A 144179-nucleotide genomic window follows, 5' to 3' on the forward strand; every position below is an offset into this window, starting at 1 on the left:
AGCAATGTTATTCCCTTCTAGTGCTGGACACATAGCAATGTTATTCCCTTCTAGTGCTGGACACATAGCAATGTAATTCCCGTTTAATGCTGGACACAGAACAATGTTATTGCGTTCTAGTGCTGGACACAGAGCAATGTTATTCCCTTCTAGTGCTGGACACAGAGCAATGTTATTCCCTTCTAGTGCTGGACACATAGCAATGTTATTCTCTTCTAGTGCTGGACACATAGCAATGTTATTCCCTTCTAGTGCTGGACACATAGCAATGTTATTCCCTTCTAGTGCTGGACACAGAGCAATGTTATTCCCTTCTAGTGCTGGACACAGAGCAATGTTATTCCCTTCTAGTGCTGGACACAGAGCAATGTTATTCCCTTCTAGTGCTGGACACATAGCAATGTTATTCCCTTCTAGTGCTGGACACAGAGCAATGTTATTCCCTTCTAGTGCTGGACACAGAGCAATGTTATTCCCTTCTAGTGCTGGACACAGAGCAATGTTATTCCCTTCTAGTGCTGGACACAGAGCAATGTTATTCCCTTCTAGTGCTGGACACAGAGCAATGTTATTCCCTTCTATTGCTGGACACATAGCAATGTTATTCTCTTCTAGTGCTGGACACAGAGCAATGTTATTCCCTTCTAGTGCTGGACACAGAGCAATGTTATTCCCTTCTAGAGCTGGACACAGAGCAATGTTATTCCCTTCTAGTGCTGGACACCGAGCAATGTTATTCCCTTCTAGTGCTGGACACATAGCAATGTATTCCCTTCATAAATGGACTAAGAGAATTATGAATCCAGAATGTAATTTGTAGAACACTGTTGCCTAGAGACCAATTAAAATTTTTTTTTAGTAAAAAAACCACAACCAATAGAACATTAGCATAACTTTATTTCAGTTTTTCACTTTAGAAAATCTCAGAACACATGTAAAAACCATTCTTGGCAATAATCAGAACATTGGAGATTGCATACAAAGGAGTGTTACCGGAACCCTGTGGAGAGGTTTTGTATGTAGAGGAAAGTGTTCCCATAAATAGCTATTGATGAGGCTGTGTGTCATGGTATTACAGGCACTGGTAACAAGGCAATGTTCAGCGTAGAAAAAGAAAAACCATGACAGGTACTTTGGTTCAAATGGTTTTGTGCAATTTTTGTAACTGTATTTGGATACGACACGGTCACCTGGAGTGATCTACGCTTTTGTGCGACACATCTGCGGTCTGCATCCTGCGCATATTCCGGACTCCCCGCCAACGCGGAAACCTAGGCGCAGGCTGCTTTAATGAGGCTTTTTCCAAAGGCCCCCCAAAAATGCGTTTGAGGTTATGTGACCACATAAACATTGCATACAAACAGTTCAGCCCCTAAAGATGTCCAGATCAAACTGAATTTGATACCAGTTGTTAAACTTCCTCGCAGAGTGTTTCGCTGGCTGTATTGGCACACATCCCTTTATATATCTTATACTGTGCCAACAAATTTTTTTTTTTGGCAACGGTGAATACTTTGGCCACAAAAACAAACCAAGCCTGTTTTTTTTTTTTCCTATTCATTCTGAAACAGGATTAATGCTATAAGACTTCCTAATCTACGTAAAGGCACACAGGTTAGGAAGGGCGATCATTAAAGGATTACAAATGTGTTATAAAATGTAGGGTTTACCAAAATCCCCTTTATTCTCCGATTGAGTTAAAAAGTTGCATTTTAATATGTAACCTATAGTTTGCATAATTACCTATACTGAGAACTCCGATAATGATACGTACAACAGCAGTCTGACCAAACAGTTCAGACCTATCGGTTTGCTGGCCCTACCGGACCGCGGATCAAGGAAAAAAGGCAATGTTTTTGTAAAATCCCACTTGATATGAGAACTGCGTGCGTGTGTGTGTGTGTGTGTGTGTGTGTGTGTGTGTATATATATATATATGTCACTCCAGTTATGGCGGTACACACACAACCCCCTAACTAGACCTTTTAAGTCCATTTTGAGCAAAATAGATTCATTCTAAGTTAAAATGAGGCTAATAAGGCACTAACACTAAACAAGAATACACAAAGCTTCCCTCCCCATACGACAGTACAAGACAGACATATAATCTGCAGCAAACATCCTATTGATTAACAGATATATTACCCACTCAAGCCGATAAGTATTAATAAATAAGAATAAAATGTTTTATCTTACAGAAGGCAGAAGACATGCGGAATCCCTAGCTCGATATGAACTGACCAATCACGTTGCTTGCTTGGCGCGCACACAGTAATTAAGACACGATATTATCTTAGTAATATATGACAACACTGGACTAACCACGGCCAAGACACACGTACTATACACGGTCAGACATGGGGTTATTAGCACAAAATCGCTGTATGATTCAATGACTCCACCTCTGGCAGCAGAGTCGTGATACTTGGACCTAGAAAGGGGGCGTGTATTATGGAGTTTTGTAGAATGTGGGCGTGGCTTAAAACGTGCACAACGGTCATCCGCATGGGACAGTGTGTGTCCACCATATAAAGACGGGTCTATGGAACCGAGTAACGTGATTGGGCAACTAGAGTTTTAGCTATGCACAAAAAAAGGTCAAGCCTTTATTTTCCCTTAAATTCCGAAATATTTCGCGTTTCTTGTATAACAATTAAACAAATAATTGATTACCAAGATGTATCTGTTTACCGCATAGGAAAAGCTAGCGGACTTGGACCTGCCATGATAAATAAGTGGAGTGTTGTAGCTTACAGGGTATAGGAGGGGCTATTTGAAGCGTATAATTAGAGACGATCTGCTTATCTTCAAGTAAATGGCACTGCGGTAAGATACAGTTGTGTCCAATAGAAAAGCCCGATTCTAGCTTAAGAACATTTCAGCGCACCCCCTTAATGCTCTCATAGCCCTTTGCCCGTCACTCCCTTCTACTGATAGAGGGGCTACGACTCACAGCTTTTTTATTAAGCAACCAAATAAAAACCAAACACCACACAGTGGTGACAGGAGATACGCTGTTCCCAGCGACACAACAAAAGTTAAAAACAAAAATCCTACCAAATAATACAGATACAATAATAATAATAATAAAAAAAAAACATTACAAGTTGTTCCACAATATAACTTGTAAGGTAGGAGTCCCAAAAAGAAGCAGTTTATGATGGAATTAAAAATTCCTATGTCATTTATGTCGAACGAACACTGGAGTGCGGAGTTACTAGTAGCTGTTCTCGTGACCGGCCAAGATGTAGAGGTTGCTGTGAGCGGTTGGGTTTGACGTTGGCCTGCTCTCCAAGACAACCACCCTGTGAACAGACAAAGAGAGAATGCATGACGCGGTAACATATCTGGATATGCGATCAGTGTATAAAAGGATGCAGCCTATCAAATCACTAAGAACTAGTGACATCACGATTCATTTGAGTAGGAGGTCAATGATATCACTGTGTTAACACAAACGCACCGTCCTGTCTCTCTATAATTATGAATGAATTGCAAGAGGAGATCTCAGTGACTGGGATGTTGGGGTGCACTTGTCAGGGGCATCAGTAGGCAAGACGGCAGAAATTCACAACATCCAGCATGGAACTCCGAGAAGATATGGCCATCAACAAAAGGCAGCACATTGAGTACTGCAAGCTACACTACTGCAAATCTCAAGAGGATGGGGGGAAACTGAGCCTAGAGGCTCCAGGTGGCAGTACAATTACACACTGGTGCCTTTAAGGCCACAGTACTGTTACAAGACCTTGGCTAGTGCCTGCGCAAAGCCGTTTACATAAAGAGAAGGCGCTGGCTAATGATACAGCTGTGCACAATTGGTGCTTATGTTCCGGTAGGAATACGGCTTCTGAAGCCATAGGGTCTGCGATTATTTGTGTCTGTCTCCTGGTACTATGAATACAAACTGAAACTTTACTGTTATTTACTGGTAGTCTGGATCTGATCTTAACGTGTTCCTTGCGCGTGTTTGTTACTCATGTTTACTGACCTGTAGACTGCACCGTATTTGCAGGTTCCCTGATCCAAAATGCTCGGGACCAGAAGCATGTTGGATAATGGATTATTCCGGAATATTATTATTAAGAGGTATCTTGAGGACGGGACCAATGTGTGAGCACAAAATGCATTTAAGTTGTATAAACACATCAAACACAAATATATTTTATTTGTGCATGAAACAAAGTTTGTGTCCTATCTCAGGCACTGAATTTGGATGCCAAGCAATCATTTTCTTGCACATAATTAGTGCCAGTTACAGATCCCGTCCCCAGTAGTGCCAGTTCCATATCACATCCCCAGTAGTGCCCGTTCCATATCACATCCCCAGTAGTGCCAGTTCCATATCATTTCCCCAGTAGTGCCCGTTCCATATCACGTGCCCAGTAGTGCCAGTTACATATCATGTCCCCAGTAGTGCCAGTTACATAGCATGTCCCCAGTAGTGCCAGTTACAGATGTGAATTTTGAAAACTATGGTTTTCGGAATAATTTGGATAACTGATATCCTAATAAGGGATACTCAACCTGTGATGTATATCTTGTGTTGTTCCGCATGGTTTACCTGTTTGAGTATTTGTCTATTTCTGTGTGAAAACCAATACAAACTTACCAGTTTAACACACAAAAAAAAATGGATTTCAATTATTTTAGAAAAATATGTTCAAGGAGTGTTTAATAACTAGAAATGTAGTTCCTCTACCTTACACAAAAGTGGTGATTATTATTATTAGTATATATGATGGCTGAATCAGTGCTCTCTCTTATTTGCACAACATGACACTTCAGAGACCATGCTGCTATATCAATGTAATACAGGATTATTTGCAACATTGGTATTCTGTAACACTATTGCAAAGTGCAGCACCCCCTTGTGGTAAGGCTGCAATATTACATATATACTGTACCTGTCTGATCCTAACAAGCGGAAGACTCTGGATTCATCGGAAATCTCTTGTGTCACCTAAAACAAAGAAGATATTAACATGCAACAAAGCGCACTTGCTGCAATCTATTACTCCTTTCACACCAAAATCCTGAGCCAGACTTGGGATTTGGACATCATTCCATACCGGTTCAGACCCCATTTACGAAGTGCTTGGTGAGTGGCGGTAAGCCGCCTCTCACTAAGCTTTTAATGGAACTTGGGTTGGATAATTACACTGCCCTGTTACATGGGTCTGTCCCACATCCAACCAAGGTTGCTACTCGGGCTGGACTTCTGAGTCACTCCACCGGCTTTTTTTTTTTTAAAAGGGTTTCACAAGTGCGGAGATCTGGGTTAGCGTAACAATACACCGGGGTCATTAGCGTGAAAGGGGTGCAGATTTAACATGTGTACACAGCTTTAGCCTTTTATTATGTAGGATAAATAACACTGTCCAGACACTGACAAGATTGTGTATGAATTCTGTACTGCTATGGTTTGCATTTACTATTAATAATGTCGGTATTTTGTGTATTAGCCGGGCGCCCGGTACGTAGTTAGCGTAGCGGTGCTGTCAGAATCAGCGTAGTGTTCCCGCGGCCAGCGTAGTCAGTCAGAAGTAGCGTAGTGTTCCCGCGAGCGTCCCTGTCAGAATCAGCACGTGCGCCTTATGCATAGAGTCCTATGCACAATAAAGGAGGCATTTTCAAACACCTCAGTATCCACGCCAGCCCGAAGCGTGGCGAGCCCCACGAGATGATGCGTTACGTGTCCTGCCGACCTGTTCATACCCCCATTATCCACGTCAGCGTGGAGTTGATTTAAAAAAGTGTGGGAAGCGCAACGAGCCACTGAGCTCGAAGCGTGGCGAGCGCAGCGAGGGGACGCGTATTACACCACATGTGTTCCGCATCCCCTCGCCACGCTTTTTAATATCAACTCCACGCCGCCGTGGATAGTAGGGGTATGGACAGGTCGGGAGGATGCGTAACGCGTGCGCTCGCCACGCTTCGGGCTGGCGTGGATACTGGGGGTTTGAAAATGCCTCCTTTATTGTGCATAGGACGCACTTTATGCATGAGGCGCACATGATCATTATTACTGACGCACCTGAGTCTCAGACAGCTGGAGCGCCTCTCCGCCGGCGCCCGCATGATCGTCTCTCCGCCGGCATCCGCCAGTGCAGGGAATCTGTCAGCTACCACTGTGTAAGAGGCGCTCACTAGGCTTGGCACGGATGCCAGGGACAGAGCCAAGCTGCCGTGGAGTCACTACGCTAACTACGCTAGGCAGCCGTTGGACTACGCTGACAGCATAGCTTAGCCTGCGTACGTATGCTAATTGGGAGCCCAGCTAATACACAAGTACCATAATGTAATCTCTGACATCATATTCCGGTACCCCCACACAACCCCCAGTAGCATTCATATCTAATCCCATCAGGACTGTCTTGTAATCCATGCTATGGAATCCTATCCTTAAGTATCCCTCCTATTATCCCTATAGATTGTAAGCTTGCGAGCAGGGCCCTCCTACCTCTATGTCATTCTGTTATTTCCCAGTTTGTTTTTTCACTGTTGTTATTAATTGTAAAGCGCAACGGAATCTGCTGCGCTATATAAGAAACGCTAAATAGATGAATAAGATGTATGCTAGCCTTGCAGAGCTGGACAGCAATAGGCTAGTGTGAGAACGGACTCACCTCATTCGATTTAAAGTTTTTCCCCTGCATGCCGTGCTTCCAGAAGGCCAACACGCTGTCCTGCAGACACACTGGGGAAGACAAAATTCAAGAATCTCAACACAGGGCATTAGGATTCATCTGTGGCAGCGGGCTCACTAATGTACTGGCGCAGCCACAGGACAGACCTGGTGCTTTCTGTACTCACCTACAGACTCAATCTGAAACTTAAAGCTCAGTTCAGAGGCCAGCTTTCGACTGGATTTCAGCTTTCCCTGAAGATTCACTATTTTCACATAATCTGGGGGGGGTGGGGGCAAAATAATGAAATCAGCCAACCTACAGAAACCCAATCCTGATTCCAGGTGACCAAGAAAAGCCCTCCCACCCCCCAAAAGTCAATTCACCCTCACCCTCCCCCACACAAATACAAGCAGGTTGGATATAGTGAGATATCCCACTAGATGACGGTGGCATTGATAACAGTCACATCCAGTGGCGGCCTGCACCAAAGTCCAAAATTCAAATAGGGAAGCAGCACCAACTGCCAGTGAATCAGGTAGGAATGGCAGTTGCCTTCCTCTCCTATTTGAATATTGAACTGTGCTGCTACCCCCATCTGGAGCCTTCACTGGTCACATCTGCATTCTGATGCAATGTTAGACTTACGGTCCAGGCAGACCAGGACTGTGTCTCTCTCCAGCTGAGTTACATGTATGGCATCGATCTGGTGACCCTCTGTAGAGACAAATATAAAATGAGCTATATATTGTGACATATATGCAGGTTGTTGGTAGACAGGTAGAATACACAGGATGTGTGAATTCAGGTAAGTACAGGGTATAAAACGCAGACGCTACCAGTCACTAGGTAAGTGGTCTATAAATGATAGGTTACCTGTACCGATCTGTGTAAACCAGGAGGAGGCGGAGCTCAGGTTAATGGTTTCGAACTGTACAACTTGATTTGGGTCGACACCTTTGCTGACGGCCACACACACCATGGGGTACTCCTGCTCTGGGATCACCAGCATTTCAAACACTTTCAGTGGACTTGGAAGTGGGAAGTCAAAGTGCTGACAGACAAAAAAAAAATTCTAAAGAGACATCCCTTACGTACATGGGAAATGCAGAAACGTCACAAGCTTTTAGGTGATATATATTTATGTCACACGGGTGGGAAAGTGTCACAGTGGGACTTGTGGGGAGCTACTGTATCACCACTAATTAGGCCTTGGTGTATTCCGACTGGGGATCTATTTATACCACACTTGCCTACTTTTAAAATTGAATTCAGGGAGATTATAGTTGGTAATAGAATTTTGCGAAGTGCCCCCATGTGATGCTCCACCCAAAGGGAGTGTCTAGTTAAATATATTGAGAGATTGTCCAACAGGCATCTGAAATCGTGGGTGTGTACAAATGTATATGAGCCCCAAAGCAGTTACTAAGAGCTACATTACGTGCTAAAGTGCTGGTAAAAGTGTAATGTAGGCTAGGTGACATGAGGGAGATTGCTAGACTAATGAGGGAGAGAGGGAGATTGCTGCTATGTCAGGGAGTCTCCTGCAGAATGCAGGAGGGGAGGTAACTATGATGTAACAGTGTAATGTGGGCTAGGTGACATGAGGGAGATTGCTAGACTAATGAGGGAGAGAGGGAGATTGCTGCTATGTCAGGGAGTCTCATGCAGAATGCAGAAGGGGAGGTAACTATAATGTAACAGTGTAATGTGGGCTAGGTGACATGAGGGAGATTGCTAGACTAATGAGGGAGAGAGTGAGATTGCTACTATGTCAGGGAATCTCCTGCAGAATACAGGAGGGGAGGTAACTATGATGAAACAGTGTAATGTGGGCTAGGTGACATGAGGGAGATTGCTAGACTAATGAGGGAGAGAGGGAGATTGCTGCTATGTCAGGGAGTCTCCTGCAGAATGCAGGAGGGGAGGTAACTATGATGTAACAGTGTAATGTGGGCTAGGTGACATGAGGGAGATTGCTAGACTAATGAGGGAGAGAGTGAGATTGCTACTATGTCAGGGAGTCTCCTGCAGAATGCAGGAGGGGAGGTAACTATGATGTAACAGTGTAATGTGGGCTAGGTGACATGAGGGAGATTGCTAGACTAATCAGGGAGAGAGGGAGATAGCTGATATGTCAGGGAGTCTCCTGCAGAATGCAGGAGGGGAGGTAACTATGATGTAACAGTGTAATGTGGGCTAGGTGACATGAGGGAGATTGCTAGACTAATGAGGGAGAGAGGGAGGTTGCTGCTATTTCAGGGAGTCTCCTGCAGAATGCAGGAGGGGAGGTAACTATGATGTAACAGTGTAATGTGGGCTAGGGGACATGAGGGAGATTGCTAGACTAATGAGGGAGAGAGGGAGATTGCTGCTATTTGACTGAGTCTCCTGCAGAATGCAGGAGGGTAGACAACTATGATTTATACTAGGGGTGTGTGGTGTATTCCCACTGGGGATCTATTACCACAAGGGGGTGTGGTGTATTCCCACTGGGGATCTATTACCACTAGGGGGTGTGGTGTATTCCCACTGGGGATCTATTACCACTAGGGGGTGTGTGGTGTATTCCTACTGGGCATCTATTACCACTAGGGGGTGTGTGGTGTATTCCTACTGGGCATCTATTACCACTAGGGGGTGTGTGGTGTATTCCCACTGGGGATCTATTACCACTAGGGGGGGTGTGGTGTATTCCCACTTGGGATCTATTACCACTAGGGGGTGTGGTGTATTCCCACTGGGGATCTATTACCACTAGGGGTGTGGTGTACTCTTACTGGGGATCTATTACCACTAAGAGAGCACGGTGTATTCACACTGGGGATCTATTACCACTAGGGGGGGTGTGGTGTACTCTTACTGGGGATCTATTATGCCTAGAGGGGTGGGGTGTATTCCCACTGGGCATCTATTACCACTAGGGGTGTGGTGTATTCCTACTGAAGCCCTATGAACAGGGGATGGTGGGCGACAGACAAGCCCCAAGCAAACTTTGTTTTCCGATCAAATGTTTACATAAATATTTATATTCTAAAATGAAAAATTAAACTATAAACTACAAAAACATGGTTAAAATATTCATCTTGTGAATGAAATGACTTAAAAACAGTAATCTCAGAGTACTAAGCACTGCTAAGCCAAATAAATGTAATAAACTGAATAATATAACAGTATATAAGAATAAAATTGAGGTACTTAGCATAATTATAGCCAAAAATATGGACCCACCCACTGTGACTAGGTGACTTCATCTGAACACTCAGCACACAGCTACAGCCTTGGGGAGGTTGGCATATGCTAGGGGGGGGGGGGGGTACACGATCCTTACTGTTTAGGTGACCCACCAGTTCAGGTCACCTGGACCCGGAAGGTGGACCAATAATTATGCAAAGCGCCTCAATGTTACTCCATGTCATACAGCAGAGTGTATCATAATTATTCAGATTAGTACATAAGAGCATGTCCCTGCATTTCTTATTATGTTTAGAATTAGATTGTGTAGTCCGAGGGCAGTCTCTCCCCCCCCCCCCCCCCCCCGACAGAATCACAGGTACGTAAGAGAAGAACACAAACCCGTATTAACATGAACTTCTGCATGGGCTCATACCACTGCAACAGCACTATGCCCGACGGCAGCGCCCCACACAGATACTTGTGCCCCGTGTACGGGTTCCTTACTGTATTGGGAGAAATAAGAACATGCATTAGCAATCACCCGGCTCAGGTGACAATTACACACCGCGGTAAAGCTGGGTACACACTTGCAGATATATCTAGAGACGGATCGAGCAGCGGGTTCTCCATACACACTGCCCGATCTGTTGCATTTCCATGCGCCCGCCCACAAAGCTGTCAGTCCCCGGCGGCTTCCGGTGTGGCTGTACAGGTGGTTGCCAAATCGCCCGTACACACAGCACGATGCACCGATATATCTTTAGATATATGGGGCATTGGCTACGGCGCACAGCCGCCGCGATATATCTGTAAACGTCGCCATTCAGATACATCGCTTGTACACACTGGCTGACGGTACGCGAAACGCGCCAGCATTTGCAATATACTTGTTAGCGGTTTGCTGCCTTTTCACGTATATTCCAAGCTTGTACAATAGAAGCCTCGCGACAGGCCACGTCCATGTGTGCGATTTCCCAGTGTCAGCAGATGGTATACTCACCGATACAGCACTTGTGGCAGCCCTTCGTGTCTGGGATCTTTGTAGTGAGGGCAAACTTCCTGAAAGAAAGGACGGGACAATTAACATAACTTTCCATCCCAACAATCTCACTCCCGTCTCAGAAGAGGTTTAGAACATGGAGGGCACATAGGACTGTTTGCGTGGTAGAATGGTAATACGTAAATGTATGTTCTTAGCTCAAGTTTTTAGTGATCATATTAATAATTTTATTTATATAGCGCACTTTCTCCAATACGACTCAAGGCGCTTAACAGATAGACTGAATGTAACAAAGTACAGGAACAATGAAGTACAGCAAAGCTTAGCAGAAATTAAACTTAAAGGAATTACAGAAATGCTTGAGTAAACAGGAAAGTCTTGAGTATGTTTTTTAAAAAGGGAAGGGAGTTCCGTAGAGTCGGAGCCGCATACGTTTGTTTTCTTTTTACCATAGATTCGAAAAGGATCAGAATGCCGATGCAGGAAAAACGACAGACGCCATCCCGATAAGTAAGTATGTGGGGCAGCTAGCGTGCGGCCTGGAAATATGGGGTTAGGTTTAGGTACAAGTGGGGGAGTTTAGGCTGTTTTAACCTCTTCAGTGGTATGCCCGCAGCGGGCTGTCCTGGAAAATCTCCGGGCACACCACCAATATGAAGGTGTACACCAGTGGTGCCTCCCCCATCACCTCCGCTCTGGTGATTTTACGCCGGAGCTCCCCTGCTGCTGCCCCCGCCGCCATTAGTTGCAGTGAGCAGGCGGCAGGCCTGGCGATGTTGGCGTGGCTTTGGGGGACTCGTGAGTTTGGGCACCCGAGTCCTCTCGAACATCCCCGAGCCTGCCATCTGGTCACTGCCGGCTGCGAATGGCGGCTGGGACAGCGGCAGGGGAGCACCGGCGTACGATCACCAGAGCGGAGATGAGGGGCAGGACAAACCTACCAGGGCTACCAACTGCCCTGGTAGGTTTGTCCTGCCCCAGAAAAATCCACCACTCAAGGGATTAAGGGAGGTTGGGTAGGGGTAGAGGGTTAGGTAAATAATGGCGCCCCTGTCAGGATGCACCGTATCGGGTTGCCAGTGTCAATGCTTTGACCGACGGGATATTGCATATATCTCCAGAATACACGCGCTAAAACAGGTGTCAAAGTAATGAACCACAAGTTCTGTAAAGCGTCCCGTCCGCTTCCAAGCGTCCTGTCCGCTTACCTGGGCAATATCCTATCCGGGAAGCGATGAGTCTGGATATGGCCGGCTAAGCCGGGCTTCTTGGCTTGTTCGAACAGACCGATTAGATTGTGTGAGTACAGCTGAAGAGTTTTGCCTGTAAATTGAGAATAAAAACCCCAATGAGATAAGTTCCATTTGACAGAGACCCCTAAGTACAAAACGTAAGCCTTATATTTACCTTCTACAAATCGGGTCAGTGTGTGTTCCACCGTCATAAAAATCAGAAGGAGGAAGAAGCGTGGTCAGAAATATCCTCTTATAGGTGCATATAAAACACACAAAGTCTTTGCAATATATAATGAAACTAAGAGAACGTCTCTTGCCCCTGACATACGGGTGTTCTTGGCACATGCACAGTGGCAGCCATTGGCATACAAAGAAGTTCAGCCTGGCACACAAGAGGGTCACCCCCATGTTGCTAAGTACAGAGAAGCCGACCTTTACCAGTGCAGGAGAGGAGCCAGAGAAGACTGTTCTCAGGGCCTGTATTAGCTTCTGCCGTCTTCATTGTAGTGTGTAAATGTCACATCCTGCTGGATCTATGCCAGCTGCCCATGGCGGTAACAGTATAACCCCTACATTCCCGGTCTGGCTCCTACCTCGGGCAGCTCCGCAACTGACAGCGTAACCTCAAGCAGTATAACCACAGGGGTAGATATTACATTATAGACAAACTATACATTACAGTGACCAATGACAATAACTAACCGTTGCACACATTTATACAGATTTTAACAAATGGAAACAAAGTGGTCAGGACCAATCACGTGTCGGACAGGGATAATTCAAAACCATGGAAAATTACCCTAATATTTTATACCTATGCAGTGCCTGCAGATCCGGCCAATATCAGTAACCAACTTTACAGGCACCTGTGACCTACCGGGATCTGGATTAAAAATATCAGAGTTTAACAGACAAAAGGTTTTGATTATGTCGGATGCAGTGATGCCCACATGTGCACATTTTGCCTGTCGCATGTCTTATTGGTGAACAGCTGAGTGTGCAAGGACCGAGACACCCACTTTTAGTGTCGTGAAGACACTACAAGGATGCTTGGCGCGCCATGGAAACCGACAGAAGTCCGATAGTAGGTCCGGATTCTCTGTCTGAGTACAGCTTCCGATTCATACGCAACCAGTTCAGTGACACGCCCATAAGACGAGACATCTCTACACCCCGAAATAGCCACCCATTGTTCTCACCACCTTTCCAATTCATTTCTCAGAGCACACATGATTGGGTTACAAAAAATAGATTGTAAGAGGTTACATGGCAATATTAAATCAGAGAACTTACCGGACAAGGACATGAGGGTATTATTAATAATGTACAGCCACGTGCACTTCCGAGGAAACAGCTGCAAGACAAACGGGGGGGTTATGTCGTGATCACAAACCCAGCTACGGTCAGATGGCCGAATGCTTGTCTATACATTACTGCGCTACCTGTTCCATTGTAGTCTCATGGAGTTCATTCAGATTCAAGGTGTAAATTCCATCCTCGGTGCCAAAGATGATGTACTGGTCTGATAAGGAAAATCGCTTTGGTTATCGGACTGCAAACTCGTTCTGTGTCAGACATTACAGCTACAGGTGGTAACATCTAACTATTGTGCATGTAAAGTCCCTGCATACTTTAACATGATCATATTCATTGGTAAATCAGTGGAATAGACCTCCAAAATTTAAATAAGGCACAGAGGTTCTGACTGCTTTTCAGTGATGGGATTTAAGACATTTAAGCCCAGATTCTCTAAGCTTCAAAAGTGATAAAATGGAGAGTGATAAACGGCCAGCCAATCAGCTCGTACCTGCCATGTCACAGACTGTGTTTGAAAAATGTCAGACAGGAGCTGATTGGTAGGCTGTTTATCACTCTCCATTTTATCACTTTTGAAGCTTAGTGCATCTGGCCCTAATTCTGAAGGTAATCCAGGGGAAAACGGAACACTACCAATGACCTCTTATCACCAATTACTTAAACCGCTAACCGGTCCGCGGAAATATCGTCCATTTTCGTGCAGAATAGATGGAATTCACATTCCACCTGTTCATTCTTTTTTTTTTTCCAACTTTCAGAAACAATCCATAAGTCAAAAAAGACGCGGATCTGCAAATTCACATCTTTTTTCCGCGGAAACGGACTTTAATTCTTACATTTGCTGGCCATTTCCGCTAATGCAGAGTCGGGTTTTCATAGAGCTGTATCTGCAGCGGCGAGTCCTGGCTGAAAACACTCGCGGCGTGAAATTTCTGCACCGTGGAAATACCGGGGAACACTGAATACCCCCTAATGGTTAAATTAGTATGCGCACTCTCCCAACCCTAAATTCCTCAGCCCCAATGTACCGCGGAACGCCCCTTGATAATAGGGTTGGGCAATCTTCGATGGGAAATTGCATTGTAGAGAAGCATTCTACGGCGAGCACAGGTTGAGTATCCCATATCCGGATATCCTAAAACTAAATATTTGGAAAACTGTAGATTTTCAGAATATTAATTTCATTATTTTGTGCCCCCCCCCCAGCACCTTTTTTTCATACTTACCTCCTCCCCCGGTATCCATCGGATTAGTCTTCAGTGGCATCCCCAATACCAAGGATATCGTCACCGGCGCACCCGCGCAATGCATTCTTGGGACAGGGGATGCAGCTGAAGACTAATCCAATAGTCGCCACGGATGTCAAAGGACCGCCAGGGGACCAGGTGAGTATGTTGAAAAAAAATATTCCGAAATCCGGAGTAATCCCTTATCCAAAATGCTCTTGGTCCCGAGCATTTCGAAAAAAAAAAAAGTAATACTTAACCTATATTAAATACGATCTATATAGCATTGCCCCAGGCAAACCAACCCCTAACCACACCCCCACAATGTGACCCTATGCTCCCTCCCTTCACATGCCCATTGAGCGACCAGCTCCCGTTTCATCTGCCTATTAACCCCTATTAGCCAAACTACGTGATCCACAGCCCTAGGAATAGGAATTACTTTTAGTATGAATGCCCATCATTTTTGTTTATAACCAAGTTATACCATGTTCTCATTGCCGCCCCTGCAAAAACTCGGGTTTTTCTTGCCGGGTTTTTGGCGGGGCACAGAGCATCGCAACTTTTAGACCCCGTTCTCACTGCACCTTAGACCCGGGAAATTCCCGTGTCTGACCCGTTCACACTGCTTCCCCTGGTCTGCCCTGCCAACAAGTGTGGGAACATAATAGCAGCTTTGATTGGCTGTTGAAAAAGTAGCTGTGATTGGCTGTATTAGAAAGCAGCTTTTATTGGCTGGCTGAAGATGATGTCATTAAAAGAGGCCTTTTTTCCCAAGCACATTGCATTTTGATGATGCCACGGGCACACAGGATTTTGGCAATGTTGTAGTAAACTGTGGAGTCCTTCACTGTGCCGGTCACTTGCTTATTAATTTCCTCCTCTCCTCTCAAAGCAAGCAGCTCCAACACTTCCTCATCCCTCCAGTGCGCCATTTCTGCTCTCCTCGACGCAGCATTAAATGGACGTCACATGTCACCTGATTACATTCCCCAATCAGCTTGCTACTTCGCATCTTGTGTGAAAAACCCGTGTCTGTGCTGTTCAGACTGACGTACACCCGTGTATTACCCAGGAAAAACCCTGCAAAAAAACCCGTGTGTAATTCCCGGGGCATAACACCCCGAAATTTCACAAAGACGCGTTCACACTGAGACGCGACACGGGAAATTACTGCTCGCCCTGCCAAATACCCGGGTTTTTTAGGCAATGAGAACGGGGTATTACTAAATTAATTAAGGTACTTGTGTAATAGCACGGCGCCCGTTACCTAGTTAGCGTAGCGGCCCTGTCAGAATCAGCGTAGTGTTCGCACGCCTAGCGTAGTTAGCGTAGTTAGTCAGAAGTAGCGTAGTGTTTGCACGGCCAGCGTAGTCAGCGTCCCTGTTAGATATGTGTTCCTGAAACACTCCCACTATCCACGCCAGCCGGAAGCGTGGCGAGTACACGCGTTAAAGAGTCCCCTTGACCTGTTCATACCCCCACTATCCACATCGGCATAGAGTTGATTTTATAAAGTGTGGCGAGCGCAGTGAGGGGACACAGAATACATGTAAAGTGATCCGCATCCCGTCGCGGGCCACGCTGCTCTCACCTCGCTTCGGGCACGGTGGCTCGCTACGGTCGCCACACTTTATGAAATGTACTTCACGCCGACGTGGATAGTGGGGGTATGAACAGGTCGGGGGGACGCATAATGCGTGCGCTCGCCATGCTTCAGGCTGGCGTAGATAGTGGGGGTTTGAATAGGAGGCCCTCCCTAAAGCGCACACGGGCAGAGTTGCCGTACCCTGCTGCAATAATTACTGAGACGCAGGACCTGCGTCTCAGACAGCTGGAGCGCCTCTCCGCCGGCACCCGCATGCTCCCCTCTCCACCGGCGTCCGCCAGCGCATGGGATCTGGCAGTTACCGGCGCTGTGTGAGAGACGCTCACTAGGCTTGCCATGGATGCCGGGGACAGAGCCGGGCTGCCACGGAGTCACTATGCTAACTACGGTAGGCAGCCGTTGGGCTACGCTGACAGCGCAGCTTAGCCTATGCTGAAAACGTAGCCGTGCTATTACACAAGTACCTTAATTAATTTTAGATATACTATTTGTTCTCCTACTTATTAAAGGTTTGTTAAAAAAATATATACTTGTCTAAAAAGGAGGTGCATAACCGCAATGTAACCAATGTTCCGACAGCAGGTATACTGTGGGGAGAACAGAGCTGTTATTTTGTGTAGTTTTAGGGGGGGGGTATTCAATGTGGGGTCACAGCTGTCCCGACAGTCGTGACCCAGTCCTGTTCTTGGTCTGCTCGACCGAGAAATCGCAGGTGGGATTCAATGTCCACCTGCAGCGGGATGCGAAGGGGGCGTGGCTGCGGGCTGCGGCTGGGAATCGGTAAGCCTCAGCCAGGAGCGCATCAATTCTCGGCCGTTTTTGGCAGAACGAGCCCGACTGCTTGTGATGTCGGGCTCGTTCTGCCGAGATCCCCTGTTCAGTGCTGTCGGGGAAGACAGCATTGAATAGGGCCCCGCAGCCATCTCCCCCGTCGGGAGATGGCTGCGGGTGATTGAATGCCCCCCTTAATCTTTTATTTTATATATGTCTAGTGTCCGTGTGTAACCGAAACACTGCCATCTGCTGGCAGCAATTGAAACTACATTTCTTTCTTACACATACAAAAACACAGAGGCAATCACAAGGTAGGAGACTAGCTTTCGAAGCTTTTGCTTCGAGCGGGCTTAGCTAGTACAGAATATTATTGTATGGTGTACATATAGTCTAGCAACTATTACTGCTAGAACTGTCCTGTAAGTCTGCAAAGGGGTTTCTGTTGCATGTATGTATGTATGTATGTATGTATGTAGAATGTCACGTAGTCTGTGGTCTGGTGATACAGAACAGTATGGAACCACTGGCACATGTAATTCACATTTGCTGAATACCTTTGGTATCTGGATGAATCCAGGACGTGGCACAATTGATCTTCAAAGGACAACCATCAAACACTTTGGAAAAACAGGCTCCCATCTAAACAAGAGACAAAAAGGCATGAGGGTGTAACTAGGTGTAAGCCATATTCCCAACACAGGCTCTAAAGGGGGAGATTATATCAGGATGATTAGTAAATTTCCCCCAATGTGCCTATTCCCAATCTATCAGAGCGACCGGTCCTTCAAATCGTTCTGTGTGTATGAACGATATCGATGCTTGCACCCGCCGCTCGTTAAGAGAGGTCTATGATCTTTCACGCATGCAGAAAGATCATAGACCAATTTTTTGCAATGCGTTCAAATCGTTTCATGTGTATGGACGATGAACAATTTGTTCAAAGCTGATTGGCCGGCTGCCACTCCTCTCCCCCATTGTTAAAGATCAATCATTCATGTGAAATCGTTTGAGAACTAGATTTGCTGAATATTATCCGTCAGTCCCCCCAGTCCTCCGAACAGGTCACATTTCCCAGAAAACATGAACTGTTAGGGCTCATTGAGGACCAAGTTTAGGAACCACTGCTCAGGATACAGTTCCATTTAAACATTAGGATTGACACTTGGATCCAAAGTGACCAGTTATGAACCAAAAGACTACACGATTCCCTTTGTATCTTCCCTACTATACACAATGGCGGAAATTTACTAAGATGGGAATAAGACTTCACTTGTGATCTTGCTATGAGCAACCAATCAGAATCTACTACTTATTTACTTAGCACCCTCTAGAAGATAGTAGACAGGATCTGATTGGTTGCCCATAGCAACATCACATGTGAAGTCTTACGCCCATCTTAGTAAATTTCCCCCAATATGTTTTTTGTTTGTTTGTTTTTTAAATATGGTTTTATAAAATATTTGATATTCTCTATATTTATTAACAGTATCTTATATAGCGCACACATATTCCGCAGCGCTTTACAGAGAATATTTGACCATTCACATCAGTCCCTGCCCCAGTGGAGCTTACAATCTATATTCCCTACCACATGTACATGCACACACAGACATTCTAGGGTTAATTTTGTTGGAAGCCAATTTGACCTACCAGTATATTTTTGGATTGTGGGAGGAAACCGGAGTACCCGAAGTAAACCCACGCAAGCACGGGGAGAATATACAAACTCCGCACAGTTAGAGCCATGGTGGGGATAGAACCCATGACCTCAGCGCTGTGAGCCAGTAATGCTAACCATTACACCATCCGCACTGCCCATAATCATATAGATATTCTGCTCTGTTCAGGGTGATACGCAGAGCAAATCTGGAGGTTCCACAGGTCAAAGCTACTCACCAGGACTTTAGGTGTTGGAGGCAATCCATTGATTGTAGGTTTCTAGGGGAACAAAAGAAAAACCAGACTGTGAATCTCCCAATCACTGGCCTGACTGCAGAACGGCATACGTCCTATGCCACCGGCTGCTGCTTATGCGTTCCGCCACATTTAAAGGAACTTAATTCTCATTGCTATTCGGTCCATGAATTTAAAGTAGTAATTTCACTTCTATGCAGCAAAATCCATTTGTGGACCGTACTGAATCACTGATGTATAAGAAGCGGTACTGGTTTCCTAGCACGGCCACAATCTTGTCCATCGTGTACCTTAAAGTTAAGGTACACGATGGACACGATTTCCTTTGAAATCAGGTCCATTTTGCCGGCAAAGGCAAAATCGGGGGCATCGCGTCGGTCGCGTGCATTAACATGGCCCCCGACGTGATTTTGCCATAGGCTTCAATGTTAAAATATTTTTAACATTGAAATCGGGAGCATCACGTCAGTCTTGTGCCAATATAATGGCACAAGATGAGATGGACTTGATTAAGTCCATTTTACATAGGAAACAATGTGAAATGGGCCAATATGACCCATTTCACATTGTATATGGCCCCGTCATGGTTAAAAAGTTACGCAACCCCATTGTGAGCGTCACCCCACGATTGACGCCAACCCGAAGCGTGGCGAGCGCAGCGAGCCCGCGAGGGGCGGCGGTGCGCGTCCTCCGACCTTTTCATACCCCTACTATCCACGTCGGCGTGGAGTTGAGAATATAAAGTGTGGCGAGCGCAGCCAATCATAGGCATCACATTTAGGCGGCCGCTGGTTGGCTGAGAGAGCTTGGCTTTCTAATGCCACTACTCTGAAACAACCACTGGGTTGCTGGCGGAAAATAATCTTCCATCAGCCGCCAATCACAGAGGAACTTCCCGGCTCTTCTGCATCATTGTTCCATCCCCCAGTACATCCGTGGCGGCACCTGGAGGAAATGTAAGCGAAGCAGCCCTTAGCCTAACATTGTATCCCAGGTGACTGCAGAGCGGGTGTAGCTACGGGGGACATGCGAAGCCACAGCTGAGCGCTTGTCCAATATATTATTGGTCAATGTTTAGAAAATCAAATAGTTAAAAAAGGTATTTAAAAAAAAAAAAAGATCATTTTTTTATAATGACATTGTGCTAGACGTTTTAAATAGATGTTTTTTAGGTCCATACACACTGGGCAATTTCCCCCCCGGCCAGCAATTTTCACAGGGGGTGAATGGCTTTCCATAGCAGGCAAAACCAGCAGACGAGCGCCAGCGATGATGTGGGAGCGCCAATCAGCACTCACCGCCCCAGCCGTACACACTGGGCGGCTTTTGAGCTGAAAGCAGCTCAGATGGCAAAACTGAGCTCACAATTGCCCCGTGTGTATGGGCCTTTCACCTAATTCAATTAGAAAAAACTATTTCCAAGTCCTGTTTGGAAAAAATAATGGCCAGCTAATTTGGTTAATGCCAAAAATTATCTTTAACTTATGAAGACATGCAATGCGCCCCCCAAATTTTTAAATCAGCCTGTACAAACCAGGGGAAATGCTTTTGTCAGACGCACGATAGCCTGCGCTCCTCTGTAGAAGTGTTCCACCATCCAGACAGATGACTATCGCGCTGTGGAAGGAACATGAGAGGTGCCAAATAACTTACTGGAAAATCCTTCTTCTCTTTCTTCTGCGGCAGCTGCGGCTTCGAGCCTTCTCCAACTGGACTGTTCAGCCTCAGGGGACCTTCCCCGTTACCTGCTGGAGGAGACAGAGACATTCACATGCTGCCGAAATACCTCCCCGTGAAAGAAGATGAACGATTGTCAGCGATACGATAAGTAAAGCAGGTGCAAGCTACTGAGAGATGGAGGTGATGGTAGGCAAAGCAATGGAGCCTGATGGGTATATTGTTGCTAGGTCGACATTCTAGGTCGACAGTCAGTAGGTTAATCACTATTGGTTGTCAGGCAGTAGGTCGACATATATTTGTAACTTTTTTCCCCCAAAAAAGGACTTGGAGGAAAAAAATTGTCAACAGTTTCCAATGTTAACCTTTCTCATGTCGACAATTTGTGTGTGTCGACCAATAGTGCTTGACCCAACGATCCATACCCGCTTACTGGCCTTATGTTTTCAGAAGGAGAAAACGCAACGGGTGAGAAATGTATGGTAACCGTGACGATCACCATTGTGCACTTCCAGCGCATACACAGAGGATCATCCTGGGGGCGAGAAGCAGCGGACTACGCCTGTGCGGACAGACCCTGACACCTACACAAGAGACCGCCCCTGTGTCAGGGAGCTGAGTGAGGCTGGAAGCCGCCGTGATGCAGTAAAAGCCACAAAGCAGGAAGCAGGGAGATGTACGGCGGTTGTGAAGCCACAGAATACAATATTTTGAATACTTGTACGATTGACATCATGACCACCTTATGCAAGGAGTATTAGGCAGAGGGCAATAAGACTAAAGGAAGGTCAGCTCTGGAATGAACAGTGAGAGGTGCAGAGAGGGGGCTACAGGCAGAGACCAAGGGGAAGATTTACTAAGGCGCCTAAAAATTTAAAAAATCTGTGTTGCCCAGAGCAACCAAAAATCTAGTTAGCCTAGAAAATGATATGCAGAATCTCACTGGTTGCTATGGGAAACAACACTTTTCATTTGTAGAAGCTTTTTTTAAATCTACTACCCAAGTCCTAACTGCCGCCTCGGTTAACTTCCTCAACGTATGGAGCATTGGCCAACGGCTGGGTGTGAATGTAAATGTGACATGGCCTGGGGTGGAGAGTTTGTGGGCCAAAACCTGTCACAGCTCAAAGTGAAAGTAAAAACCGTCACAAGTGAAAGTACATTGCAGAAGCCGACTTTTTTGACTGGCTTTTAACTAGTTTATAGATAAATGGATACACTGGAGTATACCCTTCCACATCCAGTTACTTATGAAGGATCTCCACCCCTCCGCAGGGAGAAGGAACCTACTGTGAGGACGGTAATGTGGTCTTGGTGGCAGTCCCCCGAGTCTATGCCCACCCAATGGGTTTTGAAAACATGACAAGGTATTATGTCAACGTGACAGTAGTCACTGCCTATTACCCCCCCCCCCCCCACCATCTGACCGCTAGTGACCCGAAACCATATAAACAAAGCAATCTACATGCGGTTCTGTCACGGACAAGACGCTAGAGGTCCTCCACTGGATGCCACGGTCAGTCCCAGGTCTGCCACCACTTGGAACCTGAAGCTGGGAGAACTGCAGAAGTAGAGTGAGCTGGAGAGATGGAAGCATGAAGCCATACTCATGATGGATATATATAAGTACAGTATTATCAGGCAGCCGTGTAATGTAGAGTTAACCCCTTCCGTGCCAGCAGGGGGGGGGGGACGCAGCGGAGGCTCCGACCTCCCTGCCCTCTGCTTTGTGTTATTTACCCATCTCAAAGAATTTACTGCTGGACAATCCCGGGCTGCTGATGCTGCTAGTGAGGGCATTATTAGGGGGAGCTGTGTGGCGGCCACAACCTGGGGAGCTCTGCCTCCGGTGGACATGCGGAGCGCGGTTATCCGGCTGGTGCTTAATGGTGTTGGCTCGCTCGTCGTCGGCCAGGTTTTCCTCTGGGCAGCTGTTCATTCTCACCGGCTGGAAAAAAAGAAACAACATGAGATTTGTACCATGTCACTCAGGCTCGGGGGCGGAGTCTGAGCCAGAGAAGACGTGGCCAATGACAACCAATCAGATGCTCTATACGACTTTATATTATGCAAATTATAGAGGTTACTTCAGTGCTGATTGGTTGCCATGGGCCACTTCTCTCTTATCACTGCTTCATACATCTATACTCCTTAGGGCACACGTTGAGCGGCTTTAGAAGCTGGTGAGCCACGGAATCCTGCGTCCCGTCTTAATGCTAATGTGTGTTCATTCTAGAATGCTCTATCTTCCGAAACCCGTGCAATCCCTACTCCCTGCCCGTGGTGTCGCTCTCTGCTTGGTGCATCTAGCACATACCTGGTCTGCATATCAGTGCTGAAATACAGAACACACTGTGATAGAAGCACCACAGCAAAGAGAGAGACACCCCAGACAGGGAAGAGGAACTGCACAGGTTATGGAAGATGCAGGGTGCTGGAATGAACACCACTAACGCGGGTATCGGTGCTACTAGTGCGGGAGATAGGGAGAGTGTTGTGGGAACCGGTGCCACCCACTGATATACCCAACACCACGCCTCCCCTAAATGTCATCAGTAGTAACTGCATTGGACATACTAGATGCACGACAGTCATTGGATATAGCCTTCTCTAGATGAATAACACGGAGCCTTAGATATATACCCAGGACACTCACACAAGTCAGTGCCGTTTTGTGAGATAGAACTGCCAGCTCATGCCCTGAAACCGACAATCTGATAGGACAGAACACCTCTGTGATCTCACCTTGGGAGGTAGCGGAGGAGGAACAGCACGTTTCATTGTAGAACTACAATAGAACATAGAATAAGCATTAAACACACATTAAAATAATAATGAAAGTAGTAGTTTATTTGACGTTTAACCAGGGCTGCCTCAAAAAAATTAAATGCCCCGTATACCTAGTATGCCCCCTGTAGTGTCACTTATTCCTATAATGTCCCTGTAGTGCTAAACACACATAAATGCCTCTTTGGTGCTCACTGGCCGCCAGCCGAGCAGAGCCCCCCCCCCTGCTTCACTGCTCTCGCTGAAGCCCAATGCTCCTGGAATGCTTTTAGAGGAGCTTAAGCTTCTCCTACACCCCCGAACACTGGCAGCTGTTTAAAATATGGCACCGTCTGATAAGCCAATCGGAGCTCGCGGCTCAGCAGCCAATCGGAGCAGCTGCGGTGAATGAGTGGCCCAAGCCCTTTGCTCTGTGCCAGAGTGGCCAGGCCCAGGACAGCTGTGCCCATAGTACCCCCTTGATGGTGGCCCTGCCTGTAACTGTTCTTTCAGACACATTATATGCATATATATATATATACTTATATAAAGAAAATATACACATAATAGGGAGTTTTACACCCTACCCATACAGCAGCTGTAGCTATACCTGTGGTTATATATATATATATATATATATATATATATATATATATATATATATATATATATATATATATATATATATATATATATATATATATATATATATATATATATATATATATATATATACACACACACACACACACACAATACAAAATTCCCAAATGTGCGCTAGTATTAGAAATACAGGTAGGTCGCTTATAACACCACCACAATAGTGTTATCGATCGCCCTTATTTCTCTATTAGTCTTTCCTTACTTTCAAACATCCATAGACCAGTATTTTCAATTATAAAACATTTATTAAAAAAAAAATTTCACTTTATAAAAAAAAAATTTATATACTGTTGTTCCTTGTCACAGGATTTTCTTACAGAGTGGATGTGAATAAAATCCCGACGCGTTTCGTCTCACAATGAGACTTCATCAGGGGTGCTTTACAAAAAATCTACAAAAGTAGAACAAATTGGTAAACATTCCATATGATAATAGGAAAGACATAACAATATAGACAATTTTGATTTAACAGGTTATTCTTAAAGGACAGACAAAAGATTTTTTTGGAAGAATTCTTTTGGTAAGTGGAGGATTTAGTAGTTATTCATTTCACCACAAGATTGAAGGAACAGATTAGTCTTTATTACCAAATTAGGAGGAAACTGGGGGCGGGGGGGGGGGGGGGGGGAGAAGGAGGAGAGAAGAAACCCCCACCAAGAGAGAAAAATTTATTATATTTGTATGTTTGGTCAATATACCATACCTTCTTAAGTCTTTATAGGGTTTATACTATTTCCTGATTGGTTTAATTTCAATTTTTAATGTAGAGTATTTTCTTCACCAGGTGTACTTTCACTATTAATAAATGAACATGTATGAAACTCATGGTATTGCGGTCTTGTATGTTTATACACACATACACATATATAAGTAATTTCAATTCATATTACCTTTAAAAATATGGTGCTCTTATTAAGTGAATATGCCATATATCTGCTTCGACTTTCACTTTTACTTTTTATACAAGTAGTTCTGGATCCTCTTATAGATGGATACGTCTCCCCTCTTACAGGGTAGATATCTAATAACATAGTTTTTATAATTATTCATATATAAAGGTGAGTAACTTATCATTCAAGTGAAGATAAAGGAACCCCCTAAAAAACTAAGGCCTTTTATCACACAATACAGCCAAGAAAACAAGATGATTAAAAAATGCCTTGAGAAACATTGGTATCTGTTAAAGATGGACCCAATCTTAGGCCCTCACCTCCCCATTAGACCTGACATAGTCTTTAGGAAGGCAAAAAAATTAAAAAGCATTCTTGCCCCGAGTAGACTAAAACAGATTGAGAATAAAGATCCTGTACCTAAAATAAGTAATATTCTAGATAGGAAGGGACTTTACCCTTGCAACAAATGTATTTGTTGTAAGCATATAGAAAGGAAGGGCCCTAGCATACCCAAAAATTTGAAAAGAGAGTTTAAAATGAACAGTATTGTGACGTGTAATTCCACATACGTTGTATATATTGTTAAATGCGGCTGCAATATGAATTGAAATTACTTATATATGTGTATGTGTGTATAAACATACAAGACCGCAATACCATGAGTTTCATACATGTTCATTTATTAATAGTGAAAGTACACCTGGTGAAGAAAATACTCTACATTAAAAATTGAAATTAAACCAATCAGGAAATAGTATAAACCCTATAAAGACTTAAGAAGGTATGGTATATTGACCAAACATACAAATATAATAAATTTAGCTCTCTTGGTGGGGGTTTCTTCTCTCCTCCCCCCCCCCCCCCAGTTTCCTCCTAATTTGGTAATAAAGACTAATCTGTTCCTTCAATCTTGTGGTGAAATGAATAACTACTAAATCCTCCACTTACCAAAAGAATTCTTCCAAAAAAATCTTTTGTCTGTCCTTTAAGAATAACCTGTTAAATCAAAATTGTCTATATTGTTATGTCTTTCCTATTATCATATGGAATGTTTACCAATTTGTTCTACTTTTGTAGATTTTTTGTAAAGCACCCCTGATGAAGTCTCATTGTGAGACGAAACGCGTCGAGATTTTATTCACATCCACTCTGTAAGAAAATCCTGTGACAAGGAACAACAGTATAAATTTGTTTTTTATAAAGTGAAATTTTTTTTTAAATAAATGTTTTATAATTGAAAATACTGGTCTATGGATGTTTGAAAGTAAGGAAAGACTAATAGAGAAATAAGGGCGCTCGATAACACTATTGTGGTGATATATATATATATATATATATATATATATATATATAATGTCTGCAAGAACAGTTACAGGTGAAATATATGTAATATATGTTACATCATCATTTTAGTAACTTTCTTACTCATTGTTGGCTCCATTGGAGAACGGATTCCAGTTATGGGCAAATTCGCTGTCCCGGCTGCTGCCCTAAAAATATACAAAAAAAGTCACTTATTTATGAAGCTGTAAATGCAGGTCTGTATAATGGGAAAACCAGGAAAACCCCCACAACCCCTCCCCCGTGGGAATAGCGATTTTTTAGAAGATCTCTACGACATTTTATAAAACGAAATGGTTTAGGACGGCGTCATTACACGTACCCTACACCCAGGGGAGGTTCGCCAAGACACCATGCAAACATTACTAATTTACTACACCTGTAAATTAGTTCCACACACTGCCAGCAGGTGGCACCAAAGCATTACTAGACTAGGTGGCTCATTATTTAAATGTTTCGCTACATGGACAAAAGTATGTGGCCCATTCCATTAATAGGGAGTTGGTCCACCTTCAATATGTCACCAAGCTCAGCCCTTTTCGGCTGTAACCGCCTCCTCTCCCCTGGGAGGTACTTGGTGAACGGACCACATTGGCAGGGTGGCATCATATAACTGTGCCCGTCACTGATCTCCTCGGACTGACCTATTCTACTTTCACTGTGTGACTATGGAGAACCCAAGGTTGTAAGCTTGGTTGTGTGTGGCTGTACGCAGTGGGTACGACTGATTTGGCCACTAATTAGAAGGTGTCCACACACGTTTGGTCATGTAGTGTATATAGTGTGGAAATGTAGCCTCCTTATAGAACAAAACATAATGGGGAGTAAAATATGTGTTGCAAAGAAATTTGGAAATTCCCACAGTAAAAACGACAATCATTAAACGACAGAGTAACAAACAGTGGAAAATACTGTGAAGACGGCTGGTGTCATTCCATTACATCTGAAGTAATAAGGCTGATGGATAATAATAGTCACCATTTCATTGGCTTCGGTCTCCTTCCTGAGGGGAGGCTCAAACTGCAGCTTGTCAACTGTAAGAGAGAGACACGGGGCTCACGTGGTACATTATACACTACACAGGCAGATGCATTGTGCTCACGTGGTACATTATTCACTACACAGGCAGATGCATTGGGCTCACGTGGTACATTATACACTACACAGGCAGATGCATTGTGCTCACGTGGTACCTTATACACTACACAGGCAGGTGCATCGTCCTCACGTGGTACCTTATACACTACACAGGCAGATGCATCGTGCTCACGTGGCACCTTATACACTACACAGGCAGATGCATTGTGCTCACGTGGCACCATATACACTACACAGGCAGATGCATTGTGCTCACGTGGTACATTATACACTACACAGGCAGATGCATCGTGCTCACGTGGCACATTATATACTACACAGGCAGGTGCATTGTCCTCACGTGGTACCTTATACACTACACAGGCAGATGCATTGTGCTCATGTGGCACTGTATACACTACACAGGCAGATGCATTGTGCTCACGTGGCACCATATACACTACACAAGCAGATGCATTGTGCTCACGTAGTACCTTATTCACTACACAGGCAGATGCATTGTGCTCACGTGGTACATTATATACTACACAGGCAGATGCATTGTGCTCACGTGGCACCTTATACACTACACAGGCAGATGCATTGTGCTCACGTGGCACATTATATACTACACAGGCAGGTGCATTGTCCTCACGTGGTACCTTATACACTACACAGGCAGATGCATTGTGCTCACGTGGTACATTATATACTACACAGGCAGATGCATTGTGCTCACGTGGCACCATATACACTACACAAGCAGATGCATTGTGCTCACGTGGTACATTATACACTACACAGGCAGATGCATTGTGCTCACGTAGTACCTTATTCACTACACAGGCAGATGCATTGTGCTCACGTGGTACATTATATACTACACAGGCAGATGCATTGTGCTCACGTGGCACCTTATACACTACACAGGCAGATGCATTGTGCTCATGTGGCACCTTATACACTACACAGGCAGATGCATTGTGCTCACGTGGTACATTATACACTACACAGGCAGATGCATTGCACTCACGTGGTACATTACACTACACAGTCAGATGCATTGTGCTCACGTGGTACCTTACACACTACACAGGCAGATGCATTGTGCTCACGTGGCACCATATACACTACACAGGCAGATGCATTGTGCTCATGTAGTACCCCATATACACTACACAGGCAGATGCATTGTGCTCACGTGGTACCTTATACACTACACAGGCAGATGCATTATGCTCATGTGGTACCTTATACACTACACAGGCAGATGCATTGTGCTCACGTGGAACCATATACACTACACAGGCAGATGCATTGTGCTCACGTGGCACCATATACACTACACAGGCAGATGCATTGTGCTCATGTGGTATCTTATACACTACACAGGCAGATGCATTGTGCTCACGTGGTACCTTCTACACTACACAGGCAGATGCATTGTGCTCACGTGGTACATTATATACTACACAGGCAGATGCATTGTGCTCATGTGGCACCTTATACACTACACAGGCAGATGCATTGTGCTCACGTGGTACATTATACACTACACAGGCAGATGCATTGCACTCACGTGGTACATTATACACTACAGTCAGATGCATTGTGCTCACGTGGTACCTTACACACTACACAGGCAGATGCATTGTGCTCACGTGGCACCATATACACTACACAGGCAGATGCATTGTGCTCATGTAGTACCATATACACTACACAGGCATATGCATTGTGCTCACGTGGTACCTTATACACTACACAGGCAGATGCATTATGCTCATGTGGTACCTTATACACTACACAGGCAGATGCATTGTGCTCACGTGGCACCATATACACTACACAGGCAGATGCATTGTGCTCACGTGGTACCTTCTACACTACACAGGCAGATGCATTATGCTCACGTGGTACCTTATACTCTACACAGGCAGATGCATTGCACTCACGTGGCACCATATACACTACACAGGCAGATGCATTGTGCTCACGTAGTACCTTATACACTACACAGGCAGATGCATTGTGCTCACGTGGTACCTTATACACTTCACAGGCAGATGCATTGTGCTCACGTGGTACATTATATACTACACAGGCAGACACGTTGTGCTCACAGGGCTCATGTGGTACCTTATACACTACACAGGCAGATGCATTGTGCTCACGTGGCACCTTATACACTACACAGGCAGACGTATTGTGCTCACAGGGCTCATGTGGTACCTTATTCACTACACAGGCAGATGCATTGCGCTCACGTGGTACCTTATACACTACACAGGCAGATACATTGTGCTCACGTGGTACATTAGACACTACACAGGCAGACACGTTGTGCTCACAGGGCTCATGTGGTACCTTATACACTACACAGGCAGATGCACTGTGCTCATGTGGTACCTTATACACTACACACATTAGTGTGAGGATGTATTGCTCCCAAGGCCGGGAATCCCTCACCCCTGACTAGCAGAACCAATAGGGCTCTGGTGGTCCCCACGTACTGCCAGAAGACCTCTGTAAAATGTAAATATAAACCACACACAGTGAGGGTGATGCATACAACTAAAGTCACAACTGCTGTGAGGTAAAAGTGGTGTACATGGGGCCAATAGATCCAAGGTCTTCGGTACCGATATTAACCCAGACATAGCTACTAGCGCCACCTATTGGTAACAGTCATTCCAGCACCCACACTACAATAACGTGCCAAGCGAACAGATTACCCAATCAGGATGAAAGAGTCAGGAACCACTCACAGTTGAGCTCAGACGCGGTCCTCTCCGCCCGCACGCCTTTGTTCGTAGAGCGGATGGTATGTCGCACTACAGGGATGTGCTGCAAGACAATGACAGTGACATCTATGACTCATCACCTGAACCCACTCAACGCAAACCAATGGCATTATCGTTCCTATGAGTTCTGCAGTACAGAGAGAAGGAGATGTAGGACACGCGCTGATGGTGCAAACTCCTTGAATCTGCCAAAAAAGCCCCTGCCACTATGGTATGTAGGAGAGACGCGCACTTTATACAGTACTAGTTAGATGTCCATCAAAAATTACGGTTGGTCGACCCAATGACACATACCCATCTGCTCCTACCTCCATCCTCTGTCTACTCTTTACAGCTCCCTCTGTCAATATCCAGGAAGTTTGAAATAGAACATTTGGGTTTCATTTTGTGTTAAGGAGTAATTTGGTCTGTTAAGTGGCCTCTAGTGGTCCCTCGCGGTACTTCACCTCAAGAAAGGTGAGGACTTAGCCTTTTATATAATAGGATAAAACGGAATGCCTACCAATACTAAGCAACACACCAATCACTCCACCCCCCTCCTCCCAGGAGGCTGGATATGTAGTGTTCCCCAAAGAAAAGGTTACTCACCTCGAGGTCGTCATCGTCAGGCTCGATGTAATTGTGATGGTGGTCTGGATTGTTCACTTTATCCAGGAGCTCCAATGCCAGTAATCTGGAGAGACCACCTTGCGCCACAAACGTATGCTGAAATAGAGGACCGCCATGGTTCATAGAGGCAGCTGACAGGATACATTCATTGAAAAATTAAATCTCTACACCCTTTGGAATAACTGGCTGATATCTCAGGCTTTCTGCAGTAACGTGTGAAGCCAGACATTGTCAGCTAATGTAAAGGTGTGTGCATTACTTTGGTAATCGATTTTGACAATTTAAAAATAGATAGCTAGTTAGTTCCAATTGCACTGTGTTAAGCTGCATCGGATCCGGATGTGTGGTCTCTGCAGCGTTGGAATCGAAAGTACAAACACACTGTGCATGGCCCACACTCCGTGTCGTCCTTCCCTCACTGCCAGCCGATGATGCTGGCACTGTAAAAAGGTGGTTCCGGTGTTGATGGAACTAGCGTGTTAGATAGACAGTCAATAGGTCTACCCCAAAGGGTCAACATGCAATAGGTCGACGGGGTCAAAAAGGTTACAGTGTCAAAAGGTCGACTTAAAAAAAAGGTAGAAACATGACAAGGTCGATATGAGTTTCTCATGATCTTTATTTTTTAATCCGGCTAGTTTTTACTTCAACATCCATATCGGCATAAAGGTAGAACATAATGGTGTGCCGAACGTTGCGCGGGTACACGCCACACTAATCGGGGTCCATGTCGACACTGACACAAAAAAGGTGAAAAATGAATGTCGACATTTTTAGATTTGTAAAAAATAAAAGGGGGGGATACCCCGGTTGCGCCACACACAAAAAAGCAGTTTGAGGAGATGATCTGGTTAATCGGCTCTGGTACCAATTTTTTTAGGAATCTTTTCTCTATCAAATACTCCATTACGACACCCGTCAACATTGGACCGTATTGAATACATAGCGTATTTTAAGAACCTGTTCAAGGAATTTCATATCTTTGGATGAAGTCTTTCTAGGCGACAGGCGTAGGGTTAAAGTCTATTTTGCGCTGTTAACAACAGAGTGAACTGCAAACCAACGGATGTCAAATTTTATGTGTTTTTAATAAAAATAATCGTGTTACCAAATTCATAAGGGAAATTAGTTAGCACTCTCTTTTTCTTGCCATTCCTTTTTATATTTGTACCTTTTTTTATGTGGTCCCCATTGATCGCGTTGACCTTGCCCAAGTCAACGTGTTGACCCTTTTGGGGTAGACCTACTGCCTGTCTATATAGACCCTGTTTATCTAATAATCCACAGTAATAAAAGTCAGCCAGGACGGGTACTCACAGTCAGCAGCCGCTCCGCAGTTGGTCGTTTCTTTGGGTTTTTGGTGAGAGCAACTTTGATGAAGTTTTGAAACACCGGGGTCCTGTGATAAGACAATACATGGGTAACAAAGGGTGGTACACACATAGCGATCTGCTGAGCATTCGGAGCGATGCTAGATGGCACAGAAGGCTCAGCATGATCGCACAGAACACAGCAATGTGCCGAGTGATCTGGCAGGGCCATTGTTCTCCGGTGAGAACACTAGCCCTGACCGATTATTATCCAGCGCGCTGGTTATTAATTTCCAGGGGCGATATCAACATGCAGGGCCAAGCATCACTATGCCGCTACACACACACAGCGATGTAGGGGTATTTTCTGAGCGATGTAGTAAAATCGCTCAGAAAATGGCCTCACATCGATATCCGTAGGCCCCATTAGAGCAAAAACTGTGGAATCCGATGTTTTGCTTTTGTTCTGTCACCGTCTACTATAGACTTGATAAACCTATCAGATAACAATGAGTGCTACTTGTAACTAGGATGTCACCCAAGCGTTGCCATTATAGATTAGTTGTGTGTGTCCGATTGTCGCTTATACTAATGTAATACATGGATCTAATGAGTAAACCAGTTATCAATACCAGCGTACTACTGGGACGCCCTCAGAGGACAGATTAGACAGGAGGATACTGGAGACAGGGTACAGCAGGGCTTAAAGTGGTCATTGAGAGGTGGTGGAACTCATTTCCCCTGACACTGACCCCGCCCCCCACCCCATTAGGTGGAGCCTGGGTTTTTTACACACTCTGTAAACTATAAATGTTTGCCCCACCTCCCAGTGTACACGCCTTGCAAATGGTGGGCCGGCATACCACCATCTGAAAGATGGGATCTGGTTCACTGAACCAGAATAACCCCCAATGTCCATAGTAGTGCTGCTTATACACATCTGTGTTACTCTAGCAGCTTACTGTCCATGTCCCTCAGCAATCACATGCCCTGTGTCCCTCCAGCAGCTTCCCCACCTCTGAGTCCCCCCAGCCTCCTCTCACCCTGACTTCAGCACAGAGCCTGCTCCTCTTAGTGGCACTTCTTCACTTCAGTGGCGGTGATGGTATGACATCACATAAGCCGTGGGATCAAGCTTTTCTGATGGAATTACTGTTCAGGGCTTTGTTAGAGGTGGAACTCAGTCCCCCCCCCCCCTACCATTAGAGGTGGTGGAACTCCGTTCCACCCAGTTCCCCCTCACTTTAACCCCTGGGGTACAGTATACTATAGAAGCAAAAGCAGTGAGACCAAAGATCATCCACATTCAGGAAGAAATGCAGGAAAAAATTGAGCAGTCAGCCGCTACCAGGTCCCAGCCAATGAGAAATGAGTATAAAGAATGATTTAAATACATTATTCCAGTGATGCCAAAGTGACCAGTGTACCTGCCTACGTGTCGCCGCCTACTCAGTGGACAAATAGCCACGCCAATGAACATGCAGCCAATGGCACGGCTGGGAAACTGGATGCTGTGTAACCATTTGCACAGCAGAATCTCTCTGATGACAAATACTCTCAGCAGTAACAATTGATGACGGGAAGGTTGGGTGCATGGCTGAATGTAAAACACAAATCTAGGCGTAATAATCAGCGGCAGCAGAGCTTGTACACAGTCCGGCAGAGACGGCCATATGCATAAGGAAAAAATCTGTTTATGCCGCTGACAGAACTAAACTCTGCTTTTACAACTAGTGTTTAGTGACGAAGGTTGAAAATCACTGTGCTACAGTAACATTACACCTCTGTACTCACCATTTCAGCTTCTCCTTCAGCTTCGGGGGCTGGAAATTGCTCTTAGACATTAAGAACAACGCTCTAAAATGTGGAATAAAAAATAAATAATTCAAATACAATACATATGTACTGCAAAACACAAGAGTCTTCCATAGAACGCAAGCAAAACAAAAATACAAGAGAACAATATATGATAAAATGGGTTCTACAATAAAAAGAAATACAATTATAATCTTATAGATTAGTTCTAGAAGGTGATTTTTGGTGACTATCCCTTTTTCTCCCTTCGTACTTTACCAAAATCGATAAATGTGGTACCATTTTAAAGATTAAGTTCTCCGCTTCGGAAGAATTGTTCATTTAGAATTGCACGTTGTATTGTTTGTTTAACAATTGACTTTTGGACCATTCATATGCAAAAAAAACTTCTGCATGGGACACCTAGCAAATCTCATGTCAGGATAGACGGCCGTCAAATATCTAAAAGGTTCCCACATCCGATACCTGGGGCTTCATTCCTTATGTACGCTAAACAGTCTTTAGTAACACTCACTAATAAGTATATATATGGATTCCCCAGATCTGCATAGAATTTAAGACATTGGGGGGAATTTAATAAGATGGGAGTTCTGTTTCACAAGGGTTGTTGCTATTGGCAACCAGTCAGATACTATTATCTTCTACAACAGTGGTTCTCAACCTCAAGACTCCCACACAGTTCACGTTTTCCAGGTCACCAGGCAGGGGCACAGGTGCACTCATTACTCGCTGACACTTTGAAAAGATCACAGGTGAGCTAATTATTTCACTTGTGATTCTGTGAGGAGACCTGGAAGCACAGTTCAGAATTCAATGAGAGGAGGCACTGCTACTGCCAGTGGGTCAGTTTATAATGGCAGTTGGTTGTAGCGGATGTGGCTCCCTTATTTGAATTGTGCAGCAAAATAAAGTAACAGACTCCACAATTTGTACCTAACATAAAAGTGTAGATAAAAAGGTTCTTTAAGCTACTTAAATGGTTTAATAATGTCATTTACAGCTTAGCCCTGTACGGTGTCGCTATTTTAGGTAAGCCATTATATGAACAGTTCCATAAATGTAATAAACATTATTGGCTATCTACAAAATCAGCTAAACCTGTCAGTTCTAACCGCACTGAATGAAGCAATCTGACCTCATGGGGTGAAGGTCAAACAAGGGCGGCTGCAGCTCCCCCAATTCTATCGCAGTGATTCCGACCGCCCAGATGTCGCACAACTGGTTGTACCCTCCGTTCTTTTCCACCGCTGCAACTTCTGGGGCCATCCTAGGAGGCAAAGTACATGGTCGCATAAGTATGAGCGCGCACACACACACACACAAAATATACAACACACACATGCACTGAGGCATTACCAGTATGGTGTCCCGATAAAGGATTTCCTCTTGGCGATGGTTGCTGTTATTTTTGCTGCAACCCCAAAATCCGCTGTGCAAAAAAAAAAAGTACATAAAAGATGTATTGTGCACTGGATGCAGACACACAGGGGTACAAGGTAAGTCGTGGGCTGATCTAGTACTGAAGAATAAACGCCCCATAAATTCACAATGAATCCGTGATGTCACAGCTTTGTAGTGATCTAATAGGTCGCATTTGCAGTTATATTTAAAACTGCGCATGTTGCCATCGCTTTACGTTGCAGGGGGAGCAGTAACTGGTCAATAAGACCCCTCCTTTATACCCCTTTTACACCAAGAAATAACCCAGGTCGGACCCAGGTCAGCGTTGGTGTAAAAGGGGTTAACCCAGGTCCAGTAACACTGGTCTCCTACCCAGGTCCTGACCAGGGTTGAACACTGGTTGGACCTGGGTCGTGGGCGGTGTAAATGGTACCAACCCAGGTTGGGACATCTGGGTAGTGCTGAAAGGATACCAGAAGTGCTGGACGCCTTTCCACAGTGCGCTGCAGTGGCAAAAGACAGCAGCCAGGAAGGATACGGGCAGTGCACACAGAAATCATAATTGGATAATTGGATGCAGTATAATTTATATCATTATTATTATTATATTTTTTGGGGGGGGGGGGGGGGGCACATGGGAAATTCGGTCTGCTGCTGCAGTGGAAGGGGCTAGGGAGAGCACATGGGTGATGCTGCACTTTTATACCGCTATGTGTGCTTGAGCAGTGAATAAAACTTTTTGAAAAATATTTTACTAAATAAAAAAAACAAAATTTTTCAGAGCTAACTTGTCATGTCTTTTAATTTTTATTTTAAATCATTGAGGGAAAGTTGGATGGCAGTTTATCCTAAAATGGACATTTCTAATGTCATCCATAGGGAAAAGCAGTGCTGACCCAGGTTCAGTGTAAACGGTGCAGACCTGGGTCCGACCTTGGTCACAGTGCTGTGTAAATGGGGTATGAAGCTGGGTCCAACCCTGGAAACTCCCATGTTCAAAGACCAGGGTCCAACCAGGGATTTTGGTGTAAAAGGGGTATTAGTCTCCGACAGTATTGTTGCCGGCCATTTATCACACCCAGCTTCATATACGACAGAAACCAAGAGACACACAGGCGTTACCTAGTTTGATATCTCCATTGTCTGTGAGTAGTATGTTGGCACCCTGCAAGACACATAGAACACGTTATAATGGTGCAAGTTGTCTACACCCAGTGGTAAGAACAGCTCGGTGAGCAGTAACTAGGAACTGTAGGGCAGATGTATTAACCCTGGGGAAGTGATAAAGTGCTGATAAAGGGGAAGGTGATAATGCACCAGCCAATTAGCTTCTAACTTATTAGTAATTAGGTTAACAGGTCAACTCATGAAAAAAGGTTGACATGAATTACGGTGACATGGTCAAAAGGTTGATGAAAGCAATTGGTCGACGTGCTAAAGGGTTGACATGAGCTTTTGAAGTTTGTTTTTTGTAAAGGCGTTTTTTCATACTTTATCCACATGGACATACAGGAAGATCAGAATAGTGTATCAAGTGTAGAGAACAAGGGTACTCAGTACACTTATACTGTGTCCATGTCGACTTAAGTTGACCTAAAAAAATTATTAAATACTCATGCCGATTTTTTTTTTCATGTGTCAACAGTTCGACTGTCGACCAATAATGGCCAAACTGTACCTTGGCAATTAGGAGCGGCTTGGCTGCTGTGTTATCACTTATCACTTTATCAACACTTTGGGCCAGATGCACTGAGCATCAAAAGTGATAAAATGGAGAGTGCTAAACAACCAACCAATCAGCTCCTGCCTGACATTTTTCAAACACAGGCTGTGACATAGCAGGTAGGAGCTGATTGGCTGGCTGTTTATCACTCTCCATTTTTTCACTTTTCAAGCTTAGTACATCTGGCCCATAATCCCATCACCAGACTTAATACATCTGCCCCCAGATGCAGTAGTTATGTGTCTGGGACCAGAGCATGGGATTGGCTACTTTCTTTATTAATAGGAATTCCATGGAAATTAATTTACAAGGAAACAGGAAACATCACACATGGACAAAATAACGTGCAATACAAGGGACAGTCAGAAAATTGGTACCCAGCATTGGGTTGTTTGCGGCGGTGCAGAGGGTGAACGATATTGAGCGTACACACTGAACGATATCCCTCAGTGACATCACGAGGACCCTTTCTCTGCACATGCATCGTCGATGATAGCTAACACTGAGCTGCATGTACACTCGACGGGGGAGGTAGTTAACGATGTGCAGTGTTAACAATACAGAGCATGCACAATAAGACCAGGGATGGAGAACCTTCGGCCCTCCAGCTGTTCTTGAACTACACATCCCAGCATGCCCTGCTATAGTTTTGCTATTTGGCCAAGCTAAAACTGTTGCAGGGCATGCTGGGATGTGTATTTCAACAACAGCTGGAGGGCCGAAGGTTCCCCATCTGTGACGATATTTGAGATATATCTGTAACTATATTGGTATTGTGCATATCGTTAACGAACTATCGCTCAGTGTGTACCCAGTGTGACTAATCGGGTTTGTCCATCATGGTAAAATAAGATATCCTTGCACACCTCACTGTGTAATACCGACACATTGCCTTGCATGGCTGTGCCGTACTTACCTTAATGTCTCTGTGCATTTTCCCCTTGCTGTGCAAATATGCCAGACCCTGTATTAGAAGAAAAAGCAGAATGTGACAATCTGAAAAGAACAGCGACACCTACCTACAACCAGCAGTAGGACACGTACACACACAGGAACCAGCTAAGCAACCTAGCATATCTCAACAGACTTATGTAACACTGAAGTGAAAGCTGCTCGTAAATCAACTGAAGAGTATATACAGTACTTAGCTAAATATAGCCACTGTGGTGTACATCTGCCCATCTCACGCACAGTGGACTGCAATGTTATAAAGGAGGTGCCTCTCTACCTTACATCACTATTACCCCTTTCACACTGCACCGCCAACCTCTTGTCAGGAAGCTCCAATCAGCTGCTTTTGCAGAGTCCCAGGTAGGACTTGTCCACGCTGCAGTGTGACCCGGGTCGAACCTTTGTTTAATACTGCTCGCTACCTGGGTTGTAATGCGTGGTCACTTGAGCCAGGTTATTTTTTGTGACCCGTTCACACTGAGCCTAAATGGCCCTGATTATTTAGGCAGTCTAACAGGGGTATAAGAGGTATGGGATCCAGTCAACGGTTACAATGTCAACATTAAATTGTCGTTATGGATCAACATGTTAATAGGTAACTACCTCTGATGCTGCTTTGACCCTGTATTTGAAAACGTTTCCAAAAACGGGTCTGCCAGGTAAAACCCCTTTCACACCGCATCTCTTAAACGGTACATTACCGTTTAAATGCATTTTTTTTTTAACATTGGCAAACCCGTTTTTGGAACCCCCCCCCCCCCGTGCAGCCGGTACCTCCGTAATTGCGGATCCCGGCACTGCAGTATGGATGGGTGCACTCATGGAAAAAAAGTGTCTTTCAGAAAATGGCTGCCCCATAGGAAATCCTGTTTTAAAAAACTGTCTTTCGTATGGGGGCAGCCATTTTCCGAAAGTCACTTTTCTTATAAGAAGGTTTTTCTATGGGGCAGCCATTTTCTGAAAGACACTTTTTTTCATGAGTGCTTCCGACCATGCTGAACTGCCGGGATCCGCAATTACGGAGGTACCGGCTGCACAGGGGGGGAGGGTGGGGGGTGTGTTTCTTAACACTTTGCGGGGGGTGGGGTGAGTTGACCCACGCGGGGGGGGGGGGGGGCGGTTCCAGTGCTGTGAATATTTAAAGAGCGCTCATTAAAATATTCACTGCGCTGAATTTAGGACCCAGCTCATTGGCTGGGTCCTAAATACCGTTTCAGACCCGATTGTGATGCCAAAATACCGGGTCTGAAACGGGTAGGACCCTCCAATTTAACCGTTTTACAAAATCGGCTTTTGTAAAACGGTAAAGTGGTCCTGCACCTTTCAGACCCCACAGATTACCGTTTTAAAACGGTTAAAAATCGGCAAAATACCGGTTTTTAAGTGCGGTCTGAAAGGGGCATGAATGTCATAATGTTTACAATGTCAAGTGAAATGTCAAAACTCCCAGAATTAAACCGGACAGGGTTGGTTGATGCTGGGAGGGTGTAAATATCTGGGGAGGGTGGGGACGGTTGTTTGGACAGCACACGCAAAATAATGTCACCAAAGCTAAATGGCATGCATCCTGGTGCCCCTGTATAACACACAGACAGACCGCACCACCTGCACGTGTCCTGTATACTGCAGCCATCTGGTGGGAGCCTGACTGTAAGTCCCACGGTGCCCCTGTATAATGCATAGACCGCACCACCTGCACATGTGTCCTGTATACTGCAGCCATCTGCTGGGAGCCTGAGTGTAAGTCCCCGCTGCCCCTGTATAATGCACAGCCCGCACCACCTGTACATGTGTCCTGTATACTGCAGCCATCTGCTGAGAGCCTGAGTGTAAGTCCCCGGTGCCCCTGTATAATGCACAGGCAGCATCACCTGCACATGTGTCCTGTATACTGCAGCCATCTGCTGGGAGCCTGAGTGTAAGTCCCCGGTGCCCCTGTATAATGCACAGGCAGCATCACCTGCACATGTGTCCTGTATACTGCAGCCATCTGCTGGGAGCCTGAGTGTAAGTCCCCGCTGCCCCTGTATAATGCACAGCCCGCACCACCTGTACATGTGTCCTGTATACTGCAGCCATCTGCTGGGAGCCTGAGTGTAAGTCCCCTGTGCCCCTGTATAATGCACAGGCAGCATCACCTGCACATGTGTCCTGTATACTGCAGCCATCTGCTGGGAGCCTGAGTGTAAGTCCCCGCTGCCCCTGTATAATGCACAGCCCGCACCACCTGTACATGTGTCCTGTATACTGCAGCCATCTGCTGGGAGCCTGAGTGTAAGTCCCCGGTGCCCCTGTATAATGCACAGGCCGCACCACCTGCACATGTGTCCTGTATACTGCAGCCATCTGGTGGGAGCCTGAGTGTAAGTCCCCGGTGGCCTGTATAATACACAGACCGCACCACCTGCACATGTGTCCTGTATACTGCAGCCATCTGGTGGGAGCCTGAGTGTAAGTCCCCGGTGGCCTGTATAACACACAGACCGCACCACCTGCACATGTGTCCTGTATACTGCAGCCATCTGGTGGGAGCCTGAGTGTAAGTCCCCGGTGCCCCTGTATAATGCACAGGCCGCACCACCTGCACATGTGTCCTGTATACTGCAGCCATCTGCTGGGAGCCTGAGTAAGTCCCCAGTGCCCCTGTATAATGCACAGGCCGCACCACCTGCACATGTGTCCTGTATACTGCAGCCATCTGGTGGGAGCCTGAGTGTAAGTCCCCGGTGCCCCTGTATAATGCACAGGCCGCACCACCTGCACATGTGTCCTGTATACTGCAGCCATCCGCTGGGAGCCTGAGTGTAAATCCCGAGCCCCTGTATAATGCACAGACCGCATCACCTGTACATGTGTCCTGTATACTGCAGCCATCTGCTGGGAGCCTGAGTGTAACTCCCTGGTGCCCCTGTATAATGCACAGGCCGCACCACCTGCACATGTGTCCTGTATACTGCAGCCATCTGCTGGGAGCCTGAGTGTAAGTCCCCGGTGCCCCTGTATAATGCACAGGCCGCACCACCTGCACATGTGTCCTGTATACTGCAGCCATCCGCTGGGAGCCTGAGTGTAAATCCCGAGCCCCTGTATAATGCACAGACCGCATCACCTGTACATGTGTCCTGTATACTGCAGCCATCTGCTGGGAGCCTGAGTGTAACTCCCTGGTGCCCCTGTATAATGCACAGGCCGCACCACCTGCACATGTGTCCTGTATACTGCAGCCATCTGCTGGGAACCTGAGTGTAACTCCCCGGTGCCCCTGTATAATGCACAGACCGCATCACCTGTACATGTGTCCTGTATACTGAAGCCATCTGCTGGGAGTCTGAGTGTAAGTCCCCGGTGCCCCTGTATAATGCACAGCCCGCACCACCTGTACATGTGTCCTGTATACTGCAGCCATCTGCTGGGAGCCCGAGTGTAAGTCCCCGCTGCCCCTGTATAATGCACAGACCGCACCACCTGCACATGTGTCCTGTATACTGCAGCCATCTGCTGGGAGCCTGAGTGTAAGTCCCCAGTGCCCCTGTATAATGCACAGGCCGCACCACCTGCACATGTGTCCTGTATACTGCAGCCATCTGGTGGGAGCCTGTTGGTGCATTTAAATGAATACATTGGTGGCAGTGGGCATATAAAATATAAACATTGGTGGGCAGCTGTGTGCGTCGCTATCTGCTGGGGACGGCTATGGATAGTGTAGGGCACGGGGCGCCCCAGGCGGGGAGGGAGGGCGCTTTGGTGCTTACCCGCTTTGCTCCACAGGGGAACTATGCGGCCACATCTTACCGAGGGAGGGAAGGGGCTGGAGGGGGATGTGGTGACGGTCGCCGAGTCACTCCAGGGGCACATGGGGGGGGGGGGGTTTTGCATTTAAATAAATATACATTTGTGGCAGTGGGCATATAAATATATAAACATTGGTGGGCAGTGTTGGCAGTAACGTATACATTGCTGGTCTGTGCCAGCAATGCATAAATCATAAATTAGCATCAACACTGCCCACCAATGTTTATATATTTATATGCCCAATGCCACCAATGTACTGTGTATATATGGAACCCTTGGAATTCAAACCCAGCCCATTTATAATGAAAGATTTTCAGCAAAGTCTTTCGCCTCCTGAAAATCTCTTGCTCTTTGGGGAAAATAGCTCAGTGTGTACGCACTACTTTGGTGAAAGATATAGCTATCAAAGATTTTGGCAAAGTCTTTTGAAATGAAAATCTTCAAGTGTGTATGGGCCTTAAGTCCCCAGTGCCCCTGTATAATGCACAGGCCGCACCACCTGTACATGTGTCCAGTATACTGCAGCCATCTGCTGGGAGCCTGAGTGTAAGTCCCCAGTGCCCCTGTATAGTGCAGAGGCCGCACCACCTGCACACGTGTCCTGTATACTGCAGCCATCAGCTGTGAGCCTGAGTGTAAATCCCGGTGCCCCTGTATAATGCACAGGCCACACCACCTGCACATGTGCCCTGTATACTGCAGCCATCTGCTGGAAGCCTGAGTGTAAGTCCTCAGTGCCCCTATATGACGCACAGACCGCATCACCTGCACATGTGTCCTGTATACTGCAGCCATCAGCTGGAAGCCTGAGTGTAAGTCCCCAGTGCCCCTATATGACGCACAGACAGACCGCACCACCTGCTCATTACGTCTTCATGCATTGTATAAAATTTGCTATCCATTCCCTCCCCCCTTTTTTTTACATGTACCTTTTTAAAGTATACATGGTGTCATTTAATTTATTATGGGACGTATACTCCCTGGAGCATTTTGTATGTCCTAATACATTTTGTTCATTTATTTAACTTAAATTATTTATTTAAAATTAGCACATTTACCTATGTATCTGCTATATGAGTGGGACCTTTCTTAGGGCCCAGTGGCCCCAGCAGCAGATCTGAGCTGGTGTCATTAGCCCCCCCCTGTTCTTGGTCCCTCCCCCCCCACTGATTTCCCCCATGTGTCACTATGTAATATCACTGGGAAGAGGATACAGGGCAGAAACACACAGCTGCCCGCATGCCACATTTGAACACACAGAGCGATCTCATTGGCTGCCACAGTCAGGTGACCACAGGTATAGAACATCAACTGTCATTTCTGTTGCTGAGACCAGAGAGAGAGAGAGCTTCAGGAAGAGAGAGCTACTGTACTCTAGCCGTACTGGACCGCCGTACTCTAGCGCACACTTCCATACAGTGACCACTGACTGCAGCAGAGCCGCACCATCACATCTGTGCTAGTTTTTTATTTTTTCATCGACTGGGATAATTCCCTGTGGCCACAATGAGCCGCAGGGAACTATCCCAGCTGCTCCGAGACCGCGGTAAGTACAACGTTTGCTGTATATGACGTCCAAGTCCAGTTTGTCCTTCTCTAGCCGATGTATAATGCAGCTGGTGACAGCGTCCTGAGGTCAGAGATGGGGCGAGTGGGGTACAAGGAGCAAATGTTACTTACGTTACTTATAACATTTCAGACTTTTCCTTTTACAAATAGTTGTATATTTTTTCTTAAGGGCGAGTAGAACTTATATCAAACCAACCAAATAAAGTTTATTATTCAACAGTGAAACAATTTTCATACATTGGGACAGATGCATTGGAGAGAGAGATAAAGTACTAGCCAACCAGCCCCCAACTGCCATTTTCAATCACAGCCTGTAACATGGCAGCTAGGAGCTGATTGGCTGCTACCATATAACGTTAGGGGGGACAGCTCCCTTTTTGGGGGGCTGCCTCCTGTCCCATATTCCCATCTGCAGGCTGCAGTGTCCCACAGGGTCTAGGGGTGGTAGATGAAGGCCTACTGGGGGGTAAGGCCAGAGAGATCAGAAAGTGGGGAGGTAAATGTTATAGCCTGGTAGGCGGTCACTGTGCATTGCCTCTGACCCTATCTGTATATAGCACATTGGAAGGGACTCCAGTACCAATCCAACCAGCAGCCTTTTCTATAGATACCTATCACATTATTCCCAGTTGTGCTTGGCGGAGGAACATTCGGTGCCTCGTCTATGCACTTATGCAGTAATATGGGGTAGATGTAGGAATGGGGGAGAAGCTGTATAAGCACCGTTATGTGCTCTGGTACTGCTTCTCCCCCATTCATTAAGTAGGACAAGTGTGCACAGTGCTGGAGGTGCTGTGCAGCCCTGTCATTATCGGTGCTGCGGTCTACAAGATAGAATGCCAAATGCAGGGCGCAATGTATAAATGGTCAGTAGCGCAGATTATTCCGACACCTGCAGATAACAATATGGACAGCTGCAGGTAGCGTTACACATTCACCACAAGCTGGGACAGGGCCGGCACTGGCTGCGGCATCTGCTGACACTGGGCTGCTTGTAAGATCTCGCTCATACCCAGTGAGCCGGACGGGGCAGAGACACAGCGTATCGGCAGTAGGTGGGGAAGGGGGTGGCAGCGATCACCGGAGGGGGAAGTTTCCGCTCCCACACTTCGGCAACCGAGATATTAATACATTTCAGCGCTGCAGCTTCACCTCAGGAAAGAGAATAATATATTTATCCCTAAGTATCTTAGGATAACCTATAAACGATGCTGTTTCTGTCATTTACTGTACGCCAACAACATTGGACATGTACAGGTTTCCAAGGACTATAATATCTGTAATGTTTGAAATATCTTTTCAGATGGATCGAACAGGACTGCATGGTTGCGATCAGGACGCCAAAGGCCGTCAACAAGAGCAGCATCAGGAGCAACATTCTCCAGAAGGGCACCAACAGGACGACGACTTCCAGGAAGGGCACCATCATCCTCAGGAACCGCAGGACGTGGACCAGAAGCCGACGCACGAGAAGTACAGCGCGTTGCAGACGACACCTTCATCCGTTGGGGGCTGCCCACCTTCCGCACGCGCACTGTTCGGGAAGGAGAAGTTAGGGAGATCTGCACCATCTGTCAATCACAAATCGAGGCCGGAGAGGAAGTTGCAGAGACGACATCATGCCACCACATCTACCATGCACCATGTTTGGCTCAATGGCTTCAGGATAACAGCAGCTGCCCCCTGTGTCGTGAATGGTGCGTCGATCTCCGCATACTGTTCCCATGAGGCTTCTGAACAGGTATGTATCCAGTAGGGCCACACCATTGCGCAGTCACTACCATCTGACTCGGAAGTTAGATTTCAGTTGCGGCACACCCAAATCTCACGCTGTGTGCACGTTACATCTCCCACTTTGCAGTATGTCCTAACTTGAGGGCTAGCTACTCGCCACCTTTGGTGGGGGTCCTGAGGAATTAGCTTTTTTCCTGACTAGCAGGTTTTTTAAGTTTTGCCTCAGGTCAAGTTACGACACTCCCCCCCATCTAAAAATTGCGGTGATGGAGATGGGTCTGCACTTGCCCCCATAAAGGCATTCAGGTGATGGTCCTGCACTTGCCCCCATCAAGGCATTCAGGTGATGGTGATGAGCCTGCACTTGGCCCCCATCTCGGCATTGAGGTGATGGTGATGGGCCTGCACTTGGCCCCCATCTCGGCACTGAGGTGATGGTGATGGGCCTGCACTTGGCCCCCATCTCGGCACTGAGGAGATGGTGATGGGCCTGCACTTGGCCCCCATCTAGACATTGAGGAGATGGTGATGGGCCTAAACTTGGCCCCCATCTAGGCATTGAAGAGATGGTGATGGGCCTAAACTTGGCCCTCATCTAGGCATTGAAGAGATGGTGATGGGCCTGCACTTGGCCCCCATCTAGACATTGAGGAGATGGTGATGGGCCTACACTTGGCCCCCATCTAGGCATTGAAGAGACGGTGATGCGCCTGCACTTGCCCTTCATCTAGACACTGAGGAGATGGTGATGGGCCTGCACTTGGCCCCCATCTAGACACTGAGGAGATGGTGATGGGCCTGCACTTGGCCCCCATCTAGGCATTGAAAAGATGGTGATGGGCCTGCACTTGGCCCCCATCTAGGCATCGAAAAGATGGTGATGGGCCTGCACTTGGCCCCCATCTAGGCATCGAAAAGATGGTGATGGGCCTGCACTTGGTCCCCATCTAGGCATTGAGATGGTGATGGGCCTGCACTTGGCCCCCATCTAGGCACCGAGGAGATGGTGATGGGCCTGCACTTGGCCCCCCTCTCGGCATTGAAGAGATGGTGATGGGCCTGCACTTGGCCCCCATCTAGGCATTGGGTGATGGTGATGGGCCTGCACTTGGCCCCCATCTAGGCATCGAGGAGATGGTGATGGGCCTGCACTTGGCCCCCATCTAGGCATCGATGAGATGGTGATGGGGATGCACTTGGCCCCCCTCTCGGCATTGAAGAGATGGTGATGGGCCTGCACTTGGCCCCCATCTAGGCATTGGGTGATGGTGATGATGGGCCTGCACTTGGCCCCCTCTAGGCATTGAAGATATGGTGATGGGCCTGCACTTGGCCCCCCATCTAGGCATTGAAAAGATGGTGATAAGCCTGCACTTGGCCCCCATCTAGGCATCGAAAAGATGGTGATGGGCCTGCACTTGGCCCCCATCTAGGCATTGAGGAGATGGTGATGGGCCTACACTTGGCCCCCATCTAGGCATTTGGGTGATGGGCCTGCACTTGGCCCCCATCTAGGCAATCAGGTGATGGGCCTGCACTTTAGGACTGTTGTCAGAGGATGGCATTTGATCCGGCAGATAATTGTGTTGCATGATGAGCCATTCTGTCTTGTCAACAATACCTTTCCCCTTTTATAAATAATAAATTAACCTGACCCTTTTCCCCACCAATATGCCTCCGAGTCATTATTTTAGATCATTTTATATCGTTTTACTTGTGTATAATTGTGGGCATCAGCCAATAGAGAGTTTTCTATAACAATTGGGTCAATAGCCTCCATTGTTTATAGAGCTCCGACATAGTCATACTAACTAAACCAGAAATTGGTCATTCTGAGACTATAATTATAGTAATTCGGTGTTCACCACTGAGAGTTCCTAATCCTCTGCTACTCTGATACATGGTATAGATGCCACACATGGCCTTCACTTGTGGTCAATGGAAAGTGAATATCCCATCGCAAGAACAGCAAACGCTGTATGTCCATGGCCTGCGGATAAATGTAATATACCATATAAGATCAGGCCTGTGATAATGTACCCGTACTGTTGGGTTAAGGGTATTAGTTTGGTAACCTAGCAATAGATGTATAATTTGGTCTACACTAGGGGTGGGCAACAGGCAGCCCGTGTGCCACATGAAATCGGCGAACAGCTCCTGTCTGGACTGCCACTCGGTGCTGCTGTATGTTTGTCCGATGGCGGCTGTGTGTGTGTGTGTGTGTGTGTGTGTGTGTGTGTGTGTGTGAGCACCGTAGTCCTGTGTAGCCGACTCTCAGCCTGTACGTAGTAGGTGCCAGGTGCGGCCCGGTGCATGCGGGAAATGCTGCAGGACTACGCCGCACACACACAGCCTCCATCGGACACACACACAGCAGCGCCGAGCCGCCCGACCCCCGCATGTCACTACAGCCGCAGCGCCGCCGTGACTGCATGGGGCTGCCATTGGCGCCATATTTCTAGGCTGGCGCGCAGGTGTGTTTGGAATGTCTAAAGAGGAGCAGGTGTGTGGTATTACTAATGAGGGCAGGTGTATGGAATTAGTAAGGGGGAGCTGGTATGTGGCATTACTTATATAAAGGGCAAGTATAAGGGGCCTAACATTGTGTTACATTATGTGCAAAAGGGCTATGTGGTGTGCTACAATACATTCAGACACCCCACCTTTTGAGTGACCATACCCCCTATTTATGGCATGTGGCCCTCAAATATCTGCTGGAAGTATTAAGTGGCCCCCCAGCTGGACACTATACAGTGTGTGCCGTGTCCTAGATGACTGGTGGACACTATACAGTGTGTGACGTGTCCTAGATGACTGGTGGACACTATACAGTGTGTGCCGTGTCCTAGATGACTGGTGGACACTATACAGTGTGTGCCGTGTCCTAGATGACTGGTGGACACTATACAGTGTGTGACATGTCCTAGATGACTGGTGGACACTATACAGTGTGTGCCGTGTCCTAGATGACTGGTGGACACTATACAGTGTGTGCCGTGTCCTAGATGACTGGTGGACACTATACAGTGTGTGACGTGTCCTAGATGACTGGTGGACACTATACAGTGTGTGCCGTGTCCTAGATGACTGGTGGACACTATACAGTGTGTGACGTGTCCTAGATGACTGGTGGACACTATACAGTGTGTGCCGTGTCCTAGATGACTGGTGGACACTATACAGTGTGTGCCGTGTCCTAGATGACTGGTGGACACTATACAGTGTGTGACGTGTCCTAGATGACTGGTGGACACTATACAGTGTGTGACGTGTCCTAGATGACAGGTGGACACTATACAGTGTGTGACGTGTCCTAGATGACTGGTGGACACTATACAGTGTGTGCCGTGTCCTAGATGACTGGTGGACACTATACAGTGTGTGACGTGTCCTAGATGACTGGTGGACACTATACAGTGTGTGACATGTCCTAGATGACTGGTGGACACTATACAGTGTGTGACATGTCCTAGATGACTGGTGGACACTATACAGTGTGTGACGTGTCCTAGATGACTGGTGGACACTGTACAGTGTGTGACTTGTCCTAGATGACTAGTGGACACTATACAGTGTGTGACGTGTCCTAGATGACTGGGGGACAATATAGAGTGTGTGACGTGTCCCAGATGACTGGTGGACACTATACAGTGTGTGACGTGTCCTAGATGACTGGTGGACACTGTACAGTGTGTGACGTGTCCTAGATGACTGGTGGACACTATACAGTGTGTGACATGTCCTAGATGACTAGTGGACACTGTACAGTGTGTGACATGTCCTAGATGACTGGTGGACACTATACAGTGTGTGACATGTCCTAGATGACTGGTGGACACTATACAGTGTGTGACGTGTCCTAGATGACTAGTGGACACTGTACAGTGTGTGACATGTCCTAGATGACTGGTGGACACTATACAGTGTGTGACATGTCCTAGATGACTAGTAGACACTGTACAGTGTGTGACATGTCCTAGATGACTAGTGGACACTGTACAGTGTGTGACATGTCCTAGATGACTGGTGGACACTATACAGTGTGTGACGTGTCCTAGATGACTGGTGGACACTGTACAGTGTGTGACGTGTCCTAGATGACTGGTGGACACTATACAGTGTGTGACATGTCCTAGATGACTGGTGGACACTGTACAGTGTGTGACGTGTCCTAGATGACTGGTGGACACTATACAGTGTGTGACATGTCCTAGATGACTAGTGGACACTGTACAGTGTGTGACATGTCCTAGATGACTGGTGGACACTATACAGTGTGTGACATGTCCTAGATGACTGGTGGACACTATACAGTGTGTGACATGTCCTAGATGACTAGTGGACACTGTACAGTGTGTGACATGTCCTAGATGACTGGTGGACACTATACAGTGTGTGACATGTCCTAGATGACTAGTGGACACTGTACAGTGTGTGACATGTCCTAGATGACTGGTGGACACTATACAGTGTGTGACATGTCCTAGATGACTGGTGGACACTATACAGTGTGTGACATGTCCTAGATGACTAGTGGACACTGTACAGTGTGTGACGTGTCCTAGATGACTGGTGGACACTATACAGTGTGTGACATGTCCTAGATGACTAGTGGACACTGTACAGTGTGTGACATGTCCTAGATGACTGGTGGACACTATACAGTGTGTGACATGTCCTAGATGACTGGTGGACACTATACAGTGTGTGACATGTCCTAGATGACTAGTGGACACTGTACAGTGTGTGACATGTCCTAGATGACTGGTGGACACTATACAGTGTGTGACGTGTCCTAGATGACTGGTGGACACTGTACAGTGTGTGACGTGTCCTAGATGACTGGTGGACACTATACAGTGTGTGACATGTCCTAGATGACTGGTGGACACTATACAGTGTGTGACATGTCCTAGATGACTGGTGGACACTATACAGTGTGTGACGTGTCCTAGATGACTGGTGGACACTATACAGTGTGTGACATGTCCTAGATGACTGGTGGACACTATACAGTGTGTGACGTGTCCTAGATGACTGGTGGACACTATACAGTGTGTGACGTGTCCTAGATGACTGGTGGACACTATACAGTGTGTGACGTGTCCTAGATGACTGGTGGACACTATACAGTGTGAGACAAGTCCTAGATGGCTGGTGGACACTATACAGTGTGTGACATGTCCTAGATGACTGGTGGACACTATACAGTGTGTGACATGTCCTAGATGACTGGTGGACACTATACAGTGTGTGACGTGTCCTAGATGACTGGTGGACACTATACAGTGTGTGACGTGTCCTAGATGACTGGTGGACACTATACAGTGTGTGACGTGTCCTAGATGACTGGTGGACACTATACAGTGTGTGACGTGTCCTAGATGACTGGTGGACACTGTACAGTGTGTGACATGTCCTAGATGACTGGTGGACACTATACAGTGTGTGACGTGTCCTAGATGACTGGTGGACACTATACAGTGTGTGACGTGTCCTAGATGACTGGTGGACACTGTACTGTGTGTGACGTGTCCTAGATGACTGGTGGACACTGTACTGTGTGTGACGTGTCCTAGATGACTGGTGGACACTATACAGTGTGAGACAAGTGCTAGATGGCTGGTGGACACTATACAGTGTGTGACATGTCCTAGATGACTGGTGGACACTGTACTGTCTGTGACATGTCCTAGATGACTGGTGGACACTATACAGTGTGTGACGTGTCCTAGATGACTGGTGGACACTATACAGTGTGTGACGTGTCCTAGATGACTGGTGGACACTATACAGTGTGTGACATGTCCTAGATGACTGGTGGACACTATACAGTGTGTGACATGTCCTAGATGACTGGTGGACACTATACAGTGTGTGACATGTCCTAGATGACTGGTGGACACTATACAGTGTGTGACATGTCCTAGATGACTGGTGGACACTATACAGTGTGAGACAAGTCCTAGATGGCTGGTGGACACTATACAGTGTGTGACATGTCCTAGATGACTGGTGGACACTATACAGTGTGTGACATGTCCTAGATGACTGGTGGACACTATACAGTGTGAGACAAGTCCTAGATGGCTGGTGGACACTATACAGTGTGTGACGTGTCCTAGATGACTGGTCTGCAAATGACAGCAGCAAAGGGTATGTACTGCTATCACATGGTGTAATCTGACCACTCAGCACCAGAGTCTGTACCAGGGAGCAATACCGTAACACGTATGTAGACAGCTACACAAATCCAGTTGCATCATAACCATGATAAGTGTGTTTTATTGTTATTGGTTTCCCATAACACACATTGTTAGCACTTGGCCATACATGTTAGGTGAGCTTACTGGGGAAATAACATACCTGTAAGGTCTCCCGGCACATATAGGCAATTTGGTTTTCTGACAGTGGTCCAGTTACTGCAGAGAGAAGACACACAGAAGATGACTCCGTGTTATCGGTCATAGAATATCCACCATATATCCACCAATGTAAATAAAAACAATGATGTAAAGATCGGTGGCAAAGCCGTACAGCCCTCGGCACAGTGTCAGTTTGTATTAAGACATAATGCTTGTGCATCTCAATGTACAGCACTAAGTACAATGGCAGGTATTCAATGCCGGGGGCGAGCAGCGACAGCGAGTAGGGCTTCCTGCTCGCTGTCACCACTCACCCTGTCAGTATTCAACGCACCCCCCTCATACGCCAATTCCCCCTCGCTCCGTTTTTGGAGCGAGGGGGAATTGGCGTATGCGGCTCCAGAAGCAGCGAGACTCGCGGCTAAATACAGTGAGTTTTCTGCATTAGCGGCGGGTCTCGCTGTTTTGGGGAATTCTCGCCGTCCTGTGACGGTGAGGATTTCCCCAGAACGTTGAATAGAGCGAGTGGCCGGCGCGGGGGTTAAACAGCGAGGATCGCTGGTTTTCTGCAATCCTCGCTGTTTAACCCCCTCGCCGGCCACATTGAATACCTGCCAATGTTGGGACTCTTTCATTTGAGGCAGGGCGGAACAGTATTGCAGTTCCCGACAGTCGTGAGCCTGGCCTGTTTATTGGCCAATCGGTGAAAAGGGGGGGTGTCCGTGTAAGCGTCGGTGGATTGTTGAGATACGGCCATGATCTGGACAATCCACAAGTTCTCAGCAAAACTGACCCGACAGCTTTTAAAGTCAGGTCCGTTCTGATGAGATGTCTAAAGACAGCACTGAATAGGTTGCCCGACGCTATTTCCCCCGTGCTCATCACTAGCACCACCATGCATGTTAATAAAAAAGGAACCAGAATCTTCGGTCCGTCATTAAACCTTTGCGTGCCAACGTTGCTGTTAGCGATCCTCAAAATATCAGCTAAAAATGCCGGCGTCGCTCACAGAGACTGTCCTTCTAGTGCAAACAAATACAAAGTCAATCAATTGAAGTTTAGTTAAATATTGCACCAAATAACAGTCGCTGGCAGTTTTAAGACCTCTTACAGCAACGTTGGCACGCAAAGGGTTAAAATAAAATAAAAACCACTATACTCCACATAATTACGTACAGCCGTTCTATGGCCCCTTCTACGACCCCTCTAACTGCAGATGAAAGCTATTCAGTAAGCTGGAGTCATTAAAAATTAAACAGATCACGCCAAGCCCCTAAGTACAACAACCCCTGTGGGGAACCAGGGAAATGGGATACGGTTTCTCTGAGAAACTCTAAACAAGAGGGACAAAGTGAATCAATTATACATCAGAAAATATTGGTTCTATGTGTTAGCGAGCCGCTAGATTTTACTGTACAGCCATCTATGTCAGTCTTGTCGTGTTATAGGGCAGGGGCTTACCGTGATATATGTCCTGGAGAGACCCCCCACCGCAATACTCCATACAGATCCATAACTTCTCACGGCTGGCATGGAAAGACGACAGAACACAGATTACAATAAATAGACGGTCAGATAGGCATTGTCCAATGTATGATGGTGTATACAAGGCGCTATAGGGGAGGTTGTTTCCTGACCTATGGCGACCAATCACCTTCCATCCATTTAGTGGACAGTTCAAATCTGATTGGTTGATTCAAATTAGTGGACATGTTTAATGGTTGTTGTTAAATAAAACCCAAACAAAACAAAGGGACCCGTTTATCTCCATCTCAGCTATACCGTACCAGAGATAGCTGCCGAAATAAGCCACAATATTGGTGTGTTTGCACTCCTTCACCATGAAGATTTCTTGTTGTATAAGAGAAAAGTCATCACCTGCAAAGTGAAAGAGGGACAAGGTGAGAAGCCATAGAAGCTTTCTTATGGTGCTTTATGCAAAGGACTAAATGTGGGGTCACGACATTGAGGCACAGGTATAGGATTCACCGACGCTGGGTTGGGCCTCAGTGTAAAAGACCCCCCAAAAAATAACCTAGGTCCAACAACCCTGTGATCCAACCTGGGGAACGAGCAGGGTTTAACATGGGTAAGACCCATGTTCAGGGGAAGTGTAAACGTGTAACCCGGGTAATCTGACCCGTTTACAGCAATGGGAAAGCCAATACCGCTCAACTGCAGCGTTCTACGGTCAAACCGGAGGTTGGGGGATATTCACGCACATACCCACCCCTCCCCCACCCCTAAAGCGGACAGCAGCCTCTTTCCCCAGTCTAGTTCACGCTACTGTGGGCTGCAGTAGGTCTGATGCTGCTCCTCTTCCAAGCAGGGGGACAGGGGCCCAATCTCTCTGTCCGAGCCCCTCCCCAGGCAGGGGAACTTGGCATTTCTAAAGATATTTCAGTAGAAAGTTTCCCAGATCCACGGTAATGAACAGGGGAGTGGTCTAATCACATGGGCATGGCCACACTCCTTTCAGTACTGTGGTGGCCAAGGAAAGCCTTCTATGGCCCTGCCCCAGGGCCGGATTAAGCCTTTGGGGGGCCCGGGGTCACTTTATACAGGAGCGCCCCCTCCCACTTGTCATTACTGGCCGCAAACTGCACAGGAGAATATTACACTGTCAAAACACAGAGTAAAGGCAGTGTAAACTTGGTCAATGGGTAACTGCGGGGGGGAAGGGGGGGGGATAAATATATATTAAACACCACATGAAAAGTCTGTGTCTGTCCCTCTGTACCTTACACTGTAGGAGCCCTGACAGTTTCAGCACTGCCTCTAATTAAAAACCCTCCCATGACGAGGCCGCTGCTGTTGCTGCCCTCCATGGGCCGGAGAAGCATGTGATGAGCTCCACCAAGCAGAGCTCACCACAAGCCACTCAGCCTCTGACCTCTTGTGCAGTCTCATGGGATGCTCAGCACCATTAATCATTGTCACATTGGCAGATAGGCGAAGCGGCAGCACTACCCCACTCCCATGCACAAGACCTTTAGCTTAAAAAAAAGTAAAAAAAAAAAAAATGCCAACCACAGGGGGCCCCTAGATAGAGGGGGGTACTGACCCCCTTCCCTGCCCATAAGGTAAAGCACAAAGAAATATACAGTTAAACAGTTGAATGTTGAATTAATACTAAAATGAACCTTTAGTAATATACAATATTTATACAATAGGAATCACAGCAGTGCCAATAATGAGCTTTTCCTTTGTTGTCCTTTGCAATTACTCTGATAAGATCATCATTGGTTTATTGTTTGTACAGGTTTCTTTCAGAAGCTTTACAAACTACTGACATTTCCATTGTTCTGATCACACATTCCATGGTCATTTCACAGTCTTCTAAAAACACCAGACCTTCGCACCAAGCTTATGTAAATCCCCGCTTTCAGTTAAAGGGTTAATAAATAATACTTGCACAAAAACGTCTATGAAACAATGTGAAAAATCTCAAGTTGTGCCAAGATATGTGCAGCGCTTCCCATATGAATCCGAATGTTGCAACAGGTCTGCGTGCCCCAACTTGCAGTCTGGGTTAGAGAGCGAAGAAGCCAGTATGTGTGTTAATCAAAGGAATTACCATATGGGAATTATCATGTCGCTGTCTGTCTACACTTCGCTTATAACAGAAATATTAAACACTATAGCAAGTCCTTCATCAGTCTACAATGAACAGAAGAAACAAGGAGTAAGGATGGACTGCTATGTAAGCACAAGGATCTAATGTGCAATTGACATAGCAAGACCTAACTCAGAGGTGAGCGCTGCTGTATAGCGCCCACTGGTGCGATAATACGCAAATGCTAGTTTCAGCCCAGCCTTTGTTTACTATTGCGCACCTGGATGTCCGAGTCCCGAAATGCCCAAAGGACATATTTATAGATGTTATTTTTATGGTATTTATGTATTATTTGACATTAACTTTAAAAATACATACAGATGCGCCCATTTAGGCCTACTTTTGCCCTTCTAGCTGCATGTCTTTTTTTCATTAAAATGCAACTTATGCTGATTAAGCAGCATAAGCAGCTTCTGCTGATTAAAATTATATGCAGCATGCCTAAAGTGTGTGTGAACGCGGCTGTATCTGCATGCAAAATTGTATGGAATGCTAAGCCATGTAACGTTCCATTCCATATGCAGATAGATACACAGAGTCAGCGATTATCGGAAGACCCTGCTTGCGCTGTAACCTTACAGCGCACGCACCAACGTACGTTTCTCACCCTTCTTTCCTTTCTTTTTCCTTGTATTTAGGTTAACTTTGAAAATGTATTTAAAGTCTTCTGTGATCCTTACTCTCTTAAAAACATAAACATATAATTTAACACAATTAAGAACCATTTGGCCCAGTTTGTCTGCCCCTAACCATATGGTTACCCTTAAACTCTATTTGATCCTTATTTCTTTGTAAGGATATCCTTATGTTTATCCCATGCATGTTTAAATTGTTCTACGGTAAAGCCCCATACACAATACTCGACGTGGACATCAGCTGATATAGTTAATCATACCGGCCATGGCTGGGCGATACTGTCCGTACACACTTAAAGATATCGGCCGACATTACCCGGACCCGTTAAACATGCAGGCCGCTTGGCTATATTGCCAAATTGATGTCTTCCAAACATGCAGGTCAATCATAGTTAACAACACACAATATTGCCTAGTGTGTAAGGGGCTTTAGCCTCTCCCACCTCTGTTGGGAGGCTATTCCACTTGTCCACTACCCTTTGGATCATTTAGTTGCCCTTCTTTGTACAGTCTCTAGAATAATCATATCCTTTTGGAGATATGGCCAGAACTTGACACAGTATTCTAGATAATGCCGTACCAATGACCTATACAGACCTGGGCACAGTATTCTAGATGAGGCTGCGCCAATGACCTATACAGAACTGGACACAGTATCTAGAGGAGGCCGTACCAATGACCTATACAGAACTGGACACAGTATCTAGATGAGGCCGTACAAATGACCTATACAGAACTGGACACAGTATTTAGATGAGGCCGTACCAATGACCTATACAGAACTGGACACAGTATCTAGATGAGGCCGTACCAATGACCTATACATAACTGGACACAGTATCTAGATAAGCCTGTATCAATGACCTACACAGAACTGGGCACAGTATTCTAGATGAGGCCGCACCAGTGACCTATACAGAACTGGGCACAGTATCTAGATGAGGCTGTATCAATGACCTATACAGAACTGGGCACAGTATCTAGATGAGGCCGTAACAATGACCTACACAGAACTGGGCACAGTATCTAGATGAGGCTGTATCAATGACCTATACAGAACTGGGCACAGTATCTAGATGAGGCTGTATCAATGACCTACACACAGAACTGGGCACAGTATTCTAGATGAGGCCGCACCAGTGACCTATACAGAACTGGGCACAGTATCTAGATGAGGCCGCACCAGTGACCTATACAGAACTGGGCACAGTATCTAGATGAGGCCGTAACAATGACCTATACAGAACTAGGCATGGTATTTTAGATGAGGCTGAACAAATGATCTATACAGAACTGGACACAGTGGGGGAAATTTACTAAAGGAAATTTGTAAAAAAAAAAATAGGTGTATTTGTATCCAGAAATATTTTTGACATTTATGCTGGGTACACACCAGGACGACTAGGGCCCGATCCCCACAATCTAGATCCAATTCCGATCAATTGGATGTAGATTGTGTGCTGATTGGGCCCTTTTCTGACCTGGTGTGGACCGATACCGATCCGATGCGCGGTCCCGCGGGCCGGTCGGTCGTTATTGAGATCCTACCTGCTGCAGGTAGGATCTCAATGACGACCATACAGCCGGGTGCGGGTCGCCATCGGATCGGACCCGCTCACGGTGCACATCGTGAGCGGGTCGTGCCCCCCCGCGTCACCGTGAGCGGGTCGGACGAGACACTGACGACCTGCTCACGATGTGCATCGTGAGCGGGTCGTCCTGGTGTGTACCCTACATTACTATCCCGAAAATACAGCAATTCGTATTAATTGCACATCAATACGAATACGAATTGCTGTATTCTCGGGATAGTAAATGAAAAAAATATGTGTATTTCCGGATACAAATACACCTATTTTTTTACAAATTTCCTTTAGTAAATTTCCCCCAGTATCTAGATGAGGCCGCACCAATGACCTATACAGAACTGAACACAGTATCTAGATGAGGCCGTACCAATGACCTATACAGAACTGGGCACAGTATCTAGATGAGGCCGTACCAATGACCTATACAGAACTGGGCACAGTATCTAGATGAGGCCGTACCAGTGACCTATACAGTGGCATTATTACTTCCTTTTTGCTGCAGATTCCTCTCCCTGCGCAACCGAGCATCTGACTCGCCTTCCTCATTGCTTTCTCACCTGAAATAGTGACACCTAGATCCCTCTCCCCCTCAGTACTGTATATTTCTATAGGACTTGCTGTTTCTGTATTCTTGCATTCACAATTCAAACTTTTGAAAACATAAACTACATGAAATAGACAAGTGGTAAGAATTTGAAGGGAACACTTCACAGAATGTGGTCTGGTGAGAACTTCCCCAGCCCACACATACGCACAGCTTGTCATCAGTAGCCTTTGCAGTGCACAACACAATCTACAGTATGTCAGGACCGCAGACCCATTGCAATGCAGCTATATGCGGAAGGCAAGCCTGGGCCTGATAGGAGATGGTTTGTTTACATAAATTGTGTCAGCTGAGAGCCGGAGTCGTTCTCCCAACGCCCAGCGCTGTGCGACTGTCTGGGAGGAGACGCTCCACCTGCTATTCCAGGACACTGCCAGGGAGTGTCATCACACAAACGGAGGTGCGGGGGATTAACTCTGCAGCCAGGTAACACGCCAAATGACACGGTTATAGTCTTCTATTAATACCTGAACATTTATTGTGGAGGGATTACACTATCATTCCATAACCGGGCACAAATTATAAATATTATCTAGTGTTCATTCTAGCACCCGCTATATTTGAAAATCCATGCAGTTCCTCTTCCCTGCCTGGGGTGTCGCTGTCTGCTGTAGTGCTTCTAGCACAGTGTGGTTTGTATATCCTCACTGATATGCAAACCAGACCTTTGCTAGAAACACCACAGCAGACAGCGACACCCCAGGCAGGGAAAGGGAACTGCATGGGTTTTCAAAGATAGCGGGTGCTAGAATGAACGCTATTATCGTTTCACATGTTCAGGAATAAAATTATATATTGCATTTTTAAATAAATTAGAAAGAAACCCCATAGAGACTAACAGAGGAGAATATCCTACAGCTCTGGACGCTACCAGTTTGTACAATCACTGTACCAGGCAGCGACAGAGCAGGTTTCCACTGTACGAAGATATGCTAACACTGCAGGAAGAAACAGACGCCTCGTGCTGACTTCTCGGATCCACTGCTGCATCCAAAGACGCCACATCAGAACCGGTGTGTGCAGCACAGACATCTGGGTAACCTTCCGGTGCACAAGTATGTCCGATGTAATCACACAGCAGAGGCTAGGAAATCTGCTGCGGGACGGACCGTAGGTGGGCACACCTAAGAAACTGGATAGATACGCCCCCCTGTTGTGCATAAAGCAGACTGTTACCACCCTCGCCACAACCCCAGATGAGAGGGAGGAAGGAATAGTAGGCGGCAGGTGAGAAAGGGAGGAAGGAATAGTAGGCGGCAGGGGAGAGAGGGAGGAAGGAATAGTAGGCGGCAGGGGGGAGAGGGAGGAAGGAATAGTAGGCGGCAGGGGGGAGAGGGAGGAAGGAATAGTACACGGCAGGTGAGAGAGGGAGGAAGGAATAGTAGGCGGCAGCGGAGAGAGGGAGGAAGGAATAGTAGGCGGCAGCGGAGAGAGGGAGGAAGGAATAGTAGGCGGCAGGGGGGGAGGGAGGGAGAAAGGAATAGTAGGCAGCAGCGGAGAGAGGGAGGAAGGAATAGTAGGCGGCAGGGGGGAGAGGGAGGAAAGAATAGTAGGGGGCAGGGGAGAGAGGGAGGAAGGAATAGTAGGGGGCAGGGGAGAGAGGGAGGAAGGAATAGTAGGCGGCAGGGGGGAGAGGGAGGAAGGAATAGTAGGGGGCAGGGGAGAGAGGGAGGAAGGAATAGAAGCAGCAGGGGGAGAGGAAGGAAGGAATATTAGGGGGCAGGGGAGAGAGGGAGGAAGGAATAGTAGGCGGCAGGGGGGAGAGGGAGGAAGGAATAGTAGGCGGTAGGGGAGAGGGAGGGAGGAAGGAATAGTAGGCGGCAGGGGAGAGAGGGAGGAAGGAATAGTAGGCGGCAGGGGAGAGGGAGAAAGGAATAGTAGGCGGCAGGGGAGAGGGAGAAAGGAATAGTAGGCGGCAGGGGAGAGAGGGAGGAAGGAATAATAGGCGGCAGGGGGGGGAGAGGGAGGAAGGAATAGTAGGGGGCAGGGGAAAGAGGGAGGAAGGAATAGTAGGCGGCAGGGGGGAGAGGGAGGAAGGAATAGTAGGCGGCAGGGGAGAGGGAGGGAGGAAGGAATAGTAGGTGGCAGGGGAGAGAGGGAGGAAGGAATAGTAGGCGGCAGGGGAGAGAGGGAGGAAGGAATAGTAAGCGGCAGGGGAGAGAGGGAGGAAGGAATAGTAGGCGGCAGGGGAGAGAGGGAGGAAGGAATAGTAGGCGGCAGGGGGGGGAGAGGGAGGAAGGAATAGTAGGGGGCAGGGGAAAGAGGGAGGAAGGAATAGTAGGCGGCAGGGGGGAGAGGGAGGAAGGAATAGTAGGCGGCAGGGGAGAGGGAGGGAGGAAGGAATAGTAGGTGGCAGGGGAGAGAGGGAGGAAGGAATAGTAGGCGGCAGGGGAGAGAGGGAGGAAGGAATAGTAAGCGGCAGGGGAGAGAGGGAGGAAGGAATAGTAGGCTGCAGGGGAGAGAGGGAGGAAGGAATAGTAGGCGGCAGGGGGGAGAGAGGAAGGAATAGTAGGCAGCAGGGGAGAGAGGGAGGAAGGAATAGTAGGCAACAGGGGAGAGAGGGAGGAAGGAGTAATAGGCGGCAGGGGAGAGAGGGAGGAAGGAATAGTAGGCGGCAGGTGAGAAAGGGAGGAAGGAATAGTACGCGGCAGGGGAGAGCGGGAGAAAGGAATAGTAGGCGGCAGGGGAGAGAGGGAGGAAGGAATAGTACACGGCAGGTGAGAGAGGGAGGAAGGAATAGCAGGGGAGAGTGTGCATCAAGTGTTCAATTTAAGCCTTTTGGCTATACATATTTGCCAGAGGTGATGATGTCATTACATGATACCACAGTGACCTCAGAGCGATACCAATCTACTTATTGTCTACAAATTACACAACCACATCACCGGGGATACTCCCTGTATAGATTTACACAAAACACGTCCCGGCAAACAATAGCAGCTAAGTGAAGAGCACATGAGCCTGTACACACGTGTGTGCGCGGAATAAGTCTTACCAGCTTAACAGCACAGTGTGGGGATAACAGACAAGTCCTGTAGGGACAGCAAGTAATTAGCAGGATGCAATAGATTATTGTTTAGCAGCCATTTTTTCTTAATATCATCAGATCACCTGCAACACTCCTTCAGGCAACATAAATGGCACAAAACACTATAGCGGGGGATGATAAATCAGCTGATCTCTAATTAGACACATACTCAGCAGCAGAAATTCCTACGGGACAATCGAAGGGCCTAGACAACTTGTACTATGTACTAGAAGGCGTCTTTCCTCCTCTGTCCTGGGGAAGGTATTTCTTGCGCACATCACACTTCCTGTCATACTGTAAAAGGCCCCAATCCACCATAAAGGAGGTGTGCTGGGTGCATTCGCACGAAAACGCTGGGTGCACCCCCCAGAAAAAAGAGATGGGCGTCCCCATGCAAACGTGGATCACCGGTTGTCAGCTGCCCGCCCTGTTCAAGTAGCAGGGTGCTGCAAATCTGAGTCACCAGTGAGATTCGACGACCATCGAATGATTTTGGTCCCGCATGCAAGGCTGATGTTATGCAAAACATCCATTTGCATGCCTGCAGGGGCATTCACCGTCCAGCAGGGGGTGGGCGTTCGTGCGGGCGGCATTTAGTTGGCTCGCAGAGCTGTGAAATTTGCACCTTTGCGAGTCAACCAGAATGACCTCCTCAAGCCGTTGGAATGATCCTGCAATTATTTCACCACTGGGATTCATTATTCCCCCAAACTACAAAGAGAACAGGATTAAACTAAAACAGCCACAAAAACCCTTTCACTGAACACACGGTTTCAGCATTCACTGACATTAGACCGGCGGTTCTCAAACTGTGGGTCCTGACCCCAAAGTGGGTCCCGACCTTCTCAGTATGGAGTAGCGACTCCATGTTACTGACCATCAGGCTGATGACTTCTCTAATCTCAGTCAGTGATTCAAGGAGTCTGAAAAATCTGTTTAATTGTCTGTTACTTCAGACTCCTCCCATCACTCTGTGCCTCCACAATGCTGCCATGTATGTGCTGTCTGCTGACTACACATGTGATGTGATGGGTTATGGTATAGTAGACTCCTCCCATCACTCTGTGCCTCCACAATGCTGCCATGTATGTGCTGTCTGCTGACTACACGTGTGATGTGATGGGTTATGGTATTTTAGACTCCTCCCATCATGCTGTGCCTCCACAATGCTGCCATGTTTCTGCTGTCTGCTGACTACACGTGTGATGTGATGTGTTATGGTATATTAGACTCCTCCCATCACTCTGTGCCCCCACAATGCTGCCATGTATGTGCTGTCTGCTGACTACACGTGTGATGTGATGGGTTATGGTATATTATACTCCTCCCATCACTCTGTGCCCCCACAATGCTGCCATGTATGTGCTGTCTGCTGACTACACGTGTGATGTGATGGGTTATGGTATATTAGACTCCTCCCATCACTGTGTGCCCCCACAATGCTGCCATGTACGTGCTGACTGCAGACTACACATGTGATGTGATGGATTATGGTATATTAGACTCCTTCCATCACTCTGTGACTCCACAATGCTGCCATGTATGTGCTGTCTGCTGACTATACCGGTGATGTGATGGGTTATGGTATATTAGACTCCTCCCATCACTGTGACTCCACAATGCTGCCATGCATGTGCCATCTGCTGACTACACGTGTGATGTGATGGGTTATGGTATATTAGACTCCTCCCATCACTCTGTGCCTCCACAAAGCTGACATGTATGTGCTGTCTGCTGACTACACGTGTGATGTGATGGGTTATGGTTTATTAGACGCCTCCCATCACGCTGTGCCTCCACAATGCTGCCATGTATGTGCTGTCTGCTGACTACACATGTGATGTGATGGGTTATGGTATATTAGACTCCTCACATCACTCTGTGCCTCCACAATGCTGCCATGTATGTGCTGTCTGCTGACTACACGTGTGATGTGATGGGTTATGGCAGGGGTGGGGAACCTCAGGCCCAGGGGCCGTATGCGGCCCCCGTAGCCAGTCTGAGTGGCCCTCCCAACCGCCCAGCAGCTTTGCCGGGAGTCAAGTACAGGGGAATTCTCGCGAGAGGTCGGTAGTTCTCGCGAGATTACAGCAGCCCCAGACTGTCAGTCCTATTCAGCGGCAGCCGCTGGAGCGTGGGACAGCTGCAGCAGGACAATTTGTATGAAATTTTTTTACATATGGCCCCCAAAGGATTTTTTTCCCCATACAAACGGCCCTTGGCACAAAAAAGGTTCCCCATCCCTGGGTTATGGTATATCAGACTCCTCCCATCATTCTGTGCCTCCACAATGCTGCCATGTATGTGCTGTCTGCTGACTACACATGTGATGTGATGGGTTATGGTATATCAGACTCCTCCCATTACTCTGTGCCTCCACAATGCTGCCATGTATCTGCTGTCTGCTGACTACACGTGTGATGTGATGGGTTATGGTATATTAGACTCCTCCCATCACTCTGTGCCCCCACAATGCTGCCATGTATCTGCTGTCTGCTGACTACACGTGTGATGTGATGGGTTATGGTATATTAGACTCCTCCCATCACTGTGTGCCCCCACAATGCTGCCATGTACGTGCTGTCTGCTTACTACACATGTGATGGGTTATGGTATATTAGACTCCTCCCATCACTCTGTGCCTCCACAATGCTGCCATGTATGTGCTGTCTGCTGACTACACGTGATGTGATGGGTTATGGTATATTAGACTCCTCCCATCACTCTGTGCCTCCACACTGCTGCCATGTATGTGCGGTCTGCTGACTACACGTGTGATGTGATGGGTTATGGTATAGTAGACTCCTCCCATCACTCTGTGCCTCCACAATGCTGCCATGTATGTGCTGTCTGCTGACTACACGTGTTATGTGATAGGTTATGGTATATCAGACTCCTCCCATCACTCTGTGCCTCCACAATGCTGCCATGTATGTGCTGCCTGCTGACTACACGTGAAGTGATGGGTTATGGTATATTAGACTCCTCCCATCACTGTGTGCCCCCACAATGCTGCCATGTACGTGCTGACTGCAGACTACACATGTGATGTGATGGATTATGGTATATTAGACTCCTTCCATCACTCTGTGACTCCACAATGCTGCCATGTATGTGCTGTCTGCTGACTATACCGGTGATGTGATGGGTTATGGTATATTAGACTCCTCCCATCCCGCTGTGCCTACACAATGCTGCCATGTATGTGCTGCCTGCTGACTACACGTGTGATGTGATTATGGCATGGGTCCTCAAACTGCGGCCCTCCAGATGTTGTGAAACTACAAATCCCAGCATGCCTTTCCACAGTTTTGCTATAAGTGAGTGTTAAAACTGTGGCAAGGCATGCTGGGATTTGTAGTTTCACAACATCTGGAGGGCCGCAGTTTGAGGACCCATGGGTTATGGTATAGTAGACTCCTCCCATCACTCTGTGCCCCCACAATGCTGCCATGTATGTGCTGTCTGCTGACTACACATGTGATGTGATGGGTTATGGTACATTAGACTCCTCCCATCACTCAGTGCCTCCACACTGCTGCCATGTATGTGCTGTCTGCTGACTACACGTGTGGTGTGATGTGATGGGTTATGGTATATTAGACTCCTCCCATCACTGTGACTCCACAATGCTGCCATGTATGTGCTGTCTGCTGACTATACGTGTGATGTGATGGGTTATGGTTTATTAGACGCCTCCCATCACGCTGTGCCTCCACAATGCTGCCATGTATGTGCTGTCTGCTGACTACACGTGTGATGTGATGGGTTATGGTATATCAGACTCCTCCCATCATTCTGTGCCTCCACAATGCTGCCATGTATGTGCTGTCTGCTGACTACACATGTGATGTGATGGGTTATGGTATATTAGACTCCTCCCATCACTCTGTGCCTCCACAATGCTGCCATGTATCTGCTGTCTGCTGACTACACGTGTGATGTGATGGGTTATGGTATATTAGACTCCTCCCATCACTGTGTGCCCCCACAATGCTGCCATGTACGTGCTGTCTGCTTACTACACATGTGATGGGTTATGGTATATTAGACTCCTCCCATCACTCTGTGCCTCCACAATGCTGCCATGTATGTGCTGTCTGCTGACTACACATGTGATGTGATGGGTTATGGTATATTAGACTCCTCCCATCACTCTGTGCCTCCACACTGCTGCCATGTATGTGCGGTCTGCTGACTACACGTGTGATGTGATGGGTTATGGTATATTAGACTCCTCCCATCACTCTGTGACTCCACAATGCTGCCATGTATGTGCTGTCTGCTGACTACACCTGTGATGTGATGGGTTATGGTATATTAGACTCCTCCCATCACTCTGTGCCTCCACAATGCTGCCATGTATGTGCTGCCTGCTGACTACACGTGTGATGTGATGGGTTATGGTATAGTAGACTCCTCCCATCACTCTGTGCCTCCACAGTGCTGCCATGTATGTGCTGTCTGCTGACTATACGTGTGATTTGATGGGTTATGGTATATTAGACTCCTCCCATCACTCTGTGCCTCCACAATGCTGCCATGTATGTGCTGTCTGCTGACGACACGTGTGATGTGATGGGTTATGGTATATTAGACTCCTCCCATCACTCTGTGCCCCCACAATGCTGCCATGTATGTGCTGTCTGCTGACTACACATGTGATGTGAGGGCCTTCTGCAGTAACTTGCTGGGGTCCTGTCATTATTTTTATTGTCTAATGGGGTCCCAGAGCAAAATAGTTTGAGGATCCCTGCATTAGACAAAGATGACAATATATGGAGCAAGCATTCCAAACACTGACATGGAAATACAACTCACAGACTTTCTACACTGTAATGATTCAGATAAGTTGGCCATACATCTAAGGATTTATTGTCAGATCTGTCTGGTTGGAACAAAAACCTGGTAACTTATGGGAGCAAATAGACAAAAAACCGAGAAGGAAGACCAGCGCTAAGTAATCTGGACGTATTTATAACCCAAAAATGTTACCAGTGTTTCCCCTACTGCTGCTGCTTTTTGGGACTGCTCAATAAATCCCAGTAAGAACAAACAGAAAATGGGAAAAAAACTGCGCAAAGGGAAACACTAATAATAATCAAAGAGATTTATTATACAAAATGTATTTAAGGTATGTGGCCACAACCTATAAAAACTTTAGGACATAAAATACATCCACATAAAAATAAAATAAACAAAAATAAGAATATATAAATATATAGTATAAAAACTACATAACACAAATCACACACAATATCTGGCTTGGTTAGTACTTCTGCTGGTTAGTAATGCAGGTTAGTAGGTTTAGCAAACAGAAAACTTTTATGGTTTGATCCAGAAAGTCCGTATGCTCAGACTGGCAATAGCCAGTATAGCTAACCCCCAAAAAATATTAATAACAATAAGTATAATAATAATTTTAAAAAATAAAAAATTAAAAATAATAGAAAAAATATATGTGTATATATTTTTCTTTTACTCCAAAATAAATTTATCTATATTTGATTTATTGGATATATAAAGATTATTTTTTGATACAATTAATGGAATTCCTTTATGCACTCCTAATACTACAGACTCCTTCTAGAGATGTGTATATGAATAGATATATTTATATGTTTGTATATTTAAAAAAAAAAAAAAAAAAAATATTTTTAAAATGTTAGTATGGACTATCCAGACAATAAGCTGCTATCCTTAAGATTACTCAATATGTAATGCAGGTCACTGGCTATTATATTCGCTGTTTATAAAGTCTATATGCTTAGTAAAAATGAAACCGTGAAGAAAGGGCATATACATACGACTGCCCTTATCCAAAATGGCGAACAAGAACTCCGTTCCATGTAAACATTGAACTGACTAATAAAACACAAGAATTACAGTACCCGGAAACGGGTTAGCAAAAGGTACTACACAAATGACCCGCATGACGCTATGCGTGGTAAATAAACGGAGCTAATGAGTACTGCCATCATCAGAATGATATAGATGACGCAGGCGGAAGTGCGCGGTAGAGATGTGTACAGCAAGTGACCCGCATGACGCTACGCGGAAGTAAGCGTCAATGGAATAGAGCCAATGACCACCATTCTTACTTGAATGACACGCATGACGCAGGCGGAAGTGCGCGGCAGCGATACGCGCCGCAGACACGCCAATATACTGGGGTATAAATAAACCAAAGGAAGCAGCTGATATCTTATGCACGATTTACTCGCTCTCTCTCTGAGGAAGCCGCCGACGCTCACAGCAGGCGGGGAAACGCGTTAGAGACCTATTTCCACCTCTCCAGATTACTGAAGACTTTTTGATATTCTACTAAGGGGACCTGTTATTCATTCCTGAACCACTGGTGTCACAAACTCCGGATATAGTTGCATATAAATTTGGAAATTCAGTTCTAGCAACTGGGAGGCATCAGAGACTGTATTCCATCACAGGTCTCCAAAGGTACATACCCAGTTTTTATACTAACTTTTTTATGTCTGGCCAGACAACCTACTTAACTCATTCTGAAGTTAATAACACCATTTGCATGTTGCAAGTTTACTAATGCCATCTGAGTAAAAAATTTGCCAGTCTGAGCATACGGACTTTCTGGATCAAACCATAAAAGTTTTCTGTTTGCTAAACCAACTAACCTGCATTACTAACCAGCAGAAGTACTAACCAAGCCAGATATTGTGTGTGATTTGTGTTATGTAGTTTTTATACTATATATTTATATATTCTTATTTTTGTTTATTTTATTTTTATGTGGATGTATTTTATGTCCTAAAGTTTTTATAGGTTGTGGCCACATACCTTAAATACATTTTGTATAATAAACTTATGGGAGCAAATGACTTTGAAATGCTGGAAAACTGCCAAAAACTGTCATTCAGAATGATATCATTACCCATCAGGTGCACACAGGTGCAGTCATTACTCACTGACATTTCCTAGGTCACCCAGCAGGTGGCACACAGGTGCAATTATTACTCACAGGCATGCCCTATGTCACTCAGCAGGTGCACAGGTGTAGTCATTACTCAGTCATTTCCCAAGTCACCCAGCAGGTGCACAGATACAGTCATTACTCACTGACACATTTCCCAGGTCACCCAGCAGGTTCACACAGGTGCAGTCATTACTCACTGACATTCCCCAGGTCACTCAGCAGGTGCACACAGGTGCAGTCATTACTCACAGGCATTTCCTATGTCACCCAGAAGGTGCACACAGGTGCAGTCATTACTCACTGATACATTTCCCAGGTCACCCAGCAGGTGCACACAGGTGCAGTCATTACTCACTGACACATTTCCCAGGTCACTCAGCAGGTGCACACAGGTGCAGTCATTACTCACTGACACATTTCCCAGGTCACCCAGCAGGTGCACACAGGTGCAGTCATTACTCACTGATACATTTCCCAGGTCACCCAGCAGGTGCACACAGGTGCAGTCATTACTCACTGATACATTTCCCAGGTCACTCAGCAGGTGCACACAGGTGCAGTCATTACTCACTGATACATTTCCCAGGTCACCCAGCAGGTGCACACAGGTGCAGTCATTACTCACTGACACATTTCCCAGGTCACCCAGCAGGTGCACACAGGTGCAGTCATTACTCACTGACACATTTCCCAGGTCACTCAGCAGGTTCACATAGGTGCAGTCATTGCTCACTGATACATTTCCCAGGTCACCCAGCAGGTGCCAGTCATTACTCACTGACATTTCCCAGGTCACTCAGCAGGTGCACACAGGTGCAGTCATTACTCACTGACATTCCCCAGGTCACTCAGCAGGTGCACACAGGTGCAGTCATTACTCACAGGCATTTCCTATGTCACCCAGAAGGTGCACACAGGTGCAGTCATTACTCACTGATACATTTCCCAGGTCACCCAGCAGGTGCACACAGGTGCAGTCATTACTCACTGACACATTTCCCAGGTCACTCAGCAGGTGCACACAGGTGCAGTCATTACTCACTGACACATTTCCCAGGTCACCCAGCAGGTGCACACAGGTGCAGTCATTACTCACTGATACATTTCCCAGGTCACCCAGCAGGTGCACACAGGTGCAGTCATTACTCACTGATACATTTCCCAGGTCACTCAGCAGGTGCACACAGGTGCAGTCATTACTCACTGATACATTTCCCAGGTCACCCAGCAGGTGCACACAGGTGCAGTCATTACTCACTGACACATTTCCCAGGTCACCCAGCAGGTGCACACAGGTGCAGTCATTACTCACTGACACATTTCCCAGGTCACTCAGCAGGTGCACACAGGTGCAGTCATTACTCACTGATACATTTCCCAGGTCACCCAGCAGGTGCACACAGGTGCCAGTCATTACTCACTGACATTTCCCAGGTCACTCAGCAGGTGCACACAGGTGCAGTCATTACTCACTGACACATTTCCCAGGTCACCCAGCAGGTGCACACAGGTGCAGTCATTACTCACTGATACATTTCCCAGGTCACCCAGCAGGTGCACACAGGTGCAGTCATTACTCACTGACACATTTCCCAGGTCACTCAGCAGGTGCACACAGGTGCAGTCATTGCTCACTGATACATTTCCCAGGTCACTCAGCAGGTGCACACAGGTGCAGTCATTGCTCACTGATACATTTCCTAGGTCACTCAACAGGTGCACAACAGGTTTGAAAATAAACATAAGAAAATCCAGGAAGTATTGTTATGACACATGGAATACGACACGTGCTGGGTACACATTGCCATAGGAGCACAGGCTAACACACACACAAACACATACACACCTTTCACACCATAAAATGCAGCGACCCACCCAGGAATATGGCCGAGGATCATGCCGGGGCATTCCCTGGTTGGCCTCTTACACACCAGAAAAGTCCCTGTATTTTCTGGTGTGGGAAGGAGGCAGGGAGGAGGTGGAATGGTGTCGGAGGCTGTACAGTAACAGTACTCACCCCAGGTTGCTGGTCCTCGGTGCAGGCCGGGGATCCTCACAGGCGGCGGGCGCAGATGACACAGGTCAGACGGCGGGCGCAGATGACACAGGTCAGACGGCGGGCGCAGATGACACAGCTCTCTGCTGCAGTGAGGGCACCGGAGAACTGAGTCATCTTCATCCACCGCCTGTCCTGTCATCTGCGCCCGCCGCCTGTGTGGATCCCCGGCCTGACCAGCCGTGCCGTGGACCTGCAAACCGGGTGAGAACCCCTTTCATACCGGCCAGGACCCCGGGTTGAACCCAGGAACAACCCTGCTCCATAGCAGGGTAGAAATCCTGGCAAATTTTCCTGGGATTTTGGCCTGGGAACCTTACAAACCGGCTTGTTCCCGGGCCCAACCCGGGAAACTAGGCTGGTGCGAAAGGGGTAATAGATGATACAGCTGGAAACAGCCACACATACACTGATATGTTCTGTATATGGCAGAGCACGGAATACGCTTCAGTAATACGCATTGCCATAGCCCAGTGCGCACACATTAATGATACTGCAGGATCCAATCAGAAAACCGATGCGTGTCTCAGACTATCACTTCCTGTACGGTAACCGCTAGGACAGGGAATAAAGAAACAGAACCAACTTCTGTATACAGGAACAGTGTATGGGATCTCACCAGGTTCAAGCTTTATAATCTTCACGGCAGCCAATTCTCCCGTCTGGAGGTTCCTAGCCTGGGAACAGACACATACAATACAGTGGTTAGCATCGGCTGAACACAGAGCACATCCATGTACATTGCAGAAAACAGGAATACATGTGGTCACGGCCTATGGGGTAACCCTTGCTTCAGCCGTGGTCTGACCACTGACGGCGGACACTGCTCAGTCTGCAGCTCATCTGTCTGCCAGCAACATAGATCTCCCCGAAAGCTTCCTCCTGTATAAGGTGTCTGCACAGTGCACGATACGCGTGGGACAGCTTATGGAGAAGTGAGAGGCTGTAAGAGGGAACATCCGAGTAATAAGCTTTCATCTGTGGTCAGACATTCATGTAACACTGATACTAGCTACATCGACAGTCAAACGGTCGACAGGTTTTTTTTTGTCTCGAATGTCGACATGGGCGCCGTCAATTTTTTTTGCTTTAGATTAGAATAGTGTGCTCAGCTCAGTATTTGGTGTCCATGTTGACCTATGTCGACATAGCCATCAAAAAATAATGTTGCAACTCATGTCGACCATGTGTCGTTATCCCGCTCCTATTGACCGAAAGCTTGCGTATGACTTTCGCCACTGTCGGTTTAGAGTAATCGTTAGGCGTGTAACGAGACGGGTCTGACAGCATGGTTGGCCACAACATGATCCATCTAGACAACATTGATCAGCTATACCTAGAACAATGTGATGATCTTCAGCAGAAATTAGCTAAACGGGGAAAGATGATACAGAATCATTAATAATGTCCTTTATTATGTTAATTATACCCCTTTTACACCGAAACGCCAGGCCGCACCTGGGTTTTTGGACCCAGCTTCAATCCGGGTGCGACCCGGCGTTTGTTACCTTTTACACCTGCTTCCGAAGCAGCAACCTTCACCGGCGTGCCGCTTGGAGATGATGTCATCACCGATCACCACGCTGGGCCCAAGACCAACAACAAGGTAAGCTGCTGGGCTGCCCCCCCCAGCCCCCATACAGCAGCAGAGGCTGTGTGTGCGCCCCCCCGTCCAACCTGCGGACGCTGCTGTCCAGAGGATAGACTTCCAACCCGTTTACACTGCCCTCTAACCAGGTTTTAGTCTTGTTCAAGTCCCATGTAAATGGACACGGGTTGACTCATTTACCCGAGTTTTTGCGGTGATATAAAAGGGGCATTATATAGCACGGTCGGGTGTCAGTAACCTGTTTGTTAGGCTGTGAACATACCCAGCCTAGTTACCAGTTCTGAATGAGGCCCTTAATTTGCAACAATGAATGAGAGAGTAACCAGGACAGTACAGTGTCTGGCTTACGGTTGCAGTGGTCTGACAGGCACAATTCCGGTGTCTGGCAGTGGTGCCAGTTTGGTTAATGAATGGGCCAATCAGCATGAAATAATGCCAGTAATACAGATGGAACCCAGCACATGTACAGCTTTGGAGAAGTAGCAGACAGTGCCCAGCTCTGACCAGTAATACCCAGCGCTGCCAGGAATCCTCATGTAGGAAAGTACAGAGTATGTCCCCGCTAATGTGGTATAACAGGTATCTGGGATTACACTGCACACAACAACCTGGAACGTCACTCTCTATACTCCCAGTATCAGTGGGAAATGTGCAGGTTCTTGGAAAGAATTCATGCAGAACAAATTCATTTCTAGTTTTAACGAAGTCCTACTGCACAAGAGCCTCCTATTACACACATACTGTACCACCTCCCGTATACCCAGGTGGCAGACAGAGGCAGACTGCAGAGCAAACAAACAGTAGCAGCAATGTGAAGGAGTAACCCGAACAGACATGTGGTGATACACTCCATGGCCTGTCTGTTCTTGCCTCAGCAAGCACAGAACACACAGGCAGCGGAGGAGGCACAGACACAGAACACACAGGCAGCGGAGGAGGCACAGAAACAGAACACACAGGCAGCGGAGGAGGCACAGAAACAGAACACACAGGCAGCGGAGGAGGCACAGAAACAGAACACACAGGCAGCGGAGGAGGCACAGAAACAGAACACACAGGCAGCGGAGGAGGCACAGAAACAGAACACACAGGCAGCGGAGGAGGCACAGAAACAAAACACACAGGCAGCGGAGGAGGCTGAGTCACAGAACAACACACAGGCAGCGGAGGAGGCACAGAAACAGAACACACAGGCAGCGGAGGAGGCACAGAAACAAAACACACAGGCAGCGGAGGAGGCTGAGTCACAGAACACACAGGCAGCGGAGGAGGCACAGACACAGAACACACAGGCAGCGGAGGAGGTACAAACAAAGAACCCACAGGCAGCGGAGGAGGCACAAACAAAGAACCCACAGGCAGCAGAGGAGGCACAAACAAAGAACACAGCTAGAGCAACACTGGCAATTCTTAGAATAGTGTCAACATACACCACAACTCTGAACAAATGGCCTAATTCAGGTTGGTTTGTTAAATAGAGGTAATTCAGGCTTAGCGAGCACCTTAACTCCACCTTGTCGAACGCCCCCCAGGCGCCCCGATTCCCTCCACTACCATGGGAGGGGATGTGTTCACTGCATCCTGCGTTCAATTTTTGAAGCATGCTCGCTTTCTGCGCAAAGAATTTGGATAACTGCTCTTAGCGCTGATCTCGGGGAATCCATCATGCATCCGACTGCGCAAAACAACTTCCCAGGAATGAAGAAATGGCGGCGAAGCCTTTCACTACACATGCGCAACTTTTCATTTGGGCACACCTTATAGAAACTTTGCAGGAAAGAATCAGGAAAAATAAGAAGCCAGTGTTGTGAAAAAAAATAAAATTCATCCTCCATCAGAAAAACGCAACAGGCCGCACAGCTCTTTGCAATGTTTTTGGCTGATGAACAGATTGCAGTGCTAGAATATCCTTCATACTCTCCAGGCCTAGCACTGCGAGACTTCTTCATTTTCCTTAAAGTCAAATCTGTACTCAAGGGAAACTGTTCTGCATCAGTTACTGAGGTAAAGGAGGAACTGACAGAGCTGTGGAAACAGCTGACAGATAATGAACTACAGCACCGCTTTGACCAATGGAAATGAAGAATGCAGCGGTATGTGTATGCAAAAGGGAAGCAGAGTTCAAATGTACTTAATATACTTAAACGTAAATTATAGCATCGGTCTAGTTATTTCACAGCCACGTCTCATGTGGCACATAAGACAGTGGCTGACAAGAGGGGTGACTGAAACCTCAGCTGATGCTTCATACCCCCCAAGTTGTGTGCCAGAAGACTTCGGCATTTGGTTCTCAGAGGAATCTCAGCTGTTTATGGATTACGGCCAGGGACGGATCCTGCTGAGATACTATCGCTGTAATGCAATATTCCTGCCAATACTGACTACTGTGTCACACTACAGGCAAACATTTCCCATGGAGCACTGCAGCGTGGAAATAGATGAGAGCGCGTCGGCAATTTACAGGTCTTCCGTACTGAGGAAAGCATGTCTAACCTTTATGTCAATCACACTTAATAGTCATATATGTGGATGTAGTGTAACTATTCATCTCTGATTAAAGTGTCACCATCATCTCTAGAGCAATGATTTTCAACCTTTTTACCTTGCGGCACACTAAATAAGACTTTAAAATTGGCAAGGCACACCATGAGATCCCCACAGGGCAAAACACATTGGCCCCCACTGGAAAAAAACAAACCTATTGGCCCCCACATTCAAAACAATCACACTGGTCCCCACAGGTAACAAACATAAAATACATTGGCCCTTTACATGAAAGGAAGAGACCAGTAAATAACACTTGAACTGGTGGTGACTGTAAACAGGTTTGGGCTTCTCTAGATGTGGGGGCACACTTGAGAACAGCTCAAGGCACACTAGTGTGCCACGGCACACTGGTTGAAAAACACTGATCTAGAGAGAGTGGAAACGGCCATTTATCATATATATTATTTCTAGAAGGTGATTTTTGGTGACGATCCCTTTTTCTCCCTTCATATTTAACCAAAAATCAATAAATGGGAGGTACCAATGAAAAGATTCAGTTCTCCACTTCTGAGGAATTGTTCATTAAAACTGTGCATTGTATGGGATGCGGTCAAAATCCCCACGGTCTAAATACCAACAACCATTGACCGACGGTCAAAATCCAGACATACAGAATGTAGACAGGTGAAAAAAATCGACAGGACTTTCGGTCGACAGGTTGCGAGGTCGACATGGGTTTTTTTCACAGTTTTTTTTGACCCGACATGTGCGGACAGGCGGTATTTCATGCCCTACCATCCACTAGAGTGTGGTGGAAGAATAAAATAGTGCCCGAAGCATTGCGAGCGATGTGAGGGGCTGCGGTTGACTTCCACCTGTGTCCATGTCGACATTTGGGTAAAAAAAAAAACATTGAAAATCCTATGTCGACATCACGACCTGTCGACCTGAAGTCATGTTGACTTTTTCACCTGTCTACATTCTATATGTCGGTATTTTGACTTTGTCGGGATTTTAAATGTCGGGATTTTGACCGTCAGTATTTCATACCGAATCCACTGTATTGTTGGTTTACAAAACAACATAAAAAAATTGACTAAGCTCCATCCCTCCACCTTCCAGCTGCCCCGTATCCACTAAGTGTATGAAAAACATGGCGGCTTCCATGTACTAATAATACTAGACTGGTACATTACCGCCAGTGCTGTTACCAGGCTGCTGTGCGGTCTCTGTCCTCTGTCCCCCCCACGACCACCTGACAGCTAAAACAGAGCCCGCTCATCTACTTCGAGCTCCTGCAGATCAGCTTTGCTGCACGACGCACGCACGCGACATGCGGGAGCTGGCCGCTAACACCGTATCCCATCCGGCAGCACAGGCCCGTGCAGCTGCAGCAGGATGAGCGCATGTAGACCTCAGTACAAGCTGGAGAACTGGCCAAACGCGCCACATCTCTGCTTGCAGACACTCCCTGGTCACAAGAGGACATCTTAGGTCTTATATAGGAAGTCTTTGGTAAGAAAATGAAGTTTAAAACCACGGTCTAGACTGCTAGATAAGCCACCAAAGTGTTAAGCAGGGACAAACCGCCACAAGTACGGAGCTTTGAGATCCTTCCACAGGAGAAACCGATCCAACACATGTGGACCCCAGTTGCACCAGTATGTATAAGTGCCAGTCTGTGTCTCCAATTAAAAGTTGGAGAGGGGGGGGTTCTCCCATTGTCCACAGGACAGAGAGCAGTGTTCACGAGCCCTGCCAGGGACGCTGTACACTGACAGTCACTGTACTCAGACTGCATATGCTACACAGAGATCCCACTCACAATCTGCATTTTATTAGCACAAGAGATTCCTACCCCCTAACTATGTACAGATGACTGGAATGTGCAAGCAGCCATATCCCTTCTAACTCCACGACTGCGACAAACAGAAGTAAAAGTGGGATGTCGTTTGGCTTTACCTTGCTGGAAGCCCTGCAGATAGGACGCCATATTGGAGCGGACGCACAAACAGCAGTTGCTGATTGCATGAAGGTTAATGCCATTGGGAAATGGTGCCAAACGGTAATTTCAGAAACCAGACTCGGAATCTCTGTCTTGGTCTCTCCTGAGGTCTTTGTACATAGGCGAAACCAGACAAATCCACAGTATCAGTGAGCGCTGAGGTAATCACTGGTTTGTAGCGAGTAGCGGAGCGTGCGGGACATATTTCTAACAGGCTTCCCCTTAATCCCTGACTAATTATATAGAGAGCGGCTTACAGCGAGCACACAGTCGGGATAATGGGCCATGTCCCTGCCGGAATCGCTCAGCATCCAGGCCCAAAGCAGCAACATTTACACCATTAAGCAAGCTCAAGGCCTCAATGGCATTTACACTGACACTACGCATCTACGGAGGCCAAACCCACCTTTACATTCATGTGCAAATGTATGTTATATATGTAGCGGGGAATATATAATGCTAACTACTCCTCATCTCTATGAGGTGAAGTACCGCCACTGACCACTAGAGGCCACTTAAAGGACCAAAGTACTCCTTTGTGTGCTAAAGATGCCATAACAGAAAGTGAAAGCAACTTTGCAGGGACACTGATCTATTTCAAACTTGTGGGATATGGAGAGAGGGAGCAGTGAAGACAGAGATTGGAGGAAGGAGCAGATAGGGACTGGGGGTGGGGTGGTGAGTATGTGGGTGAAAAAATGTCACAGCTCACAGAGGAATTAAAAAACAGTCACAGCTCAAAGCGAAAGTACATTAACCCCTTCACTGGTAATCCAGAGAATTTTCCGGGCTATGCCTTAATGCCCAGGATGGCAAGCTCGGAAAATTCTCGGAATTGCCAGTGATTAGCGCCGGGCAGCGCTGCCGATTTCATCGCTCCCTCCCCTCCTCCGGCTCACCTCGGCCCCCCCCCCCGGCTGTTACATTACAGCCTGCAGCGCCGGCCTATGTCATAAGCATGTAGGGATGGGGAGCCGGGGTGCAGGGCCGGGCAGCGGCTTATTCAGAGGCGCTGCCCAGACCCAGGGAGGCAGTGGTGGGTTTTTTTAAGGGAGCACTCCCCACTGGGTGAGTTTTTTATGGGGAGCCCTCCCGAAAAAGAAAAAAAAAACCGCCACTGTAGGGGTTAAAGAAGCCATCATCCTGAGGGGCTTTTAACTAGAAGTCACTATATCTGGTGACTTAATGTTTGGGTAGGGATAAAGGAAAGCACTGGGGAATGCCAGGATGAGTAAGCAGCGGATAGGAGAAAGACGTGTCAGGCCACCAAGTACGTTACTAGTGAGACCACACCTAGAATATGGCGCTCTGTGCTGGAGGCTAGGGGGTACATTTACTACTATTCGTCAATCATTTTCTAGGATGCAATAGAGCAGGGACGGGAAACCTTCGGCCCTCCAGCTGTTGTTGAACTATACATCCCAGTATGCCCTGCTACAGTTTTGTTATTTTTCCATACTCAAACTGTTGCAGGGCATGCTGGGATGCTGAGTTCAACAACAGCTGGAGGGCCGAAGGTTCCCCATCCCTGCAATAGAGAAATGATAGACAGAATCTTATTGGTTGCTATGGGAAACATCTCTTTTACTTTTAAAGCTTCGTTAAATTTGCCTCTCAATCTCCAGGACAGGAATAAATGATAGAGTTTGTGAGAACAAACAGGTGTAATAGCCTGAATGTACCGGGAAGGGCTGGTGGACCTCAGCAGGAAGAGCACCGAAGAGGGGAGGAACTAGGGGAGAAGATCAAGGCTTTAAAGTAGATGAGAAGCTAAAGCGCAGGAAGAAGCATTCTAGAACAAGCGGGTATTCACTGGTCGACAGTCACAAGGTCAACAACACACTGTCGACATGGCATAGGCCAACAGGTACATAAAGGGCAACAGTTTTTTTGTAGGCTACCAACTGAAGTCACAGAGAACCCCAATTAGTGTACCACGTCCCATGGCAGGGCTCTCTTTGCTCGTAGTCCATGTGGATGGTACAGGATGAAAAACGCGTTTCGCCCATTGCCACGTTGACCATTTCAAATGGATAAAAGCACTTATAGAAGCTGACCATGTCAGGTTTGCCGACTTTCAGCAGCAGCTCAGGGGGCGGGGCTTGAGCGTGTCATCATTAAGTCCCGTCCCCAGGATGTAAAATAGCCAAATTCACGGATCTCTGAGGGGGGCGGGGCTAAAATGACACGATTGTGCCATTTTAGCTCCACCCCCTCCTCTGAGACCCGCGGATTGCGGCAGTTAAATGCCGAGGTCGGGGGAAGACGGCCGCGACCGGGGGGGGGGGGGGCACACAACGGGGGTCCCCCTGAATCCGAGAGGGTTGCCCACATTTCTGGGGGGCCAGGAGGGGGACCTGATTTTCAGGAGACTGCCGGCCATTCCGGGAGGGTAGGCAACCCTGGGTTATCCAATGTCGCCTTATTCTCCATGCACCATATTCACTATAATAGCTGGAGGGTGAAAGGTTTAGTGGCAACTATTGTACCAGAAGGACAGCAGATACGTGAAGCGGTGTCCAAGAGAGGTGGATCTGGTAAAGAGGACCAAGTGCAGCCTAGAATGGAGTTTGGGACAGTATTGAGCTGGTACTATGCTGGGTACACACCAAAACTATTTGGATTGGATGCAAATCATGCGATCCGATTTGCATATGATCCGATCCCATCTGTATTCAGATGAATGGATCTTATGCTGGGTACACACCAAAACGATTTTGGCACATTCCCATCAATCTGGATCCAATTCAGACTGATTGGATGCAGATTGGATGCAGATTGGGTCAAAATCGTTTGGTTGGATCCAAATCCGATCCTACCTGCTGCAGGTAGGATCTGTAAAAGATCCATTCATCTGAATACAGAGGGGATCGGATCGTATGCAAATCGGATCATGTGATTTGCATACGATTTGCATCCAATCCAAATCGTTTTGGTGTGTACCCAGCATTATACAGATCCTACCTGCAGCAGGTAGGATCAGAATCAGATCCAATTCGGATCCAACCAAACGATTTTGCCCCAATCTGCATCCAATCGGTCTGAATTGGATCCAGATTGATGGGATTGTGCCCAAATCGTTTTGGTGTGTACCCAGCATTAGTGTGGTAACCGGTCTCTTAGTTGGAGTGTTAAGAAAACCGCTGGGAATACGATCGGTGTGTGAGTGTTTAGGGGAGTGTGTGCGACGTCAGCTCCAGGCCGGATACGCCTTTTCCCATCACACCGCTGAGTCTCTGCCTACTCTGAGGCTGCGTTGACTTCTGCCCAGAGTAAAAATCTTTTGATGGTGAGCCTGTTACGATATTATTATTATAATTTTATTTATAAGGCGCCACAAGTGTTTCGCAGCGCCGTACAAAGGAACAATACAGGGAGACAAAACTTGGCATAACATTGAATAAATAACAAAAATACAGTACAAATAAAGAGCACCACAGTTCAATACACATTACAGCTTAAATGTAAGTAGTGAGGACCCAATCAACATACAACTAGAGGCTTGAGGCCAATGATGGAGATGAGTATGAAGATGGTCACTGAGTGTTGGGTAAAGGAGAGCTGTGAGTGAAATGTGAAGAGAAGTGGGCTTTGACAACAGGAGGGAAGAGGGCCCTGCTCAGAGGAGCTTACAATCTAGTAGGAAGGGGAGACAGACAGATTACAAGAGGTGCAAGCGAGGGAGTGGTGGTTAGATAGCAGGATGTAAACAGGCAAGGGGTCGGAGAACCAGCTGGTTTATGCAGTGGAAGGGTATGCTTTGATGAATAGGTGAGTTTTAAGTTTAAGACATTTGTACACAACCATTTGCACAGCGATCACATTAATTCACAGTGCAGGATTTCACTCTAGCTGGGCGATGTCCGCCTGGTCACTGCGAATTTGCGGCCATGCCAATAGGTCTAAATGACCACCAAATTGGGGGTAGAATGGAGCGTGCAGGGGGAATGGATGGGGTGGGGTGGGGGGATTTGGCCTCAGTGTTTCAGGAATAAAAAACATTGTGCAAATAGGTTCTTATCTGCTGTCAAATTTGATAAAAACTCAGCTGCTACAAGTCTAACGCTGACGTCTCCAGAGACACAGAAAAGCCGCACACTGAGGAATTATTCCTGGCAATGCCGAGGCTCATTGTTCACTCTCCGAGGCTTTTCACACTCGTCTATTAATAAATGCATTAAATACAGGGCAAGAAGGATCCCATAGCACAGTGCGGCCAATCGCGTCGTAAGCGCGGGGAGGATCCAGCACACACCTCCGACATGCACCAATCAGTACCACCAATTGTACCCGTTAGTGCTATTTCACACGCTCCAGCCGGGCGGAGAAACCCTGCACGGCCAAATGCCGTGCCACACACAGTAGTTGTTAATGGACACGATTGTGTCCATTCACACGGGACGGCCACCGCCCAGCCGCCCGGTTGCAGCCGGATGCCACCACTGGAAGGGACGGCTGCCGGGTCGTGGCCATCTCCTCCACTGTAATCTTCTCAGTGTGGCGCGGCTTGGCTGTACGGGGTTTCGTGCCCGGCAGGAGCCGGAGCGTGTGACATTACCCTTACTGTGTAGTGACCGAAGAACGTGTCACAAAGACTCAGAACTAAGATGTATGTAAAGCCAACTGGTTTGCAAAGGTATATGCCCATTTGGACAACCACTGAAGTCGACATAGCTTAGTTTGACATGCCTAAGGTTGACACAAGCATTAGGTCAACAAGAGTTTTTTCACGTCGTGCCGGTGGGCGCTATTTCATGCCCTACCCTGCCATGGCATGCCAAGTGCAGCAAAGCATCATGCCCGAAGCATGGTGAGCACAGCAGTGCACTGACACGTGAAAAATGTAGACCATTTGACTGTCGACCTAAGTCTTGTGTTGACCATTGAACGCAGTGAGCCATGCAAGGGGATGCGGCAAACTTCGATGGAGCCCATGTCAATATAACTGATGAATATAACTGATGAAAATCCCACCTAATGCTTGTGTCCACCTTCCAACCCTGTCGACCAAAGCCATGTCAAGCCATTTCAAGTGTTGACTTAATTCATGTCGACCTTCAGTAGTCTCTCTGCTCGGTCCACAGATAGATCTATAGACAAGCTTTTAATTATAATTAACAAAACAAAGGGTAACTATATCTAGGGGTAGAGCACTGTCCAGTCTAGCACCCTGCACCGGTCATATCCCATGCAGTCACTCTTTCCTGCCTGGGGTGTCGTTCTCTGCTTCTAGCACACACAGGTCTGTATCTCAGCGTTGTGATACAGGCCAGGGTGTGCTACAGGCATCAGGATACTAGAACACACACTATTCTAAGTTACTGACTAGGAACATTGTACATTGGTTTGTCATGAAGCGCCAGTGACAGTTTAGGCTCTGGTGGTACCTGGCTGACTCCACCGATGTTAGTAATATATAGCAGTTCTTCGGTTCTGGAATAACGCTATCCGGACAGCTGACCCAAACCGGAGGAGTAACACACTACAGGCATCTCCTGAAATCACTACGATCCTGTACGGTAATATTGTGTTATAACCACTGGAAGGAACAGATTCGTTTGCCTTCTTTACACAAGCTGAATGGAATTTGCATAAGGACACGTGACAAATATGTTACTTCTCATAACGTGCCACCTTTACAGGAAAAGGCCTTAGGCCCTTATCACACAGCAATATAACCACAGCACCGGGTCTATATCCAGTGTGATCGGAACACCTAGTTCACACAGGACCTTTCACGCCAGAAAATGCAGGGACCCACCTGGGAATATGGCCGATGGAACATGCTGGGGCATTCCCGGGTTAGGCCCCTTTCACACCAGAAAAATCCCTGCATTTTCTGGTGCGGGCAGGAGGTGGAGAGTACTCACCCCGAGTTGCTGGTCCTCTGTGCTGGTGTGAAAGGGGTATTAGTGCAGCTGAACACTTGGAAACACTACATTCAATAGATTCCTGCAATCTTTAAAGGCCCATAGACACTGGGCAATTATGAGCAGAAACAGCGTTCAACCCAGCAATTTTCCCAGCCGGGGGCATCAAGAAGTAGCCAGGTGGGGGTCTTCACAATAAAATAAAAGCTGGAGCACTGTACTGTCAGAGGGGCGTGTTAAGCACCACCTATTGGCACTCATTGCAAGTAAAAAAAGAGAGAGAGTCTATTATCCTGAACCTCCAAACACATACTAAAAATACAGACAGTGCACGTCCAAAATGGCCCCAAAAGGGGTCCGGCCATTACACAAAGTGGGTCAGGGAAGCAAGATATCATACCTCCAAACAGGACCCATTCCAAGCGGGACAAGATGCTCTGTTTTTGGACATCCATGCCATTGGCAGTTGCAGGGCTGCAGCACAGTCCAAAATTCAGAAAGGGGAGCCCCACCAACTGCCACCCTAAACAGCACAGTCCAGACTCACTGGCAGGTGTAGCTCCCCTATTTCAATTTGCGACAGTGGTGCAGTCCCACCTCTGCAACTGGCAAGGAAGTCCAGGAGCAGAGCATTTTGTCCCACCTGGAATGGGTCATGTTGGGAGGTATGAGATATGGCAAAGTTGCATAACATAGAGGGGGTAGAGGACATGGGATTTAAGAAAAAAATGTGGCCAGATCCAGGAGCCGACCACAGAGAGGTGTATGCAAGAGAGAAAATAAAAATGACACAAGGATAGGCACAAAAATGTAATAAGATAATAAGCCAGGCGATGTCCCTAAGCACACCTCACATGTATCCCCCAAATGCCCAATACTCAGTCAGAGCCCTTTTAGTTTCAGTTACATTACTACAATGCCAGTGGAAACAGCCAATGAGTCGCTATTATCACAGCGTTACTTCCACAGCCCTGAGCGCATCTGCTGTTATCTCATAATTAAAAAAAAATAAAAAATTCTTAAAATCACAAAAAAGTAGGAGGAAAGAAGGAAAATATTGTGTGAAATTTTTTTTATTAATTTTCAACTAATTATCTCTCAGATTTTTCAAATATTCTATCTGCTTTTTTATCATTCATTTTCATCACTGTTAGAATTTCCTAGATGTAGCTAGTAGCTCATTAGAATCACAATCAGCAGGTGATGTCACAATCTGCATGTGATGTCACAATGCCCAGTGTAAGCAGGGAAAACCCCTGGCTACAACCTGTTGGAATCATTTGCTGCCTAGGACTGACCCAGAAAGCATCATATACAACGTGCTGGAAACAGACGATTATTATCAAATTATTGAATTGATTTCTGCAATCAGAACCACCACAAACCAAAGCCAGTGCCATAAAGAACAGGACACTGAAGAAGCATGTGGAATTGCCTGACATCCACGTGCTGCCGCAAGGCGAGCAGCCCAGATGAAGACTCAGCAAGTGGCGACCAATGCGCGGCTGCCCATAACAACAAGACTGAAATATCTGCCAAGAGACATTCACTGATTGGGCGCTTCAGAAGATTTATGGCCAAAGGACATCCCAAATATAACCAAGTCGATGTTACCCACCAAGTCAGTGAGAGCCTGAAGGATTCCTTGTCAAGTGTTGAATTACCAACCGACACACAGGTCTCACAAGACACTTCTGCCACAATGCCTGCTAAAGAACAAGACTCGCCACCGAAAGCCAAGATAGTTCAGGCATCCACCAGCCAGTTACTGAACTGTCTTGCCGAGTTCCTCTGTCGCAGGTGTAAGCAGATGGTATTACCGACAGATATTGTTAAATGGCTGACCGCGGTAGACGAATCACTCACTGAAACCTGTCAGCGTGTCGGCTTCATCAATCCCACCAATGTAGTGTTTCTTTACATGCTCTGCCGTCAAGTCATTGAATCCGAGCTGGACAGCGTGCACGACCTAATGGCATCACTATCAACATGTCTGTACATTGCCTATGCATACGTGGGCAGTTCCAGCAGCTACCCAGTGAAGAATTTCATAGTGGAAAGATCAAGAAAAGACTTTTGGAGCCGTGTCCTCTTGTTTACTGTCCTAATGAGTGAGACGATGCTCCGCTTCCATTCCGATCCCGAATATTTCATTCAGAACTTTGAGGATCTTATAGCTGAGGGTGGACAGCAGGAAGAAAAAGGAATGTCTGTGGCCATGATTTAAAGCAACAGCTCTGGCTTGGGAACCACAAAGAGACCCACATACAGGCTTGGGAACCGAAGACAAAGAGACCCACATACAGGCTTGGGAACCGAAGACAAAGAGACCCACTTACAGGCTTGGGAACCAAAGACAAAGAGACCCACATACAGGCTTGGGAACCGAAGACAAAGAGACCCAAATACAGGCTTGGGAACCGAAGGCAAAGAGACCCACATACAGGCTTGGGAACCGAAGACAAAGAGACCCACATACAGGCTTGGGAACCGAAGACAAAGAGACCCACATACAGGCTTGGGAACCAAAGACAAAGAGACCCACATACAGGCTTGGGAACCTGAGACAAAGAGACCCACATACAGGCTTGGGAACCAAAGAGACCCACATACAGGCTTGGGAACCAAAGAGACCCACATACAGGCTTGGGAACCTGAGACAAAGAGACCCACACACAGGCTTGGGAACCTGAGACAAAGAGACCCACATACAGGCTTGGGAACCTGAGACAAAGAGACCCACATACAGGCTTGGGAACCTGAGACAAAGAGACCCACATACAGGCTTGGGAACCTGAGACAAAGAGACCCATCCCATCCCACTCCCCCTACCCTCCCCCCCCCCCACCCGTGGCTGTTATTGCATGGCTATCGGGCGTGGCCCCTTGGCGATGGGGTTACCAGTTCTGCAAGAATTGGTAGTGGCACAGCCACCATGGACCAACGCAATATTAAATGACTTACAAAGTGATGAAGTGGAGAGTGATAAATTACCAAACAGCTCCCCAAATAAGCCATGCCCAGACCCTATGGCCAGCTGGTAGCTGCTGATCTCCTATACCCCTAGATTGCCCATGAGCTGTGGGGGATTGGTGAGTTTATGCATGGCAGTACTGGGGTAGTTTATTATAGCCTTCCCATTACAAATATGTACGCACACACACACACACACACACAAACACACACGCTCAGCATGACAGAGCCCTTGTGTCCGTCATTTTGACGGGCTTTTAACTAGTAGCTTGGATAATCATGAAAAAAAAAAAAATTCTCACTGAAATATACATTCGAAAAACTTGCGGCACATCCCTGATTTTTTAAGTGTAGATTTAAGCAAGGTTTACCTGTTACCACTAATCTTCCAACATTATAGTTAGACAATGATGCACGTAGGCAATGCTAACCACTGTGCTAACCACAGGGCAAACCACTGGTCACAGACCTCTGGGCACACAGGAAGTTCATAGCTGCAGGCATTAGAATTCATAAAGGAACAAGAACAGATGCTGGAAATGAGGGGAGAGGCGCAAACACAGAATAAGACCTAAACGAGCAAATCAGATTCTGCATAGATGTACTAATATTACTGGAGGTTTATAAAGGATGCATTCAAAATAAAAATAACGATAGATAAAACGCATTGACCCCATTATATTTCCCCATTAAGAAACGTTAAATTCCATGTTCATTGGGGGTGATTCTGAGTCAGTCTGGACTGATCTAGACTTGTGGTGCTCGGGTCCGAAAAGGGAGCGGGCAGCGGACGTACTGTGAAATCAGCAGCTCGCCCCCGGAAGGCAGGTTCGCATGGGGACGCCCAGTGTTTTTGTGGGTACACCCAGGAAATGCATGCGAACGCCCCCTGTCTGCCTCCCACTGTGTGAGTGCAACGGTGACTATGCTAGTCACCAGCACCAGCAGCCCTGCACTTGCGCATATGTGAATATGCGCAGTGCTTTGACATCGGTCCCTGTTGCGAATTAGCCATCTAGAATGAGGGCCATTATTCTTTCATTGAGTGATATAATTCTCCAGGAAATCTGCAATAATCTTACACAGGCTTAAGGCCCCTTTACTGCGATTTGACTGAATGGCAGGTTGCATCCGATTTCCCAGGCAGCCCCCTGGGAGGGCTCACATACGATTCGGCAATTAATGTGCCATTTTGTACATGGGATATAAGAACTCCCATGCACTACAGCAGTGACTAGTCCCTGCAGAGCCCCTAGGCTTCAGCCTAGTCAGTCTTATGGATAAGGCCAGGACCAAGGAGGCAATTTAATTGGTTTACCCCACCGCTGCCACTAGATGGCACCAGACATTTGTTGCACCCTTCCGCTGCGAACAGCAATACTCGCACCTAACGAGGAGGAAAACAAATTGGCCAGTACATTTGCACCCCCACAAAACAATTGAATTCCCATCTTAAAAGAATATAATGACGTGGTTGTCCCTTCAAGACTACGTCAACATTAAACATAAACTTTGCCATCTCTATGTCTTGGGCATTTTGGGGTATTTACTCCTCTAATGACCACAAGCAACTGACCCCTGGAAATCGTTTATTACTCGTCAAACTGGCAGCGACCACTAAAAAAACCCTATGTCCTTCCCAGAATTTCCCATATTTTCACGATGGACTGGACAGAAACATCACTTCATAAGGAGAAATTGACGGCAAAGTTTTTCGACACATGGTTGCCATATGTTCGAACCCTATCCCCTCCCTTGAAAGTGGCCCTTAAACATTCTTTTTCACATACCTCGTGGTACCTTCTAGAACAGGGCTGGGCAACACCGGTCCTCCAGATGTTGATGAACTACACATCCCAGCATGCCTTGCATCAGTTTCAGCATGGCCACATAGCAAAACTAATACAAAGCATCATGGGATGTGTAGTTCACTAACATTTGGAGGGCCGGTGTTGCCCAGCCCTGTTCTAGAATCTTTGAGTACTGATCCGCCTTTTTAGCCATGAATAGAGACTGCCTGATGTAGTTAAATAATATATCAGTTAAATAATATATGATTGTACCTGTACTTTGTCATTGTAATTGCATTTACCGTCCTGTTTCATTTTATGTCATTGTCTTGAATGGTATTGAATGGTATTGTAGCGTTCGTTCTAGCACCCCGCACCTTTCAAAATGTTTGCAGTTCCTCTTTCCTGCCTGGGGTGTCGCTGTCTGCTATGGTGCTTCTAGAACAAAAGTGGTCTGTACATCAAATGGTAATTGTAGGATACAGCCTCCAATAATGCAACAAAAAGAGGCAGAATTGTTACAAAAACATCCTAAATGTAAATAATAATTATTAAATGAACGAGTATGAAACACTTTTGTGCAAAAATCAGGGAAATATTTCAGATTACAATTTGCGGCAATAATTCGGAACGCAGACGCCGGAACACTGTGTACTTGGGGCCCGATTTAGGATTGCTCGTAGCGATCCAAATTCAGCACCACCCCAATGCGCAAACGCCGGCAGCAAATCACTTTGGTGAGTTACACACTCACCGGTTACCTGCGGGGAGGGAGGGCTGGGGTCGTGCAGGGGAAAGCCAGTGTTTTATGGGTGTCCCCATCAAAATGCTGGCCATTCCCCTGGGAATGCGGGTGGGCCGGCTGACGTCAGCTCTCACTCCCCTCTTCGGCAGACACAGACGGCAAAATAAAAATAAAAAAACTCAGTTCAGACCGACCATTGAATGAGTTCTCTCCCCTTCGACTGCATGTGAGGGGATGCGAAAGGGATTCGGCGGCGGGGAGGTGTTGGCCGGACGGCACTGCTGCTTAGCGAGCGTTACTGAATCAGACCGTTAATGCGAACGCACAAGACGCCTGCATATAAGCAATTACAGGAAGGAATTGCTGTGATATTTTGGAATCAGGTTGTGAGAATCTTTGCACCAGGAAGTTGTGTCGGCTTTCTCTGCACACAAGCCCTGTCCTGCGTAGAACAAGTCTGGTCTTTCTATAGGGTTGGCCCAGCTTAAACTACTTAAAAGCAGCATAGGTTGGGCACGGAAAACTGGAGAGACACAGGAATAAAAGGTGCACAGCTCCCAGCAGAGTAATGAGCTATATCCGTGCGTCACAGTAGAGGAGACCATGCAGACCCGCATCTGTTCTACAGTCTCCGTGTTCCAGCGCTCGCGATGAGGGCCACTAAAACATTATGGGTACGGGTCACTGGGTCAACCCTATTTAGGATGAAACGCATTGGGTAAATAGGGCTTAGATCAACACCTGAAAAATAATCGACATGGCTAAGGTAGACACAAGCATTAGGTCAACAATGGGCAGGCCTAGTTTTTTAAGTTTTTTGGTCCCAAATGTCAACACTATTTTATTCTACCCCCACGCCATAGTGGATGGTAGGTCACATGTCGGTTAAAAAAATAAACGTGAAAATCTCATGTCGACCTTGTGACTATCGAGCTTCCACTATCGACCTAATGCCTGTGCCAACCCTCCAACCCTGTTGACCTTAGCCCTGTCGACCCAAATGGGGTCAACCTAGTGGCGTATCCTAACATTCTGTAGTATTCTGTGTATGTTACAGCGGACCTGTCACCACCTATATTGCAGGCATGTCCAAACTGTGGCCCTCCAGCTGTTGTGAAACTACACATCCCAGCATGCCTTGCCATAGTTGTAGCATTCCCTAATAGCAAAACTGTGGCAAGGCATGATGGGACTTGTAGTTTCACGACAGCTGGCGGGCCGTAGTTTGGACAGGCCTGCTATAATGGATGTGCCCATTCTGTGGCCTGAACCTGTCTGCAGCTCATCAGTACACTAGAAATCAATAAGGCACTACAGGAATTACATTATCAGGCATCCTGACTGGATGGTGTACCTGGTTGTGGCCATTAGGTCTACATGCTTAATTACAGTCTCCCTCCAGAATCACACCAATCATAACGCCTGCATCCCATAGGCCAGGGCCGGCCAAGCCGCGCCTCCACAGATCACATTTCCCAGACACCCTAGCTGGTGCGCAGGTGCAGTCATTAGTAACCCTCACATTTGCAAGCACATGCTGCTTTCGTTCCTACCGGACCCATTGTACAGATCCACAGGTGTTCTGGAAAACATGGACTGTTGGTAGATCTTGAGGAGCGGTTTGGCCACTCCTACCATAAGCTATTACATCCCCCCCATGTTCCAAGTGCCTGTTCCTATGGACCATCTCATCTCTCTTCTGCACAGATATCTGTCAATCTTGTTACATACAAAAGTCCAGTGACTTTTAAAAAGGTATTATGAAAGAATGCACTTATTTTGTACTTTATTGTAACGAACAGAGGGGAAATCCTATATCAGATACAGATTTATGCTGCTATTAGTCTGGACGAGCTGTGAACAGGTTAGGACATTTGCGTAATTCCCAAATATTTGGTCACATGACACACCCCGCCCTTAATTAGGTAGACACCTGCCTCTCTAATAGGACACACCAACAAGATATTGTAATGTCAGTGGTTTATCAGTGATACCTCTGGGAAGGCATAAAGGTATTACTATGCATAGTGCTGCAACAGACGTTGCAACACATTCCTATAATAATCGTATTATTATGGACTTATCTATAAATATTTACAATTAAACGGGAAAATAAAAGTAACAGTGTTAACACTTCTTTTATAAACAAGTCTGAAACCTAAGTTGTCCACTAGGGGCAGTGTCCTATAGCAGGCCGCAAGTGCCGGAGCACGTAGTATGCAAATTACATGCTAATGAGCGCAAATATGCAGACACTTGGAACAGCCTGCTCTGAATGACGGCTGTAAATTCCCCGGATGTGGATCAAAAAGGGTCGACAATCACTGGGTCAAAATTGACAAAACTGTTGACATGGAAAAAGTAAACACATGAAAAAAACAAAAAAATCAACATTATTTTTTCACTTTTTTGCTGTCAATGTCAACACTTGAGCACGCAGAACTCCACTGGTATAGCACGCGCAGTCGCCATGCCAACGTTCCCAATCGGAGCCCGTCGTAAAAGTCCAAAAAACCGAAGAACAAAAAAATCGACCGTTTGTCAATGTCTACCTAGCGCGAATCAACCTATCAACTGTCAGCCTTGACACAGGCAACTTTGCCGACCGTTTAAAGGAAAATAAAATCTAAAGTCATTGTCTCAGGACGTCATACATAAAAGTATGTGCGAGGTGAAGTTGCCAATGCCGGTATATTTCTATAGGAATTATAAATGTTTCCACACTCGGTGAGGAATGCAGTAATATATATTTATATATGTCTGCTGCCAGGAGGAACGTGGATTCACCTAGGCCCAGAAACGCGGCTGGCAGAAGCCAGCTGTGGTGTCTCTGGCACAGATCAGCACGCGGAGGTCTATAGGAGGCAGGAAATGGAAAGGGTTAATGGGAGGGCGGTTGGGCATGGCTCATTTTCCCCAGTGTAATTATCAAACCAAACTTGTTTGACAACGCCAAAAATAATAAGTGGGATCTAGGTGCCAAGAAAGTTGTCAGCCGCGGAGCGCTTTTCCAAAGACTTCGCACATCTGCTTTCTGCATTTGCTCTTTAAAAAAGGTACAAGCTGCAGGAAAGTATTTACAAGCTGGAGGGTCCTCGGCTTACAGGACCGCTGCAGACTCACAGCGGTAACAATAATCTCTATGCAACAGCGCTGTTATCCCAAACAGCTTCCAATACATGTTCCTGTATCAATAACTTGGGAAACTTTGTGATCTGTAATGGAATTTCTGATTACTGGGCTACGTGATATGGCCCCTAAACACGTAGCAGTTTGGGAGCATTTTCTAAACAAACTCGCTACATCGCTCAGAAAATGCCCCTGCGTTGCTCTGTGTGTAGCGGCCATAGCGATGCATGGCACCGCGTGTCACTATCGCCCGGTGACTAATATCCAGCATGCTGGATAAATCTATCATCGCCGGTGTCACGGCCCCACGTTCTCTCCGGAAAACACTGGCCCTGACAGATCGCTCATCGGCCCAATGCTACGCAGCACTGTGTGCACAGAATGCTACGCAGCACATTTCCCCATGTGTAGGCCCTCCCGCAGCCTAACCTTAACCCTCCCCATCCCACAGCGTAACCTTTGCCCTCCCTCCAGGGCCAAACCCTAACCTAGTGTTCATTCTAGAACCCGCCATCTTTGAAAACTCATGCAGTTCCTCTTCCCTGCCTGGGGTGTCGCTGTCTGCTGTGGTGCTTCTAGCACAGGTCAGGTTTGCATATCTGTGCTGATATACAGACCACACTGTGCTAGAAGCACTACAGCAGATAGCGACATGAAAATGTCAACATGAGTTTATTTATTTTTTTAAAGGTGGTCTTTCATGCTTTACTATCCAAGTGGGCATAGAGTGAGAATATCATAGTGTGCCGAGTGTAGCGATAAGTCCATGTCAACTAAAGTTGACATAGAAACCCCCCCAAAAATCTAATGTCAACCTAATGCTTAGATCGACCTTATGACCATGTCAACACAGTGACTGCCGACCTAAATTCTGTCGATCCTATGACCCATGCCCCCTCTCCACAGCATACTCCATTCCTGATTCTGGCTGCCGGGATTTCGGTGTCGTCAAATGGAATAACCGCTTTGTGAAACCAGAGCCACAATGGAGCTCTTCATGGTCACTTGATACTTTGTTTCATAGGAGAATATCCATTGTACACTGCACAATGTTATGACCCTCAGACAATGCAATCTAACCTAGAGACAGGCGATTAGTGAAAGCAAAAGCTCTTCCACTAATTAACTGATCACCACGCGAAGGAAGCACTTAGTTTCACTAACTGAAACACCAAAACACAGACATTTAAAAGTAGACACACACAGAGTTCTCAGATAAAACGGAAATCTGCATTCTCTGCACTATCCCGCACAAATAACACGTGTTACACATGTGTAACGTGTGCTAATAAAGGGAAGAGAAATCCTGAATTTAATGGATGAAAATGACATTTTCCATTTCAATTGTTACCATATGTAACATACGCAGAGCTGGCAGAATACAGCAATGGATGGAATGGATACACATTCAGGTTGTTCAGCACAACTAAATATGCCACATCCCACGTCTGGTGATGAGGCTACAGTCCTACTCCCCAGGGCTCAATGGGGCTGATTCAGATTGGACTTACTGCGAGGTCTAAACTCCTGTGTTAAGAGTCCAGGGCTATTCAACTAGGCCCTTATTCTGGTTGGTGCGGCCGAGCCGCATATGCGGCTCCGACCGCACCAGACGAATCCCCGCCTACAAGACGGATCGGCACGGCCGTCCGTACACGGACGGCTGCCGATCCGCTTGAAAATGGTGGGGCGTACGCCTCCACCATGGTGGGAGCTGCCCCCTGCATTCGATGGTCGATGACCATCGAAGGCAGGGCCGCACGCTCCCCCCGCTCACGCAAGCTTAGAGCACACGGACAATCGTCCGTGTGAAAGCTTGTATTGGGGCGGGCAGCTGACATCCGGCGATGTCAGCTTTCCGCCCCCATCACTGGCGTCATAGCCTCATTACCATGCATACGCCCCGCGTTTGCATGGGAACGCCCATGAAACGCTGGGCGTATACATAGGGTAATGAGGCTATTAAGCCCCTCACGCCCCTATACGCCCCCTTTGCGGCGTCTAAATTTTTTAATCGGAAAATTCCCCTGCACATGCGCAGAGTGACCTCTGCGCATGTGCAGAGTGTAAACATCGGCGGTACGGCCGCACGCGGGCCGTACCGCCCAGATCAAAATAAGGGCCCTAGTGCCTGCATTATCCCTTTGAGTGCCAAGTGAATTTGTCAAAACAGGTGTGAACGTTGCCAAGCAAACATTTTCATTCATCGTGGGTTTTTTTTAAACAACTTTTTATTTTTTTTGAATTTATATAACAAATGTGAGCGGCGCTAGCATTTTTTAGCGGATCTTTGCACATCTCTAACAGAGATGTTGGCACGCAAAGGGTTAAACATGCGACTAGCTCTTAGGGTGCACTAGAATGTGATGGCAGATAAAAACCTGGACATGGATCTCAATGTTGGATTTCAGGTCACTTTCCTGAGGTTTGAACAGTAACCCGCAATAACTAGCGCTTCCAGGGCTTGTCACCTGTGATAATTGCATAGTTCTGGAAACTTAAACCTGCACCTTACCGCAGGCAAAAATTAAATAGCTCAGAGTGTTTTTACCTGGGAGGAAGTACCCTGCAACATATGCAGCACTGAATCAGCCCCAATCCAGTCAAATGAGCAGAACTACTAAAGGTTCATTTCCAGGATGCTAAAACAAATATAACATGTAATACTGCTCCATTAGGAGGCGGTGCACACTGATTCTGAAATCGCCAGCTTCCATTTGTAGAGAAATAGAACTTCCCATATTGCATTATTAAACAACTCTTGGGAGCAGTGAGGGATGCAACCCATGTAGGGGGGAGCGTCAGTAAGCGAGGGATGTAACCCATGTAGGAGGGAAGCGTCAGTAAGCGAGGGATACAACCCATGTAGGGGGAGCGTCAGTAAGCGAGGGATACAACCCATGTAGGGGGGGACGTCAGTAAGCGAGGGATACAACCCATGTAGTGGGGACGTCAGTAAGCGAGGGATACAACCCATGTAGGAGGAGCGTCAGTAAGCGAGGGATACAACCCATGTAGGGGGAGCGTCAGTAAGCGAGGGATACAACCCATGTAGGGGGAGCGTCAGTAAGCGAGGGATACAACCCATGTAGGGGGGAGCGTCAGTAAGCGAGGGATACAACCCATGTAGGGGGGGACGTCAGTAAGCGAGGGATACAACCCATGTAGGGGGGGACGTCAGTAAGCGAGGGATGCAACCCATGTAGGGGGGAGCGTCAGTAAGCGAGGGATGCAACCCATGTAGGGGGGAGCGTCAGTAAGCGAGGGATACAACCCATGTAGTGGGGACGTCAGTAAGCCAGGGATACAACCCGTGTAGGGGGAGCGTCAGTAAGCGAGGGATACAACCCATGTAGGGGGAGCGTCAGTAAGCGAGGGATACAACCCATGTAGGGGGGGAGCGTCAGTAAGCGAGGGATACAACCCATGTAGGGGGAGCGTCAGTAAGCGAGGGATACAACCCATGTAGGGGGAGCGTCAGTAAGCGAGGGATACAACCCATATAGGGGGGAGCGTCAGTAAGCGAGGGATACAACCCATATAGGGGGGAGCGTCAGTAAGTGAGGGATACAACCCATGTAGGGGGGGAGCGTCAGTAAGCGAGGGATACAACCCATGTAGGGGGAGCGTCAGTAAGCGAGGGATACAACCCATATAGGGGGGAGCGTCAGTAAGCGAGGGATACAACCCATGTAGGGGGGAGCGTCAGTAAGCGAGGGATACAACCCATGTAGGGGGGAGCGTCAGTAAGCGAGGGATACAACCCATGTAGGGGGGAGCGTCAGTAAGCGAAGGATACAACCCATGTAGGGGGTAGCGTCAGTAAGCGAGGGATGCAACCCATGTGGGGGGGGTCAGTAAGCGAGGGATACAACCCATGTAGGGGGGGGGGGGGTCAGTAAGCGAGGGATACAACCCATGTAGGGGGGGGGGGGGTCAGTAAGCGAGGGATACAACCCATGTAGGGGGGAGCGTCAGTAAGCGAGGGATGCAACCCATGTAGGGGGGGGGGGGGGTCAGTAAGCGAGGGATGCAACCCATGTAGGGGGGGGGGGGGGTCAGTAAGCGAGGGATACAACCCATGTAGGGGGGGGGGGGGGTCAGTAAGCGAGGGATACAACCCATGTAGGGGGGAGCGTCAGTAAGCGAGGGATACAACCCATGTAGGGGGAAGCGTCAGTAAGCGAGGGATACAACCCATGTAGGGGGAAGCGTCAGTAAGCGAGTTATACAACCCATGTAGGGGGAGCGTCAGTAAGCAAGGGATACAACCCACGTAGGGGGGAGCGTCAGTAAGCAAGGGATACAACCCACGTAGGGGGGAGCGTCAGTAAGCGAGGGATACAACCCATGTAGGGGGAGCGTCAGTAAGCGAGGGATACAACCCATGTAGGGGGGAGCGTCAGTAAGCGAGGGATGCAACCCATGTAGGGGGGAGCGTCAGTAAGCGAGGGATACAACCCATGTAGGGGGAGCGTCAGTAAGCGAGGGATACAACCCATGTAGGGGGAGCGTCAGTAAGCGAGGGATACAACCCATGTAGGGGGAGCGTCAGTAAGCGACGGATACAACCCATGTAGGGGGAAGCGTCAGTAAGCGAGGGATACAACCCATGTAGGGGGAAGCGTCAGTAAGCGAGGGATACAACCCATGTAGGGGGAGCGTCAGTAAGCGAGGGATGCAACCCATGTAGGGGGGGTCAGTAAGGGAGGGATACAACCCATGTAGGGGGGGTCAGTAAGCGAGGGATACAACCCATGTAGGGGGGGTCAGTAAGCGAGGGATACAACCCATGTAGGGGGGAGCGTCAGTAAGCGAGGGATACAACCCATGTAGGGGGGAGCGTCAGTAAGCGAGGGATACAACACATGTAGGGGGAAGTGTCAGTAAGCGAGTTATACAACCCATGTAGGGGGAGCGTCAGTAAGTGAGGGATACAACCCATGTAGGGGGGAAGCGTCAGTAAGCGAGGGATACAACCCATGTAGGGGGGAGCGTCAGTAAGCAAGGGATACAACCCATGTAGGGGGGAGCGTCAGTAAGCGAGGGATACAACCCATGTAGGGGGAGCGTCAGTAAGCGAGGGATACAATTACAACCCATGTAGGGGGAAGCGTCAGAATAAAGTAAAGAAGTAAGGTCTACAGTGAAGTGACTGCATCCCATTACCAGTCCAGGCGACACGGAGACACACTGGGGGCTGTTACATGCCTCATGGTACAATGTGCTTTCTGGTAGCTCCTGACTTGTGACACGGAGAGTAATTGCAGACAGACATATTCACAGCCTTTCCCAAAAACATGACAAACAAGTTTTTAACTCTTCGCACACTTTTAGAGGATGATCACGCGTGTTGGTAATGTGATTTCAGGCTTAATCTTCAGGTTGTTTCTGGTTAGAAAGCATTTAAGTCCTAATACAGCAGCAGAGTGACCTGAGAACCAATACTACATACACTGTACATGTATTACCCACAATGCACTTCTCATTGCTAGTATAAATGCATGCGGAACTCAAATAATACACTAACATAAAAAGTTACAGCATAGCACAATGCCAGTGGGTCTGCCAAGCAGGTAGCTGCCTGGTGTAATCGATGTGCACACTACGCTGTCACTCCAACCAACAGATCACTCCAATTGGGGTCACACCCTGTGTGTGTGTGTATAGCGTGCACCACACAGGAGGGCTGGGGATGGGTACATGTGTATAGCGGGGGACTGGGGATGGGTGCATGTGTATAGCGGGGGGCTGGGGGTGGGTACATGTGTATAGCGGGGGGTGGGTACATGTGTATAGCGGGGGGCTGGGAATGGGTACATGAGTATAGCGGGGGGCTGGGAATCGGTACATGTGTATAGCGGGGGGGCTGGGGATGTGTACAGGTGTATAACGGGGGGGCTGGGGATGTGTACAGGTGTATAACGGGGGGGCTGGGGATGTGTACAGGTGTATAACGGGGGGGCTGGGGATGTGTACAGGTATATAATGGGGGGCTGGGGATGTGTACAGGTGTATAACGGGGGGGCTGGGGATGTGTACAGGTATATAATGGGGGGCTGGGATGTGTACAGGTATATAATGGGGGGCTGGGATGTGTACAGGTATATAATGGGGGGCTGGGATGTGTACAGGTATATAATGGGGGGCTGGGATGTGTACAGGTATATAATGGGGGGCTGGGGATGTGTACAGGTATATAATGGGGGGCTGGGGATGTGTACAGGTATATAATGGGGGGCTGGGGATGTGTACAGGTATATAATGGGGGGCTGGGGATGTGTACAGGTATATAATGGGGGGCTGGGGATGTGTACAGGTATATAATGGGGGGCTGGGGATGTGTACAGGTATATAATGGGGGGTTGGGGATGTGTACAGGTATATAATGGGGGGTTGGGGATGTGTACAGGTATATAATGGGGGGCTGGGGATGTGTACATGTATATAATGGGGGGCTGGGGATGTGGATATGTATATAATGGGGGGCTGGGGATGTGGATATGTATATAATGGGGGGCTGGGGATGTGTACAGGTATATAATGGGGGGCTGGGGATGTGTACATGTATATAATGGGGGGCTGGGGATGTGTACATGTATATAATGGGGGGCTGGGGATGTATACAGGTATATAATGGGGGGCTGGGGATGTGTACATGTATATAATGGGGGGCTGGGGATGTGGATATGTATATAATGGGGGGCTGGGGATGTGTACATGTATATCGGGGGGCTGGGATGTGTACATGTATATAATGGGGGGCTGGGGATGTGTACAGGTATATAATGGGGAGCTGGGGATGTGTACAGGTATATAATGGGGGGCTGGGGATGTGTACATGTATATACTGGGGGGCTGGGGATGTGTACATGTATATAATGGGGGGGCTGGGGATGTGTACATGTATATAATGGGGGGCTGGGGATGTGTACAGGTATATAATTTGGGGATGTGTACAGGTATATAATGGGGGCTGGGGATGTGTACATGTATATAATGGGGGGCTGGGGATGTGTACATGTATATAATGGGGGGCTGGGGATGTGTACAGGTATATAATGGGGGGCTGTGATGTGTATATGTATATAATGGGGGGCAGGGATGTGTATTTTGGGTATATACAGTGATGTACACAGGCTAGCTGGCGCTATGGGGGTCTCTCACCTTATACACGTCCCCATAGGTGCCGCTGCCGACCCTCTGGATCAGCTCGAAGTCCTGCTGCGGGTTCTTGCGGAGGATGTCGGCGCTGGGCCGGGTGGTGGAGTGCTCCATACTCCGGGACGCGGGTGAGCTGGGGCCGGGACGCGGGTCAGTGACTGAGGGCTCCTGCTCGGGGGAGATCACCGCTGGGGGAGCATGGCTCCGGGCCCATGTCCTGGAGAGGCGGCGATGTACGGGACGGGGTGAGGAGAGCTGAGCGGCCGATGCAGAGTGTGAGTACGATGCGGCTCGTACCGCCCGGACACAGGGGGGAGGAGAGACAGGAGAGACCGCCTCCCCCTGGGGCCTACCCGCCTCACCCGCTACTGCTACACCGGTGCCCCGGTCCCAGAGATCCGGTCACCACATCCAAGCAGAGCAGCGCTTCCACTACGGGCACACAGGGAGTCCTGTGCCTGGTGCTGTCCCCAGGAGGTGCCCCCACTGACTGCCTGGTCTTACCCCAAGAGGTGCTCCCACTGACTGCCTGGTACCGTCCCCGGGAGGTGCCCCCACTGCCTGGAGCTGTCCCCAGGACGTATCCCCACTGACTGCCTGGTACCCTCCCCAGGAGGTGCCCCCACTGACTGCCTGGTACCATCCCCAGGAGGTGCCCCCACTGACTGCCTGGTGTTGTCCCCAGGAGATGCCCCCACTGACTGCCTGGTCCTACCCCAGGAGGTGCCCCCACTTACTGCCTGGTACCGTCCTCAGGAGGTGCCCCCACTGACTGCCTGGTCCTACCCCAGGACGTGTCCCCACTGACTGCCTGGTACCGCCCTAAGGACGTGTCCCCACTGACTGCCTGGTACCGTCCCCAAGAGGTGCCCCCACTGTCTGCCTGGTGCTGTCCCCAGGAGATGCCCCCACTGACTGCCTGGTCCTACCCCAGGAGGTGCCCCCACTTACTGCCTGGTACCGTCCCCAGGAGGTGCCCCCACTGACTGCCTGGTCCTACCCCAGGAGGTGCCCCCACTTACTGCCTGGTACCGTCCCCAGGAGGTGCCCCCACTGACTGCCTGGTCCTACCCCAGGAGGTGCCCCCACTTACTGCCTGGTACCGTCCCCGGGAGGTGCCCCGACTGACTGCCTGGTACCGTCCCCAGGAGGTCCCCCCACTGACTGCCTGGTACTGTCCCCAGGAGGTGCCCCCATTGACTGCCTGGTGCTACCCCAGGAGGTGCCCCCACTAACTGCCTGGTCCTACCCCAGGGGGTGCCCCACAGCCTGGTACTACAGGAGTTGCCCCACTGCCTGGTACTAATCTCCAGGCGGTGCCTTACTGCCTGGTAGTAACCTAGGAGGTGCTCCACTGCCTGGTACTATCTCAGGAGGTTCCACGCTATCGTGATATCACTCCCAGATCATACCCCAGTAGTAGCATACTGCTCAACAGCCGACCCTGGTCATTCCCCACTAGTAGCATTCTGCTCAACAGCCGACCCTGATCATACCCCAGTAGTAGCATACTGCTCAACAGCCGACCCTGGGGATACCCCACTAGTAGCATACTGCTCAACAGCCGACCCTGGGGATACCCCAGTAGTAGCATACTGCTCAACAGCCGACCCTGGTGATACCCCACTAGTAGCATACTGCTCAACAGCCGACCCTGGTGATACCCCACTAGTAGCATACTGCTCAACAGCTGACCCTGGTGATACCCCACTAGTAGCATACTGCTCAACAGCCGACCCTGGTCATACCCCACTAGTAGCATACTGCTCAACAGCCGACCCTGGTGATACCCCACTAGTAGCATACTGCTTAACAGCCGACCCTGGTGATACCCCAGTAGTAGCATACTGCTCAACAGCCGACCCTGGTGATACCCCACTAGTAGCATACTGCTGAACAGCTGACCCTGGTGATACCCCACTAGTAGCATACTGCTCAACAGCTGACCCTGGTGATACCCCACTAGTAGCATACTGCTCAACAGCTGACCCTGGTGATACCCTACTAGTAGCATACTGCTCAACAGCCGACCCTGATCATACCCCACTAGTAGCATACTGGTCAACAGCCGACCCTGGTGATACCCCACTAGTAGCATACTGCTCAACAGCCGACCCTGGTCATACCCCACTAGTAGCATACTGCTCAACAGCCGACCCTGGTCATTCCCCACTAGTAGCATTCTGCTCAACAGCCGACCCTGATCATACCCCAGTAGTAGCATACTGCTCAACAGCCGACCCTGGGGATACCCCACTAGTAGCATACTGCTCAACAGCCGACCCTGGGGATACCCCAGTAGTAGCATACTGCTCAACAGCCGACCCTGGTGATACCCCACTAGTAGCATACTGCTCAACAGCCGACCCTGGTGATACCCCACTAGTAGCATACTGCTCAACAGCTGACCCTGGTGATACCCCACTAGTAGCATACTGCTCAACAGCCGACCCTGGTCATACCCCACTAGTAGCATACTGCTCAACAGCCGACCCTGGTGATACCCCACTAGTAGCATACTGCTTAACAGCCGACCCTGGTGATACCCCAGTAGTAGCATACTGCTCAACAGCCGACCCTGGTGATACCCCACTAGTAGCATACTGCTGAACAGCTGACCCTGGTGATACCCCACTAGTAGCATACTGCTCAACAGCTGACCCTGGTGATACCCCACTAGTAGCATACTGCTCAACAGCTGACCCTGGTGATACCCTACTAGTAGCATACTGCTCAACAGCCGACCCTGATCATACCCCACTAGTAGCATACTGGTCAACAGCCGACCCTGGTGATACCCCACTAGTAGCATACTGCTCAACAGCCGACCCTGGTCATACCCCACTAGTAGCATACTGCTCAACAGCCAACCCTGGTCATACCCCAGTAGTAGCATACTGCTCAACAGCCGACCCTGGTGATACCCCACTAGTAGCATACTGCTCAACAGCCGACCCTGGTCATACCCCAGTAGTAGCATTCTGCTCAACAGTCAACCCTGGTCATACCCCACTAGTAGCATACTGCTCAACAGCCGACCCTGGTCATACCCCAGTAGTAGCATTCTGCTCAACAGTCAACCCTGGTCATACCCCACTAGTAGCATACTGCTCAACAGCCGACCCTGGTCATACCCCACTAGTAGCATACTGCTCAACAGCCGACCCTGGTGATACCCCACTAGTAGCATACTGCTCAACAGCCGACCCTGGTGATACCCCACTAGTAGCATACTGCTCAACAGCCGACCCTGGTCATACCCCACTAGTAGCATACTGCTCAACAGCCGACCCTGGTCATACCCCAGTAGTAGAATACTGCTCAACAGCCGACCCTGGTGATACCCCACTAGTAGCATACTGCTCAACAGCCGACCCTGGTCATACCCCACTAGTAGCATACTGCTCAACAGCCGACCCTGGTGATACCCCACTAGTAGCATACTGCTCAACAGCCGACCCTGGTGATACCCCACTAGTAGCATTCTGCTCAATAGCCGACCCTGGTGATACCCCACTAGTAGCATACTGCTCAACAGCCGACCCTGGTGATACCCCACTAGTAGCATACTGCTCAACAGCCGACCCTGGTCATACCCCAGTAGTAGCATACTGCTCAACAGCCGACCCTGGTCATACCCCACTAGTAGCATACTGCTCAACAGCCGACCCTGGTCATACCCCAGTAGTAGCATACTGCTCAACAGCCGACCCTGGTCATACCCCACTAGTAGCATACTGCTCAACAGCCAACCCTGATCATACCCCACTAGTAGCATACTGCTCAACAGCCGACCCTGGTCATACCCCAGTAGTAGCATACTGCTCAACAGCCGACCCTGGTGATACCCCACTAGTAGCATACTGCTCAACAGCCGACCCTGGTCATACCCCAGTAGTAGCATACTGCTCAACAGCCGACCCTGGTCATACCCCACTAGTAGCATACTGCTCAACAGCCGACCCTGATCATACCCCACTAGTAGCATACTGCTCAACAGCCGACCCTGGTCATACCCCAGTAGTAGCATACTGCTCAACAGCCGACCCTGGTCATACCCCAGTAGTAGCATACTGCTCAACAGCCGACCCTGGTCATACCCCACTAGTAGCATACTGCTCAACAGCTGACCCTGGTGATACCCTACTAGTAGCATACTGCTCAACAGCTGACCCTGATCATACCCCACTAGTAGCATACTGCTCAACAGCCGACCCTGGTGATACCCCACTAGTAGCATACTGCTCAACAGCCGACCCTGGTCATACCCCACTAGTAGCATACTGCTCAACAGCCAACCCTGGTCATACCCCAGTAGTAGCATACTGCTCAACAGCCGACCCTGGTGATACCCCACTAGTAGCATACTGCTCAACAGCCGACCCTGGTCATACCCCAGTAGTAGCATTCTGCTCAATAGCCGACCCTGGTCATACCCCACTAGTAGCATACTGCTCAACAGCCGACCCTGGTCATACCCCACTAGTAGCATACTGCTCAACAGCCGACCCTGGTGATACCCCACTAGTAGCATACTGCTCAACAGCCGACCCTGGTGATACCCCACTAGTAGCATACTGCTCAACAGCCGACCCTGGTCATTCCCCACTAGTAGCATACTGCTCAACAGCCGACCCTGGTGATGCCCCACTAGTAGCATACTGCTCAACAGCCGACCCTGGTGATACCCTACTAGTAGCATACTGCTCAACAGCCGACCCTGATCATACCCCACTAGTAGCATACTGCTCAACAGCCGACCCTGATCATACCCCACTAGTAGCATACTGCTCAACAGCCGACCCTGGTCATACCCCACTAGTAGCATACTGCTCAACAGCCGACCCTGGTCATACCCCAGTAGTAGAATACTGCTCAACAGCCGACCCTGGTGATACCCCACTAGTAGCATACTGCTCAACAGCCGACCCTATTCATACCCCACTAGTAGCATACTGCTCAACAGCCGACCCTGGTGATACCCCACTAGTAGCATACTGCTCAACAGCCGACCCTGGTGATACCCCACTAGTAGCATTCTGCTCAATAGCCGACCCTGGTGATACCCCACTAGTAGCATACTGCTCAACAGCCGACCCTGGTGATACCCCACTAGTAGCATACTGCTCAACAGCCGACCCTGGTCATACCCCAGTAGTAGCATACTGCTCAACAGCCGACCCTGGTCATACCCCACTAGTAGCATACTGCTCAACAGCCGACCCTGGTCATACCCCAGTAGTAGCATACTGCTCAACAGCCGACCCTGGTCATACCCCACTAGTAGCATACTGCTCAACAGCCGACCCTGATCATACCCCACTAGTAGCATACTGCTCAACAGCCGACCCTGGTCATACCCCAGTAGTAGCATACTGCTCAACAGCCGACCCTGGTGATACCCCACTAGTAGCATACTGCTCAACAGCCGACCCTGGTCATACCCCAGTAGTAGCATACTGCTCAACAGCCGACCCTGGTCATACCCCACTAGTAGCATACTGCTCAACAGCCGACCCTGATCATACCCCACTAGTAGCATACTGCTCAACAGCCGACCCTGATCATACCCCAGTAGTAGCATACTGCTCAACAGCCGACCCTAGTCATACCCCAGTAGTAGCATACTGCTCAACAGCCGACCCTGGTCATACCCCACTAGTAGCATACTGCTCAACAGCCGACCCTGGTGATACCCCACTAGTAGCATACTGCTCAACAGCCGACCCTGGTCATACCCCACTAGTAGCATACTGCTCAACAGCCGACCCTGGTGATACCCCACTAGTAGCATACTGCTCAACAGCCGACCCTGGTGATACCCCAGTAGTAGCATACTGCTCAACAGCCGACCCTGGTGATACCCCACTAGTAGCATACTGCTCAACAGCCGACCCTGGTCATACCCCAGTAGTAGCATACTGCTCAACAGCCGACCCTGGTCATACCCCAGTAGTAGCATACTGCTCAACAGCCGACCCTGATTATACCCCACTAGTAGCATACTGCTCAACAGCCGACTCTGATCATACCCCACTAGTAGCATACGGCTCAACAGCCGACTCTGATCATACCCCACTAGTAGCATACGGCTCAACAGCCGACCCTGGTGATACCCCACTAGTAGCATACTGCTCAACAGCCGACCCTGATCATACCCCACTAGTAGCATACTGCTCAACAGCCGACCCTGGTCATACCCCACTAGTAGCATACTGCTCAACAGCCGACCCTGGCGATACCCCACTAGTAGCATACTGCTAGACAGCCAACCCTGGTCATACCCCAGTAGTAGCATACTGCTCAACAGCCGACCCTGATCATACCCCAGTAGTAGCATACTGCTCAACAGCCGACCCTGGTGATACCCCAGTAGTAGCATACTGCTCAACAGCCGACCCTGGTCATACCCCACTAGTAGCATACTGCTCAACAGCCGACCCTGGTCATACCCCACTAGTAGCATACTGCTCAACAGCCGACCCTGGTGATACCCCACTAGTAGCATACTGCTCAACAGCCGACCCTGGTGATACCCCAGTAGTAGCATACTGCTCAACAGCCGACCCTGGTCATACCCCACTAGTAGCATACTGCTCAACAGCCGACCCTGGTGATACCCCAGTAGTAGCATACTGCTCAACAGCCGACCCTGGTGATACCCCACTAGTAGCATACTGCTCAACAGCCGACCCTGGTCATACTCCAGTAGTAGCATACTGCTCAACAGCCGACCCTGGTGATACCCCAGTAGTAGCATACTGCTCAACAGCCGACCCTGGTGATACCCCACTAGTAGCATACTGCTCAACAGCCGACCCTGGTCATACTCCAGTAGTAGCATACTGCTCAACAGCCGACCCTGATGATACCCCACTAGTAGCATACGGCTCAACAGCCGACCCTGATCATACCCCACTAGTAGCATACGGCTCAACAGCCGACTCTGATCATACCCCACTAGTAGCATACTGCTCAACAGCCGACCCTGATCATACCCCACTAGTAGCATACGGCTCAACAGCCGACCCTGGTGATACCCCACTAGTAGCATACTGCTCAACAGCCGACCCTGGTGATACCCCAGTAGTAGCATACTGCTCAACAGCCGACCCTGGTCATACCCCACTAGTAGCATACTGCTCAACAGCCGACCCTGGGGATACCCCTCTAGTAGCATACTGCTTCACAGCCGACCCTGGTGATACCCCACTAGTAGCCTACTGCTCAACAGCCGACCCTGGTGATACCCCAGTAGTAGCATACTGCTCAACAGCCGACCCTGGTGATACCCCACTAGTAGCATACTGCTCAACAGCCGACCCTGGTGATACCCCAGTAGTAGCATACTGCTCAACAGCCGACCCTGGTCATACCCCACTAATAGCATACTGCTCAACAGCCGACCCTGGTGATACCCCAGTAGTAGCATACTGCTCAACAGCCGACCCTGGTCATACCCCACTAGTAGCATACTGCTCAACAGCCGACCCTGGTCATACCCCACTAGTAGCATACTGCTCAACAGCCGACCCTGGTCATACCCCACTAGTAGCATACTGCTCAACAGCCGACCCTGGTCATACCCCAGTAGTAGCATACTGCTCAACAGCCGACCCTGGTGATACCCCAGTAGTAGCATACTGCTCAACAGCCGACCCTGGAGATACCCCACTAGTAGCATACTGCTCAACAGCCGACCCTGGTGATACCCCACTAGTAGCATACTGCTCAACAGCTGACCCTGGTGATACCCCACTAGTAGCATACTGCTCAACAGCCGACCCTGGTCATACCCCACTAGTAGCATACTGCTCAACAGCCGACCCTGGTGATACCCCACTAGTAGCATACTGCTCAACAGCCGACCCTGGTGATACCCCACTAGTAGCATACTGCTCAACAGCCGACCCTGGTGATACCCCACTAGTAGCATACTGCTCAACAGCCGACCCTGGTCATACCCCACTAGTAGCATACTGCTCAACAGCCGACCCTGATCATACCCCACTAGTAGCATACTGCTCAACAGCCGACCCTGGTGATACCCCACTAGTAGCATACGGCTCAACAGCCGACTCTGATCATACCCCACTAGTAGCATACTGCTCAACAGCCGACCCTGGTGATACCCCACTAGTAGCATACTGCTCAACAGCTGACCCTGGTGATACCCCACTAGTAGCATACTGCTCAACAGCCGACCCTGGTCATACCCCACTAGTAGCATACTGCTCAACAGCCGACCCTGGTGATACCCCACTAGTAGCATACTGCTTAACAGCCGACCCTGGTGATACCCCAGTAGTAGCATACTGCTCAACAGCCGACCCTGGTCATACCCCACTAGTAGCATACTGCTCAACAGCCGACCCTGGTGATACCCCACTAGTAGCATACTGCTCAACAGCCGACCCTGGTCATACCCCACTAGTAGCATACTGCTCAACAGCCGACCCTGGTGATACCCCACTAGTAGCATACTGCTAAACAGCCGACCCTGGTGATACCCCAGTAGTAGCATACTGCTCAACAGCTGACCCTGGTGATACCCCACTAGTAGCATACTGCTCAACAGCCGACCCTGGTCATACCCCACTAGTAGCATACTGCTCAACAGCCAACCCTGGTCATACCCCAGTAGTAGCATACTGCTCAACAGCCGACCCTGATCATACCCCACTAGTAGCATACTGCTCAACAGCCGACCCTGGTGATACCCCACTAGTAGCATACTGCTCAACAGCCGACCCTGGTCATACCCCACTAGTAGCATACTGCTCAACAGCCGACCCTGGTCATACCCCACTAGTAGCATACTGCTCAACAGCCGACCCTGGTGATACCCCACTAGTAGCATACTGCTCAACAGCCGACCCTGGTCATACCCCACTAGTAGCATACTGCTCAACAGCCGACCCTGGTGATACCCCACTAGTAGCATACTGCTAAACAGCCAACCCTGGTGATACCCCAGTAGTAGCATACTGCTCAACAGCTGACCCTGGTGATACCCCACTAGTAGCATACTGCTCAACAGCTGACCCTGGTGATACCCCACTAGTAGCATACTGCTCAACAGCCGACCCTGGTCATACCCCACTAGTAGCATACTGCTCAACAGCCAACCCTGGTCATACCCCAGTAGTAGCATACTGCTCAACAGCCGACCCTGGTGATACCCCACTAGTAGCATACTGCTCAGCAGCCGACCCTGGTCATACCCCAGTAGTAGCATACTGCTCAACAGCCGACCCTGATTATACCCCACTAGTAGCATACTGCTCAACAGCCGACCCTGGTGATACCCCACTAGTAGCATACTGCTCAACAGCCAACCCTGGTCATACCCCAGTAGTAGCATACTGCTCAACAGCCGACCCTGGTCATACCCCACTAGTAGCATACTGCTCAACAGCCGACCCTGGTGATACCCCACTAGTAGCATACTGCTCAACAGCCGACCCTGATCATACCCCACTAGTAGCATACTGCTCAACAGCCGACCCTGGTGATACCCCTCTAGTAGCATACTGCTCAACAGCCGACCCTGGTGATACCCCACTAGTAGCATACTGCTCAACAGCCGACCCTGGTGATACCCCAGTAGTAGCATACTGCTCAACAGCCGACCCTGGTCATACCCCACTAGTAGCATACTGCTCAACAGCCGACCCTGGTCATACCCCACTAGTAGCATACTGCTCAACAGCCGACCCTGGTCATACCCCAGTAGTAGCATACTGCTCAACAGCCGACCCTGGTGATACCCCAGTAGTAGCATACTGCTCAACAGCCGACCCTGGTGATACCCCACTAGTAGCATACTACTCAACAGCCGACCCTGGTGATACCCCACTAGTAGCATACTGCTCAACAGCCGACCCTGGTCATACCCCACTAGTAGCATACTGCTCAACAGCCGACCCTGGTCATACCCCAGTAGTAGCATACTGCTCAACAGCCTACCCTGGTCATACCCCACTAGTAGCATACTGCTCAACAGCCGACCCTGGTCATACCCCAGTAGTAGCATACTGCTCAACAGCCGACCCTGGTCATACCCCAGTAGTAGCATACTGCTCAACAGCCTAATCAACAGAACAACCTGGTCATACCCCTCTAGTAGCGTGCTACTCAACACCCAAAAAAAGTCATACCCTACTAGTAGTGTGCTTCTCAACAGCCAACCCAGGTCAATGCAGAAGTGTAGGTACCACTGGTCAACACCAAGCCAATAAGATCAGGGAATCTGCCACCTAAGCTTTTGGAGCTTGGCAAACCTATTCCTGCATACACCTATTTATCACCACAGTTTATCTCAGGAGCAATGTCTAGACCACTGGGGGTCAACCTACCTTTAGCTGGGACCGTATAGCACCATGATGTTATGGTCACGGCTAGTTCCTATCTTCTGAATGTAGCATGAACCATATGACCGAGAGAATATACCATGTTTATCCTCGGCACCATCTATTCCTTCTAGCAATGGGAGGCGAGTAGGGTGGCCAATGCCAGGACCGGTGGGATCCTGGTATTTGCCAGCATTTCAATCCCATATTGCAGTTTCCAATCCCAGGATTTTGGAATTAGATTGCACATGCGTAGTCTAATGCCGGCAGAGTCTGAGCACCAACTGTCCGGCTGTTCCCGACCCCAGCGTGTGGCTCTGTGCAGCGTGACGTAGTCAGACGTCATGCCGCCCGCATGGCTGTCTGCCCAACTCCGGGACGCACCGCCCACCCATGTATGTAAATGTGCGGGGCAGCCGGTGTGTGTGTGTAGGAGGGGGCGTGGGGTTATTAGGCAGGCCAATCCCTGGATTGAGCGGGTTTTTTTTTCAATGCCGAATCCCAGGATTGAAAAAATGCCCCCAGATTGGACATCCCTAGTGGCGAGCGTACACTTTGTGTGTCCTCTTACCTACTTTCATGATCCCCCTGCCATCCCGACTCAGATGGTATGTCCAGTCAGCCAGAACATTCACTCAAGAGGATATATATTTTAAGCTTGCGAGCAGGGCCCTCATACCTTTTGACTGTCTGTAAATACCCTGTTTGTTGTATTACTGTCTCCTTTTGTAAAGCGCAACAGAATATGCTGCGCTATATAAGAAACTATTAATAAATAATCAAATAAAATATATACCCAACCATGATGTTATAGCTGGGAGCTGTCATATACAGTAAGGGCAAAACAGACTCTTTGCCCTCAACCATCATGGATGCCAAAAGTTCAGGAGTTATATTCAACACCCATGTAACATGTGGCATGGCCTCATCCAATTAGTTAGAAGTGAAGGGGCAGAGCATGCCATTATCATATCTTAGGAGGTGCAAAAAATCTTTACAGTCTGCCGCCACCTAGTGTCGAAAAGTTAGCACAACAACAGCAGAACTGCCGACTGCTGTTGTCAGCTTTCTTTCTATTGTGATAGTTATTGCAAGTTACTTGTGTTTATACATCATTGTGGAATATACATGTGGCTGCAAGGAGGAGAAAACATTCGATGGTCGCTCACCTCAAATGATTTTTCCTCCCTTTGTTCATTAAGGTCAGTCTAGACTGACTTTTATTCTGTGCGCAGATGTTAGCAGGCGTAACAGGAGGCGGGGTCATCTGACCCGCGGCCCAGATCTCGTGGTCTGCCCAGCGTCTCCTGCTTCTGGCGCTCGCGTCCCTGGGGCTGGTCGCTTGGAAACCAGGGATGCTTAGCAGTGCTTCCCCGTCCAGCAGTTGCTTTGTACATTCTTTGGCGTCTTGGGTCACCGCTTCCGCCCAGGGCGGTTTGCAGGGGCGATGAAGGATGCTAGTCAACGCGCCTTCCCACAGCTGGCAGCATTAGGCTTGGGGGACTGGACTGGACCTTTCCCAGGTGATTGGTCACCGGAGCCCTTTTATGGGATACACAGCCCCGCCGGTGATAGTTCCTGTTTCTGCGGACACCTGCCATTCCCTGCGCTTCATTCCGGTTCCCTGACTGTTTCCTGCTGGCCTTCACTGCAGATACTCTCTGCTTTGGGCTGGATATTTTCCTGGACTTTTGCCATTCTCCTGGTTCCGGTTCTGGTAGCCATAAGTGCTCCTTTGTGGAGTCCAGGTGTTCCTTCATTACATTTTTATTGGCATATTTTATTCTTATATCTTGTAATTCTTATGGTTTACTATTTCATGCGGGTGCTCTGAGTTGTTCAGAGTATGCTGCGGGTTGTGCGCCATTAGGTGACATTTACCCCAGTGGAATTATTTCTTATTTCAGTACTTCTGGTAGTTTTTGGTTTGGTTTACTGTGCCTATTTTGTTGTGTTATATTGTGCTTTAGTGTGGTGTTTTATTTCTTATGTTTGCGACTAGGTAGCTCCTTGTTTGCAACAAGGTTGCTTATTCAGTTAAAAGCTTTATCTCCCAGGTTTTGGCTCAGGAGCCGTTAGTTAGTGTCCTTCCCCAGTCAGGCCCTTATTAGTCACTTTCACCTTTTGACTGTTTCCAGTACCTTGTCACATCTTAAGACCTGTTGGCACCAGAGTTGGGGTGGACCTAATTTGCCCCTTCAAAAGTGGCTACTAAAGGCAGAGCCTTAGTGTATGCAGGTACTGGCCACCCATCAGGACAGAGCAACAAAGGCAGATTCATAACAGCAGATGACCATATTCAGGGCAGGCACTGACATCGTGTGACATCAGCCACCCGCCCCAAGCAGACATCGACACGCTTGTGCTCCCAGCATTTTCATGGGCACCCCCACCATTTTTGTGGGCACACCCTAGGCACGAGCATTGACCATCGACGATTCAAAATCATTGATGGTTTATGGTAGTTGTCGAATACTTTTGCCATCAATGGGGAGAACAATTAATTTCCCTCCATCGGTGGCACAGAAAAACAGGTGGGGGGGGGGGGGTTCCACATGCAGGGACACAGAGTATAGCTTCGCCCCCTGACAACCCTGAAGCCCCATCTACTTGTTATGATTGGCCCAGGGGCCAGTCAGTCAAAGAGAGTAGATGACCATCAATAGTTAAAAATATCGATGATTGTCCATCACATAGTTTGTTACTATCAATAGCTGGCTGCAGCATCACCATCAAAACACCCATGAAACACCTGGTCATACCCCCACACCCAATATGGAACGAATGTCTTGGTGGCAATCACCCAGGGTTTGTACATACGCATATCTGCATACCAAGGTCATACCCCACTAGTAGCGTACTACTCAACAGCCAACCTGGTCATACCCCACTAGTAGAGTACTACTCAACACCCAACAAAAGTCATACCCCACTAGGAGCGTACTACTCAACAACCAACAAAGGTCATACCCCACTAGTAGCATACTACTCAACAACCAACAAAGATCATACCCACTAGTAGCGTATTACTCAACAGCCAACCAAGGTCATACCCCACTAGTATACTGCTCAACAGCCAACCCTGGTCATACCCCACTAGTAGCGTACTACTCAACAACCAACAAAGGCCATACCCCACTAGTAGCGTATTACTCAACAGCCAACCCTGGTCATACCCCACCAGTAGTGTACTACTCAACAACCAACAAAGGTCATACCCCACTAGTAGCGTACTACTCAACAACCAACAAAGGCCATACCCCACTAGTAGCGTATTACTCAACAGCCAACCAAGGTCATACCCCACTGGCAGCATACTACTAAACACCCAACTCAGGTCATACCCAACTAGTAGCGTACTACTAAACACCCAACTCAAGTCATACCCTACCCTACTAGTAGTGTACTTCTAATCAACACCAATACAATAAGATCAGGGAACCTGTCACCTAAGCTTTTGGAGCTTGGCAAACCTATTCCTGCATAAACCTATTTATCACCACAATTCATCTCAGGAGCAATGTCTAGACTACCTTGTAATGGTCACGGCTAGTTCCTATCTTCTGAATGTAGCATGGACCACATGACCGAGTGAACATACCATGTTTATCCACGGCACCATCTATTCCTTCTAGAAATGGGTTGTGAGTAGGGTGGCCAATCGGCAACTTGTGGTTTGCTGGCACAAATAATGCACCTGGGACCTGATTCGGATTCAATCACTGAAGTGCGAAAATCTCTTTTTTTTTGTATTACTTCTTCACATGCACAGCCACCACAGAACACATGCACGAAGCTCAAACTGTGTTCGCATCCTGGAAAAGAAAATCAACCGCAATTTGAAAGCCGGCAGGTGGCGACGACAGGCCTTTTTGGGGGGGAAGGAGGACTGTTCCGCATTTTGGCTTAAATTCATGTTTGCATGCAATGTTGCTCACAACAGAACAAGTGTTAGCAGACTTCACATCTCCTCTCCGAGAGAAGCCCAGAGAGAAGACACTGCTTGGCACTTTGGGGGCGGGGCACAGTTGTCACATCACTAGGCCCAACAATACAATTTGTGGGTTCGCTGGCCCCACCTATTCTATTCATCACGGGCTTCCCCTTATAATATCCTTGTGCTGCTTGCTTCACTTGTTATGACCCTGAGAGGACTCCCGGTTAAGGGTATTGATAAGGACGGCCACAATCCCAACCCTGACTCTGCTCATCTCCCCAGAGGCTATGGGCACCTGCAGAGCTAAGACTTCACCTATAATAGCCACTAATTTGGAGAGGCAAATTAGGTCTGCCCCAACTCCGGTGCCACCAGGACTTTGAAAAGAGGCGAGGTGCTCAACAGACTACAAATGCCGGGACAATAGAACTCTGAAAAAGTATTAGAGAGACCACGTAACTCCACACAGATGGAAAGGCACACAAGGCTACAGAGGGGAAAATGTCAGAATGGAATGACATTTGTCTCTGGTTCTAAAGCTTGAAGGCCAGGGGCCGGGACCTGGAGACTGGGCTGGAAGCGAGCCACAGCGGCTGATCGCAAGAGATACAAAACTGGCGTCAGAGAGAAGGCCACCTGGACGTTTAAACCCGTGCTGCCCAATTAAGGAAGCCTCTGGCGTGTGACGTCAGCCACTCGTCACTGCCGCCAAGCGTGTCCCGGGCATCCCCCGATGCCGGAACCTGTTGCCGGGCAACAAGCCCAGCATTTCCGCCCGGGAGCCATCTTCAGGTGATGGCCCTGCCGCGGATACCGCCCCTCCTCTTGCAGCCCTTGGCCATCCTGGAGGCCGGGATCTTCCTGGCAGCCTCAGTCAAATTCAAAAATTCAAAAAATAACCACCTCTAGATGCAAAAACAGCTCAGATCATAGGTACTGACTTCACTGCCCCTTCTCCAGATCCTTAGGGATTCGTCCCGGAGGGTATCTGCACTCACAAGTTGTCATCACGGAGATTGGCAGGGAGAGATTAAAGACTTCTCAAATGAAGCAGTGGGTTATGGTACGGATGATAGACAATGTCTAGGTCAACAGTCACTAGGTTGCCCACTAATGGTCGAAAGAGACTAGGTTGACAACTAAAAATGGTCAACATACCCTTGGTCGACATTGACAGAAGGTTTAGTATGACATGGACATGGTCAACCATCTCCATATTGACCTTAAGCTTGTGTCATCCTTCTGTTGATGTCCACCTAGGGCTGGGGTAGCCAAATCCAGTCCTCAAGAGCTACCAACAGTTAACATTTTCCAGGTCTCCTCACAGAATCACAAGTAAAGTAATTAGCTCCACCTGTGGATCTTTTAAAATGTGTTCGTGAGTGATAAATGCACCTGTGCAGCAGCTAGGTTGTCTGGAAAATGTGAACTGTTGGTAGCTCTTGAGGACTGGAGTTGGCTACCCTTGACCTAGGGTATGTCATACAAAAACATAGTAGCACAGTTGTTGAGGTTAAAAAAAGACGAACGTCCATCAAGTTCAACCTTTTGTTTCTTTCCAGTAAATGTTTGTCCAACCTTATTTTAAATGTATTTAGGCCCTTGTTCTGGTTCACTCACAAAGGCAAATTCCTTCTGAAATGGACAAAACCATGTGCAGTGCAGGTGGGGCAGATGTAACAGTTGCAAGTGAACCAGAATAAGGACCTATGTCTCCTCTTAAAAGCCTCTTTTCTAGTGTAAATATTCATAGTTTGGTTAATCTTTTGTCATAGGTTAATGACTCCATCCCTTTTATCAGTTTGGTCGCCCCGAAGTCCTTTCTGTAGTGTGGGGACCAGAATTGCACATATAATTCCAGATGAGGTCTAACCTCCTCTGGAAGAGCATTCTTAGGTACCAACCAATGTCAACCATTAGTAGGGGTTGACCTATACCGTGTTCTCACTGCCAGTCAGAAATACACGGCTTTTCCCCGGCATTAAAATGTCGGGGACTGCAGGGACGGACCCCCGTTCTCACTGCAAGGCAAATTCCCGGGTGAAGAAGTTCTACCCGGTAATTTGCCTTTTAACACGTGTTTTTCTGCAGTGTGAATGGGTCAATCCCTGTCTGCATACCCGGATCTCAAACACGGGTAAAAATAAGGGTTTTACCCGTTTTTTTTTAGATCCGGGTATGCGACCCGTTCACACTGCAGAAAAACCCGTGTTAAAAGGTAAATTCCCGGGTCGACATGCTAGACCCGGGAATTTGCCTGCAGTGAGAACGGGGTACTAGACTTTGTCGATCCAGGGCCCGCCTACCGAAGCAGGGGTAAAGTAAAAACTAGAAAGGTCCAGACCATATGGGAACGCTGTAGTCTCTCCCTTCTTTAGTGTCACGCTAGGGGTACCTTGTGGATCTGTCTGAGGCCTGGAGGTTGGGTGTTTACGGCTTGAAGGAGGCTGGAGAACAGCAGGTTTAATATAACTCTTTATTGTAGCACCAACATAAGAAGGCAAAACCATAAATGATACTGCAGGCTGGAAAACCCAGTGGAATACCTGGGTAACAACTGAAAGTCCAGAATGATGGGATTGATCCCAGAGTCTCTGTTAGCTTACTGGGGAAAACAATGACTGACTGTGGGAGCAGACGACAATGGGCAGTAGGAGACGGAAGTCAGCGACCTCCGATGACTGGCAGTAGACGCAGATGCCGACAGCAGGGTGAAGCCGCGTCAGCGAGCTGAAGGACTGACAGCAGGTGCAGATGCAGACAGCAGGATGGAGAAGCGTCAGCGGGCACGGAGGCTGGCAGTAGATGCGGATGCATACAGCAGGATGGTGAGGCGTCAGCAGGCACGGAAGACTGGCAGTAGGTGCGGAGGCAGACAGCAGAATGGTGAGGCGTCCGCAGGCACGGAAGACTGGCAGTAGGTGCGACTGGACCACAGGCAGACGTGATGGTGTGTCAACAGACACGCAGGACTGACGACAGGTACAGCGGGTCGACAGCAGGAGTGAAGATGTGTCAACAGACACGCAGGGCTGGTAACAGGTACAGCTGGTCGACAGCAGGAGTGAAGATGTGTCAACAGACACGCAGGGCTGGTAACAGGTGCAGCTGGTCGACAGCATGGAAGACTGGCAGTAGGTGCGACTGGACCACAGGCAGACGTGATGGTGTGTCAACAGACACGCAGGACTGACGACAGGTACAGCGGGTCGACAGCAGGAGTGAAGATGTGTCAACAGACACGCAGGGCTGGTAACAGGTACAGCTGGTCGACAGCAGGAGTGAAGATGTGTCAACAGACACGCAGGGCTGGTAACAGGTGCAGCTGGTCGACAGCAGGAGTGAAGATGTGTCAACAGACACGCAGGGCTGGCAACAGGTGCAGCTGGTCGACAGCAGGAGTGGAGATGTGTCAACAGACACGCAGGGCTGGTAACAGGTGCAGCTGGTCGACAGCAGGAGTGAAGATGTGTCAACAGACACGCAGGGCTGGTAACAGGTGCAGCTGGTCGACAGCAGGAGTGAAGATGTGTCAACAGACACGCAGGGCTGGCAACAGGTGCAGCTGGTCGACAGCAGGAGTGGAGATGTGTCAACAGACACGCAGGGCTGGTAACAGGTGCAGCTGGTCGACAGCAGGAGTGAAGATGTGTCAACAGACACGCAGGGCTGGTAACAGGTGCAGCTGGTCGACAGCAGGAGTGAAGATGTGTCAACAGACACGCAGGGCTGGCAACAGGTGCAGCTGGTCGACAGCAGGAGTGAAGATGTGTCAACAGACACGCAGGGCTGGCAACAGGTGCAGCTGGTCGACAGCAGGAGTGAAGATGTGTCAACAGACAACAGACACGCAGGGCTGGCAACAGGTGCAGAGGTTTGGGAGACTGTAGCAAACCTGAAAGGGCTGGAGGCAGAATGCAATTTGCAAAGTCCAGGAAACAGGTGTAAAGCTGTAAGGGCTGGGAGCAGAATGCAAATGCAAGTATCCAGGTATCAGGTGTTGAACTGCAGGTAACGAAGACAGGGATCAGGGATATCACAGGGCGAAGACAGGAGCACAGGCTGAAGCTCCCTCTCCAGGGATTGACAACAAAGTACTGGCGCCTGTATGCCCCAGAGGGCTCTGCTTTATCCCCCAGGGCAGATCCTGATTGGAGGAGTTGAACTGGAGCTCTGAACCATTGGCTGGCTACAACAACATGGCGGCGCCCGGACTGGAGACAGACAACCTTGTCTAGCTCTCATGCTGGATGCGCATGCCGCAGGCCCCAGGAGGATGGTCGCGGCCGGAAGACCTAGACGCCGCGCTCCCCGTCCTGCACCCAGACGGATGGCCCGCAGGACCCGCCGCCGGAGATGAACTGGTGAGCGGCGCGTCCTAACCGCGGCCGTGACAGTACCCCCCCCTTTTGAAGTGGACTCTGGACACTTCCATGGTTTTCTTGGATATTGTTGATGAAACTTACGGACCAAAGTGGGAGCATTGACGCGAGCAGCATCCACCCAGGATCGTTCCTCTGGACCGAAGCCTTTCCAGTCTACCAGATGTTGGACTTGCCCTGAACGAACTTTAGAGTCCACAATTTTTTTAATTTCAAAAGCAACATCATGATGAGCCTGAGGCTGAGGAGACTTGGGTATGGATAATGGTTGAAGAAGGCCAGCTGGGGCTTGACGAGAAGACTTGTGACGAGAACACTGGGTACAGGATGCTATGAAGTCAGTGACATCTTTCTTCATGGACGGCCACCAGTACACTCTTTTAATGAATTCTAAAGTTTTCTTTATACCACAGTGACCAGAAAAACGAGAGGAGTGTGCCCACTGTAGCAAAGATGACCTGAGTCCAGTATCAACAAAAGTCTTTCCTCTAGGAATGGATACTACAGCAGTCTTGGCAAACACTGTAGGGCTTAGAACTGGGCTTATGGTTTCCGTCTCTGGCAGAGAGAATGGATAGGTTCGGCCCTTTGGAGGCATTTTACCTGGAATAAGGTCGATGGGACAGTCCCAGCGCCGATGCGGAGGTAATTTGTCGGCTGAACCTTTACAGAAGACGTCGGAGAAGGCTTGATAGGCTTGAGGAAGAAGATCAGGAGACGTAGGCGAGGTGGACTGGATACGCAGTAATTCGGGAAGACAGGTATGACGGCAGTTCGTACCCCAGGACAGAACCTCCATAGTACCCCAATTAATTTTCGGAGAATGTTGCTGGAGCCAAGGAAACCCCAACACTACAGGGTGGTTCGCTTTAGGAATAATGAAAAAAGATATTTCTTCCTGATGCAACGCCCCAACTTGAATCTTGATGGGCAGAGTCCGATGAGTGATGGAGGCTTGAGGAATAAGACTCCCATCTACGGCAGATAACTGGAGTGGCTGCGAAAGTTCCTGAGAGTCCAGGCCATGATAGGACACAAACTGGGCTGAAATGAAGTTGGCGGCTGCCCCAGAGTCCAGTAAAGCAGATACTGCGAGTGACCCATTGGGTAACACCACCTGTATGGACAGCAAAGAGTCGGACTTGATTGGGGAAGTTTCTACTCGTCCTAAGTTGGTCTCTCCACAACCAACTAGGACCGGGAGTTTTAACGGACGACGGGTACATTTGGCTAACAGATGACCTGAATCCCCACAATACAAGCATAAATTCTGTCGCCGTCTTCTCTGGCGCTCTTCGGGAGTTAGGCGAGTATGATTGATCTGCATAGGCTCATCAGAAGAATTTGGAAGAAGAGAAGGCTCTGGGCGAGGAGAAACGGAGATAGACTTGCCTCGCTCTTGCCGGGATCTCTCTAACTGACGCTCCCGAAAACGAAGGTCCAACCTATTGCAGAGCGATATGACCTCACCCAGCGAGGTGGGAAGATCTCGGGTGGCTAATTCGTCCTTCATGCGTTCAGATAACCCTGCCAAGAAGGTGGAAATTAGAGCTTCCTCGTTCCATTTCAGTTCAGATGCCACAGTTTGAAAGTGGATAACATATTGAGAAACGGAGCGGGAGCCTTGACGAATCCGCAGGATTTCTGAAGCGGCAGAGGATACTCGTCCCGGTTCGTCAAAAATTTTTCTGAATTGAGAAATAAAGTCAGAGTACTTGGAGAGCAGAGGATCATTTCTTTCCCAGAGTGGGGAGACACAATCCAATGCAGAATCCGATAATAAAGAGACAATATAAGCCACTTTAACATGATCAGAAGGAAAGTTCATTGGTTGCAGGGAAAAATGTACTTCACATTGATTGATAAACCCCCGGCAGGTACGAGGGGTACCATTATACTTAGAAGGGGTAGACAATCGTAAAGACGGGGAGACAGTCTGTGACGGAGGGTTTGAGGCTTGCCTTTGAGATATGCCTTGGAGTGCTTGAGTCACTTGCTGCTGGGACTCCTCCAGTGCTCGCAGCCGAGCGACCACATTTTGAAAGAACTCCTGGCTGGCGGACGGATCCATTGGGCCAGTACTTACTGTCACGCTAGGGGTACCTTGTGGATCTGTCTGAGGCCTGGAGGTTGGGTGTTTACGGCTTGAAGGAGGCTGGAGAACAGCAGGTTTAATATAACTCTTTATTGTAGCACCAACATAAGAAGGCAAAACCATAAATGATACTGCAGGCTGGAAAACCCAGTGGAATACCTGGGTAACAACTGAAAGTCCAGAATGATGGGATTGATCCCAGAGTCTCTGTTAGCTTACTGGGGAAAACAATGACTGACTGTGGGAGCAGACGACAATGGGCAGTAGGAGACGGAAGTCAGCGACCTCCGATGACTGGCAGTAGACGCAGATGCCGACAGCAGGGTGAAGCCGCGTCAGCGAGCTGAAGCTGAAGGACTGACAGCAGGTGCAGATGCAGACAGCAGGATGGAGAAGCGTCAGCGGGCACGGAGGCTGGCAGTAGATGCGGATGCATACAGCAGGATGGTGAGGCGTCAGCAGGCACGGAAGACTGGCAGTAGGTGCGGAGGCAGACAGCAGAATGGTGAGGCGTCCGCAGGCACGGAAGACTGGCAGTAGGTGCGACTGGACCACAGGCAGACGTGATGGTGTGTCAACAGACACGCAGGACTGACGACAGGTACAGCGGGTCGACAGCAGGAGTGAAGATGTGTCAACAGACACGCAGGGCTGGTAACAGGTACAGCTGGTCGACAGCAGGAGTGAAGATGTGTCAACAGACACGCAGGGCTGGTAACAGGTGCAGCTGGTCGACAGCAGGAGTGAAGATGTGTCAACAGACACGCAGGGCTGGCAACAGGTGCAGCTGGTCGACAGCAGGAGTGGAGATGTGTCAACAGACACGCAGGGCTGGTAACAGGTGCAGCTGGTCGACAGCAGGAGTGAAGATGTGTCAACAGACACGCAGGACTGGTAACAGGTGCAGCTGGTCGACAGCAGGAGTGAAGATGTGTCAACAGACACGCAGGGCTGGCAACAGGTGCAGCTGGTCGACAGCAGGAGTGGAGATGTGTCAACAGACACGCAGGGCTGGTAACAGGTGCAGCTGGTCGACAGCAGGAGTGAAGATGTGTCAACAGACACGCAGGGCTGGCAACAGGTGCAGCTGGTCGACAGCAGGAGTGAAGATGTGTCAACAGACACGCAGGGCTGGCAACAGGTGCAGCTGGTCGACAGCAGGAGTGGAGATGTGTCAACAGACACGCAGGGCTGGTAACAGGTGCAGCTGGTCGACAGCAGGAGTGAAGATGTGTCAACAGACACGCAGGGCTGGCAACAGGTGCAGCTGGTCGACAGCAGGAGTGGAGATGTGTCAACAGACACGCAGGGCTGGTAACAGGTGCAGCTGGTCGACAGCAGGAGTGAAGATGTGTCAACAGACACGCAGGGCTGGCAACAGGTGCAGCTGGTCGACAGCAGGAGTGGAGATGTGTCAACAGACACGCAGGGCTGGCAACAGGTGCAGCTGGTCGACAGCAGGAGTGAAGATGTGTCAACAGACACGCAGGGCTGGTAACAGGTGCAGCTGGTCGACAGCAGGAGTGAAGATGTGTCAACAGACACGCAGGGCTGGCAACAGGTGCAGCTGGTCGACAGCAGGAGTGAAGATGTGTCAACAGACACGCAGGGCTGGCAACAGGTGCAGCTGGTCGACAGCAGGAGTGGAGATGTGTCAACAGACACGCAGGGCTGGTAACAGGTGCAGCTGGTCGACAGCAGGAGTGAAGATGTGTCAACAGACACGCAGGGCTGGTAACAGGTGCAGCTGGTCGACAGCAGGAGTGAAGATGTGTCAACAGACACGCAGGGCTGGCAACAGGTGCAGCTGGTCGACAGCAGGAGTGAAGATGTGTCAACAGACACGCAGGGCTGGCAACAGGTGCAGCTGGTCGACAGCAGGAGTGAAGATGTGTCAACAGACACGCAGGGCTGGCAACAGGTGCAGCTGGTCGACAGCAGGAGTGGAGATGTGTCAACAGACACGCAGGGCTGGTAACAGGTGCAGCTGGTCGACAGCAGGAGTGAAGATGTGTCAACAGACACGCAGGGCTGGTAACAGGTGCAGCTGGTCGACAGCAGGAGTGAAGATGTGTCAACAGACACGCAGGGCTGGTAACAGGTGCAGCTGGTCGACAGCAGGAGTGAAGATGTGTCAACAGACACGCAGGGCTGGCAACAGGTGCAGCTGGTCGACAGCAGGAGTGAAGATGTGTCAACAGACACGCAGGGCTGGCAACAGGTGCAGCTGGTCGACAGCAGGAGTGAAGATGTGTCAACAGACAACAGACACGCAGGGCTGGCAACAGGTGCAGAGGTTTGGGAGACTGTAGCAAACCTGAAAGGGCTGGAGGCAGAATGCAATTTGCAAAGTCCAGGAAACAGGTGTAAAGCTGTAAGGGCTGGGAGCAGAATGCAAATGCAAGTATCCAGGTATCAGGTGTTGAACTGCAGGTAACGAAGACAGGGATCAGGGATATCACAGGGCGAAGACAGGAGCACAGGCTGAAGCTCCCTCTCCAGGGATTGACAACAAAGTACTGGCGCCTGTATGCCCCAGAGGGCTCTGCTTTATCCCCCAGGGCAGTTCCTGATTGGAGGAGTTGAACTGGAGCTCTGAACCATTGGCTGGCTACAACAACATGGCGGCGCCCGGACTGGAGACAGACAACCTTGTCTAGCTCTCATGCTGGATGCGCATGGCGCAGGCCCCAGGAGGATGGTCGCGGCCGGAAGACCTAGACGCCGCGCTCCCCGTCCTGCACCCAGACGGATGGCCCGCAGGACCCGCCGCCGGAGATGAACAGGTGAGCGGCGCGTCCTAACCGCGGCCGTGACATTTAGAGACAGCTGTCCACAGATATGGTTCGGATCTTGCCATCTGTGACCATGCTGTAAATGGGTCCTGGGTTGGATTCCCAGGTCACTGGACCCAGGGTTTTGTGATTTCTTTGGACATTGATTTGTGCATCTTGCACCAGACTGGCTGTTATGGGTTCCTGCACTGTATTGTGCATGTACCTGTATACGTTCCACATTACCATGATGTTCTGTGCTGCTGTTTCCTCTCACCGTATCCACATGTGTATTACATTACAATTAATTATCAACCTTAACGTCGATCTGGGTTTATGTTTAGAGCTTATGCATTTCCATTTAGAAACATCCCATCCATACACTGTGTTTATTATAGTGTATGCACTCTCCCCTTTATGCTGTACATTATTGCACTGAGCTTTCCTGATCACATGACACTGGTCCTCCTCCTCCTCCTCCTCCCAGCATCTCTCATCCTGCAGTCTCCATCACCAGACCCATCACACCCTCCTGCTGCCCACAGCCTCACCCAGCCATGGCCAGGAACCGTAAGGAGAGGAACAGCTGGGGTGAGTATTCCCCTCTCACCCCATAGGGGGTTCCCAGCCAGTTTACCAGGGATTCACTGTATTTCTAGGATGTGTTCTCTGCCCCTACACAATCCATTGTGTCCTGCTGTGTGTCACTCTGCCCTATATAATGCATTGTGTTGTTGTGTGGTGCAAACGTATAATGCTGGGCACGGAATGCATGAGGGTCTGTGTCATCATGTGTAGGAGAACCGATTTCTGTGACGGGATAGGCTGCAAGACCTCAGCTGCTGCGGAACATCTTAGGAGCACAGGATATAAATCAGTGTTTCATCGCTGCGCTAGATGGTTCCAGCGAGTCATTATTCCAAGAGGTTCTGTAGTAGCCACTGACTGTAGTGATGCACTTGATTATGTGATGCCACGCCAGGCGTTGTATTATTAATGTGGGTAGCCTGCTATCTGTGTCGCCAATGCTGCACCCTTGCCAGTAACGGTCGACTGGCATCATTACCCCTGTCACCGTTGTTCCCGTTCCACCGCCAGTGCTAACCTGCAATCTGTGCCAAGTTAAGTGCCACCTGCTCTGAATCTTGCCACCTATATCCATGCTGGCTTACCTGTGCCAATGCTTTTGTACCCAGCCTGCTTTGCTTAATCCATGTATCCCTGCCTTCATTGCTGTATCATGCCACCAAGTATACACCTGTTGTCCATTCCGCATCTGCCATCACACCTGCATCATGCCACCTATGACAGTTATATCATCATACTACCCTGTTATCACCGCTGCGCCCTACTGCCAGTAGTCATGGCTGCATCCTACCACTTTATAGATGCCACCTTATGACTCCTGCCAATATAAATACACTGTGTCCTGTTGTACGTGTGATATCGATGCCACCCTGCCCAGCCTTCACTGATGCCCACTGATATCGATGCTAGCCTGGTAAGGAAGGCTGGTCTGTGTTTACCACCCAAGCAGGCGTCATATATCCATTACATTGCGCCATACTCTATGCCAGGCTATCAGTATTCGCACAGGTCCGAATTCGTCCCCGTGTCCGATAGTCGCTCGTGCACATGCGCAGGCTCCCTGAGCAAATGCCTTTGCAACTTGACTGACAGGTGAGGGGGCGGGGGGTGTCGCTGGGTCCACTCATCGTTTCATGGGCGTGCCCACAAAAAGAAACGGTGGGCGCGCCCATCGAAACTCCGGGTGGACACCTGCCTGCTTGGAGCGGGCAGATGACATCAACACCTGGCTCGAATTCGCACAAGAACAACCAGGATAAAAGTAAGTCCCGGCACACTTTTATTTATGATCAGAGGAGAAATCATTCGATGGTGAGCGGCCATCGGATGTTTTTTCCTCCGTGCGGCCGCATGCGAGCGGATTGGTAAGTGTACGCAGCTTAGTGAGCAGGTCTGAATTACCCCTGATGCAGATGTAATTTAAGTCTACCTTGAAACCACCGCTGCGTCATACACATATTTCCAGATTGTTGGGGGTTTTTTTTCCAAGAAAACAACAATCGTTATTAGGTATCAATAATAATAAAAAAAAACAACTGCGCATTTCACATGTGACAAAGAACATTAAAAACGTTTGCTTAAACACGCGCACAAAAGCATAATGTAATCTATGCCTGCATAATAAAGCACACGTACAATCATTCTGTCACAGAGAACTGGGGCGTGGTCATATGTCACATGACCAGCACTTATGAAGCCCTGGACCTCCCCCCTTGTACACTCCCCTTCTCTATGAATGGTGCACAGGGTATGCAGTCAGCATGCCGGCGGGTGGTCAAAATCATGGTGTCGGAATCCCAACCGGCGGCTGCAACACCAGCACCAGAGAGGGGGGGTTTTGGGTTAAGGACGAAGGGCTACATTTACTATCTATTATCATCTAGGCATGTCCAACGTTGGCCCCCCAGATGTTGTGAAACTACACATCCCAGCATGCTTTGCAATAGTTTTAGCATTCTCTAATAGCAAAACTGTGGCAAGGCGTGCTGAGATGTGTAGTTTCACAACATCTGGAGGGCCAACATTGGACATGCCTGATCTAGAACATTGGTTCTCGGGACCCCCAACAGTGCACGTTTTCCAGGCCGGCAGGTGCACACATTATTCACTGACACATTTTAAAAGATCCACAGGTAAAGCTAATTATTTCACCTGTGATTCTGTGTGGAAACCTGGAACACATGCACTGTATGGGGTTCCTGAGGACCAAGGTTGAGAACCACTGGCCTAGAAGGTAATAAATAAATAATCTGACTGGTTGCTATGGGAAACATCCCATCTTAGTACATGTTCCCCAAAGGGGGGTTAGGGTTAGTCTGCTGGGGGGAGGGTCAGACACTAATGGGGAGGGCTGAGCTCTGTGTGTGGGCGGGGAAGGATCAGGGTCAGGCATCAGGTAGGGTGTGGAAGAGGGGGGGGGGGGGGGTCAGCGTAATGGGGGTCGGAGACGAAGGTTAGTATACCTACCAGTCAAAGGCCAGATTCTCTAAGCTTCAAAAGTGATAAAATAGAGAGTGATAAACAGCCAGCCAATCAGCTCCTCCCTGCCATGTCACAGACTGTGTTTGAAAAATGTCAGACAGGAGCTGATTGGCTGGCTGTTTATCACTCTCCCTTTTATCACTTTTGAAGCTTAGAGAATTTGGCCCCATATCTCTATTCTGCTCATTGGGGAGCCTCTGCAATTCATCTCACCGCTGACATCCTGACCCATCTGCCATATGTATCCCCTTAGCAGATGAACGGATGGCCATCAACCATCGATGATTATAAATCATCGATGGTTTATGGCCAATGTCGAATAGTTTTAACATCGATGGGGGAGAACCAGATGGTTTCCCACCATCGATGTCAGGCTTAACTGAATAGTTTTGTTTCTATTTTTTTCATTAAGGGGCCGGGACACGGAGCATAGCTCCACACCCAAAACACCCTCGAAGCCCCGCCCCCGTAGTTTGATTGGCCCACAGGCCAATCTTTCAAAGCAAATGGATGACCATCGATATGTAAAAACATTGATGGTCATCCATTGCATAATTATACACCATCGATGGCCTGTTGCACTTTTGCCATTGATGGCAACCATCGATGGCAAAGGCAACGATGGCCTTCCCTAAGCAGATGTGTTCGACACCTGTTCTCCGTGACTGGTGCTTACCCCACCGACTGCCTGGCCTATTGATGTGACTGCCCTTCCTACAAAAGTACCAATCAGCATCAGCGAGGTATTCCCAAACAGCCAATCACAAGCAGTTTCCCCGCACTGCACTGAGTATACAATGAAATGTCTCTCCCTTCCCCCATACCACCTCTCCAGGTGCAGGCAGCATTACCCAGATCTACCCAACCCAGGCCACACGCTCTGACCTAGTGCTCCCACTGCATCAGCCCATATAATGTATACTGAGGGTATTGGCTGCCCAGATCACGTCGTGTTCTAACCCCGTCGCCTCAACTCAGTGCCCATTGTTCTTCCATGTATAGTAATGTGAAGTAATTATAGTCCTGTGACATTCGTGTGTGGAAAATCCATTTGTGTGACGTATAGGGTGGGTCTTTGGTACTGCAGATATTCCATCTGCTATGGTTTGTATTTATATATATATATATATATATATATATATAGAAATCCCGGTAATGTACAACTATAATAATGCATTCTATTTAAAGCGAATGCAAACACCTCCTGTACCCCGAATTACTAAACGAATGTATTTGATACTGTCAGCGGCCAATGGGTAATATCAGTGCTATAATTATACTAAATACACTATACCGGATAATAACGTAACCGTGTGGTGTCAGGGACCCCATTCACTGTCGTTCTTTATATCCGTTCCCCTCGGTAATTATACTTCTAAATATCAAATGCTTATTTTGTTCATCAATCATACGCTAGTTACCTGTATGTACACTGTGACTATAATGCGGTCGGCTTTACAATGGTGACAAGACGGTTTGGTTGTCCGTGTGGTAGAACATATATGGGTGCACAGGGAATATGGTTCTCCTTATAATATGTGTTATATGGAGCTTTCGAACAGTCAGGAAGCTGTAATTCCCAACATCATTCTGGACCACAAACCATGAACTCGTCAATAGTGCAGCTTAGACTGATTAGATAGGGAACGCAGTCTGTGGCTCTCAGTCTCTAGGGCAGGGGTGGGTAATTAGCAGTCCTCCAGCTGTTCATGAACTACACATCCCAGCATGCCTTGCATTAGTTTTTCTATTTAGCCATGCAAACTGATGCAAGGCATGCTGGGATGTGTAGTTCATCGACAGCTGTGAGACACTGCAAGCCAGGTCTCACAGGGCATGCTGGAACACAGATTGCATGTATCGCCATATATACATTTATTCATACTTGACTACTTTTGATAATTAGTTTCAGGGAGATTATAGTTGGTAGTTGAATTTCGCAAAGCACCCCCATTGAGCGGGCGTGTCACTCTCCACCCACAGGGCGTGGCTAGTTCCATATATGGAGAGATTGTGAAAATAGATTGTGAACGTGGCACCTAGAAGCGTGGGTGTGCACTGCTACATCTGAGAGGAATCGTTCTTAAATTACATATATCCAAATGTAGATGAGCCCCAAAGCAGTTAGTAAGAGATACTACAGTATACTTGGTAAAGTACTGGGAAATGGTGCTGATGATTCAATGTAAATGTATCTATCGCTCATTCCTTTTTTCCCCAAAAATGTAACAGTGTAATGTGGTCTAGGTGACTTGAGGGAGATTGCTAGACTAGTGAGGGAGAGAGGGAGATTGCTGCTATGTCAGGGCGTCTCCTGCAGAATGCAGGAGGCAGTAGCGCACGCAGGGGGGGTTTCTGAGTACCCAGAAACCCCCCCAGGAGTCTGAAAGCTGAGGCTCCCCTCTTTCCATGGGTACAAGAATTGTAAAAATCGGCCCTTGGGAACCAGAGATATCTGACTTCAAAGCAGTGGTCCCCATCCAAGCCTGTTAATTGCTCTTCCCAGTCAGATATTTCAGGTTCTGTCTGACTTGGAGTTTTGCTGAGGGTATATTCCAAAAGCTGGGACTCTCCCCCTTTGAGGGACACTAGCAGCGGTGTAGCTAGGTGCCATGGAGCCCGGAGCAAGGGCATATTTCGCGCCCCCCTACCCCGGTAATGAATTGGGGGCGTGGCTAACATGTGTTTGCATGTTACATATGAAAAGAAAAAACTAAAAAAATAAGATACTATATAAGACGCTGTAACGGAATCTGCTGCGCTATATAAGGTACTGTAACGGACTCTGTTGCGCTATATAAGGCGCTGTAACGGAATCTGCTGCGCTACATAAGACACTGTAACGGAATCTGCTGCTCTATATAAGACACTGTAACGGAGTCTGCTGCGCTATATAAGACGCTGTAACGGAATCTGCTGCGCTATATAAGGTACTGTAACGGACTCTGTTGCGCTATATAAGGCGCTGTAACGGAATCTGCTGCGCTACATAAGACACTGTAACGGAATCTGCTGCTCTATATAAGACACTGTAACGGAGTCTGCTGCGCTACATAAGACACTGTAACGGAATCTGCTGCTCTATATAAGACACTAACAGAATCTGCTGCGCTATATAAGACACTGTAACGGAATCTGCTGCGCTATATAAGACACTGTAACGGAATCTGCTGCGCTACATAAGACACTGTAACGGATTCTGCTGCGCTACATAAGACGCTGTAACGGATTCTGCTGCGCTATATAAGACACTGTAACGGATTCTGCTGCGCTATATAAGACACTGTAACGGATTCTGCTGCGCTATATAAGACAGTGTAACGGAATCTGCTGCGCTATATAAGACGCTGTAACGGAATCTGCTGCGCTATATAAGACACTGTAACGGATTCTGCTGCGCTATATAAGACACTGTAACTGATTCTGCTGCGCTATATAAGACAGTGTAACGGAATCTGCTGCGCTATATAAGACGCTGTAACGGAATCTGCTGCGCTATATAAGACGCTGTAACGGATTCTGTTGCGCTATATAAGACACTGTAAAGGATTCTGCTGCGCTATATAAGACACTAACGGAATCTGCTGCGCTATATAAGACACTGTAACAGATTCTGCTGCGCTATATAAGACACTGTAACGGAATCTGCTGCGCTATATAAGACGCTGTAACTGATTCTGCTGCGCTATATAAGACAGTGTAACGGAATCTGCTGCGCTATATAAGACGCTGTAACGGAATCTGCTGCGCTATATAAGATGCTGTAACGGATTCTGCTGCGCTATATAAGACACTGTAAAGGATTCTGCTGCGCTATATAAGACACTGTAACGGAATCTGCTGCGCTATATAAGACACTGTAACGGATTCTGCTGCGCTATATAAGACACTGTAACGGAATCTGCTGCACTATATAAGACGCTGTAACTGATTCTGCTGCGCTATATAAGACAGTGTAACGGAATCTGCTGCGCTATATAAGACGCTGTAACGGAATCTGCTGCGCTATATAAGACGCTGTAACGGATTCTGTTGCGCTATATAAGACACTGTAAAGGATTCTGCAGTGCTATATAAGACACTGTAACGGAATCTGCTGCACTATATAAGACGCTGTAACGGAATCTGCTGCGCTATATAAGATGCTGTAACGGATTCTGCTGCGCTATATAAGACACTGTAACGGATTCTGCTGCGCTATATAAGACACTGTAACGGATTCTGCTGCGCTATATAAGACACTGTAAGGGATTCTGCTGCGCTATATAAGACACTGTAACGGATTCTGCTGCGCTATATAAGACAGTGTAACGGAATCTGCTGCGCTATATAAGACGCTGTAACAGAATCTGCTGCGCTATATAAGATGCTGTAACGGATTCTGCTGCGCTATATAAGACGCTGTAACGGAATCTGCTGCACTATATAAGACACTGTAACGGAATCTGCTGCACTATATAAGACACTAACGGATTCTGCTGCGCTATATAAGACGCTGTAACGTAATCTGCTGCGCTATATAAGACGCTGTAACGGAATCTGCTGCGCTATATAAGACACTGTAACGGAATCTGCTGCGCTATATAAGACACTGTAACGGATTCTGCTGCGCTATATAAGACACTGTAACGGAATCTGCTGCGCTATATAATACGCTGTAACGGAATCTGCTGCGCTATATAAGACGCTGTAACGGAATCTGCTGCGCTATATAAGACACTGTAACGGAATCTGCTACGCTATATAAGACACTGTAACGGAATCTGCTGCGCTATATAAGACACTGTAACGGAATCTGCTGCAATATATAAGACGCTGTAACGGAATCTGCTGCGCTATATAAGACACTGTAACGGAATCTGCTGCGCTATATAAGACACTGTAACGGAATCTGCTGCGCTATATAAGACACTGTAACGGAATCTGCTGCGCTATATAAGACACTGTAACGGAATCTGCTGCGCTATATAAGACGCTGTAACGGAATCTGCTGCGCTATATAAGACGCTGTAACGGAATCTGCTGCGCTATATAAGACGCTGTAACGGAATCTGCTGCGCTATATAAGACACTGTAACGGAATCTGCTGCGCTATATAAGATGCTGTAACGGAATCTGCTGCGCTATATAAGACGCTGTAATGGAATCTGCTGCGCTATATAAGACGCTGTAACGGAATCTGCTGCGCTATATAAGACGCTGTATCGGAATCTGCTGCGCTATATATGACACTGTAACGGAATCTGCTGCGCTATATAAGACGCTGTAACGGAATCTGCTGCGCTATATAAGATGCTGTAACGGAATCTGCTGCGCTATATAAGACGCTGTAATGGAATCTGCTGCGCTATATAAGACGCTGTAACGGAATATGCTGCGCTATATAAGACGCTGTATCGGAATCTGCTGCGCTATATATGACACTGTAACGGAATCTGCTGCGCTATATAAGACGCTGTAACGGAATCTGCTGCGCTATATAAGATGCTGTAACGGAATCTGCTGCGCTATATAAGACGCTGTAACGGAATCTGCTGCGCTATATAAGACACTGTAACGGAATCTGCTGCGCTATATAAGACACTGTAACGGAATCTGCTGCGCTATATAAGATGCTTACACCTGTAAATAAATAAATATATATACAGCACAACAGGGCAGCAGCAGATGCCAGAGAGATTCACTCTCCACCCCCCCCCCCTCCTTCCCTCCCCCAGGACCCACGAATCCCCCAAACCCCAAGTTAAACCCCATCATTAATTAGCTGTGAAAAAAAAAAAGAAATCCACCTTGAATAATGATAGCAGGGCGGCACGGGCGGCAGCAGAAACTTTTTCCTCACCAGCCCTTGGGATGGCTGTGGCTGATAACGGAGGAGGGAGTGAGAGGCAGGCGACTCTGGGAGGAGTCTGAGTGCTGCTGCGTTGCGCTGCCCTGAAGCCGGTCCGAGCAGCAGCAGCAATTTAGATTGGACGGAGTGAGTCAGCCGCCCAAGCGTCACGGACCGGGCGAGCAGGGCAGCTGGGCAGGGGGCAGGAAGTAGGCACCGGGCAGGGCAGCCGCCGGCGCACGCTGCCCATTAGTACAGATGATCTTACTTGTGCAGGAGGGGGGTGGAGGGGGGGCGGGCCGGAGGCGCCATTCGACCAATGGCCGCCCGGAGCATGAGCTCCGGTGGCTCCGCCCTCCCTACGCCTCTGGACACTAGTAGCTTGTCGCTACTATTTCCAAAACCAGAGATATCAGCCTTCCAGCAGCTGGTTACTGCTCCAGCTACATACACCTGGTATGTAGTTTTATATACTCGTTGGCAGATTGCTCTGCCTCCTGATATCTGATCCCCTAGTCCCCTATACCATTTGGTAGGTGGGATTCTCTAGTTTTTAATTCCATTAAAATCTAAGAAATCTATTTCCGGGAACTGGAGATATCTGCAGTCAAGCAAGCTGTCCTCCCACCAGAAAATTATGAATAATAAGCCCAATATACACCCCTCCTCTGCATATTAAACATCCTCTACCACCCTGGAAGTTATGTATCAGGGCCCCTTCATTCAGCCCAATGCCCCCTTCTCCCACCCCATTTCCCACCATCTGTGCAGTAAAGGGGTAATTAGTGGAAATTACTGATCCAGGCCCTACATGCTGAGCGGTTGATATAATACCCCCTATCACTCGTGGGACATCAAAGCTTCCCCCACCCCTACCACTGGAGGATCGGTAGGGGCCCCAATACATTGCTATGCCCAGGGGTCTACACTGCTGTTGACGCCACCTGTATGTATATATGTATATATATATATATATATTTTTTTTTTTTTTATTATTATTATTATTATTTATATACATTTGGTCTATCTATAATACTTTAACTGACCCGGCATATACTGGGTCACCTAAGTGTCCATCTCCGTGCTTTGCTCCGCCCCTCTGGAAACCCCCTTCTGAAAATCCTGCGTTTGCCACTGGGAGGGGAGGTAACTATGATGTAACAGTGTAATGTGGGCTAGGTGACATGAGGGAGATTGCTAGACTAATGAGGGAGAGAGGGAGATTGCTGCTATGTCAGGGCGTCTCCTGCAGAATGCAGGAGGGGAGGTAACTATGGTGGAATGTGGGATAGGTGACATGAGGGAGATTGCTAGACTAATGAGGGAGAGAGGGAGATTGCTGCTATGTCAGGGCGTCTCCTGCAGAATGCAGGAGGGGAGGTAACTATGATGTAACAGTGTAATGTGGGCTAGGTGACATGAGGGAGATTGCTAGACTAATGAGGGAGAGAGGGAGATTGCTGCTATGTCAGGGCGTCTCCTGCAGAATGCAGGAGGGGAGGTAACTATGATGTAACAGTGTAATGTGGGCTAGGTGACATGAGGGAGATTGCTAGACTAATGAGGGAGAGAGGGAGATTGCTGCTATGTCAGGGCGTCTCCTGCAGAATGCAGGAGGGGAGGTAACTATGGTGTAACAGTGGAATGTGGGATAGGTGACATGAGGGAGATTGCTAGACTAATGAGGGAGAGAGGGAGATTGCTGCTATGTCAGGGAGTCTCCTGCAGAATGAAGGAGAGGAGGTAACTATGATGTAACAGTGTAATGTGGGCTAGGTGACATGAGGGAGATTGCTAGACTAATGAGGGAGAGAGGGAGATTGCTGCTATGTCAGGGAGTCTCCTGCAGAATGCAGGAGGGGAGGTAACTATGATGTAACAGTGTAATGTGGGCTAGGTGATATGAGGGAGATTGCTAGACTAATGAGGGAGAGAGGGAGATTGCTGCTATGTCAGGGAGTCTCCTGCAGAATGCAGGAGGGGAGGTAACTATGCATCTATTCAGTGTATGCAGGACCATCATCAGAGGGGGCACTGCTGGAACTTCTGTCACTGGTACGGACAGAAAGAGTATATATATATACATAGGCCACTCGACTGACCACATTACTCCTTTGTGTGCTAAAAGATGTCATAACAGAAAGTGAAAGCATTTTTTTCAGGGACACTGAACTGTTTCAAACTTGCTGCATATGGAGAGAGGGAGCTGTGAAGACAGAGATTGGAGGTAGGAGCAGATAGGGACTGGGGGGTGGGATGGGGAGTTTGCAGACTGTCACAGCTCAAAGTGAAAGTCAAATCGGTCACAGCTCGAAGTGAAAGTACATTGCAGAGGCTGTCATCTTTACGTCTAGTATAAATTGTCATAAACAATGTTCACACTTACCTTGTACTTCTTGAAGCAATGTAGAGGTGGAGTAGAGCGGTCAGTGCTGCAGACACCGGAGGTCTCACCAAGCAAGCCGGGGGGTTTTCTTAGACTTTTTGTTATCAGATTCATATACAGTATAAGGACATGAGTAAGCCCGCTTGAAGTTGAAGCCATTGTTTCGATAGGTATTCTGCAACCTTGTGATTGCCTCTGTGTTTGTGCATGTGTGGGAGAGAAAGAGATGTAGTTTCACTCGCTGCCAACAGATGGCAGTGTTTCGGAGACACACAATCAGACACTAGACCAGGGGTGGCCAAACCTGTCCTCAGGATCTACCAACGGTGCATGTTTTCCAGGCAACCTGTGGATCTATAGTAGGAATGAATGCAGCAGGTTTGAAAATGTGACAGTTAGTAATGACTACAGCTGTTCACCAGCTAGGGAGTCTGGGAAATGTGACAGTTAGTAATGACTACAGCTGTTCACCAGCTAGGTAACCTGGAAAACATGGACCATTGTTAGATCTCGAAGACCGGTTTGGCCACCCCTGCAGTAGACTATATATATATATATATATATATATATATAGAAGGTAGTCTCTACTGGCGCCGACTCCCAGCCCCCAATAAAGACAGGCGGCACTCCAACGGTCTTTGAGGTATGAAGAAAAAAATTTATTCCATAGATTGCAGTTTGCCTACGTTTCAAGACATAAACTGGCAAACTGCAATCTATGGAATAAATTTTTTTCTTCATACCTCAAAGACCGTTGGAGTGCCGCCTGTCTTTATTGGGGGCTGGGAGTCGGCGCCAGTAGAGACTACCTTCTATATTGTATCCGAGGAAGGCACCACGGACAGTTGCTCCTTTAGCAGAGAGTGCCGGATTACCACACACCTGTATATATATATATATATATATATATATATATATATATATATATATATATATATATATATATATATATATATATATATATATATTACGTTTGCAAAAAAGTGCTTTACTGCTTTGGGCATCGCCGTCTTCAGGATATACACGGAGCAGTTCCCCTTGGCTGGGTACCGAGGCCACAACTATCTATCTATCTATAGATGATAAGGTGTCAAAATAGCTGATTTGTGTTTCTTTACAAAACATTTAGGTACGGGCCACCTAATAGAGATACTGAAATGCTGAGAATTGGAGTAATAAGAGTTTAATAATAAGGATTCTCAGCTCATCTGTTGCCATTACGCCTGGACCCCACTGGGTGGTGCCGTTGAATGCATTATCTTAGTTTGTTTATATATATAAGATTTTGTTAAGGTAATGTAAGAATGTATCATTTAGTAGTTGTAATTATTGCTGCTGCTGCTGCTTATCTACATCTTGTGCACATAGTGACAAAAAAGGGAAAGAAAAAAAAATTAAAATCTAAAAAAAAAGAGTGGCCCGTACGGGGATCGAACCCGCGACCTTGGCGTTATTAGCACCACGCTCTAACCAACTGAGCTAACCGGCCAGCTGAGTCTTGGGGTTTCAGGATGTGTATATAACTGTGGTATGTGTTCACTCTAGCTTATTTTGCTGTGACTTGTAGTTCTACACGGATAGTTTCCTAAGTCTTATTGATTTACCTGCTGCACCATATTCCAGCACTGAAAAAGTTAAATCCAAGGTCTGATCAATGTTTAATGTATTTGCTGGAAAAAAAAGAACAATACTGATGCACACTCTAGGTGCTAAGAACACTGATAGTAAAAATTATTTTGATAACTCTTACAATTAATATGGAGTATAATTGAACTTTTTAGCACACATTTGCGCAAATATGTGGGCCCATCCACCGCGTCCAGGTGAACTTCATTAGATGGGTCCCTAACATTTCTAATACTAACACATTATATAAATTTATCTAGGCTTCTAGTACCATACAGGAAAAAATGTTTCCTTGCGCAAATGTGTGAAGAACTTTAATTATACTCCATGTTAATTGTAAGAGTTATTAAAATTATTTTTACTATCAGTGTTCTTAGCACCTAGAGTGTGCATCAGTATTGTTCTTTTTTCCTGTAAGGTACTAGAAGCCTTAACTTGGTAGCACCTCTCATTATGTTTAAAAATATGGTGTGCAGTCCAGTCCCCCCCTCTTAATGTATTTGCTTCCAGATGTAAAATACCTATTATAGCATGTATAAATTATTATTATGAATAATAATAGCAGTTTCTTATATATTCTGTTGCACTTTACAATTAGAAACAGTGATAAAACAAACTGGATAGTTGCAGACAGTCAAAAAAGGAAGGAGGGCCCTGCTCGCAAGCTTACAACCTCTACATACAGATGGAGCAGATCTCATTTGAGCTGCTCCTGGTGATAGAATGGCCATCCGCTGCTGTGCGCCATCCCACAGAAGGGGGCGCGGATCCGTTGGAGCCCACCACCGGCTCTCCGCTGCTCACCAGTCTCCGCCCACAGCTCCCACTAACCCTGCCCGTCTCCCTGAAGCTGGCTGACACAAAACGGATTTGTCCTTCCGGGACAAAATAGGAAGGTTAATTGACATGGATCAGTTGCTTTCAGAAGCATCGGCGCTGACAGCTTGCCGGGCCCAGGTACTCGTAGGGGGTGTGACCAAAGCAGGGAGGTGTGGCCAGCCCAATCCTTAGAGAAGGAGGGACAAATCCGTTGTGTGTGAAATAGCCCATTGCAGCATGTCCAGTGACCAACATTTCCTCGGGAAAACATTTCACTGTCCTGGATATTTCTTTAAACCTGTCTATATGGATAATGACTCTTAATCTAGAATAAAATGTTACCCCCCCCCCCCCAATACAGCTGCACAGACCCATTCGCACAGCGAGCACATTAATTATCAAGACAGGATTTCACTCTAGCTGGGCGGTGGCTTAATTGAACACTGGGCGTGCAAATCCGTGGCCATGCCATCAGGTCTGAATTACCCCCTGTGTGAGTTTGAGAACCTGGCACTAGATGATATATACCAAGCTCAGGACCAGGCATGTGGCACCCATATCAATGCTGAGTCCTACATGGGGTGGGGGGCGGGGTTTACATATCATTCCAACTGTCATTGCTAGCAAAATCCCCTGTCGGCCCTGCTGGACAGCCAATCAGGGATGTTACTAGCAACCTGAAGGGGAGTGCATATCATGGGTACACACTAGACGATGTACCCAATATGTACCGGAGGGGAGGGTGCCAAGTTTTTTGTTACGCCACTGTCTATATCAGTAGGTGCAATCGTTGTCTCCTCTATGTGTTGTAGGTGGGTTTTCAGACCGAAATTACGACTGGAGCTCTGAGGAGGAAGAGTGTGAGAAGAAAGCCCAGCCGGTGCAGGTGCTGGTGGTGAAAGACGACCATTCCTTCGAGTTGGATGAAGTGGCATTAAACCGGATTCTGCTCTCAGAAGCGGTCAGTGACAAGGAAGTGGTGGCGGTGTCGGTGGCTGGAGCGTTCAGGAAAGGAAAGTCCTTCCTCATGGACTTCATGCTGCGGTACATGTACAAGACGGTACGTATACGACAACCCTTGGCACTTGTGCGATGTTTTGCATTAGGGGGGAGGGGCAGTCCCTCCACTACAGATGCTCTGTGCTGCTCCTCCCTTCATTACCCACCAACTTCCCTCACATAGAACACCTATATGTTGCACTAGACCACCGCATACCTCCCAACTTTTTGTGATGAGGGATACAGGCGCGCGGCCGAAATTAGGGGGCGTGTCTTGACAGGGAGAGGGCATGACCTATAAGCGCATTGTCCCGCGAGGCCCCCCCCCCCTGTTTTACGCTGTGGGGGAATGGCCCAGCTCCAGCCATGCCCCCAGCCCCTCTGGCTGCGTACAGCATCTATTTACCGCTGGCCATTAACTAACTGGGGGGTCTCTCAACTGAACAACCCCCCCCCCCCCTTCCCCGAAAACCGGGACGTTCCCATGGTTATCGGGACAGTTATGAGGTATGAACCAGGGGAAGCCAACTCCAGTCCTCAAGAGCTACCAACAGTTCAGGATTTCTTGGTTTCCTTACGGAATCATAAGTGAAATAATTAGCTCCACCTGTGGGTCTGTTAAAATGTGTCAGTTCTGAGTTAGGAACATAGCAAAAAAAGGACAAACCATGCTGTACTGCAAGGGGTGCAAATACAGGTATTATTTTTTATGCAGGGTAAATACTTGCTGCGTTTACATGTAGCCCACAATTGCTGAATAGCTTTATTTATCCACTGCAATTAGACCTGAGATTGTACACACCGCTCCCACTAAGCAGGGATTTTTCAAAATTAGCCTCCTGAGGTGGTGAAGAGGGGCCAGTTCCCCCGTTATGCTACGATTGGATGTGTACGCTTACGCTTGCATATGCCCACACATAGATGGTTACTCGCCATCAAATTAATTTCCCTCTGTTCGCTCTAACAAAGTAAGACTTGCGTACAGCGTCTATTCCTGCAGCCAGAGGGCCTGGGGGCAGGGCCAGCAGCTCACGGAGCTGCTGGGCATGCCCCCACAGGGGTGAAAATGGGCGTGGCTTCGCGGCAGCGCCACAAGTACACGCCACGCCCCTTTCCCACTAGGCCACACACCCAAATGTCCTCTTTGGGAGGAACAGCAATTGGGAGGTATGTGTTGTGGCTGAAGCCACAAACACTCCTTTTGTCTATTACATTGACCATGTATAATTTGATTTGATTCTGGTACACCAACTCAGGTGGACCAGGATCAAATTGCCCCAAGGTGCCCCAGGATGCCACGGCGCACCGTTTGGGAACCACTGCCATAGACAATTACCTTTGACAAAAAATAAATAGTGTTTGGCCCCTGCAAGAACTGCAGCTGATGTTGGCCCTTTTCACACCCCAGACCTGGGTCATTGATGAGCGGATTTATTGATAGATTAGTTCTGTAGCTGCATCTGCCATTGGAAACTGTATTTGCTTTTATTCCAAACTACTTTTCAATAGAGGTTAAAGTGACATTGCACAAGCGATCTCTTCCTGTAACGGACCACTCGGCATGTGTCCCCCACTGTGCAGGAGCCGGTAGACTGGCTGGGTGATTATAACGCACCGCTGTCTGGTTTCTCATGGAGAGGCGGCTCGGAGAGAGAGACCACTGGAATTCAGATATGGAGCGAGATCTTCCTGGTGGAGAAGCCTGATGGTAAAACGGTAAGACCTAGAAATGTGCATTGTCTGCCTATCCATTATAATAACACACTATACCATACTTGCCGACCCTCCTGGAATCGCTGGGAGGCTCCCGAAAATCGGATCCGCCTCCCGCCCCCCTTTAAAGGTTGTCTAGTGACCAGCATTTTCCCCTGACCCCCGGACCAACACATTTATTCATTATACTTGAATCAAAGGTTACTGGTTTAAAAGAAGAGGATTTAAAGATGTATTTTTCTCCCCCTTATCTGGATGTTGGGGGTACCGCCTGACCCCTTTACTCTGCCTGATGAAGTTAGATATCTACAGAGGGGTTTGGAGCAGTAGCGTCTCCAAAGGAGGGAGTGCAACACAGTCCAAAATTCAAATAGATGAGCCTTACCAACTGCCATTCCAAACTGGCTCACTGGCAGTAAGTGTGAATTTTGTCATGTGCTGCAGCCCCCCCAAACCCCCCCTGGAGTGGCCACTGGTATGGATCATAAGGCGGACAGTGTCACGGTCGACAGTCCATAGATTGCCAGCAAAAGGAATAATGAATACATGAATAATGTCGACACTTAAAAAAGGTTGACAAAAGCAAAAAGTCGCCATGGAAAATGTTGCCGCATAAAAAAAGTCAACATGAATTTTTTTCACAAAAAGTCAACATCAGGGCATGTAGACCCCCCAATTAGTGTACTTCTTTGCTCGACATGGTTTGAGCTAGGTGCCTCGCTCCACTCCTTTTTCCTGTCCCCGATCGTAGTCCACGTGGATGGTAAAGTATGAAAAAATTCTGTCTATGTCCACAATGCCGACCATATGGTTTAGTCCTATTCACTTTTATCATCCGGCTCCCCTACAGAGAAGTATAAGATTTGCAGAGCCAATGGGAGCTGACCTCCCACTGTGCCGCCTTATGTCATTACAAGAGCGATGCCCTGCTCTGCCAATCTTCCCCTGATGGAGCTCTAGCATCACCAGGGGCCTGCAGCACAGTGGAAAAGGATCACAGGGAAATCTCACTTTCCATTCCAATCAGAGAGCTGGGAAATCAGATGTTAAATCCACCGTCTTGTATTTTTGTAGCATTCAAATGAGCATTTTGCTTCTCCTCCACAGAGCAATAGGCCAGGACATAAGATTGAAATCCCCTTTGGGTTTAAAGGTCCTAAGAACCTATAGTTAGACATCACTGCATCCAACTGTATATCCGTCATTATCGCCTAATTTATTCAATGTACCATTAAGCATCAGCTATGCTTATATATATTAGATATACAGTATATTGTACAATATACTATTTTTTTCCCTTTTCTTGGAGCCGAGATGTCACTCCAAACACCCAGTGCAGTGACCTAAATCATGCCTAGGGGGTGTACGTACGTACGTACGGACCCTCTCCCAAAGGATAAAGGCCCCAAGAGGGGAAAATAGGGATCGTGGGTCCTCCTCACTGAAGCTCAGAAAGACCTTCTTCCCCGGAAGGGTTAGGGTGGGTGGGTTCTCCTCGCCGGAGCTTGGAGAGACCCTCGGTAGGCTTCCCTCCAACTTGCCGCTTGGGGTCACCATCGGGGACCGCAACTCTCCCCCGAAGGAGAGAGCTTTGGTACGTGGGGAGCGGGTAGGCTCGTACATACAGCCCAAAAACTTGACCAAACTAACGAAAAACAGAAAACGTGAGAGGGGCGAAGAGAAATAAATAAGTAAAGAGACCCCAGGCAGAAGGCCGGGTGGGGGTGTGATAAATTGTATTGTATAATATACTAATGCAATGACATTCTGTACACTGTTACGTAGGTCGCTGTGCTGCTGATGGACACACAGGGGACGTTTGATAGCCAGTCCACCTTAAGAGACTCCGCCACGGTGTTTGCTCTCAGCACCATGATCAGCTCCATTCAGGTAAGGTTCTGCCAAAGATTTAGGACGCACCCGTAACCTATATACAGGGATAGGGGTGCTGCCCTTATGGGGTCTATACCAGTTCTCCTGAGAACGCTGTGTATTTCCTTGCTGGTATCCAGGATCATTACTGAGAGGAGATGGAGTATACCGCCAGCTGCAATCACTAATCAGTGGCGGTATATGTATATAATGTTCTTTCTTTATTTTGAAGGTTTATAACTTGTCACAGAACGTCCAAGAAGACGACTTACAGCACTTGCAGGTAATATAATACATTCTATCATCTCTTCCTCTTATAACCCAGAGAACTGAGAATATTACTGTACATTATCTGTAGCTAGTTAATAGCCCATCAAAATGGCTTCTCCAGTGTATTTTCACTTTGAGCTGTGACCATTTTTACTTTCACTTTGAGCCATACATGCCTACATTTCATTTCACCTCTCCAGGTGAAGATGGGGTAGATGCAAGGTGGTGGGGGGTGGACTGGGCACGCCCGGGGCCAGATTAAGCCTTCGGGAGGCCTGGGGCACTTTAGACAGGGGGGCCTCCTTGCACTTGTTATTACTGGCCGCAAACTGCATGGGAGAATATTACACTGTCAAAACACAGAGTAAAGGCAGGCATGGGTAACTGCAGGGGTATATATATATATATATATTTTTTTTTTTTTTAATTCATACATACATACACACCACATGAAAAGCTTGTGTTTTTCCCTCTGCACCTTACTCTGTAGGACTGTAGGAGACCTCACAGGCTCAGTGCTGCCTGCATTAAAAACCCTCCCATGACGAGGCTGCTGCTGCTGCTGTCTTCCATGGGCCTGAGAAGCATGTGATGAGTTCCACCAATCAGAGCTCAGCCTCTGACCTCTTGTGCAAAGTCTCATGGGTCAACTCCCAGTAATGCACTGCACACTTGTGCAGTCAGTGTGCCTCAGCTCCCAATGCTCAGCACCATTAATCATTGTCACATTGGCAGATAGGTGAAGCTGCAGCACTACCCCCACTGCCATGCACAAAACCTTGCCAACCACAGGGGGCCCCTAGCTAGAGGGGGGCCCAGGGGTGGTGACCCCCCTTTGCCCACCCTTTAATCCGGCCCTGGGCACACCAGTATCCGGAAGTGTTGCCCACCTTTCCGGGGGGCAACCCTGGCATAAGGTAGTAAATGAGGTCTCGCACAGCTGCGCGCACCTACAGCCACTTTGTAATTCCATAATGTGTAACTCTGTATTTATTTTTGCATTAATATCCATTTGTGAATCCTTATTGTCTGTGGATTGCCTGTGTGCTTACATTGCCGATGTCATAGTATGGATCCCACAATGACAGACATATGTTCTAATCCGCTGCATCTTTGCTTACACCCAGCTGTTCACGGAGTATGGCAGACTGGCAATGGAGGAGACCTTCCTGAAGCCATTCCAGGTCAGTGCAGCGTTTCTATATTACAGAATCTGTTCTTTCTTCTGGATGGTGTAATCTGCTGTAACTAATAGCAACCACTCATTTGCTTTCCATGGTGTAACTTGCCCCAAACTCACCAGGAGAGAGGGACTGTGGACATGAACAGCAGCTCACAGAGATACATTTACTAAGATGAGAGAGTTCTATTGAAGGTGGGATGTTTCCAATAGCAACCAATCAGATTCTATTATCTTCTAAATAAAGAAGAAGTTGAATCTAATTAGTTGCTATGTGCAACATCCCATCTTGGTCAATTTAACTCACAGAGCACATGTACTGTCAGCATTGTGATTTGATATTCACAATTTAACATTCAGACCTTGTTTATTGTCAATATTCAGACCATGTCAGCATTCTGTATGTCGACTGTATAACTTTAGCAATACGGTAAATCACATTAGTGATTGCATTTTCTATATATCACCAGTAGATGTCACTGTTCGACCTGTGCACAATATAATCGCCGTATTAGATACAAGAAAGAGAGACTCTAAAACTAGTTCCACGTTCACCACAGCCCTGCACTGTAATGCCGTCAGAAAAGCACACCACCACCCATGTCAATAGATGATGCAGGTGTCACTGGTGTCACTAACGAGCTGAAGCCACCTCCCCCTCCTCAGGATCTGACAGCTCATTGGTTCTCCTCCACTTGTGGTCCACCCCTCGTGATATTCAAGCAGAAATTAGTTCCACCACCTCTGCAGGACCACTTTATGGCCTGCCCATAATCACTCGTAAAGTAGGGATGGCCATCAACTCTATTGCCATCGATGGTTGCCATCAATGATGATGATAGTGCTAACAACCATTGATGGTAGCATTCTATGTGATGTATGACCATCAATGGTTTTAACTATTAATGGCTATCACTTTTATTTGACTGACTGGCCCGTGAGCCAATCAGAACCTGGTGGCAGGGCTTTACGGGTTTCAGGGGCGTGTCCCGGCCCTTTGTCTAAGAAGCAAAAAAATATTTCTTATGCTTTCTGGTTCTCCCCCATCGATGCCAAAACTATTCTACTTCGGCCATAAACCATCAATGATTTTGAATCATCAATAGTCGCTAATCCCTAATGTAAAGCTTCCAGCCCATGTAGCTTGTGCTCTCAGGATGTAACGCAGGGTTGCCGACTTTCAAAAAATCCTCTCCGGGAGAAGCCCAGAGAGGAATCTTGCATTACGAGTTTTGGGGGCGGGGCTTAACGGTGACGTCATTAAGCCCCGCCACCATTACGGCAAATAGCCAAAATACCTGATATCCATGGAGGGGGCGGGGCTAAAATGACACGATTGTGCCGTTTTAGCTCCGCCCCCTCCCCTGAGACCCGCGGATTGCGGCATATAAATGCCGCGATCGGGGGGCTCAGTGTGGGTCCACCTGATTCCGGGAGGGTTGCCCAAACCTTTCCGGGGGCCGGGAGGAAGGACCCGATTTTCGGGAGACTCCCGCAAATTCCGGGAGGGTCGGCAACCCTGATGTAACAACAGCAGCCTGCTTATGTTTATATACAGCGGCCTTCACCTCTTTCCCAACCCGTACTCACAGCCTAGAATACTGTATCCTTTACATTGGTGTATTTATGTGATCATGCTAAACACCTGTGACACTATGGGCCTTATTCTAGTTCACTCTTTCTGACAAAATCCTTCTTAGATGGACAAAACCATGTGCACTGCAGGTGGTTCAGATGTAAAATGTGCAGAGAGAATTAGATTTGGGTGAGTTATTTTGTTTCTGTGCAGGGTAAATACTGGCTGCTTTATTTTTACACTGCAATATAGATCTCACTTTGAAGTAAAACCCCACCGAAATCTAATTCTCTCTGCACATGTTACATCTGCCCCCCTGCAGTGCACATGGTTTTGTCCATCTAAGAAGGATTTTGTTAGAAAGAGTGAACTAGAATAAGGCCCTATGTTCTGTCGGGTTGGGATAATTTGGTCTACAGCATTTGGTCTACAGCATGATGACAGTCATTACGTCGACACCATTAGGTCGACATGGGTTTAGGTCGACATTGGAAAAGGTCGACATTGTTCTAGGTTGAAAGGTCATTAGTTCGACAGGTCATTAGTTCGACAGTGTATAGGTCGACAGTCAAAAGGTCGACGTGATTTTTCACTTTTTTTTTTACCCGAATGTCAACACAGTCGACATGGACACAGTTTAAAGTGCACCGCATCCCCTTGCATCGCTCGCGATGCTTCGGGCACTGTATTTTATTCTCCCACCACGCCCTAGTGGGTAGTAGGGCATGAAATACTGCCTGTTGACAAAAAAAACCCACGTCGACATTTTGACTGTCGACCTAGACACTGTCGAACTAATGACCTGTCGAACTAGTGACCTTTCGACCTAGAACCATGTCGACCTAATGGTGTAGACCTAATGACTGTCAACCATCATGCTGTAAACCAAATGACCGCATCCAGTTCTGTCCAGGACATACATATGGTATATACATATTGTGTGCACATTGACATGGTGCAGATAAGAGTTTCCCATAATCCTCTGCTTCCTTGGCTCGGCGGACTGCTGACTCAGTGCTGCGTGATAGTCTGCATGCTGGACAGAGAAGGGTTCCAGCTGCATCTAGCAAGCGCTGACCTGCCAAACAAAACAGCTGCCTAGTACTGTACTTCCAGTCCTGCTCCATTCTCCGCTGATGGCCTCCTCAGTAGAGAGCCGTGCTTAGAAGATGTGGACGCCGCTTGGGTTGTTGACCCAATTATCAGGAGACAATAATGATATTTCAGCTGCATAGTTTTCCTACCCCGTCATATTCAGATTAGCTCACTGCAGCTCTCTGTCAACACTGAAACACCCTTTAATGCGAATAGCAAATACGCCCAGTCGTCAGTGCCCGTAACTACTGAGTATATTTAGACTGGATGATGACTTATCCTTCTGAAACACCCCCTCACCCATTATACACTCGGCCTGATTTAAAGGGGATCGCCAACTTCAGATGGCCGGCTCATTGCTTTGTATACGCCCTTGCAGTGGCGGATTCAGGGGGGGGCACCCAGGCACGTGCCCCCCCCTGTCATTTATTTTGTAGCTGAGGACCAGGGCTTTCCAACGAGCCCAGCCCCGTGTCTCTATCCCCCCGGGAACCGGAGATATCGCCTGGCAAACCTGTAACGTTTTTTCCCCATAGGATAATTTGGGACCCGTCAATTCCGACCCCCACCCGGTTACGACGGCTGCC

At 48.0% G+C, this 144179-nt stretch overlaps 2 protein-coding genes and 1 non-coding gene across 7 annotated transcripts in view; 1 reads left to right on the plus strand and 2 right to left on the minus strand.

Moving 5' to 3' along the window:
- Positions 1-879: 879 nt before the first annotated feature.
- MAP4K5 (mitogen-activated protein kinase kinase kinase kinase 5) lies at positions 880-98135 on the minus strand. 4 transcript variants are annotated; one of them, XM_083166822.1, is made up of 31 exons: positions 97621-98135; positions 70465-70522; positions 53159-53249; positions 52833-52897; positions 51373-51428; positions 37877-37924; positions 36360-36402; positions 35193-35265; positions 34972-35103; positions 33816-33878; positions 32029-32110; positions 30691-30807; positions 30067-30145; positions 27200-27255; positions 26306-26370; positions 23304-23346; positions 22299-22506; positions 20535-20626; positions 18864-18905; positions 17522-17606; positions 13484-13563; positions 13335-13395; positions 12015-12129; positions 10807-10865; positions 10206-10309; positions 7506-7683; positions 7278-7346; positions 6817-6909; positions 6630-6700; positions 4908-4963; positions 880-3305 (listed from the first exon to the last, which is right to left on the minus strand). In XM_083166822.1, exons 1-31 carry the CDS (start codon positions 97729-97731, stop codon positions 3218-3220), a joined length of 2583 nt encoding a protein of 860 aa, XP_083022948.1. In that variant the 5' UTR covers positions 97732-98135; the 3' UTR covers positions 880-3217. The 4 variants fall into 4 exon arrangements, with proteins under 4 accessions (XP_083022948.1, XP_083022947.1, XP_083022951.1 ...); XM_083166821.1 differs by having other exon boundaries at positions 20535-20629; XM_083166825.1 differs by having other exon boundaries at positions 22389-22506; positions 97621-98134.
- Positions 98136-121617: 23482 nt separating this feature from the next.
- Positions 121618-144179, plus strand: part of ATL1 (atlastin GTPase 1) — a 43555-nt gene continuing 20993 nt past the window's right edge. For both annotated transcript variants that reach the window (XR_014466259.1, XM_083166904.1), the window contains exons 1-6: positions 121618-121748; positions 135700-135947; positions 137468-137602; positions 139385-139489; positions 139704-139754; positions 140869-140925. Coding sequence is in view for 1 of the 2 variants with exons in the window: in XM_083166904.1 (XP_083023030.1) it covers positions 121715-121748; positions 135700-135947; positions 137468-137602; positions 139385-139489; positions 139704-139754; positions 140869-140925 (630 nt within the window). In the remaining variant the exon portion in view is untranslated. The remainder of the gene's footprint in view (positions 121749-135699; positions 135948-137467; positions 137603-139384; positions 139490-139703; positions 139755-140868; positions 140926-144179) is intronic.
- Positions 133858-133931, minus strand: TRNAI-AAU (transfer RNA isoleucine (anticodon AAU)). Its single transcript has one exon. It is a non-coding gene; the product is annotated as a tRNA-Ile (tRNA).

The sequence above is a fragment of the Crinia signifera genome, chromosome 12 (assembly GCF_055691185.1).
Source record: "Crinia signifera chromosome 12, ASM5569118v1, whole genome shotgun sequence".
Taxonomy (NCBI): domain Eukaryota; kingdom Metazoa; phylum Chordata; class Amphibia; order Anura; family Myobatrachidae; genus Crinia; species Crinia signifera.

Bases quoted from the DNA above. Each gene is read 5' to 3' on its own strand.
- MAP4K5 (XM_083166821.1), bottom strand. From the start codon at position 97,731: ATGGAGCACTCCACCACCCGGCCCAGCGCCGACATCCTCCGCAAGAAC. The intron at 17,607-18,863 runs GTGAGTAGCTTT...TCTCTTGTTTAG, and splicing joins CTCCAACACCTAAAGTCCTG to ATGGGAGCCTGTTTTTCCAA. The intron at 10,866-12,014 runs GTAAGCGGACAG...CCTTTCTTTCAG, and splicing joins CCGGATAGGATATTGCCCAG to GAAGTTTGCCCTCACTACAA.